General features: G+C 34.8%; 1 protein-coding gene across 1 annotated transcript; it reads left to right on the top strand.

The window, feature by feature from the left end:
- The first annotated feature begins 32,785 nt into the window (after positions 1–32,785).
- On the top strand, positions 32,786–129,353 carry LOC149793009 (uncharacterized). The gene is made up of 31 exons (XM_089968936.1): positions 32,786–33,335; positions 36,642–36,742; positions 38,501–38,683; positions 40,401–40,483; positions 42,371–42,474; positions 43,487–43,602; positions 45,991–46,094; positions 48,338–48,457; positions 53,730–53,871; positions 56,068–56,196; positions 57,704–57,829; positions 59,270–59,358; positions 65,594–65,672; positions 67,043–67,197; positions 68,669–68,809; positions 69,626–69,748; positions 76,372–76,561; positions 81,955–82,176; positions 85,092–85,344; positions 89,445–89,621; positions 94,741–94,855; positions 95,428–95,556; positions 97,522–97,642; positions 100,518–100,677; positions 101,933–102,015; positions 104,467–104,573; positions 105,242–105,406; positions 118,311–118,395; positions 120,450–120,569; positions 124,779–124,883; positions 127,696–129,353. The coding sequence occupies exons 1-31, from the start codon at positions 32,786–32,788 to the stop codon at positions 127,795–127,797; spliced, it is 4,479 nt and encodes a 1,492-aa protein (XP_089825062.1). The 3' UTR covers positions 127,798–129,353.
- Positions 129,354–133,430: the final 4,077 nt, after the last annotated feature.

The following is a 133,430-nucleotide window of genomic DNA, read 5'->3' as shown; positions in this document are numbered from 1 at the left end:
CCTTAGAGAAACTGTCCCTAGGTAAAGCCCCAGTGAAGGATGGCATTACAGCAGAACTCATCAAGTGCGGATATAGCGTGCTGCTCACACACCTGCACGACCTCGTCTACCAGTGCTGGGACGAGGGTGCAGTGTCTCAGGACATGAGAGACGCTAACATCATAATCCTGTACAAGATCACGGGCGACAGAAGCGACTGCAACAACTACAGGGGCATATCACGTCTCAGCATCCTGGCGAAAATTGGTTGCCCTCCAAAGCTGCTTAGCATGATCCAGTCCTTCCACGATGACATAAAAGGCACAGTGCAGTACGATGGCTCAACATCCGACCCCTTTGACATCCGCAGTGGAGTTAAATAGGGTTGCGTCCTTGCCCCCACGCTCTTCGGCATCTTCTTCGCAGTCCTGCTCAAGCACGCTTTTGGGACGTCCACAGAAGGGATTTACCTGCACACGCGATCAGACGGCAGACTGTTCAACCTGGCACGACCGAAGGCAAAGAGCAAAGTGCGTGAAGTAACCATCAGGGACATGCTCTTTACAGACCGTGCTGCTCTAGCCACCCACACAGAAGCTGAGCTTCAGCGCCTGATCGCCCGCTTTGCTAAAACATGCGATGAGTTTGGGTTAACCATAAGCCTAAAGAAAACAAACGTGATGGTTCAGGACGCGGACCCCCAAGCATCATCATCAACAACTACGAACTTGAGGTGGTGAGTCAGTTCATGTACCTCGGCTCTACCATCACCAACAACCTCTCGCTCAATGCTGAGCTCAACAAGCGGATCGGAAAGGCATCAACATCTCTCTCCAGGTTGTCGCAGAGAGTGTGGAATAACAGCATGCTGACCCTGAACACTAAGGTCACCGTGTACCGTGCCTGCGTGCTAAGCACTCTCATGTACGCCAGCGAAACCTGGACTATGTACGCCTCACAAGAGAAAAGACTGAGCGCCTTTCACATGCGATGCATCCGACGCATACTCGGGATCACCTGGAACGATCGAGTAACAAACAACGAGGTGCTGGAGCATGCCAAGATTCCCAGCATGGTCACACTCCTCCGCCAACGTCGCATCAGATGGCTGGGCTATGTACGTCGGATGGATGACGGACGGATCCCCAAAGATAAATGTGTATACATGGTATGTTAAACTTGCACATGCAACGATTGTTCATTCTGTTAGATATTTGTATGTTTTTTAAATGTTTAATTAAGGATAGCCTTGAAAATATAACTTATTTTTATACTAGAGATGTGATTCTCTGAACTTAGAGCATGGCCATCTACTGTACATCGTACAAGTAGAAGCAGGGTGGGGCACGATGATCCAACTTGTCTTTATGAAGCAAAAATGCAGTCCACCATATGCAGTTTTAAACAACTGGATATGAGAAGTGGGGTTTACGGACGTACAAAACAACCGGATATGAGGAGTTGAGTTTACGGACGTACAAAACAACTGGATATGAGGAGTTGAGTTTACGGACGTACAAAACAACTGGATATGAGGAGTGAAGTTTATGGACCTACAAAACAAGTATAACATATTGAGCCATGTCATGAGGGAGACTCTAGTGGTTTAGGATCTTACAACATGGTGATATTTGGAATAAAGTCACTAATCAGCAGCTACTGCCATGTATGACATGGGGTGAAGGTTTCAGATAACATACAGGGAAGGAAATTTTCAGCTTTTTTGCAAATTTTTGTTTTTGGCTTTAAATAATTTGAATCCCTCAATGTTTATGGCACAGAGTTGATTCAGTGTTATCAAATATAGTTTGTAGTACTAATAATAGTAATACACTTGTTGGTCTTACTAAAATTAGTAACAAATTGTATGTATCCACTGTCCTTTAATGTCAGGTTTATTTGAAGGGATGCAACTCAAATTTATGTAAATTATTAGAGCCATTTTAGTTATCTCCCTTGGAGATCATTCCATTACAACAGGGGTGCACAACCTTTTTCTGCCTAGGGCCAGATTGCATTTTTAAGACCAATCGAGGGCCTCAAACAGAACGCTATAACACAACACTTTAATATAATTACTGTTCGTGGGCCAGATTTCTGTGTTGTTTTAATTTGCCCTGAAGGCCGGACAGAACACGTTTGCGGGCCAGATCCAGCCTGTTTCAACCCTGTGCACCTCTGTATTACAAGAAGGACCACTCTACAGATATTATGGACTTCTGAGAGAGTGGCAGGTGTAAGGTGAAGTTATTTAAATTTGCAACATGTAAAATGTTGGTATACCTTCATGTCACTTTCATGTGCTGTGGCTGAAATTTTTTCAGATATTTTACTTGTGGAAACTGTGCATAACCTAAAGCACACAGCTAACTAAACTGACTGCTGCCTACTGTGCTAAAAAAAATTTATTTGCCTAAAGTATACTCTCTTCAGCAATTATTAAAATAGGGAAAACGAATTTTGCCAGACTAGAAAATACCAGCTTTTGAAAGTGCAATGAATGAATTACTAAATATATATACAAAAAAATTGAAAAAATCATGGGCTCTATTTTATTACAATTTATCTCTCAAGTCCAAGAAGTGAAAATGATCAATCAAAGATAGCAGTTTTTGGAAAGGTGCACATCTGAAGTAAGGCCAAGCTGTAGACTCTATGACCCATGTTACACCCATCAATCATACATCAAAAATAAATGGAATTAAAAGTTCTTTCAACAATAACTAAGAAGTACAAGGTCCTTTTTAAATAGCCAGTATAACAAGTGAGAAAAACCAGGGAAAATCTTTTTCTATAAAAATCTAACAATGCAAAATACAAAAATGTAGAGGACCACCAGATACGAGAGAAATAAATAAAACACTAGCTCTGTATAAGCTATTTTACTGACCTGACAACAGTATTTCATAATTCAACAGACAGTTACACAGATAGCACATATTTACATTGTAACGGTACGTAAGTAGACATTGCAGTGCCAATGGTAAAAGAAGATTTAAAAATGGTGCAGTAGTAGATGGCATCAAATTAAGCTACAACACGTTAGTAGACAGATGCACAATAAATTTTTTTTATGTATGAACATGAGGCTGTTATAAGTTAAAACGGAAGAAGGTACATTCTTAAAATAGGCATTATGGTAGTACGATTTAAGTCTGACTATTGTAGACAAGGTAACCCAATACTTAAGTGCCTTTGACCGCTAAATATACATAACGCACATTTACAGTGCAGCACGGACCATGTCTGAATCGGCTTGTTGAAAGTTTTGAAATCAGAGATTGTTCTAAGTTCATTGGGCACATTTGTTTCAGATTCTTTGAGCGTCAAATTTGAAAGAGAGCTTACCATACTGTCATTACTCTTGGTACTGTTGCCAGATCTGGTTTCTTAAATTTGCAGTTTTTTTTAAAGTGATCAGATTACTCAGGTAATTAGGTATTTCAGTTGCCATATATCTGAATCTGCTAAGAGTAGGAAGGTTTGCTTTTCTTAGCAGGGAATCATATGATCTAGTAAACTCATCAAACACCAGTTTTAGTCCACTATACTGTATTTTTTCCTTTTGTCCAAGTTGTGTTTGCTACAGAAATGCCAGAAAGGGGGAAGTTGTTGTAGTTGTTCTTGTAGGGTTTAACGCCATTTTTCAGCACACGATAGGCTATACATGGCGGCCAGTATTAATGGTGGAGGAAGAACCCGGGAAAACCCCGGAAAGAACCACCGACCCACGAGAAGCTACCGGCAAGCTTTCTCACATACCCACATTAGCCGAATCCGAGACTCGAACCCACGCAGACAGAGGTGAGATGGCAGTGATCCGTAACGGAAAGCGCTTTAGACCACTCGGCCACTCGGGGCCCCAAAGGGGGAAGTAGTTAAAATTTTACCTAATAAAACATCATTTGTTTCATAGCTTAGTATTAGTGGACAAACAGAATTGATATGTTGCAAGACATTTAGTGATCTTGCTGCTTTTTGGCATCTTAGATTTATGGTTATTAGAAGTTAGTTGAGAATCAATATCTACTCAGTGGAGTTTCACATAGTCCTCACATGGTACTTCATGTTTTTTTTATAGTGATATTGGTTACTTTTTGCACATTTTTGCTGAGTATGATCGCTAGGAATTTCTGAAGGTTTGCTTGCATGCCATTTGCCATGAACCAGTCAGTATCTTTTTCTCATTTAGTAGAACAGATATTAAATTATTTGGATCATTATGGATGTAAATTATGGTATTGTCAGCAGCCTAATAACAGTGTTTATGTTAGGTTAATTTTAATATATTATTTTTAAAGATATTAAATACCAGATGTCCTAGTATTGAGCCTTGCAGTACACCTTTGGAGGTTATATCCTAGTTACTGTATGAGGATTCAAGTTTAACATACTGTTCTTGGTTATACAAATAGTTTTCAATTTGTTTGATCGATGTTTTAGGTCTTTATGTTTTTGATGATGAGGCCTGTTAAAGGCTTGTGAAGACTGTCAAAGGCTTGTGAAGACTGACAAAGGCTTGTGAAGACTGTCAAAGGCTTGTGAAGACTGACATAGGCTTGTGAAGACTGTCAAAGGCTTGTGAAGACTGCCAAAGGCTTGTGAAGACTGCCAAAGGCTTGTGAAGACTATCAAAGGCTTGTGAAGACTGTCAAAGGCTTGTGAAGACTGCCAAAGGCTTGTGAAGACTGTCAAAAGCTTATGAAGACTGCCAAAGGCTTGTGAAGACTGTCAAAGGCTTGTGAAGAATATCAAAGGCTTGTGAAGACTGTTAAAGGCTTGTGAAGACTGTCAAAGGCTTGTAAAGACTGCCAAAGGCTTGTGAAGACTGTCAAAGGCTTGTGAAGACTATCAAAGGCTTGTGAAGACTGTCAAAGACTTGTGAAGACTGCCAAAGGCTTGTGATGACTGTCAAAGGCTTGTGAAGACTGACAAAGGCTTGTGAAGACTGACAAAGGCTTGTGAAGACTTGTCAAAAGGCCTTGGATAAGTCTTATTAGTGCTGCACCTACACTGGAAACACTGTCCAGTACATCCCTCCTGTCCTCCACGATTTTCAATAGAGTTGTTTGACATGCATAATAATAATAATGAGGACATTTTATAGCGCCTAATCTTTAGAAAGCTCTAAGTGCTTTACAACATTAGACAACACCTATAACATAAAAAAAACATAATGACATGATTACAAAAAACAAACACCATTAAATTTGAAAACATAAAAACATGCTGAAAATATTTAAGGTAGGAAACATTATTAGGTCTTTAAGTTTGTTCTTGCAGTCTAAATAAGTGAGTTTTAAGAGCACTCTTGAATGAAATCAATGTGTCTTTGTGTCTAAGTTAAGTGGGCAATTTGTTCCACATTGCTGGGTCCTAGTATGCAAAAGAATGTCTATATGACTTCATTTTTATAGTGGGAATAATGAGTATAAGATTGTCAGAAGAGGAGCATAAGTATCTTGCTGGTGTATACACATGGGTAATGTAGGATAGGTATGTTGGACTGGAGTCTGTCAGTGAAACGTAGCACAGGAGAACACATTTTGTGTTTGATTCTGGATCAAATGGATAGCCAGTGTAGGGTACAGAGCAGGGGGAGGTGTGCTCTGATCATGGTACTCTAAGGATGATCCAAGCAGCTGTATTTTGAACTTTTTGAAGTTTCTGGAGTAGATATTGAGATGAACCAGACAGAATTGAGTTACAATAGTCAGTTTTGAAAGTACTAAGGAACACACAAGTGTTTTAGTGGCATCAGCTGGAAGATATTTGCGAATGGAGCTAATGTGTCTCAGCTCAAGATATGCAGCCTTGCATATGTTCATGACATGTTGGTGCAGTGTGCAAGTACTGTTGAGAGTAACACCTAGGTTTTGTACTGACTGTGTTAATTTAATGTTGGTGTTGCTGGTATTTATTGTTTGAGGTAAAGGATGTGAATGAGAAAGTTTTTGTGTTATAATCAGAATGGCTTCAGTTTTATCATCATTCATCTGCAGCTTGTTACATGTCATCCATGATTTCACATCAGAAATGCACCTCTATACACCTTGGATGGTAGCATCAACTTCAGTTGGGTGGCTAGATTTGTATATTTGGGTGTTATCAGCGTAAAATTGGTGAGACACTGGATGATGATCTATGACACTTGAGAGCGGCTGAGTGTATAGAATGAAGAGAACAGGTCCAAGAACAGACCCCTGTGGAACACAACAACATAGATCTAGGCTGGAGTGTATTCCATTTGCGGAAACAATTTGTGTCCTGTTGACTAAGTAGGACTTGAACCACAGTAAGGCTGTATCATGAATGCCAACTACATACTGGAGACAGTGAAGTAATATATCATGGTCTATTGTGTCAAATGCTGCAGACAAATCAAGGAGGGTGAAGACTGTAATCTTTCCGCTATCCAAAGCAGAGAGAAGGTCATTAACTACTTTCAGAAGAAGTTTCAGTACTGTGGCATGGGTGATTTACAGACTGTACATTGCTAAAAATACTGTTTGAATTCAGATGAGATACAAGTTGGGATAGAAAAACTTTTTCAAAGATTTTTGACATGAATGGGATATTAGAAACTTGGTTGTAGTTCTTTAAATTGTTATGGTTTCTTCAGCAGAGGCTTTACAGTGGCAGTTTTGAAAAATGATGGTAATTCCCTGGATGAGAGAGAGAGGCATTAATAACATCAATTAGTGAATACAATATTTGATCTAAGCATTCAAGCAGCAGTGATGTTGGAATTGGATCAAGTTCATATGACTTTGGTGCACCCTTCATCACGATTGTACGTACTAAATCCATAGAGACAGGTTCAAATGCTGCTAACTGAAATTCTATATCACAACTGTATGATGAGTTAATTGAAATTGTGTTGTCAAGCTTATCTCTAATGGTTTGTACTTTGTCATGGAAGAAATTTGCAAACAGGTCCGGAAGGTCGACTGGAGAGAAGGTAGTTGGAAGTGGTGTACATTTGTTCCTTGACATTAACTTGTTAGTAATCTCGAAGAGCTCTTTGCAGCTGGAATTTTCTGTGATCTCAGTACTGTAGTGGGCTGATTTCACTACATGGATTATGTGACGTTCTTCTTAGCGACTTCATAGATTTGCTTATGAATAGTGAGTCTGGTGGAAAGCCAAAGCCTCTCAGCTTTATGGCGGTCTCTTTTAGCAGCGCAAAACTGGTCCCTAACACTGCTATACCACAGATAACACTTTTGAACCGACTCTCTATGCTTGGTTGCTGGGGCATGTTTGTCAAGCATTGAACTCGGGCAGTTTTCAAGTTGTTCTGCTGTAGGAGATAAGCAAGTTGTTAGGTTTGCTTGGATGTCATGCATTAGTTTGGTTCTATTTATCACACAGAGGTTTCTCTTAGTAGCAAATAAAGGTGGTGGGCTAGGGACTGATACGTCAAGATGGCATATAATGCAGAGGTGGTCTGATGCAAGTTCATGGGATACCAGGGAGGACCGTAGAATATTATTATTAGGTCTATGAAGAATCCAGTCTAAAATGTGACCAAGTTTATGGGTGGGTTGGTTAACTGACTGTTTGAGGTTGAAAACATGAATGGAGTCTAGGAGTTTTGATGTGTATGGGTTTCCAGGACATTCAAAATGAAAGTTGAAATCACCAAGAATAATCAGGTTACCACCAATCGAATTTCCATACTCCATGAGATTCGTAAACCACTCCAAAAAGAGAGATTCAGTCAGCTTGTTTTTTCTACTAGGAGGAGGGTGGTAGAGGCAGAAAAAAATGGACTGTCCTTTGTTCCAGTATGAGTGTGGCTTGGACTAGTTCAAACGATGTGTGGTAGAAATTGAAGTATGTGGTGTGGTTAAGACGTTTGATCATGGAGTTCTTTGCGATGACAGCAGTTCCACCTCCGCGAGAGTGGCGGGGGAACAACTTGATGGAGTTACCAGTGTGTGTTATATCTGCGCACTTGGGCTCATCACCTGATGTTTTTAGTCATGTTTCTGTCAGGAAAAAGACATTGATATTCCGATCGTTGATAAAATAAACTAACCATACCCTTTTCTAAAGACAGATAGGAAGCTAAATTTTTTAAAATCAAAATGCAATTGTATCTGATTACATAGATGCCTTATACAATTTTGAAGGCACAAGGTAAAATGCTATTTGGGGTGTAGTTGCCCTTATCCAAAAGATCAGAGTTTTTGTAAACTGAGTTACCTGTACTTCTTTAAGACAATTTGGAAATGTCCCTTTTTCAATACAATTAAAAAGTTTGCCATTTTTTGAGCATAAAACATTTGTGCATACTTTAAGCAATTTAGATGGTATATTGTCAGCACCTGTAGATTTCTTTTGTAACAAGGCTGAACTTGCCCTGGCACTACAGGTTTCAATTTGAGAGTTGGATATTTTTTTTTCAGGTGGTTGATTGTATCCTAGGGTGAGTAGCATTATGTATGAGTTCACGTGACTTAATAGGTTTGTAATGTTTATGGTGTGTTGATTGAAAATTTCACACACATTTGTTTGGGTATTTAATTGGGGCATCTTCTCCATGAGAATCATGTTACAGTCTGAACTTTTAGTTTTAAAAAGTGTTTAATGGTAAGCCAAAAATCCTTAGATTTTGAGCCACCATTGCACCTTTCAAAGAAGTATAGTCTGCTGATCTGGGTGACCAAATTTCTGTATTTTGTAAGCCTCCCAGAATTGTTATGTTTCAAATTTTTTAAATTTGTAATGTACCATATGCTTTATATATATATGACCTTTCTAAATTCACTGTTTGTGTAGGGAAGTGGGTCTTTTTTTGGGGAGGGGGTCAGTTATTTTTGCTCATATGAAGTAAGATTATCAATTACCTCCAATATCAGCTTTTGATATGCCCAGTAGTTATCATTAATACCATCACACTTGTAAATGAAATGAAAATGTATTTTGTTTACATCATCAAGGAAATGTTTCTCATCAAAATTCTTGTAGCTGATTTTCTCAAATCTGCTTGAGACATAATATACTTTTTTAGTGCAGTGGCTATCATGTGATGAAAGTCACTCACGTTACACTAGAAATTTATACTATTATCAAAGAATTGTGAATTGTTAGTAGCAATAATATCCTATCAGGGAAGGGAAGAAGTCTTTTACATAGCACATAGGGTTCCCTATAACATTTCTTACACTATATCAAAGACTGAACTAAGGGTTTTCTTTTTCCATATTTAAGAGGTCATAGTTTAGATCACCCGTTAGACAGACATTTTCATACTGGGCAAAATGAGTATTTAATTTGGCTTCTATATCTTCCTCAAAGGCAGCCTTTGCTCAGCAGAAAACTCCAGATATGTTTATTGAGGCAGAATTCCATGAATATTGTTTCAGTTTGATTACATTCTAAGCTTTCAATTTCGCTGGATAGGTAGGTCAGATCTATCATAAACAAGTATACCTCCTCCATTACGATTTTTCTGCCTTTCCTTTGAAGGCTGATAGTAATAGTATTTGGTTGACAATGCTTTTGAAAGTAATATTTGTCAACTAATATTTTAAATATCAAAAACATTATTTAATGGCAAAAAAAACGTAAAATTGTTATAAAGATTATATAGTGCCATAGGTGTACAATATTAAAGTGAACCACAAACCAGTAATACATTAGAACATGTATTTAAAGACCACCCATTTTGCCAAAAAAATATGGTCTCTCAAGACAGGTGGTCTCTCATAACAGGTCACTATGCCATATAATCAATACATTAATGCATAGTGAATATAATCTCAAGACAGGTGGTCTCACATAGCAGTGGTCTTTCAAGATTGATTTTACTGTAATCACTTGAATTACGTTTCTCTGTCTGTTCTCATCTGAATTAGTATCACTTCGGTTTTCCAATTTCATCAGCGTTTTCAAGACTCTGATTCTGAAGACTTCCAAATGTGCAATAATTGCACAATCTGCTGAAAGAATGCATGTGTTGGTGGGTAAGGTTGGTGGTCTCAAATTTTTAGCTGACTTGTACAGAGTCTTGGAGAACTTATGCTATACCTCTAGTTTTTTTTTATATCATTGTTGAAATTGTCTATCATCTCAACACTGCTGTCAGCTATATATATATATATATATATATATATATATATATATATATATATATATATATATATATATATATATATATACCTGCATGGAATTTAAGACATTCCTTGGAATAGGGCAGGGTAGGTCATGGTGGACCTACTTCTTTTTATGCAAATGACTTTGTTATTAAAGGTTAACTCCAGTGCAGAAGATTTCGATTTCCAGCAGATCTCCAGCTGTATGTATGATGTATTCATTTAACTTTGTCGCAGTGTTTTTTGCATCATTCTGAACCACATTATTGGAACGTAGATAAGAGTGATCTACTTTACTTAAACTTTTTACTGTTGCTTTCATGTTAACCCAATTAAAAAAGTTTTATCTTACTGGCATATACCGGTAATCAGTTGTTTGAGTGTTCTAAAACTTCATCACGACATTCCTTACATCATTCTGAACTACCCCAGGTAAGTGTTGGTCATATATATATATATATATATATATATATATATATATATATATATATATATATATATATATATATATATATATATATATATATAATTAACCTCCATGTCAAAGTTTTGTCATCTTGGCAAATCTCTAGCTGGTTCCATGAATCTATCTGGAATATGGTAAGGGGTTTCATCTCATTTTTGTGCCTGTCCTCCATGGACAAGTAGGTTGTAATAACTTACTTTCCATACACTAATACTTTCCTGTATTCAGGTTATCCTTAGAGTCAGACACCAATGTACAGGAAAGACTGGTTGTCTCTTTGTCAGTCCTTGTTTGTTTTAAAGTTGTTCACATTCCTGCTGCTAAAACACAAGAAAGAAGCTAATTATTGTTTTGGTTGCTGTTATATTTGCATCAAACTCTCTGCATTCATGTATTTTCCTGCTCCCGCATCAAAATTGACTTTCTCTCTAAGAGATTGTACCTCAGTATAAAACAATGCATGCACCTTTATCATGGATCTTTTTCTATTACATGTAGTATGTTTATTCTGTTGAGTCATGATCTGTTATGTTTTTCTTTCATCTACCCATCATGCATTTTGATTATTGATTCAAGTATAGCACACTTAAATCTTAGTTCAAAAAGGGAAGATCAATAATAAAAAAAAGCTGGGATCACATAATTACTGTTCAAGTCAAAGGTCAATCTCTCATTTTGATATAGGATCAAGGGAATGAATTTGGTATATAGGATCTATTTTTTCTTGCCTGGGTAAGAATGGTGAAGCCATTATGACATCACTTTCTGGCAGTGATGGTGTTAAAGGACTTTCAGGTCTGATACAGTGAGACTACACCATAGTACAGGTAGTTGAATCCCCTTTTAAGAGAATGTTCATTATCAATTAATGGTTCAAAGGTCAAGTTAACATAAGACAAGCTGAACACACTGGTATTTTGGCTTGAATAATGTGAACAACACAAAAGGGAAGCTTTTTTAAAAATCCTTTTATCATGAGCAGCAGAGAGGGCGAACAAGCTCTAATTGGTTTACACTCCGTTTCGCAAAATAAGCCTTCCTCGAAAATCGCAAAAAAAACAAAAACAAAATCGCGATTGTCTCAGTATCTGGTATGAGACACCCTGTCAACGAACTTAATAAACTCTAATTGACTTACCCAGCCTATCGCTGATAAGCTTTTCTGATCGCGAAAAATCGCAGGAAAAGTCAGCGATCGCGTCGGTGCCAAGTTGGAGGCAGCACCCTCTCTTCTACTGTAAATTAAATCATTATTATATCAATAATGGCAAACATCGGAGAACCATATTCCGTTAGATTAGCTCGAGAGCGATTGGAGGCAATAAAGAAATATATACCATTGAGAGATGCTGTCAAAGAAAAACTGCAAGCAAGACAAGAAGCACAAGTTGAATACGCAGAAGGTACAGAACAGTTATTTAAACCTGTTACTGAAGTTACTGAAAAGGTCGTAACGGCTATTAAGGAGAATCTTCTTCCAGTATCAAAACAGACCGCTGAACAAACTGAAAAAATAGCAGCGAGAACTAAGAAAACAAAAAAGATTTTACGAGATCTTCCAACTGATATAGCTGCAGCTCAACCTCCTCCCGTCGATGAAGAAATGCTTGAAGGTATTGACAAAATTCGAACTGAAGTCGCCGACGTAAAAAAAGAACTTGCATCTAAACCAATAAGAGAAAATATTAAGCTGATTGTAAGATTTAAGGAAGGTTTTATCGAAGGTATTATAAATACTAAAGAACATGATTTACCTAACAAAATATTAATTAGTATGTTTAATAAATCTAGTATTTTAAAACCCAGTTTTGAAAAAGTAAACGATGATAATCTTATTAAATGGATATATCGTAAATATAAAAACAAAAAACAAGCCAGAGATGATGATTTAGAATACAGAAGTCTTCATGAAGAAGTACGAAGACTTTATAACGAGACACTGAAACAAATAGAACAACAACCCTCCCAGCAGGAACCTTCATGTCAACTTCCTCCACCTCTGCAACAGATAGAACACCAACAGTCTTCTTCACCGCAGCAAATATTGATGTCGGAACTTAAAAGGCCTGAAGAGCTACTTAAAGAAAGCAAAAGAGGAAAGATCACCCTTAAGACTATTTAAGAAAAAGCACGGAAACAACAGACGAAGGGGCAACCGGAAGTGGTTTGGGAAGTGTTCTTGTTTGTTCTAACAAAATCCTCGATGACGTGCAGCGGTTAGAAGTTCTTATAGGACGAAACGAGCTGGAAATAACTCACCAGAAATAATTAATGAAGCAGCTGATATTTGTCAACGATTATTTCAAGGCGGTATCATGAATACTGATAATTACCGAGAACTTATTGATGAGCTAGTTGATGATTATCATAGTGACTAATTGTCACAGTGATTAGATAAATAAATAATTAAATAAAAATGATCGTACACAATTCTCATCGTAGACCAATCATGGTCAGGGTGGTAAATTCACGATTACCAGTATACAGGATGACTTACGGAAATGAACTTGGTGATGTTGTTCAGGGTTTATTCACAAGGATAGCACCCAAAGCAATGCCAAATTGCAAAACAATTATCGATGAAAGATATTGATGTTATTCGTGATAAAGCTCCTGGTGATATTGGTGATCTTACTGGTAAAGCATTATTGGCAGTCAAAAATAGATTAGCGAGATTAATACGACGAAAACCACCACCAGTAAAATTACCCAGTACTGAAGTTATGCCAGCAAATGTCAGTAAAATAATAAATCAAGCCGCAAATCAAAAACTAGCAGCCTTGAAGAATCAAGGGACTGAACAAATGAATACAAGTCTGATATCAGGATGTGGTCTTCGTTTTAGAAGATAACAAATTATAATAAAATGTTTAAACGTGAATCCGACACAGCGCTTGACATAGACGAACCGGTTCTTAAAAATGAATCAATGCGTGATTTTCAGTATTATTCTTATGGCGCACGAAATCCAAATCAGCGAGGACGAATTGAATTACAGGTTCAAGATACAAGCAGATATTTCTTACCAACTGAAGCATTTATTGAAGTAGAAGGTGAGATTATAAAAACAGATGATACATAATACGGAGATGATGTTAAAGTCGGTTTTGTTAATAATGGAATTATGACCTTGTTTGAAAGTGCTAATTATATGATTGACGGAAAAAAATTGAATCAATTGAAAATAATGTTGATGTAGCTACAACAATAATAGGTTTGGCAAGATAGTCTGATGATTATACAAGATCAGCTGGTCCATCAATGATGTTTGCTAAGGACACTTCTGATTTTCCTAACAATGATCAATATAATATAAGACGGCCAAGAAATTTTGCCAAGGACAAAAACGATGATGTATGGCCGGTGGTTCATGGTGCTAATACAGAATTTAATTTAGGATTTACAACGCGTAAATTAATGTTGAGTGTTGATCGTAGAAGATTTTCTTGTGGAATTCCGTTGTCACACATATTTGGATTTTGTAGAGATGTTAGATAAGTAATTTTTTGAGCAAGACATACAGTTGTGCTTTTTTAGAAAAGCTACTAACGATGATGCTATATGGCGACCTGTGGGTGATGGTAGTAAAGTAATACTAACAAAACTTTCGTTGTGGATGCCGGTAATGACTCCGGCAATTGCTGAAGAACAGCAATTACTTTCTTTTATGAATCGAGGTGGTAAATTGTTGTTATCATGGTTTACAGTAACCACAGATAGTGTTCAAAGTAGAATTAATGGTTTATTTATATGGCATATAGCATCGCAGCAGGGGGTTTCTGCACCACGACATATTTTCATTGCTTTTCAAGATACTGCACGATTAAACTCACAAATACGGAGTGATATGATATTTGATAAACTTGGTGTTTCTGAAGTTTCCTTAAGAATAAACTGACATCAAGAACCATCTGAGAATATACTGTTAGATTTTAATACTAATCATGTTCCACGTGTATATCATCGTTTGAGGAAAGATCTAGGACGTGATCTAAATATAGATACTGGCTTATAAATATCACAATTAGATTTTACAACATATTATCGAATCTATTACTTTTCACTGGAACATCTTGATTGAGTTAGACAATCTGTCGTTGATATACACTTTCGAGCTAATATAACAGCCCCTCCTATTGCTGTAGCTGGTCCACCAGCTGTTTATAGAGATTACAGAGCAATCGCAGTTATCCTCAGCGATAAAGCAATGTTACTTGAAGGTGTTGGTGGGCGAATGAGAGTTAATGATGCGCCAGTAGAAAACATGTAGACAATTAGACCAACCACGTTAATTATAAAAATTTCATATAGTCACGTTAATGTCACTCTGACTCCCGGTCAGGTGAAAAAATTACAATAAAAAAACGCGAGCGCATGCGGAACAAAAATAGCATTGAAGCGAGATCAGATTGCTAGTGGTGGTCCAAACAAGTTATCGTTGACTAAAACGCAACTAAAACATTTCAATAAAGCGCAAAAAAGCAAAAACCGGAGTTCAACTTGATTTCGCTCCAAGTGCCATCAAAGACATGATTAAAACCGGTGGTATATTTCCACTTCTCGCAGCAATACCAGCATTAATTGCTGTTGCTGCCCCAGCTGTTGCAAAAGCAGCCGCGTTAGGTGCTGTTTGAACCGCTGATGGAATGGCATTAAAGAAAGCAACTGGGAAGGGATATAAAAAGAGGAGAGGGTCTAAGACTTTCAGGAACTCCGCCCTCCTGGTACCCAAAATGTTTTTAACACTGAGTGTTTCACCGATGTCAAATTTTGATTTACTCGATGCTGCTAAGCAACTTAAACTAAAAAATTTTAGAGGTGTTTTTATGCGAGATCAGTTCCCGAGCCAACCAAATACCAAAGAAGCAGGAACTATTAATCTTGATAACAGCGATGGTCCAGGAACTCATTGGGTTGCTTACGCGATTGATCAACGTAGAATTGTTCATTTCGATTCGTATGGGTTAGCACCGCCAGCTGAATTTCCAAAATACATCAGCGGATTTCAAATTCCAGTTTGGTACTCAACGCTACCAACACAAACATTAACCCATCCACCAATATGTGGCCGTAGGTAATTAATGTACTTTACGCGTTATCAAAATCAACCAAACCACCTCACTAAGTCGTGCACGAGTATACCGCAGCAAGATTTAACATTTTAAACAACCCTTAAATATAATATGGTTGATATTTACGGAAGATCTCTCAGCAAGGGTAAAAACAAAAAACGCGATGATACTTATTTATCAAAATATGCGACTAAAGATGAAATATCTGATCTCATGAACTTGTCCGGGGCTGACCGAGATGAGGTTGTTGTTTTTCAGGATAAATACGGTGTGTTAAAAACCAGCAATATCAAATGGAATGACATAGTTCGACGAGTACTCGGTGGGGTCACGGATAACATCCCTGTGTTTATTGACAGCGGAAAAATCAGAGACTCAAGTATATAATTTACAACCATCAGAGATGAAATCACAAAAAGTGTTGCTAATCGCTTAAAATACCGGTGACACAATAACAGGTGAACTCAACATGAACGGAAATAAAATAGTGGTGTTAAGAGATCCAACATCCGACGAAGATGCCGCAACAAAAAAATATGTTGACGTTAACTACAGCACCGTTGATGGTGAATTATCCACGTTGCGGGCTGAGTACAATGTTCACGTAAGCGCGTTTACAAATCTCCGTAGAAACTTTAGAAAAATTAATGAAACTGCAGAGGAATTCTTTGGTACTCCACTCACCGCTGACATGAAACTCTCTGATATCAAGACAAACATTAATATGATTAAGAAAACACAAGAAGATATCGTAAGTGGGATTCCTGAGATCGTTAACAAAATCAATCTGAATAAAATTCCTCACAAGCAGATCATCAGCGTGGTATACACAGTGTCATCGAGATTCGCAACATGGTCACAGCAAAATAATACTATCAAACATACCGCAGAAGTCACTGGCGTGTACAGACTGTATGTGTTCAGTACTGCAAAATTTAGTATATACACGACATATCCTTGGTGGCATTCATCCGATAAGTTTTCCGGGGTTGTGTCTGTTATCTTAAATAGCGGAACCGAAGAAACATTTATTCTGGAAGCAGCTGATGAGAAATTAATCGCAACATCTTACTGGTGGTGTCTGGAATTTGTGGCTGAAACACCTCAACTGGTTACTTCGTAAAATAATAATGACACGACAAAGTCAACGACAGCGTCAACAACAACATTAATTATTCAACAATATAGATACGATCAAGTACGCGAATGGCAATCAGAGTTAAAAACCATCTTTGACCAGTATACGTTGAAAGTAAAAGAATACAAGCGGCGTGTAGTTGCTTTGGATGTTGTGGTTATTCGGTATCTGCGTTAGTTGCGTCCACCTGGGTAGTATTATCAGCGCTAACGCCAGTGACAACTGCAGTAGCAGTAACAATATGCGTTTCATCATCAGCTGCGTTTGTAGGTGTTTTTAATATTATCGCGAAAAATATATCAACGTGCACGAGCACAAAACTCAACGACTAAGTTGTGAAATTAAACACGGCAACAACAACATATTCTAAATTATCGTAGCTGATATGATCAAGCCTCGACGATGCAACGATATCAGATTCAGAATTCGCGTTAATGGTTAAGATATACGATGAAGTAAACCACCATTTGAAAGAAAACAAAAATAATATGACAGAACTACTTCATCAGATAGCCGCAAATACAACACCGCCGAAAACCACGATGATAACAGTAAGCTCAACCAAGCCTGAATTCAGTATTAATTTTCCAAATGCGATTCGGGTAAGCGAAATCGTGTTAGCACAGTTGCGAGTATACCATAGCTGGGCAAATATAAGATCAAAATCATTTGGTGGATTACCAGCAAATAATTCGTTTATGTTTGCAAATAAAAATAAACCAGATGGTACTCCCGACTGGAACGTTGTTGGATTACCAACCTGGTAATGTCAAATTGAATAAACCAATGAGGAATTACAGCGCAGAATAAAAAATATCACAGGAAGAGAGTCCAAGATAGTAATAACAGCCCATGAACCAACGCTGTCTGCCGCGATAGAGATAAACTCTCCCGATTACGCCGTGGATATATATCAGTCATCCATTAGAACAGTGTTAGGATGGCCTGAAATTCCACCAGTGACGCCTCCGCCGCCACGTGAACCAAAAAAGTCTGATTTCATCACGGATAGACAATCATACTATGATGTTACTTTATCATACAAACAACATTTACTTAACATAAGAACTACAACGTTGGATAGTGATTTTAGATTCACCAATAAAGACCATATGATGTGGCATTTTATTTATGAACTATCCGCCGCTGGACGTTTTGCTGTGAATATTAGCCTAAATTATATTATTTATTATTTTAAACTTATTAATCAAGAACATAAAGCACAACCATAGCGACTACAGCTAAGTTTTCAGGAATATATTTCTGATCGCAGCAGAATCATTAAACGAATAGAAATATTAAATCAGCTTGTATCCGACATGGAATATATTAACCAGCGAGTAATTCAGGTGACAATTAATGCTACACGGAAAGACCACAAACAACAATTTTTAAATGTATATTCGATAACAGAAGCTGATCTACCAAATTTTAAATTTCCCGGGTATAACGCAGCGGAGTTAAGAAAATCAGTCAATGATGTAATCGATGATTACTTTTCTGAAATACTTGAACAGTGTAAAAAAACACTACCGCCGGCAACTATTCTCCGATACAATAATAATCCACAAGGAGAAGGACGACATGTATCCCCGGAAATCGTAAATATAACCCAGGTGGTCGCGGCCAATCTTGTGTGTGATGTAATTGATGGAAGTTACAGCACAGGCACAACAATATCAAATCAAGCGCAGCAAGGATTTATTCTTTATTCATTCACACCGAAAGAACCACCCGGATATATGATTGTACAAGAACCGATCAATCCGGTCTATCTACGATGTCATAATCCACTGTTATCAAGAATAAATTTCAAACTAACTGACCAATCCGGGCATTTGCTGGATTTAAGGATTGAGACGATGAGTATAAATTTATATGTAAAATCCTAAGGATTTCCAATCATGAAAAATCTACGATTTCAAGGAAACAGTACCAAAAAAAAATAATTCTCCGTTCCCCTTGATAAAATCAAGGATAAAATCAGAGATAAGTCAACAGGTGGATTGAGAAATACTCAGACCAGATTTCACAAATATTATAAGAAATTTATTATTTTACTAAAAATCAGGCTGATTTGTTAATTCTGAAGGGTATTTAGGTAGTCAAAATCGTGCAAATCGTCGGATTTGTAATTCTGGAGGGTATTTAGGTAGTAAAATTCGTGTGAATCTAACATTTCAGTGAAAAACAAAAATAAAAAATATAGTAATTTACTGATATCTGTCAATGTAATCATAATTACAAAAATATTATAAGAAATTTATTTTTTACTGACTGAACTAAAATCTGACATACTACATTCACTTTCTAACTTTCATTTTCATTAGACATAATTTTTCTTAGTTGCCTCACACGAGTATTAATTATCTTCTTTGCTTCATATTCACGAGATAATTATGATCAAATTTTTTTGATTGCACGAGACAACGAAACAAATTCCTTGACTTCACTTTCTTTTATTGTTGTTAGTGATTGAGACATCGCCATCTGAATCTTCTTTATAAATCTATACTGAGATGGTAGCGTGTATGCTCCTTCCTCCTTTCGCTCTTGTAGTGTTTCAAAATCAGAAATAATATTTTCAGGATTTAATTCATCGGATATATTTATGCCGTCGCGCTCTAATTTTTTAATAGCAGAAATTACATCGTTGATATTTTCGTAATTCATTATATAATATCTTTATACATATATTTAAAAGAAAAAATTTTTACACCAAAAATAATAATCGGTTATCATTCATGGGTCCCTTCACTGACCTGTGTGTCTTTCATAGGGTCCTTTTTTGAGACTTTGTCTTTTCTTAAGACTTTTGTCTTTTCTTGAGACCTTTCTTATGGTCTTCTCGACACCCTATGACCGTTTCTTTTAACCGACATTCTTTGTGAATGTTTTTTTGTGGGGTACCCAAGTGATTTAGAGTTTATAAATCCACGCTACTGTTTATTTTGGGGGCGAAATGCATTTCATGCACCCACCCCCAGGATCAAACCCGAGGCAAGTGCAAAACGCACTCACCACGTTGTTTGACGTGGTGAGAGACGTACATGAAACGCTTTTCGGGCTGCCGACCCCACTTTATAAAGGAAAAACCCTATTATCGGTACCGTCCGCAATATGCCTGTCACGAGATTCGCACCACTGACCCCAGAATGAGAATCAGCCACTCTACCACTGCGCCATGTTCCAATCTACTGGTATATGATTAAAAAATTATTATATAGTTAACCGTTGACATTTTCCCAGTTGGATCGTAAAATACAAATGAATTTTAGTTCTGAACACACGAATTCAATTTTGTACCCAGCAAATCGAATTTGAATATATGTTCACGAAAATAATTAGAAAAATGATGTGGCTACTTGCTGTGTTGTTTTATTAATTACTATAGCAGAAAAATACAGATGAACCAAGAAACCGAACGGATTTAATAAAACAAAAATATCACTTCTTTAAAATATACTATTTATACTTAATAAACGATTATATATACCGCAATGAGAGTCTTTGATATAAAACAACAGGGAGATAACTGATACTCTTCCGCAAACCACTCTCACCAAATCGAAATTAAATAAGTACGGTTTGTCGAATATTACGGATTCTCGGCTAACTTTAGAAATATATAAGAAGAGAGAATTAACCAAAAAAGATATATTTATATATATCTGCAAGTCTGTATGTGTAAAATATTTATGTGGGTCTGTGACATGGTCAAGGGGGGTAACTAATCACATGACGTATCCTCAACGGAGTTATCTCCCATAAATAACACTGAAAGTTATAATTTTAGCGATGAAAGAAATTAAGCTAGCACAAGCGGTATACTCACCCTAACAGTACTGGAAGGTGATTTTTTTGTTTATAATTTTTTTAGAAAGCGGATTTGTATATATTTCTGCGACTTTTCGTACTGAAGGTATGCAAATGTCAAAATATTTGCCAGCTGCATGCATTGACTGAAATATTATTTCTTCGCCAGTCTCTAAATTTATGGATACAACTACTTTGGCGCTCTCATCACTACAGCCAGTATTACCAGATTTACAATTCTGACTTTGTGTGACACCTTTCAGATTGGATAAAGAATTATCGGTTTTTATACTGTTGATGTGATCGATCACAAGACCATCTTTGACCACTCTAAAGAAACACTCGTATGTGAATCTATGACAGTAATAATTTTCTTCCCATCAGCAGTAAACACGAGATAACCATGATTGTTAACAAAACCAACTGGTCTTTTCAACCTACAGCGTCTAACTACACCATCACGATTTTCTTCGTATTTCGTTATTATAGGATGTCTGACAAATTCTTGGTTTGAGGGTTCTCCATTTTATATAATAATATCATTTGTTTAAATCATAATTTGTCTGAGAATTTATTTAGATAATCCTCTACACGCTTTATAACTCTGTCACTGTCATTACTTTTTTAATCATAATATCTCTTAAGTTCCTTGTATCTTTTACCACCACACTGTGCGGACAACTGTGTTTTTCTTCTAACTCCGACACCACATCGCAGACATCGTATTGGTCCTAAACTCCCATTACGAACGCTTTGCAAATGTTGTCCGCAGAATTCTTTTACACAGGAAATATTACAAGTGGTCAATGAACCTAGCATAAGCCATTTGCATTTCTCTCTTGTTTGAGACATTGTATACAAAATATTTTAATTTAAATGTTTGTCTTGAAAATAATATGAACGAATTCGAGAGATTATCCAAGATCAAACCTTGGAAAACTTCCAGATTCGATCTTGACAGAAGAACCCCTGACTTGCGAAGGCGAACTCTGATTGATCCGACTATTAATCTAATTAATAGTATCAGGGATGCTGAAAAAGAATTTCGTGATGATGAGGCATCTCACACGTGGTCGACATTTAAAATAATACGCAATGACAAAGTCGTCGACTACCTTGATGATCAGAAAAATATTTTCAGAATAAAGTTTATTGTGCTAGGAGATTCCGCTACGTGGATTATCCATGATAAACGTGACCCTGTCCTTGCTAATGGAAAAACTGATGTGTTAAGTAAAAATTCCAACCCAGGAATGTTGACTGGTATTGACAGACAATATTACTCGCGAGCGTATCCTGCGACCGCGGTTATTTATGGAATTTATCAGCTAACTGATAAACCCAACATTAATGATCTTGCACCAATGAGATTTTCAAGGTTGAATTGTGTAGCCGAATGAATAATTGAGCATTTTACAAATGCGAAACGTGGAAATGGGTTAACTAATCAGCGACGTGAAAAAAATAAACAAATGGACTGAATCGTTCAAGGATACCGGAGCTACAATAAATGATGTTGCCGAGTTATCAAGTATATTAAAATTTCCAATAAAAGTAAAAACGTTAACCGGAGAAGTTTTATATGAATCAAAGAACAATGGAAACGGAACTCCTATTGAAATTATTGATCACAATGCGCACGCGTGGACCAGCGCAGTAACAATATTTCCACGAGATCGAACTGTAAGATTTTACCCAGAGAACTCTGGGAATATATTTGATTTTGCTCACAAAATAAGTTAAAATGATTCTGTATCGGTATGGTTATTTTCAAGTTCAGATGATAAAAAATACGATCAATTTGTTCGACCCAACGGCGATTTATACCTTGAAAAATCTCTTCATGAAACGATGAGAAATCTTGCGCAAAGATATTCAAAAAATACTGAGCAATTATTAAAAAATTGTTTTACAGTTCCGTCAGTTGCTGCCCACGCTGCCAGAGAGAGAAATTCATGGAAGCCAACGCGATTTGAATTTTTTAAAGATGTGCAGTTAAGTTGTATCGAATACGGACATGGCGGTTTGTGGAATACCAAGTACAACCACAATGATGTTATTTCGGTGGATATGATCGCGTGTTATCCGGGAAGTTTTCTTGGAGCGGGTTAGTGTTCTGGATATTTTGTGCGGTTTGGACATCCCTGTCATGAAATGGTAAGAGTTGCAATTAATGGTCTATTACCCGATTTTGATTTGACAGGATTCGCTTGTGTAGTGTCGTTCGAATTCGCTAAAGATCTTCATCCGTGTTGTTATGTTTGGTTTGGTAGACACTTTTCAGTAAAACGCTGGGCACCAATAGTGTTATTACGATATATGATTGATTGTAAAATACTGATATCGTTGACGGTCAGTGAGGCAATTATATCATATCGGAAACAAACCGCAGTTTGGTTACCTACACCTGAACTACTCCCTTATCCTGCTGACGTTGACAACTTTGATGCCCGATTAGACATTTTCGCGAAAAATACCACTGAAGAAAGCATTGCAAAGAATCTCGGTAGAAAAATAATTGGCAAATTTACCCAAGGTGGAGCATATGATCACAGACGGCATCACGCACGATTAATTCTAGATGGTACTGAATATGATTTTATAATCGCTGATGCAACAGCGAGAAATATATATTGTAGTCGAGAAAATGCTTACTTATCCAACGGAAAAAAGTTAGGCACAATTGTTAGTTACATTGATGGAGAATCACCGCAATATACACATCTAAGATCCTCAATGCTCGCTTATGTTTCTATAAATTTATTATCAATGATAAATAGATTTCCTCGCACCGCAGTCAGAGTTTCCGCGGATTCGTTTTATATCGATAAAAAATATTCAGCATTACTGGCTCGTTTTACAAGTACTGATGTATCATGGGGTTCGTGGAGAATAAAAGAAGAAACCTTACGTGATTATTCAGAATCCGCTGATGCTACGATCAAGGATAATTATCGCAGCGATCAGATATCAGAATTATCATATGCGGCGTCCGTGTATGATCCGGTATCCAGACACAAGACGGTTTATCTAAACGGGTCAGGTGGTTCTGGTAAGACGACTCGAGTGATCGAATTATTCCGACAGAATTCAGATGATATGACTGTGCTAACACCTACACACAGACTCGCGAGAGAAATGAAAAAACGAGGAGTACAACCATGTACTTATCATAGCTTTTTCAATTACAGCGGTGGCACATGGACTCCTGACCGAATGGGAGAGAAATATACTCCAAAGATCATCATTTGGGATGAGATATGCATGGTGTCGTTAGATATATTAAAAACATTTCTTGATTTGTTATTAACAAAAAAATACAGCTGTGATAATGTGCGGCGATCACGGCCAACCACCACCGTTTGTTGGGTTATCTCCACATAATTGGCTAAAGAATTTTGTTGATTATTACTCGGAGATAACTGCTGATCATAGAGCACTTGATGAAGAATTAAAGGAGTTTAAAAAATTAATCAGACTACAACCGAATAAAATTCAGTGTGAAATAGCGCGTAAAATAATTCCAGAAACTTCTTTGAACGACTTTTGGGAAGGTTGGAGACCAAACGATTTGATAATGGCAAGCAGAAAGATAGTCAGAGACACACTTCAACAGCGGTTATTTCAGTTACACAAGGAAAAATTCTTACGTGTACCGTTGTGTTATAGACTAGCTGATACGCGACGACAGAATATCGACGTTGATATACCAGGACAGACCGAGAAACAGAATTTGGTGTTGATATTGGTTTAGTCCTTGTCAGTGTTGTTGAGGATGCGCTACACGCTGACAAATCCCTGTGGACGGTAGGATACGCAATGACGATACATTCATCTCAAGGACTAACTATCTCTGATACTCGAGTTTGGATCGTTGATGATCGTATCGAATGGTCAAATTTAGTTTATCTCGCAGTATCTCGAGTCAGAAGAATTTCTCAGCTGCGGAGAATTGTCATGGACGCGTCAGTGATCAATGATGATATTGACAGCGATATAATAAGAAAAAATTTAGCTGGTTATAAACAAAGTGACAAAAAAATAAACGCGTTTTTGATCTTGACGCTGAATTTATCAACACGCTGAAACAACAGCTGAATAATCATTGTGCAGGTTGTAATTGTATAATGTTGTGGCAGTACTCGAGTAATAATCCAAGTCAATTTACCGTGGATAGAAAAGATAGTAGTCGCGGTCATACACGCGAAAATACGATGTGGACCTGTCTTGAATGTAATCAAGGTAGGGGTGCTGGCACCCTTGGTCGTAGTTAAGTGATCGCGGTGGTAATTGTGTGTCTTCGGGAATTACTTATAATTGTTCACGTGTAAATCCACGTTGAGGAGCAGCTGAATCTAATATGCAGATTGCGGGTCTACCCGAGGATCTTACTATGTTAGATATCTTGTGCGTCGTAATACTCCAAATAGGATCAGTTGCTTTTTTTTTACCACCTTCAAGTTCACCAGGCTCATATAAATATCTTACAGTCACATTACCAAGTACTGGCTGAGCTGAAAAATCACGTCGTTGTACGGGTATATGCGCGCTTGTAATTGCATTAATGGGTTTCATGTTGGTTGTTCGAGTTATTTCACTTGGTAATCTTGCAACCCATTCGCGAGATCTCTTGTCTTGAATGAATTTTTTCGCGTATTGATATCCAAATAACCGCTCAGCAAGTGTTCGATTAAATCGTTCAATAATTGCCTGATCACGATGAATTGCAGTGTGTCCTCGTCTGATGGTGAAGTTATGTTTTTTTTTCATTAACGATGATACTGCACCCTGAAATTCTTTGCCAGGATCAACCTGTAGCAGCTGTGGCCATCGTAGACCACCTCGTTGATAAATTCGTTCAAACGCAGAAGCAACTTCAGTTGCTGTTTTAGTTGATAACGGCTCTGCTTCTTTGTATCTACTTGCAACGTCAACGACAGTTAACGCGTATTTGTATGTCATTTGACGTCTTCGTATTTTAATGGTATTGTGTGGTAGAAATAATATATCAGCCTGATGAACTTCATTTGGCACGCTGACATCAAAATGTGCAAAGTGAATTCGTTTAGGCGGTGGTAGATAAATTTGCCATATTGCCTGTTTAAATAACCACGCTTCAGCAGTAACTGGTTTGACTTTTGCTGCTCCGGCGAGTTTACTAATCGCTGCTCTACCTTTCCAATATTCTCTTGGAAAATAATAAATCGATTCCATTATAACAATAATCGGTTGATTAATCACCAGCGCCTAGCACTAGTTTACCTTTCATCGCTGGTCTCACCAACTAATTAGCCAATGATTTTTTAAAAGAGTTATTCGTAATGGAATTTAGCGCATGAATTAATTTTACATCTGCGATATGTCTATGCTGTAGATCTTTACTTTTATAAGCTACATCATGAGCATGACACGCTTTATCAATAGCGTTTATTTGATACTCATCTGGTTTTGGTTGGTCTTGGCTGTCAAGCCTGATATCAAGTCGGGCTCCAGGTCCGCAGTAATTATGTCCTGAGAGGTGTTTCTCTCCTGGGTACATAGCCCACGGAGTTCCTGGTAATTTTCATAATTTTGCTGCAATATCACCTCGTTTTTTTTTTTTTTTACATTGACTTGTCACCTGTCTTGTCAGAGGAATACATTTAAATTTCTTTGTACCACATCGTTCACACTTACCTGTAAGTGCTGATCTGTTATTTTTTGTTGTAATAGTTGCTAATGTACTTGTTGGGGTACGCGCCCTGCATTTCACACAATATAAATCCATATTTATTTATCTTTTATATAACAGGAATGTAATTGATTTTTCTGCGACAAGAAAACAAGAACCGGTCAAACATCATGCTGCGCTACCAAATTATATCCGAATGATTATTATAGGTCCATCCAGATCTGGTAAAACGCAACTGTTACTTAATTTGATAATGAGATGGCTCAGGTGGGATAAGTTGTATTTGGTAGCTCCGTCTGTAGATAACCAGAGGTGCTATGATGTACTTAAGGATTTTAATGAAAATGCAAAATCGTTAAATGAAAACGGAGACGAAATTTATCACTGATATCGATGAAGCACCAAGTATTGATGATATTGATGGGTTTATTAACAATTTAGTCGTGTACGATGATGTAATGCTGGACAAACAGGCAAACCCTGTTCGGATATTTTCTCGAGGCAGACATCAAAACACAGATGTGATTTATGTAACCCAGCAGTATACACAAATTCCTAAAGTGATCAGGGATAATTGTAATATTCTTGCTGTGTTTAACGGAGTTGATACTCAGACGTTGCGAAATATTCATCAGACCTGGTGTAGCGGTGATATGGACATAATTAATCTTAGAAATTTATTTAGTCAGGCTCAGTTATCCCCGCATGGATTTATAACAATAAACTTGCATGATCCTCGAACACGATACCGAGTCGGTCTTGATACAATTTTTGGATAATAGCAGCAGAGAGGGTGCTGCCTCAAACTTGGCACCGACGCGATCGCTGACTTTTCCTGCGATTTTTCGCGATCAGAAAAACTATCAGCGATAGGCTGGGTAAGTCAATTAGAGTTTATTAAGTTCGTTGACAGTGTTGTCTCTTACCAGGTATTGAGACAATCGCGAATTTGTTGTTGTTGTTTTTTTTTTCGAGGAGGCTTATTTTGCGAAAGGAAGTGTAAACCAAATAGAGCTTGTTCGCCCTCTCTGCTGCTTCATGCATTTTATGGCTGCTGAAAATATTTCATTGAATGATTGATTCATCATTATCAATGTAGTATACCAGTGAGTGTTAAACAGCACAACAAACACTTTCATGTCTTTCTGCCTTACTATGAGTGAAATACACACTTATATCTGAAATGATGGGCATCAGGAAGATTATCGGAACTTCTTGAACAATATCTCTGGGATTTGTTTTAGCTCACCTAGTCAAAGTCCATATGAGAAAATTTAATGGTCTGGCTTCCGTGTTGGTAAAAATTTAATACATTTTTATGCCTCACATTGACAGTGATAAAGCATTCTATAGTGTTACCTTGTCCATCACACTTTAGTTATGTTTTACATTTATGCCAGTTTTTGCACTAGTGGGGTATCTGTGTTCTATGAAGATGTTTTTAGTTTACAACATCTCAAATACTATGAACCACCATTCATCAAACTCAATAGCAATATCTCAGTTCCCATAATAAGGGGCCCCGAGAGGCCAAGTGGTCTAAAGCGCTCTCCGTTACGGATCACTGCCATCTCACCTGTCTGCGTGGATTCGAATCTCGGATTCGGCTAACGTGGGTATGTGAGAAAGCTTGCCAGTAGCTTCTCGTGGGTCGGTGGTTCTTACCGGGGTTTTCCTCCACCATTAATACTGGCCACCATGTATATAGTCTATCGTGTGCTGAACAATGGCGTTAAACCCTACAACAACAACAGCAATAGTTCCCATAATAACCAGGTAGAAAATGTATTTCTGACATCTCATCCAAAACTACATAATGAATTAATAAATTACCAGAACTGAGATATAGGGCCAACTTTTAATTTTGGAGGATGGGTGGTGGGGGGCCTGGGATTGTATTGAAAAAATATTCCAGCCCTCAAATACATTGAAAAACATATTCTTACCATGATATACAATAACAATAAATCCACTATATTAATTGAGATAAATTATCTAAAGAAAAAATATCCAGACTCGAAAGAAAATCCCAGCTTATCCTTCCAAAATTAAATGGTCGATACCAAAGAACACCTGCTCAAGAGCAAAGCCTTTTAATTTGGAAACATCTTACCACAATCTTTGTCACTTTTGACTGATAGTGCATCTTCCATGCAAAATGAATGAAAAATAATGAAATAATTTTAAAATTTAATTTATATATTGTATAGTCGAAACTTGTTATGGTATCTAACCATTAGAGTGGCATGAATCTTCTTAGTCATGATATGTATGTACAAGAAGTGTTTGCTGTAATGAGTCACACATTGCTTTGAATAAGATTGGGCATGGGCCAATTAGAGTTGTCTTTAGTACCAGTTAACTGACAGGTGGTGGGAGATATATAGAGTTTGCAGGTTAGTCAGTCTTGATCAAATTTGTTATGTTTTTTTTTTTAGAACATTGTTCGATCAAACTTTTATTTTTGGTGCATTCTCTAGTAACCATTTAAAATGGCAACCTGACAGAAAATATAACACGTCTTGACAAGTATGAATAAATTTTTGCAGGAATATTTCATGTGGCAAGTTTTACCACTGTTTTAAACCAAAGTTGATTTTTTTTTTTTTTAGTCCTCTTTAGTAACCATCTGCTTTCCGTAGCAACCAGGTGAGTATGTCTTGCAAACCATTAGACAGATGAATCTCTTGAATATCATGCTATAAGTAGTTATCGTTTTTCCTTCAGATCAGATATGGGTATATTTTTATTTCAAGCTTTCGGGGTGTAGGAATTTATTTCCTTTAAGAATTTTTTTTTTTACTAAAAGAAACCCACCCCACCATCGCCGAAAATGAAATAGTTCCTTACATGAAAAGGAAAGCACATACATATGAATTTATACCAGTGAACATAATTTAGGACAAAAAGTTAATACTGAGTAAAACTGGTGCAAATGAAATAACGTTTTTGACAGTGCTACCGATTTGATGAGAACGTGCCAAAATGCATGGACAACCTAACTGTTGTAACATAAGCCAGGGAAATGATATATAACCGTTTGGGTCTCATAAAAAAACCCCGGGGTTTCTAATTATCAGTTGTTATTAGTAAAACTGGATTCAATATAATAAACGAAGTTAACTACTTTCTGAATTAAGAAATGTAAAGAATTCTACCTATGTGTATCAAACAACTGATCCCTGATGTTGACATTGGATATAGGACAATTGCTTCTCCATTTGTAAAATAACCCATTTTGCAAATTCAATCGTTGATTTTCGTGAGCCAGTCTGAAAAAATGGCGTATTCTTTCGGACGAGTGAATTACTGAATCAATCTAATTACGATATTGTACGTACTAATGTACAGTCTGGAGTCTGTGAGTATAATTCGCACTTAAAATGCATCACGAGGGTAATGTACATTAATGCAATCGCTGTTCCTATTAAACTGAACTTCACATTCCCGGCTTTCATTATTGATTATAGTAAACTTCATTTGATATTGTTTTCATGTTGTTGTTGCTGTATATAATTTTCAGAGGGAATAATATACAGTAAAGGTATATATCAGGTTTAAAATGTTGGATATATATACCAGTATGTGGACTACAAGTATTCAAAATAATGTGTAACGTTTTAATTGTAAACTTGACTGACTTTTCTCATTCATTGTCGAGAATTACATTGCAGTATACTTACACCTTTATGAACAATTTTGGATTATAAAGACTTTGAAAATTTCCTTCGCCGTTAAATAACACTTCCACTTTGTACTATGATTAATTTTTGCTATAGTGGAAGACATATTATTTGTGCCATCTCGAATTTGGCTATGGTGGAAAGGAAATGGCTGGTGATGGCAGGGTGGTGGTAATCAATCATTTTTTTATATTATCAGTGCCTATGTAGTCTCAACTGAAACTCACGTTTTCTTTTTTTTGTCTTTTGGGCTTCGTTGTTGCAAAGTCTACAGGCAGACAAAACAAAAATGAAGACAGTGGATCACAAAAGCAACTAAGTTCTTTAAATTTTGTCCTAAAAATGAAAATAGGGGAATGATATGACTTAGTCCTACAGGGCAAGATACTGACTGTAATATGTATGTTTTGAGGGCGAAGGTCTTACTGCCTAAATAATGGCACTGTGTAGTGTGTTCCGGGGTCAATTAACATTGGAATGAGAAGTCACAGTTTTTGGAATATCTGATACACTTGGCAGCCCATATTGACATTTTTCTACAAATAAAAGCCATATTGCTTTAGACAGACTTTACTTGCTCTGATGTCTTTTTTCTAATAAATTCAAATTCTCAGACAAGAAAATGGATGTGTTTTCAAGTTCTGTTAACCTACATTTCATTTGGCTGGATTGCGATGAAAGCTGGGAATGCTGAAATCGGAATAAGTTGAAGTATGTTTCTTGAACAAAAGGAATAAAAAATATACTAATATTGAAGAATGTGTTAGATGGCATTGATTTCTCATTCAAGATATGTATAATCCTTTTAACCAATTTCGACATTCGTCACTGTCACAGAGCTTATGACATATATTCTGATGAGGTGGTTGATAAGACGGTTTTTGCAGCCAGGTGATATATTTTATTATTTTATTATATGAAACTTGTTATGGTTGTTTTTTCATTTTGTAGCCTTTGATAATATCAGACTTTTAACTTCATATCACATCATATTTTCTCCCCACAGATGTACAAATTTGGAAACTTGATATTGCAACATCTTTATTTCAAAAAAGGCTGGAAACATACAGAAGGTCTTAGACCTTTAGAATACAAAATATGTTTATTAGGCTAATGTATTGTAAACCTTAACATCATTTGCAGATTGATCAATGAAAATGATTTGCATGTTTTATATTTCAGGTGGAAGAAAACATGGTGAAAAAGTTGAAGCCATTCACCATGTAAAATAAAGCAATCTTCTACATAAAAAGTAAAAGAATGGATAATTTTATCATGATAAACAGTGTTTATATCACAACAAGATTACACGTCCCATTGGTACAAAACTATGCTGATTGTGCATATCAAAACTTTGTTAATTTAATATATGTTTATTATTTAGTTTTAAATTGAAGATGATCATGCTTTTATCATTATACTGTAATAGTATAATCTCATTGCATTGGACACAATGGATAACTTGAAATTACATGTCCCTGAACTTCACCTCCCATCCACAAGCTGTCAGTCAAGTGTTTATTCAAGTGTGTTGTGGACTACTGCACACTCCCCAACTAGGATTTGTTTGATTTACTATGTAATAATGTCAGGGATGCAAAGCTAATAATGTGTCACCTGGACCAGTTTTGCTACATATAAAATCTACAGACTAAACTGTTATAACTTCACTATCTTTTACCCATTTTTCATGAAAATTTATTAACCCAAAATTACTCTAATAATTTGGTAAAATTCTCAAATGAAATTCTCAACTTAAACCTTTTTTCTAATTATTAGGCATGGTTATCTCCAGTTTATCAAGTCATCAATCAATATTGAAAACCCAGCAGATTGTACAGCATTTACTCAATTATGAGTTAAGTCCAACTGCAAACTGCACAGACCCAGATATACCATCACATAATGAGTGGGCAGCTCTCAGTCTATTTAGTTTGTAATAAGTAAAATAATGTAGACCCTAATCTGCTGACACATTATGCAATAACATATCAGGGTCTGTGTTGGTTACAGTTGGACTTGACTTATAAGCAATTATAGACAGTGTGTAATATCATAAAATAAACTACCATGTTCTTTCAGATTGACTTGCTGAACGTCCAGCTGTTAGTTCTAAATATTTTCAGAACTTTATGCATATATGGTTTGTCATGCAAAATGTTTACTTCAGAATGAATTATCTCCTTAAAAAATACTGGATATAAAAATAAATGTGTTTCGAGCAAGACTTTAGTTTATGTTCTGAGTGTCTACAGTTTAATATAACCTTTTCCAAATGATGACTTCCACTCAAAATTGTATTTTTTTCCAAATGTTCTTTTCTAGGTTGGTTCCTTCTTCCAACTTTTTAAATGTGTTATGTTAATGCAGTGAAACCTGTGTATAAAGTACACTTACAACTACAAAACAGTATCCATTATGTGGAATAGCTTTAATTTGTAAGCGAAATTCCAAAAGTCCTTTATGAGCATATTTCCTTTCTTTTTCAGCACCATCCAGGCTGCTGGCTTTCTGTTGGGATGATATATCCATAAAATTGGGAGGATTGTAATTTCAGCTGTTTTCATTTTGTTGTGGTGATAGTGGTGTTAGAAACATGCATAATGTATTTGAATAAGAGTATTTAGAAGAAAATGTGACCATTCTAGCTTCTTATTTAATCTCTTTTACATGGCTGGGATACATTTCTTATTCTTTTTTCCCCAATAATGTCAGCTCCTGAGAAAAAGAATCAGTTATTATTTATTTAGTTATTTTAAACTTGAATCTTACCTGTGAACATGATTGAAGTGAGATAATTCTTTAGGAGACTTAGTGTTTGTAATTAGACTTTTGACTTACATGACTCGGATAAGAAATGAGTAGTGTGTCAAACCATACTGAGGCAGATTTGAAACAAACTGGTCTATCAACGGATTTGAAAGAAAACGTAGCACAGTTGAAGGGAGATTACTCCAAACCATCAGTTTGTAAATCATTAGTTGATTTAAAGAGTTCTGCATCTGAGAACCAAAGGCATAAAAGATCAAGCTCCACTTCTTGCGATTTTAAAAATTCTACAAGCAAGCCTCCCATTGGTCTGTATGAATCACATGAACAGCGGAACAGAACTTTCCATGGTGGAAGACAACCTTCACGATCAGAATCACATGACCCCAAAAGGGGCTCATTTGGATCATTTGGATCACATGATTCAAATGAAGAGGTAGTTATCAATTGTCAAGATGAAGCTGTTGACATAGATGAGACAGGAGGGGGTAACAAACAAAGTAGAACCCCCCCTCCTCCTCGGCTTGTAATTATATCCAGTAAGATACGCAACACGAATATGATTCGACTTGCCTTACGGCCATCAGTGATGTTTGTACAGTACAAGCATGACACCACATCCCTTGATGGCATTTTAGGTAAGTCAGTTAATGCATAAAGGAATTATGTTGATAATAGTGCAGTCAAACCTGTAAATAGCAGCTACTCATGGGGAAAGGCAAAACTGGCCATTGCACACAAATATCTTTAACCGATTATTATTATTATTATGATTATTATTATTATTAGTATAGTATCAAGATTGTTTTATGTGCATGGTACAACAAAATCATAATTATGGATAAATGTTGTTCTCTCCCAGATTTTATGTTCCACACAAGATTACCGTATCGTGCTTAATCCATCCTAGAAATGAAATCGTCACTGCCTTGAAGAATATACACTGATTTTAGTTTGATCATGCTTTTAAAACAAAATCTGGATTAGTCAGTTGCTTAGCTCACCAACATCAAAAGAAAGGCGGCTTATTTGAAAATCCTGTGATGAACAGAAAATCAAGCCATGTATAGGTATTCATTGTGACCTGTGAACTGAAACTTCACCTGCCTTCACAAGCACATTTTGAATATATGAGATGTAAATCGTATCTCTTCTAAAACGTTTGCTCTTCAGAGATAGCTTTAATTCATGGGCAAATAGACGAAAATATCAAACTATGCCTGTCACAGTGACACAAAAGGCGACCTCCATTTCTTCTGCAATAACACAAACATGTCTCCCACAATCCATCAAATGAATTGCTTTGACCCTCTATTAAATAATTATTAAATAATAAAATTTATAATTTTATTATTAAATAATAAAAAGTGCTTCTCTTTCAGAATTCACATATTGACACCTTTGAATTACACTGTCAACATGACAAGTTATGAGTACAGGCAAGATGAGAAAAGTTTGTACTTCAATTCACATGATATTCCTTTATCTAAACAATGTCTTATAAAGCAGAAATTCTGTTTGTAGACTGCACAGTAAATGTAGATATGCTCTTAAGGCATGCAGAAACTACTGTTAGGAAGCACCTGGCTGTTGATTAAAGATGGCAAGTGACCATTAAATACAGGACATTTATATAGAAAATTCACCAGGGGGAAACTAGAATGGCATTTGCAAACAGGCAACTGCTGTATAAAGCTGACCATTGTGGATGGGTTTGACTGGTTTCTCCTGAATTATATTCTATCTGCCTTTGTTCCAATATAACATATTCTTGTACGTCTGATGCAAGTCTTGCCTTATGTTGGTGTTAGACTACACTGAATTTAAATGTCAGATGTATGGATCGTACTTTGAACAACTTGCATGTTCCCATTACAGCATTGCAAAGATGTTATGATACAGTAGTTGCATGGAAGCTGGAAAGATAAGGAGATCAGACTCTGCTCTGTTACTTCAGTCATTCTGGTCTTCCTAAGCTATTGAAGATTGTTTAAGTGAGGTTATATATGAAGCTTTAATACTAGACATAGCTATCATTGAAGAGTACAATTTGTTGGTTGATTGAAGAGAATACAGAAAAAAATAAAATTTTAATCTTTTCCCCACTGTACACGATTCTTCCCATTGGTGGTGCAATTGTAATTTAAAATCTGTCTATTTTTCCTTTGCCTTTTAAGATTGGGTCTGCCAACATTCAGAATGTTATTTTTTAATATTCTGAAGTCATATCCATTTGTGTTTTCGTTCTCTTTGGGCTTTGGTAACTTTAGTTCTGCTTCACAAATGTTCAGCAAACTTTTTAAGTTGATTACTCTTTAAAATATAAATTGGTGTTTAATGTTTAAAGATCAAGGTTCCTTAAATTTGATATATGTTGCCTTTGGAGAAAGAAGAAGCATATTGATTTCAGGTTACAAAGGTAAAAGACCGAATGAAGTTAAATAATATTCTCCCTGTTCCTTAGCCTGCTTTTATCTATGGATACAGATATACTTGTACACAGTCAAAAAGAATTGAAATTATTTATACAGTGAAACCCCTAAAAACCACACTCTCCTCATACTGAAATTGGGGATTATCCCCATAAGATATAATTTTGTTATTTTATCACCAATTTTTCCTTTTTTAATATCATTTTTTTCTCCAGTAAACCAATGCCCCTTTACTCTGAAACCAAAACAGATTTACATCCTAAATTACAATTTTCCGTTAAACAAAGCTCCATAGAACTGTAACTCACTTTGAAATATGAAATGTATTTTAGCTGCTGAAATCCATTAAACAGTGTTATTTAATTTCTAGACCCGATTGTTTATGGTTAGCAAATACAGTAATAGGTTTACTGGTAAGTCATTCAGCCAGAAATGTCCCAACACATACACTGCCACAGGTTAGGGCTAACATTAAGCTAAATCAAAGTCTTTCCATACTGGTAAGGCCACGCTTTTCTCATAAATTGTTAATAACTAAATACTTGCAGATAATTGCAGCCAATTAGGAAAAGTTATGGTTATCTGCTTATTGCATAATCATGTTTGATGCTATTCCATTCTATCAATGGTATAATTGATGCCATTCCATTCCAATCATGATTGATGCTATTCCATTCTATCAGTGGTATAATTGATGCTATTCCATTCTATCATCGGTATAATTGATGCTATTTCATTCTGTCAGTGTTATAATTGATGCTATTCAATTCTAATCATGTTTGGTGCTGTTACATTCTATCAATGGTAGTTAAAACTTTTCTTTTAAAATTAAATACCCAAACTGTAATAACCAGGTCTGCAGCCGCACTATTGATACCTTGCCGATAGAGACAGAAAATAGGATCTATATGTTTTTCAGCTAATTTTTCATTAAATATTTTTTTAAACAAAAATAGTTTCTTAACTTCAATTTGTGCACTTTTACACCAACACGGACATGTATGTTCACTCCCGATTACGTATCAGTTTAGTCACATAAATGTTTTCCCCATTTCACACATGAGCTAAAGTCTTTCTCAGATCAAATGAAAACACACTGATTTTTTTTTTTTTTTAAGTGTACAGGTTTTTTTCTGTTTTAAAATGCAAGGCTGCATATGTGCTTAAACAGATGACTAAACATAAAAAAGACATCTTTTTCATATCTGCAATACCCTCAGCAAACTGAAAACCTTTCAGAACTCAAAATTATAGTGGGTCACAAGAATTTTAAGTTTCTAGCGGTTTCTCTATTTATACTATCATATAAGCCGCTTACTGACTCACTTATTTTTAGATAGTCTGCTTGACCAAGATAGCAAATATAGATTGCCACGATTTGGTAAATATCTGCACCTAGATGGATTTGTAGACTGGTTAGCAGGACATTGGAATTTCTGTTATGCAGTTGTGCAATAGTTGCAACACTTGGTTGAGAGAGCAGAAGAAAAATAATAATCTTTTGTATTCCAGGCCTAATGGCTCAGCATGTAAGCAGTAAAAAGGTGGAGTCAGTCTGTTTGGTTCTCAGTTGTTCTGGTTTATCGCTACAACTCTGTGGCAAGGATGATAGGGTGAGTACCCATCAATATAAGTTTTGTCATTCTTAGAGTACTAGTATATTTTAACAACTTTCCTGATAGGTAAACAGTGTATAGCAGATCATGCAGCAAGAACAGTACTATCTTTGTGTCTGAGGCATCATTACACTTTTAAGTCATTTCACAATACAATTTTGTATTTTACTAAATAATTATTTATTTTTAGTCTTATGATTAGTGTAATCTTATTTTTGTGATAATTTGTTATTGTTTTGGGCTTAATGCCATGTTTTGACCGCTCCGGTGGCCTTGTTGTTAGAGCGTCTGCCTCGGAAGCGGGAGATCATGGGTTCGAACCCCGGCTGAATCATACCAAAGACTTTGTATTAACAGCTGCCTTGCTAGGCGCTCAGCAATAAGAGGTTAGTGTTAGGACTGGTCAGACTGGTGTCAGGATAATGTGACTGGGTGGGACATCATGCTGCATGTCTGCAGCATGATGCACCAGTGCTAGACATCACTATAAACTGTCACACTGCAGACATCGTAGCGATATGACTGAAACATTGTTAAAGCTACGTTAAAAATCCTAATCACACACACACTTAATGCCATTTTTCAGCACACAATAGGTTATATATAATGGTCAGTATAAAACTGGTGGAGGAAGAACTTGAGAAAACCTTGTAAGAACTACTGACCCACAGGAAGCTACTGGGAGGTTATCTGAAACTTGAACCATATCATACGGACAGAGCTGAGGTGGCAAAGATCAGTAAAAGGGAGCGTTTTCAACCACTCGTCCACCTGGGGCCTCTTTGTCCTCCTTTAAAATGAAATTTATAAAACTTGATGAATAATATGAATCTTTGGCTTGGAAAGCTTGCAAAAAATATAAAATACTTGACTCATTCCATAAATTTCATTTGAAAGATCACTTGTGCAAGATCATCTGTATTTAGCTTCCAAAGGAGAAGAATTTTCTTGCTGATATGTAGTCAGTAATGTGACCAATTTAACTTTGTCATGGTATTGATTTTAAACAGCTTTGTCCTGTAATTAATTCTGATTATTTGAAACAAAAAACATTTCCCAAGCAATGTCATCTGTATTCAAGTGTTTTATATTTTTAAGCAGACTTCTTGTTATTATGATTGGCAATGTCACCTGATTTATTTACATCATATCAGGAACCTAATACCAAGAAATTAGCTCACTTATGTGTACATTACAGAGAAGATATTTGCTTGCAACAAGTGAATAACAGATATATTTCATTTTATGCTCAAACATATCTGCTAGCAATATGCATAATAAATTGAAGTAACACATTTCTTATGTTGAAATAACATATTTTTTACTGGAGTTCATGCAATGTCAGCAGTTTGCCATTTACCATCAGTTGTCTTTTGTAAATATTTGCACAGAAAATATAAACAGTAGCATAATTCTCCTTGCTGGTTCAAAGTAAAATAGCGCATTAAGAAGAGAAAAGATAATTTACCCTTTGTTTGAGATGAACTTGCTTTGTCTTCGACAGGAAATGGCCATTGTTATCCTGGACTTCTTGGTCATTATGTTATCAGTGTTTAATGAAAGGCAGTGAGAAAATATAATATTAATTTACTCCAGTGAATTTTCAAGATTATTTCCCTCAAAATTCATGGCCTAACATAAAATAAAGTTATTTGTTTGCATTAATATTTAAATCTATGTCATTATAAATTTCTTTTGTTGCTAAATAAAGCTCCGATTAGTAATTCTTGTACTCTCTTTTTTATTTTGCTTTAGGCACAGGTCATCACAAAAGAGGCCATTGTTGAGAATCAACAATTGAGAGAGTTTTTCAAGTCCCTGGTTTCAAACTACATGGACATCAACTCCCCTAATGCTAGACTCGACTTTTTGGCCAGTAATGTTATGCTGCACAACGACGGAGCAACAATTGCCAAAGAGATTGAAACCGTTGTTGGAGTAAATATTTCAGATTGTTTCATAATGTACAAGTCATAAATTAAAAGCAGTTGTTTGGGATTTAGTAATGTTTACTTTCATTTTCATTTTATTAGATGCATGATCTCTTCATAACAGCATGACGTTAGGAACCATAAAAAAAGTAATGGAACATACACCTGACAGTGGGTTACTCCCTTTGTATTGATAACACCACTGCCATAACACTGTAGATTTAATGGTAAAATGCTATCTTGGGAAAACAGTACACTTTGATAACTGTATTGCAGTTATGTTAGAATGCATTTGCAGTGATCTGTTCATTTCAATGGATTTGGTGCTGAATGTAAAGAATTTGCTCATTATAACTGAGGAAGAAGTAAGGAATTCTTGACTTGGAGTGATGGAGTAAGGGCTAACAATGGTACAGTGTAGTACACAGTAGATGTCACAGTATACCACAGACATTACAGTGACTGTACCCATATTACCATAGACTGTCTGGTTCTTTTTTCCTTAGTTTTGATTGGATTTTGATCTGTGATAGATAGGATCCAGTATATGTTCTTGTGTACTAATGTGTAGCCGTAGGTAGTCTGGTTCTTTTTCTCTCACTTTTGATTTGATTTTGATCTGTGATAGATATAATCCAGTAAGTGGTCTCATGTATTAATGTGTAGAGATGATAGATGAAGGTTTAGATGACCCAGGAGTCAGAACAACCTTATGGCAGCTATGTATTTTGAAAGAGTATGATCTGTGTGGATTGTGTTATTGGAATTTTTCTCTGCTTAATCCAACCATATTGGCTTCTTATGTCTATTTATACACTAACTTTTTCAAAATATATAGGAGTAAATTAGATATTTCACTTGGAAAATGCATCATTTGGTAGTAGGAGATCAAGAGAAAAATAAGAAAATCCATTAATTTTTCATGGATATCAACACATTCTTATATATGTCAAACATTTACATATTTGTTCTGATATATTAAATGCTAGTAGGATTTCAGATGTTGTCACACAAAGTTATCATTATTCTTTTTTTTATCATCAGAATAGATTATAATGTATATTCATTAGAATATATTATCATGTGTATTCATCAGAATAGATTATTCTGTGTATTCATCAGAATAGATTATCAGTGTATTCATCGGAATAGATTATTCTGTGTATTCATCAGAATAGATTATCATGTGTGTTCATTGGAATAGATTATCAGTGTATTCATCAGAATAGATTATCAGTGTATTCATCGGAATAGATTATTCTGTGTATTCATCAGAATAGATTATCTTGTGTGTTCATCGGAATAGATCATCAGTGTATTCATCAGAATAGATTATCAGTGTATTCATCAGAATAGATTATTCTGTGTATTCATCAGAATAGATTATCAGTGTATTCATCAAAATAGATTATTCTGTGTATTGATCAGAATAGATTATCATATATATTTATCAGAATAAATTATCATGTGTATCATTCAGAATAGATTATCAGTGTATCATTCAGAAAAGATTATCAGTGTATTCATCAGAATAGATTATTCTGTGTATGCATCAGAATAGATGATCATGTGTATTCATCAAAATAGGTTATCAGTGTATTCATCAAAATAGATTATCATGTGTATTTATCAGAATAGATTATCAGTGTATTCATCAAAATAGATTATCATGTGTATGACTACTCTAATTCAGCATGATTATGTAGTTTGCTTAATTTTTTCAGATTCCAGTTGGCATGCATAAAGACCTAATAGGAAGTGAGATTTTCTACCAGAAATCTGCTGAGGAAAATGGCAAGATTTGCTTGTAAGAATTATATGCACACTCATGCATCTATGCATACACACACATTTTCACATTCACATGCACAAGCACACATATGCACACATTCACTAGCACACATATTCAGATGCATATACACATTCACATGCTTTCATATTTAGATGGATACACATTTACATGCATACACATTCACATGCATACACATTCACATGCATACACATTTACATGCATATACACATTCACATGTGCACATTCTCATGCATACACATTTACATGCATACACACATTCATATGCACACATTCACATACACATTTCCATGCATACACATTCACATGCATATATGCATTCACATACATATACACATTCACATGCATATACACATTCACATGCATACACACCTTCACATATGTACACATTCACATGCATATACACATTCACATGCATACACACCTTCACATACATACACATTCACATGCATATACACATTCACATGCATACATTTACATGCATACACACATTCACATGCATACATGTTTATATTTATACACGTACACATGCATACACATTCATGTGCACATACATTCATATGCATATATACATTCAAATATACACACATTCTCATGCATACACATTTACATGCATACACACTTTCACATATATACACATTAACATGCATACACATTTACATGTATACATATATACATACACATTCACATGTATGCACATTCATGTGCACATACATTCATATGCATGTATACATTCACATGCATACACATTTACATGCATATACACTTTCACATATATACACATTAACATGCATACACAAATTCACTTATATACAAATACACATGCACACACATTAACATATATACATTAACATGTACACATTCATGTGCATACATTCACATACATACACATTCACAGGCAAACATATTCACATGTGCATGTTACTTGCATACACATTCACAGGCAAACATATTTACATGCATGCCCATTCACATGCATATTATATACACATAACACCAAAACATTCATACAAAGAACACTTTTGTATAATGAATACCTTGCTGTAATAAATGGTGCCTTTAGATCCTTTAGGGTATCACTACACTAATTAGGCCAATCAGCTGTTGGGTCCTTAAGAAAATTATTATTAATTTTTTTTCTGTGATTTTTCTAGGAAATTTGCTAAGCAGTAAAGAACGCTGTCCTCACTAGACAGATTGCACTGTAACTAATATCTCCTCCCATGATATTGTTGTCAACATGGAAGATAAAAAAATTAACTTGTTACCTTGGAAATCTGTTGTTTTTGCACACAAAAGATTAACTTGTGACCTTGGAAATCTGTTTGTTTTAGCCAGAAATTAGATAAGGTTTGAGGCCATGATACCAGAAAATTTTGTCATATAATGACTTCCCTATCTATGCACAAAACTTTGCCATTTGTCTTAAATATTGCTGATTTTCTTTATTGCACTGCAACAAAGATTCATTCACCTTGCTTTCAAAATTAAATCCTTTCTAGTCTCCATTATCTTTTATATCTTGATTAGTTTCTGATGAATAGATTTTATGGACATTTGACAGAAAACAGTGAAATAAATTTAGCTTTATATTTCCCACCTTTCAAGCATAAAATCTTTGTTACACATTGATGAACAATTTTTGGATTTCTTAACTCAAGGAAACTCTGCTTTATTTCTTTAGTGTACATTGGTACCCTAAAATGCAAGTCATCAATTCATAATCAGTTTTTCGTTAGCTACACGTCAGACAAAAATCCATTTTCAAGAGACTCATAAGCAAACTTTGGCAAAAAATGTTGTGATTGTTTTTTATGTACCTCTTTATTAATTAATAGTCCTGTAGTTGAGATTATGTTTCATAGAGTTATTTCCCTTGTCCAGATCTGTGGGGGAGCTGTACTTTAAGCTGGACAAGCTTAGGGGATGGAGTGCACAACAACAACAGACATTGGCTGGATTCGAGAAAATTCAGATTGTTGGAAAAGGTGACGTAGTTAATGCCTTAAGTTTCCTATTTATTACAGTAAAACCTGTTTTGAGAAATCACCCCATCTGCCACCCATAATAGTCTCTCAAGGGAGGTCAGTACAATATGTAGCAAGTTTGACATGCATATTAACAATCTGTTCTTGTCTTAAATGACAGGAGGACATTTCCTTAAAAATGGTCATCAAATCAGGCATTACTGTATTCAGAAATGAGGGAAGATGTTATATTTTGTTTTTGTAGATTAAATAACACCCATGAATGATTTTGATTATGTACATAAGATTGTGGTCACTGGAGTTTTATTTGCAAAATATAGTCTTACCTCAATCTGTACTTAATCCATTCACCACTTTTTTATATTTAAAAAACGACAAATATTGAGACCCATAAATGTAAATGATACTAGAGTATATCAGTTTTCTTAGGGGGTAAATTAATGTCTATCTAACCACAAATGCCCTCAACTTACTCTAACCAAATTATGAGCTTCTACATGTAGAAGTAATGTGGCAGGGTAGCTGGTGGATAAGCTCGGAGATAAAGAAACTTACAAAACATTGAACAAATCACATGATGTACATAAGTTACAGAGAATAGCTGAGAATGAGGCTCCATAAGTGTGGCATTACTCTGGGATGTATTTATTAGTTTGCATAATCCTGTATTTATAAGCATGTAACAAGTGCTCTTGGACTAGGTATCTTTACAGTCCAGAGTAGCTTTTAGGGTGGATAAACAGTGTAAATTGCTGAGCTTAGATATCAAGCACTTAGCCTCTCCTGTGCAGACACCTTCGATTAGATGTAAAACCACAAGTGTATTATCAGTGCCTTATTTGAAATTGTTTGCATTAGATAGTTATCATAGATTGTGGTATATGTTTCATTTGGATAAAATGATATTACTGGAAGTAAGGTTCAGATAATGAGAGCTTTTCAAGTGAATGCCTTATGATAGAGTCTGCACTGTATGTTTAAAATCTTGTTTTATATTTTTTGTTATAACTAGGTGCCTATGGTGCAGCAGTTCTGTACAGGAAGAAAGATGATGATTCCCTGGTGATCCTCAAGGAGATTAACATGCATGATCTCAATGCCTCTGAGAGACAACTGGCTCTCAATGAGGTGAGATTAAGAAACGAGTACAGGGAATTACAGTGAAGAGATGCAGGTCTTGAAATTTTCAGTTTTCTCCAGTGTCAGAAAAATGTTACTGTTCCGGAAACAATTTTCAGTAGTAACTTACGCATGAACTAGCAGTTTTGTTCATTTTTAAAGCTTCCACTCAGTTACCTATCTTTTCATTTATTATCTTATTAAACCCACTTCTGCACTAGAGCCATCTTTATATTCATCTGTCTGCTGTCTGCTCATCCTTCAGTCTGTCCATACATCCTTCTGTCCAGCACCCTTTAGGGCAACTAGTTCTGCAGATTTTGATGGATTGCCACAAAACTGGTAAATATTATGCCAGTGTTCTGAAAATATGGATAACAAATCATTTTACTCCTGCAATTTTGTAGAGTTTTTGGCATTTTTGTCTTGTAGCAGAGTAAGACACAATGCAATAAGGGCAACTAGTTCCACAGTTTTTTGTGGATTGCCATGTAGCTTAGGAAATGTTATGGGTATCACTTGATGGGGTACATATTGCTTTTTTCCTTGAGTTATTGCCCTTTTTTGTTCTGGAACTTGATTTAGTGTAGGACACAATCTTGTTAGTGTAACTAGTTCCATAGTCTTTGATGGCCAGTCTCAAAAATTGATCATTACTTTGGTCATCATCTGAAGATGCGCATGTCACCAAAAATCAATTTGCTTCCACATTTTTGTTGGAGTTTTTGCCCTTTTTATAGTTTACTGCATTGTATAATATAGTCTCCTTAATAAAATTAGCCACACAGTTTGTCCTACAGCTTTTTAGGGATTTCTGTGAAACCTGGTATACATTATGGTAATCTTTTAGAGATGTACATATTAACTCCCTTGTGTTTTGTAAGAGTTATTACTCCTTTTCTCTTACAGCTGGATGCAAAATATGACTAAATTTGTTTAATGCAACTACTTCTGCAGTTTTTATTAGGTAGCTGTGTAACTTTTGATATATTTTGGTCACCATCAGAAGATATGCTTGTTGGCAGTTCATTGTATGCACACTATTTCAGAAGAGTTATGCACAATTTGTTTTTACTGTAGATTCATTTCGTTCATGGGATATGGGCGGGATGCAGAAGGGATTGGGCATATTTGTGTGAGCAGATTGCACACTATCTCTGTAGTTTAAATTAACTTTAAAAATTTAAGAAGTAGCTTCAAATAGCGTTATATATTTATACAGCTGTTTATCTTTATGATTTCTTTATCACGTTGACTGATTCCACTATCCTGTCTGAAAGTATTAATTTCTGTTATAATAATTTTTGACTTTGGTTCTTGTTATGACTTTTAATGGAAGGTTCTGTTGCAAGTAAACCATTTCCACTAGGGTTGTCTCCCTTAAATAAATCACGGTGCCATTAATCTGTCTCTTTCAAGTACTCAAGTTGGCAAATGTATGTAAATTGCATGTTAAATAGTACTTCTGTAGAGATAATGCAAAGAAAAACAAGTTTGCAAAATTTTCAGTTGTAATCTACCTTAGTTTTGGAGTCCAGTGACAAAAACTCTTTTAATTTTAGAAATAAATTTTACATAATAATGCATAACACCCATCATAGAAAATTGATATTCTGATATGGGAGGCTGATGGCATGTGTAATGTTGAAAACTGACAGTAGCCTGGGGAAATTCTTTGACCAGAAGCACTGCTGGAATTGTCATTAAAAACAAATGTTTCTCAGGTACTAATGCTTTTATGGAGTTGCATAACTTTGTATGTCTCTGTCTGCGTAGGTTCGAGTCTCGGATTCGGCCAATGTGGGTATGTGAGAAAGCTTGCCAGTAGCTTCTCGAGGGTCGGTGGTTCTTTCCGTGGTTTTCCCGGGTTCTTCCTCCACCATTAATACTGGCCGCCATGTATAGCCTATCGTGTGCTGAAAAATGGCGTTAAACCCTACAACAACATCAACAACAACAACTTTGTATGTAATTATGTAATGAAAAGTACTACAGTCATCAATGAAAACTAGGTCATTTTGACCTGAATTCAATGTTTCAGTAATTCATATATAATTTTGCTTTGAGTTGCATTTCTTTAATTTAAAGTTTGAATATAGGTAATTTTCTTAGACATTGTTGCTATTAGTTTCACATATAAAGTATTTACACATGTCAGTCAATGGTTTGCAGAGTGCCAGAAGCCATCAAAAATTGGTACACTATCAATAAAAATGAATTTACAGCATTCATGGGTTGCTATCCAGCCATTCTAGGATTGTCTGTTTTATTGCTTATGTATTTATTATGTAAATTGGGTGGATGTAGTTAGTGACTAATCGTTAAAAAAAGATTACACATAAAATTATGAAGATTTACTCTGAGTTATCACACTGAATGAAATTGTTTATATTATAGGTGAATATTTTGGAAATGTTTGATCATCCTAACATTATCAGCTACTATGACAGTTTTGAGGAAGATGGTGTCATCATGATAGAGATGGAGTATGCAGATGGAGGGTAAGATGAAGAATAAAAAAATTATTTAGGGGACCCACTTGATGAATTTCATGAATATCTATAGCAATCACATCTGTCCATCTGTCAATGATTTGTGGGGCTTGACTGGATAAAGTTAATAGAACTTTGTATTAATCATGTTTGTCCATCTCTCAAGAATTTGCTGGGCCCTACCTTGATGAAGTTCTTGTTGGATTTCATCCATATTTGGTAAGCATCTTGATGTTAACAAAACTTCAGATGAGGTTCCTTTCCAGATTGAATGGGCTCTTTTTGGCTAGACCACAATATTTTTAAGTAGTTGACCAGCCAGTCAATTTGGTTGTGAAATTATCTTGCTTAAAAAAATCTTCTTGTTATCAATACTCATCTTGAATGGATTATAATATATTGACCTGTGGTTTTAACTAAAAGACTGGTTGGTCCTAACTTAAAATAGTACCCATTCAATATGTTGGTGGCCATCTTGAAAATCTTTTTAGCCCTGCCCTTGTGTATATTCCACACAAGATTAATGTATCCCGCTAAGTTTGACTCATCCTAAATCATCACTGACTCAAGATAGTCACTGACCCTTGTTTGCTCTGTGCAACATGACAAAACTCTGATTTATTTACTGATTGACAATTACATATGACTGTAAAAAATGGGACAATTGACAATTACATGACAGTAAAAAATGGGACCAACTCTTTTGTCAGCCAACTTGTTTAAATCAGAGTTATAAACATGAGCAGCCTGTAATGAATTGGGATGATGGCTGTTATTTGTGACCCATTAACCAAAACTGTCTGTCTTGAGAGAAAAACTTTAAATAATGAGTGGCACCTGACCCTAAATCATCACTGACTCAAGATAGTCACTGACCCTTGTTTGTTTTGTGCAACATGACAAAACTCTGATTTTATTACTGATTGACAATTACATATGACTGTAAAAAAATGAGACGATTGACAAATACATATGACAGAAAAAAGTGGGACGATTGACAATTACATATGACAGTAAAAAATGGGACGATTGACAATTACATATAACTGTAAAAAATGAGATGATTGACAATTACATATGACAGTAAAAAAATGGGATGATTGACAATTACATATGACGGTAAAAAATGGGATGATTGACAATTACATATGACTGTAAAAAATGGGATGATTGACAATTACATATGACCGTAAAAAAATAGGACGATTGACAATTACATATGACAGTAAAAAATGGGACCAACTCTTTTGTCAGCCAACTTGTATAAATTACAGTTGGAAATATGAGCAGTCTGTAATGAATAGGGATGATGGCTGTTCTTTGTGACCCATTAACCAAAACTGTCTGCCTTTACAGACAAATTTTAAATAATGAGTGGCACCTGACCCTAATAAAAAGGAATGTAACTTGTATCTTATCTCAAGATGAACTTTTTTTTTTCATCAGAGGTCACAGGTAAATAGATTAAGATATTGAACAATATCTCTTACACTAGCACAAAAAGTGACTTCCATTCCTGCTGTGATAACATGATTCCTTTATTCACCATGCAGGGAACAAATTGCTTCAGCCCTCTACCCTAATGATAACACCACCTCACTTTCAAATAGGACATATTGACACCTTCAAGTTACAATGACAGTGTGACTGGAGTACAGTGAGTACAAGCAAGATGAGAAATATTTGCATATTGATTTATATTTTTTTTCTTCTAAAAATACCTTCCTCATGAAGCAAAAGTTTTGTTTGCATAGAATGAGAGGTTACTGTAGAAATGCATAGACTGAGAGGTTACTGTAGATATGCATAGACTGAGAGGTTACTGTAGATATGCATAGACTGAGAGGTTACTGTAGATATGCATAGACTGAGAGGTTACCTTAGATATGCATAGACTGAGAGGTTACTGTAGAAATGCATAGACTGAGAGGTTACTGTAGATATGCTTCATTGACTCTTTAAGGCACTGAGAAACCATTGTTTGGTTTGGAAACACTTGGCTAATGACCATAGAAAACAGGTGACTGGTACATGACATATAAAAAGGAAATTTTCATGGAGAAATTGGAATGGAATTTGCTACCAGATAACTGCTATGTAAATGTGACCATCAGGACAGGTTTGACTGTATATTGTTCTTACATGAACTTGTAGAAATATTTGATCATGGGAATACATTATTTTGGTATGGAAAGCTGATTCGTATAGTTTATGGTAGACACTAACAGTGGGTTTGATTTTGTCACTTGCAGAACTCTTGCCCAGTTTCTTGCCCAGCAGGAGAAGCCCCTGGAGGAGCGGGACATTTTGTCCTTGTTCCAGCAGATGGTGGCAGCCATTAGACACATACATGAGCATAATATTCTCCACAGGTAAAAAATAAATGAGAATAATATACTGTGCAAGTTAACATGATCATAATAATGAGAAGAATAGACCACACATAAAATTGAGCATAATACCCCACACATATAGATCTGAGCATAATACCACACATATAGATATGATCATAATACCCCACACATTTAGATATAATCATAATACACCACAGATATAAAAATGAGCATAATACACCACACATATAGATATGATTATAATACCCACACATAAAGATATGATCATAATACATCACACATATAAAAATGAGCACAATACATGACACATATATAAAAATGAGCATAATACACCACACATAAAATGGAGCATAATACACCACACATATAATAATGAGAAAAATACACCACACATATAAAAATGAGCATAATACACCACATAAAAATGAGCATAATACACCACATATATAAACAAGATTATAATACACCACACATAAAAATAAGCATAATACATCACACATATAAACATGATTATAATACACCACATATATAAAAATTAGCATAATACACCACACATAAAAATGAGCATAATACATCACACATATAAACATGATTATAATACACCACATATATAAAAATGAGCATAATACACCACACATAAAAATGAGCATAATACATCACACATATAAACATGATTATAATACACCACAAATATAAAAATGAGCATAATATAAAACGTGTAAACATTAGTTTAATATACCACCAGTGTTTCCCTTTATGCACATTTGTGCATCAGGGATGCACGCTGGAGAAAATTGGTACACATGTTTTGTTGCCATGCTATGACTGAGTACCTTCCCCTAATCTCGTGAGCTCTCGCGCGATTTCCATCAAGCTCATCAGGCTGTCTAGATATTTAACCTCAATACTTGTTGCACTAGAAAGTGATCGCCAGATTAAAATGGCATGCAGTAAGAATCATTAGCGAAGAAAGTGAAAGAAGCAGAACACAAAAGAGTAACTGTCCATCAAACTTTAATAAAAAATGGAGAAAATAATTCCCTTGACTGGAATATGGCATATCCATTAGGATTACCAGTGTGACTTCTGATCGCGTGATTGTGAAAACTGCAAAAGGGAATAATCCTTTCGTGACAGAGTTTAAGAATTTTAAAAAATCTGTCCTTATTTGCCTCAAGATATCTGGAGTACACAGTATAACCCAAGACATTCTTTCACAACAAAGAAATCAGTAAACTTGCCGAGACAATTGTGTTATTTGAATTACAAAGTCAGGCAAGGTTCATTCAGAATTCTGAATGATAATTCAAAGACTTTTCCCAAACTTTCAAAGACCACAAGCATAGATTTTCAAGACCTATTTTCGCTAACATTTAGTATACAAGTTATGTTATATGAGAAAACAACGAATTCAAACTAGTACAGTATTGTTTTAATGATGAAATGAAACTGATTGGGTCATCAGAATAAGGAAACCAGGAAAACTCAACTACATACAGATCTAACAACCTTGGACCATTTTATTTGTGATTATGGAAAGAAATGAAAACGTTTGGGTTTATTTCAGTTTTCAAAGACTTTTAAAGGCCTCAGGTTAATCTGCTAGATTTTCCCAAATTTCAAGGCCTTGAAAATGCTACCTCATTTTTCCCAAACTATCAAAGACCTTCAAAGACTGTATAAACGTTGTCAGGGGGTCACTGCAGATTTTTTTTTTTTTTTAACTTGACTGCAATAAAAGAAAGATCTTAAACATTCAAGTGTAATTTATTAGAAAGAAGATGATTCATTTGCCTCCTTGAATTTTGAATAAATGTGTTCTAGGATGAAGTACAATGAAACTGGTGATGATACACATTTTATGACAGGCAGTCAATTAACTGCCATTTGGTTAAAAAGATTTATTTGGCTTTTTGTATTGGCTTATATGTAATGTGTTGGTCTATAATATTGTTACAAAAAGATTATAACCACTCCGGTGACCTAGTGGTTAGAGTGTCCGTCTCAAATGCGGGAGGTCATGGGTTCTATCCTCGGCCAGGTCATACCAAAGACTTATAAAAAGGATACTAACAGCTGCCTCGCTTGTCACTCAGCATTAAGATGTTAGTGTTATGACTGGTCGGCCTGGTGTCAAGATAATGTGTCTGGGTGGGTGGGACATCATGCTACATGTCTGTGACATGATGCCCTAGTGCTAGACATTACTATAAACTGTCACACTGCAAACATCGTAGCGATAAGACTGAAAAATTGTTAAAACTACGTTAAAAATCCAAATCACCACACATGCACAAAAAGATTATAAGGAGACTGTTAAAAGTATGACTTTAAACTAAAAGAGAAATGAACTAATAGAATTATTCTTTGAATGGACAATGCATTTGTTTGTAAATTATGCATGTTGGTTTATTTGTTTGTTTAGAGAGAGTATGTTATGCAATTTGCAATATCCTATTTCAAGCTGAAAAAGTAGGGGTCAGATGAAAATTTGTTAGTACATTATTTTAACCCCCACATTTTTTATTTGACCCCTAATTTTGACACCAAGGTGTTTTTTTCAAATCCTCAATTTTACACCCCTGGGGGATACACTGTACCACACATGTAAAGAAGGCACATTATACTGCACGTGAGCACATGAACAAAATATACTGCACAATAGACATGTATATTATTGTCAGTACACCCTTATTATGATGAATTTAAACTTACCCAAACTATTTATGAGTACAGAGTACATGTTTTACATCAAATGATGGATATGGCTTTGACTTAGATAAGTTATCATTTTATGCCATCAGAGATCTAGCTATATGACTTAGATAAGTTATATTATGCCAGCAGAGATCTGGCTATATGACTTAGATAAGTTATATTATGCCATCAGAGATCTAGCTATATGACTTAGATAAGTTATATTATGCCAGCAGAGATCTGGCTATATGACTTAGATAAGTTATATTATGCCATCAGAGATCTGGCTATATGACTTAGATAAGTTATCATTTTATGCCATCAGAGATCTAGCTATATGACTTAGATAAGTTATATTATGCCATCAGAGATCTGGCTATATGACTTAGATAAGTTATATTATGCCATCAGAGATCTAGTTATATGACTTAGATAAGTTATATTATGCCAGCAGAGATCTGGCTATATGACTTAGATAAGTTATATTATGCCATCAGAGATCTAGCTATATGACTTAGATAAGTTATATTATGCCAGCAGAGATCTGGCTATATGACTTAGATAAGTTATATTATGCCATCAGAGATCTAGCTATATGACTTAGATAAGTTATATTATGCCATCAGAGATCTGGCTATATGACTTAGATAAGTTATATTATGCCATCAGAGATCTGGCTATATGACATAGATAAGTTATCATATTATGTCATCAGACGTCTAGCTATATGACTTAGATAAGTTATATTATGCCATCAGAGATCTGGCTATATGACTTAGATAAGTTATATTATGCCATCAGAGATCTAGCTATATGACTGAGATAAGTTATATTATGCCATCAGAGATCTAGCTATATGACTTAGATAAGTTATATTATGTCATCAGAGATCTAGCTATATGACTTAGATAAGTTATATTATGCCATCAGAGATCTGGCTATATGACTTAGATAAGTTATCGTATTATGCCATCAGAGATCTAGCTATATGACTTAGATAAGTTATATTATTCCATCAGAGATCTAGCTATATGACTTAGATAAGTTATATTATGCCATCAGAGATCTAGCTATATGACTTAGATAAGTTATCATATTGTGCCATCAGAGATCTGGCTATATGACTTAGATAAGTTATATTATGCCATCAGAGATCTAGCTATAACTTAGATAAGTTATCATATTATGCCATCAGAGATCTAGCTATATGACTTAGATAAGTTATCATATTGTGCCATCAGAGATTTGGCTATATGACTTAGATAAGTTATATTATGTCATCAGACGTCTAGCTATATGACTTAGATAAGTTATCATATTATGCCATCAGAGATCTGGCTATATGACTTAGATAAGTTATCATATTATGCCATCAGAGATCTAGCTATATGACTTAGATAAGTTGTCATATTATGCCATCAGAGATCTAGCTATATGCTATATGACTTAGATAAGTTATATTATGCCATCAGAGATCTGGCTATATGACTTAGATAAGTTATCATTTTATGCCATCAGAGATCTAGCTATATGACTTAGATAAGTTATCATATTATGCCATCAGAGATCTAGCTATATGACGTAGATAAGTTATATTATGCCATCAGAACTCTGGCAATATGACTTAGATAAGTTATCATTTTATGCCATCAGAGATCTGGCTATATGACTTAGATAAGTTATCATATTATGCCATCAGAGATCTGGCTATATGACTTAGATAAGTTATATTATGCCATCAGAGCTCTGGCTATATGACTTAGATAAGTTATCATATTATGCCATCAGAGATCTGGCTATATGACTTAGATAAGTTATCATATTATGCCATCAGAGATCTGGCTATATGACTTAGATAAGTTATCATATTATGCCATCAGAGGTCTAGCTATAACTTAGATAAGTTATCATATTATGCCATCAGAGATCTAGCTATATGACTTAGATAAGTTATCATATTATGCCATCAGAGATCTGGCTATATGACTTAGATAAGTTATCATATTGTGCTATCAGAGATCTGGTTATATGTAGCATATTTGCTTATTTTCATGAGTTCAAATTATGCAAAACAATTTCAAGCTTTTAATCCAACATTGCAGCAAGTAAAGACCATATCCTGTGATTTCATGTTTTGAACAGTAGATACTGTGCCACAAGTCAAAGTTAAGATGTTCATGCATTTTTGAAATAGTAGTGGTTGATTGCTGTAAGAATAAATAGAGCTATATAATTAAATATGCTTAATTTATCTTGGTTTATCTTGGTTACTAAACTGTCTGATACATTTAAAACAGCATAATTAGCATCTAAATGATTAAGACTGTGTCATGGTGCAAGTTCATGTTCTGTGATGTTAACAAAATACTCCATATCAAATTTTTAAATATTGAGTTAGTTCAAAACCAAAGAGTTCAGTATTATTGTATTAAATTCATATCTTGATCTCTGTGCTATGGCAGATATTATTAAAGGAACACATTATGTATAGACAAATCCTGTACGTTATTCTCTGTACAGTAAAATAAGGTCACTGCACCTATTGTTGTACATTCTTCCCTTAGTCACTTTATTTTTAAAATTTTTTTTTTAGAGATTTGAAGACAGCTAATATTTTCCTGACAAAAGAGGGGGTAGTAAAGGTGGGGGACTTTGGAATCTCAAAGGTAATGAGTGGATCTAACAATGGAGCTAACACTGTGTTGGGTACACCCTACTACATCAGCCCAGAGATGGTGAGTGCACATACCTTGTTGTCTCTTCTGCAAAGCCTAAGTAGAAATAATAGAGTCCATGGTACACATTAGCATGAGATTGGGAACTAAAACCCAAGGGTCAGATGTTGTATTCAGGAAATGAGGCTTTGCCAAATTCCTGCCAGTAAATCATCATCCGGAGTATTAGATTTTCTTATTTCACACTAACTCAGATGAAATATTAGTTTTTACTCATTTTGTACAAAGAAAGAAAAGCATGGCATATAGGTACTGCTTTAGTAATACAAAAGGTTTTTTGCATCATTAGAAAGAATACAAGAAGTTTAGTTTACAATAAAGATTACTGTTTATAGACTAGCAGAATTTGTCTTGTGAATAAAAAAAAAACTTATTAGAAACATTGCAGATGTTAATAACAATATCTACATATCTACATTGTCATTGACTGTATTTATGAGACACGTATGTATACACTTGAGTGTCTCATAAGGTCATACTCTATGACATATATACAAGAATTACCTGAGGTTAGATACCTGGCTGAAGAGTACTGAAAATAGTCCATTAGCGGTGAACAGAGAGTCCATTAGCAATGAAAAGTGAGTCCATTAGCAGTGAACAGTGAGTCCATTAGCAGTGAACAGTGAGTCCATTAACAGTGAACAATGAGTCCATTAGCAATGAACAATGAGTCCATTAGCAGTGAACAATGAGTCCATTAGCAGTGAGTCCATTAGCAATGAGGTTTGAATTTGCGACCCACAACTGCAAGTCAGATGCTTTGCTAACTGAGTTATCCCACTCATTTTAAATGATACAGAGGAAATGATGGAGATTATCTGTACTCACATTAATTATCTTACTCAGGAACTGCATTTACCCTGGGTCTGCCATCAACAATTTGCCAACAAATCTGGGTCTATGCAGTTTATTAGGAGTAATTAGTAGAACAAGCAAACACAGACCCTGATCTGCCAGTGCATTATGTGTCATCAGATTAGGGTCTGTGTTAACTTGTAGTTGGACCAAACTTATAACTGAGTACACCTGATATGTCTCCTGATCACTAATACAGTACAGTACAAGTTCCCTAAACAGGACCCTGTTGGATGTCCAAAATTTTGTCCATTTTATACAGGTGATGTGTATACAGCGGTTTGTTTAGTATTGGAGTATTAGAACAACCTCTTCCGGACCAAAATATGTTACCAGTGTGCAAATGAATTTAGGTCACAGAGGAGGTGATTTTGTGGAAGTTTACTTACCAAGATTGTATTAGTTTTATATGTCTCATCTCTACAACCATGGCTGAATATTTTAGGTTGGATTAAAATTGCGATCTCTGACATAACAGAGATATGACAGGCATCAATAACATTTGATGTTCTGGTGACTTTTGGAATTCCCTGTCTGCGTATTTTTAGTAGCCTATCATATAAAGCATTACAATTTGTGTTATGAAGAGTTATCATTGGCAATATGTACCAAAAGATGTGTTTTACTTTCAGCATTATGAAGGCTGTCACATGTTTAATAAATCAAAGGTCAACAGAACATGGCCTTGTATCAGTGATTGTAAGATCTACGTATGGTTAAATAGATCTGGATTTTAATTAGATTGACTTGAAGCTCCAAGTTCTGAACTTAAGTCATTTAAAAAGACATTTCTTTCAGTCAGTATGTCTCTCCCAGGCATCTGTAATGTTTTCTTTTCTAAAATCCAGTTGTTGTTGTTGTTGTTCTAGGGTTTAACGCCATTTTTCAGCACAAGATAGGCTATACATGGCGGCCAGTATTAATGGTGGAGGAAGAGCCCTGGAAAACCCAGGGAAGAACCACCGACCCACAAGAAGCTACTGGCAGGCTTTCCCACATACCCACGCTAGCCGAGCCTTGGACTCGAACCCACGCAGACAGAGGTGAGATGGCAGTGATCCGGAACGGTGTGCGCTTTAGACCACTCAGCCACTTGGGGCCCCCTAAAATCCAGTAGCAAACTGGTCTTTGATAGGTAAAATTCTGTTATTTTGGTGTCATAAATTGTACATGTCAATAAAAGTAGCTGATTTAAAGCTAGTGTTTTGTTACCCAGACAAGAAATGTTAAAAATAAAACGTCTTGCATCTGATATTTTAGAAAAAGATTCCTAAAAGGGTAGAGAATCAGCTAGTCCTTTCATTGGAGAAAAACTACAGTCATGCTGTATTATTTCAGTGTGAAGGTAAGCCATACAATGACAAGTCTGACATTTGGGCCTTGGGCTGTATCCTCTATGAAATGGCCTGTCTGCAGAAAACCTTTGAAGGATCAAACCTGCCTGCTCTAGTTAATAAAATAATGAAGGTGAGTATTTATATATCTTATTTAAACCAATAATCATTTAACCAGTTGCTCTAATTTGAGGGAAAAAATATTTGCCCATGTTCACTATAGGAAATGCATGGTGCAGATTGGTTGAATGACCTTTTCATAAACAGCAATTATAAATAGAGCAATGCATGGATGCTTGAATATTATTAAACTCTTCATCAGTATGAACTTATTCTTTTCTCATAAGTTTTAAAAATTTAAAATTTCAAAACAAAAAATTGCTCAATAAATATTGCTTTTGTGGGGAAAAATTGTGCCGCAAAATGGAATTTACTTTAAACAAGCCCAGATTAATATTTCCTGAAAGACTTATCAGTAGTACAAGTCACATAGCTCATGAATGCACTTTAAGTCACTTTCTGCAGCTACAGGTGTCATTTTGGAGAATTTGATTACACATATCCTTAAATGGCATTTATTCACTTTATTTCGCGCCTTGTCCATCAAAATTCCATTGAAGACTATTGTATAAATTCCTTGAAATAGGTTTAACGGTAGATTCAGTGATAATGTACTTCGACATTTTTAAGCAGTCAAGCAGGTGGGGTGATCTCATTTAAACCAGTTTTGTCACGCTATGATATAAGAGGGAACATGCCTGCAGTTGGGAAAAAGTTGTACTACACATATAAACAGAAACGCGACAATGTTGTCATTTATAAACAAAGCCTAGGAAAACACCGGCAGGAAAAAAAATCAGCACACAAGTCCGATAAATTGGAATAAATTATGTAACTTCTTGATGTAACTTCATTCATATATTCTGTATGGTATGTCATGTCTTTTTTTTTATTCATTCATAATACCAATTTTTCCCATACAAATATGTGCTTTTGTATACGTAAAAGACTAGAAACACATATGTCAATTCAGATTTATTTTAAATTTTACATCATGCTAAATTATCAGTTTGAAGAGAGATGTCATATGCAGAAAGAATAAAACTTACTGTATGTTACTCCTGTATCCCGTTCAATCCATAAAGGAGATGAATGAAGATGTGCATGGCTTCTTGTTCATGAGATCATACCTTGATTCCCCCTTCATTAGTAATCCAGTATCAACTTTCTTGACCCAGTGTGATGCAGAACTGCCATTGTAAAAGTCCATATCAATCGATAATTTTCATCTGAAAATTTTGTTATGACAATTAATGTGTAGATCACTCAAAATTCATGATTTAATAAACTTTGCTATAACTATATTACAATTAAATTTTAAAAATAAAATTGTTTTATAAACTTAATCAGTAAATGCGATTACATGACCCATGTGACTTGTGCTATAAGTTGAAACAAAAATATAACATAATGTACTTATCCCAGATTGTACCAAAATTATTGCTTTTTAATGATAAACTTGGTGAACCATAAATGTTCACTATAAATGGGTTTGAATAATTGTATGATTTAAGTCTGATTTCAAGGAACTATGAAATTCTTGTCCATCAGGGAATTGAAAAGTTTACTGTCTTTTCCAGGGTCAGTTTGCTCCTGTCAAGGGGAACTACTCACAGGAGTTTAAAGACTTAATAATGGACATGCTGAAACAAAATCCTGATGAGAGACCCTCAGCTACTGAACTGCTGTATACCAGACTGCCACAGGTGAGAATTTTATAGCCAGAGGACACCCTTATTCACAAGATTCCACTTCAGCATGCCCTGGAAAGTAAAGATGTCTTTGCAATTGCCTATCTCTCCACTGATTCCATTTATATCTTTCCCAGAATTATAAATTTAGTAATAAAACTTACGTTTATAGGCATAAAACAGCAGGAACATGCTTTTAAATCAACTTTTATTCTAATGCATTAGATTACCACAACTGTACAAGAGTGAAGTTCTGGGAAATGTGTGAAATCCCAAGCATTTTAAACCGTGAAACCAAATACTGTATCATTAGAGAAGTTATGAGACTGCAAACCATGAATAGATTAATGTTTATCCAACATTTGACATTAAACTATGCAGGATCCAATGATTTGTCTTTGATGAATATTAGTCACTTGATTTTGATAACAGTCACCTGTTGTTGAGGTTTCTATCTTGAGCTATTAAAAAAGCTGTTGAGAAGTTTTTCAAATTCAGATTAAAAAAGGATTTATATTTTCATAAAATATTGTGAGTATTTTGTGTATTTTAGTACTTTTTACCTGTAATTCACTTCTCCCTATTTTCCCATCACTTTGTGCTAATTAAACCATAGGGGTGTCATTTTACTTAATTTTCTTAATCCAGCATGACCCCAGAGTGCAAGATTCATCCTAATTTATCTATGAGAAACCTGTTGTTGATGATAAAAGAATCTACAATATACGGCAAATATCACTTAAAACAGCTCTCTTTGAGGTACACTCACCTCCACCCCATCTCACTTTATGAGAAACTTTCATGAGGATCACCGTATATGTTGGGAATGATAATGACATTATGTGCTTTGAGATTTCATGCTCTGCTTTTGTCCTTAAAGTTTGTATTTTCAAATCAATAGTTGCATTGATATTCACAATCAACCAGCAATTTATCATAATTTAGTAGTAGTAATTAATACAATAATAATGTGTTTTTTTGAGGCAAGAAAATGAAATACTTTAACAAATTTGAACAGATCAGTATGTGTATCATTTTACCAAATAATCAGGCAGTCAAGCTTAAAGCTAAATAGATACCCTGTCCTAAATGTGAAAAATTTAAAACTTGAATGACAGTTATCATTGTACAAATTGTTTCTACTTTAAAGATGCACTCTCTTGCATATGTTTAAATGGAAACTTCTAGAATAATAATAATACTGATAATAATTAACTAATATAAGTAGAGGATCTTGCATGACAAAGAAATTTTTTGAAATCGGTTTCTTAATTTATGTCTTTTATGAGCTTCATTAAGCAACCCATTCAGTGACTTTTTATACCTGTTGTGGTGTCATTTTGAAGGATCTAGCTAGAATGATGTTATACACATGTCACACAATTTTGATAAATATGATGGTGATTGTAGTGATGATGATGGTGATAATAATAACAATGATAATCATATCTGCAGATGATGAATCAGTATGTTGATGCAGTCACTGACAATGAGGAGGAGTTAACTACCTCGGCTGGAAGTGCCAACTCCAAAAAGAAAACCAGGTCTGTTAATGATCAGCTGTTTTTTTTATGGATCCTTGAATTATCATTTTATGTATATTTTGTACATTATTCTCCTTCTGTAGCACTAGGTAGCACTAATATATTTAGGGTGAAATCTATATTTTTTGTTTGGATGCAAAGTTTCATATCCAGCTGATTAAATACACCACTCCCTCGATAACTCACATCCTGATAACTCGCGAACCTGCTTATAATGCGGTGTCAGGCATGGATCCCATTTTTTAAACCTGAAAATGCCCCAAACATTTATCCCTATTTGTTGAACCTGAAGAAAATTGCGATCAAAGTTGGTAATGGAAACTTTGATGTATCACTTGTTTTATCATTGAAAACGGTAGATAGGACCTGGATATTGTAATCAACACTATGAAATGTCAAATTTAAAAATAGCTCATACAATTTTTTACATGTTTTTTCCAAACGACATTCCTAGTACACCACAATTAATGATATGTAAGGAAATTTTGATCAATGAAAATGTCACTTACGCCGAGTGGAGGCAGTACTTTAATAAATAAATACAAATTAAATAAAAAATTTTATCAATTGAAATTTATGTTCTAGTACCATCTTTTAGTTCCTTTTAAGTGTAATCGTCATAAATGCAATGTGTCCTCTTGTAATTAAACGTAAAATGCGTCAATCTATCGTAACAGCTATGTCTGCTAATGTTTCTCTGAGAACCTAATTAAGTGCTGACCGTGTTTTGATAACTGACTTGCGGAAGTATTTGTTGTATTGTTGCACTGAATTAAAAGCTGGCCTCCTTTTTATTGTCATGTTAATTATGTCTTTTGAATAATAAAAAAGGAGGTGGAATAAAAGAAAAGTTAAAAGGCACAAAAATCAGACTAACTTAAAATCTAGCAGCCTCAGTCGTATGTCGGGTGAACTCACTTCATTTCATCAATCGAACACTGTAATAGACGCTATTGTGTATGTAACAGAGACTACCTTAAATTAACTGACTCTTTCATAACTGTGATCAAAGATAACAAGGCAGCCAAGCGAAATGAATATATTGTAAAATATAGAGCTTGATTTCACAGATACAGACCATTGTGGGCAAGCGAGTTTCAGAGAATTCTTGAACTGGCATTTAGAGATATCCTCAGCAATGATAAGAAATTTCATTATTACTTCCAATTAAATCACGACATTAACATTGTACTAATTGAACAATAAAAAATTGAGTTTCGACGTAGACATGTCAGGGAAAAATGTCACATGTTTTTGAATAAAAGGAATCTTGTTTGGTGGTGTATCAACAGTTAGTCTAGTTCCCAAATTATGGACTACTGATTTGGCAGGATACTATTAAACACCACTACAGGAACCAGACTCATCAAGAAAACAAAAAGCAGTGACGTAATACACAGATTTTTCATGTACATGTGATTTTTGTTCAAACCAGTTGGAACGATCTTTCATATGTTGGATATTTTGAAAAAAAAAATGTTATTTAAACAGAATAACGAACAACTTCATTAGAAAAAGCGCATTATTAAAAATTATTATCGACGTGATTGTAAAATGAGGATTCAGTCATTAAACAGCCCAGTTCCCTAATGACACTCCCTCCCACCTTTACGGCTTTATCGATGTCAAAGTGATTTTTTTCAGTTTTTGGAGGTACCTCGGTAACTTGCGCCTTGCTTATAGTGCGGTCTGTGTTTGTGGACCCCGATGTGTGCGAGTTATTGAGGGAGAGGTGTATATGGATTGTACTTGTTTTGTTATGTGTCAACATTTATTGAAATTTGATCATGGAATTTAGGCCCAATTGTTCAGATTCTTTCCTAAATGCTTCAGCAAGTTGTGCAAATAGCAAAACTTGTATGATTGCTATTTATACATGATCAATTACAAATAAATCAAGGAGATTATTTTCAGGCTTATATCAGAATAGAAAATTGCTGTCCTCAAAAACTGGTTTCAGTTAAGTACAACTGACATCACAAATCTACAAACAGGTCACAGTTGGCCAATAAGTTGTTCTCTGCCACTTTTTATTTTCTGACATTACTGGCTGCAGTAGAAAACAACCATATGGAGGCAAATTTTCAGTGTCAAATGATTCACAAAAGTCAGTTTTTGTAGCAAATTCATTTATTTACACTGACCTTTGTACCCAGACAGCAAGTTAAATACTTCCACTATTGATCCATTCCATACATTCTCAGAATCAATAAGCCATCAGTTTGACAGTCGTCTAGGCCAATCAATCGGCCCCTCCCCCATGATGATATTGATTTCAGTTTAAGGACAGATGTCTCCAGACCCCCTGTAAGGACCATGTGACATTTTTCTAATATATAAGATTTGGGTTTGATAATGTGAGATCTTGGTTTACTTATCTGTGAATTGAGATATTGAGATTTAGAAATACGAACCGAGATCTTGTATTAGTAGATCAAGATCTCAGGTTAGTAAGTGGGGAATGTAGAATTGCCTAACTGAGATCATCACATATTAGAAAGATTGTGAAGTGTGTTTCTTCACAGGCTCTCCAGACATTGGCATTAATGACTTTTAAGAAAATAAAGAAAAGGGACTAGTAAGTAGATGTCAGTTTTGCATCAGTAAGAAGTACATGGGCCAGTTGATATGGCTTTGGGAAAGAACCATTGAAGTTGTAGGGTCGATTGTCTGTTCTTACAATAAAGCTTGTTACTGTTTTTGCTGTGCATTAGGACCAAGCCATAGTTATTAGCATTTATTCCAATTTGCTTGGGGATTATTTCACTTTTTCTCCTGCTTTACCCATGAAACAGAATGGTCTACTTCCAAATTTGGTTGAAGCGGGGAATTAGTTCCGAAGTACCTTGCTCTGGTAGAGGTTTCTTTACACCTTTTACAAAAGTCACAAGGTTATTTCTCACCTATGGTAATCCTTCATACAAGATTAGGTCTATCTCCATGTGTGGGTTTCACCCAGGACAATTATTTATCAAGTTTGAATATAAGTTTGTATAGGCAAAGCAGAAAATCCCAATGTCTTCATCAGACATATTATAGTCACTCAAAAGGTCAGTCCTCTCAAACATGTCTGGTGATAAACATATCCAAATTTAATCAAATGTATCAGATGTCCAGGTGATTCTGGAAGTGAACAAATCGCTTCCCGGAGAAATTTGGGAGATAGTCCATGCATTTAACTGAATAAGTAATCAAGTTTTTACCCATTACTCTCTGTCTTCTGCAGTTGCAGTCAAGAAACATTTATATTTGTACTGTGTTTGAATATAAAAGGGGAAAATAGCACATACATTCATGTACTCAAGACCTCTGCAATGTTCTTTAATTAGATGACTTACTTCAAAATATTTTAAATGAGGCATGGCTGGGACTTGGGGTGTCAGGAAATATGTAGGTGGAAATAGAAAAGAGGATGGATTTGATACTATTATCAGCATTGATGAATATTCAAATTCTGTTTCAGCTGTAGCTTATTTTATAGCCCTGTGTCCCCATAACTCTCTGTGCAGAGATTTTCTATTATCGCATGAATATGCACAAACCTGATTAACCAATTGCAAGCACAGGTAAACTTTTCTTATCATTGTTACCCATTGTGACTTTTCATGCTGTTTGAATAAGCTAAGCAAAGATCAGTGTTTCTCTATGAAACTTAATCACTTATCAGTTGATACAATGGACACTATGAAACTTAATTACTTATCAATTGATACAATGGACATTTTCACTGATGTGTAGGAGATTGTTAAATTTGTGTTCAAGACATCAAAGTTTTGTTTTTATGTGTACTCATGAGAAACATGGAAATCTTTACACAGGTAATTAGTGTGTGTGTGTGTGTGTGTGTGTGTGTGTGTGTGTGTGTGTGTGTGTGAATCTTAACACAGGTAAGTAGAGGAGCATAGCAGTTTGTTGTCTATATATAGCTCATGATGATGGTGTTTGGCATATGTCATTAGTTGAGAATCAAGTTTCTTTTAACAGTATTTGTTATTTTAAATTTCTTCTAAAAAAACTGGATCAATTTCAACCAAAATTTGGCAGAAATTCTGGAACAAAGAGCTTTGAAGTTTGCACAAATGCCAGTCCACCACCAAATATGGCTGACATTGCTAAAAAGTTTAAAAGACTTTAAACAACTTCTTCTCAAAGCCACTCATTATAATTTGACCAAATTTGTCAGAAAGACTTTCAAAGCTGTGCAAATGATGTCAGTCCACCATACAATATGGCCACCATTACTAAATATATAAAACCTTGAAATGACTTCCTCTCATAAACTGTAAAACAAAATTCAACAAAATTTCATCATGGCATAAAGGTCCTTTCATATTTGTACAAATGATGAGAATCAAATATGGCCACTGCTATATAAAAGCTTTTAAAGCAATTTTCAATAAAGCACTGAATAGAATTTAACAGGCAGTGCTTTGGTATCAAGGGCTTTAACATTTTTAAATTATGATGCCAAAGAATCCACCATAAAATATGGCAATCCTTCATTATAAGGTTCCTTCATTTGTAATGTCATTTGTATTTCCCATGGGGAGCATTATAAAAGAGGATCATTCCTCAGATTAATTATGTCTCACTTATAATGTGGGTCACTTTTATGGCATTTAAATGATTCCTATGGGCAGCATTATAAAGAGGAAACATTCCTCAGCATAACTCTCTCTCTTATGGTGCGTGGGAGGTCATGGGTTCAAACCCCGACTGAATCATACCAAAGACTTATAAAAATGGTACTAACAGCTGCCTTGCTAGATGCTCAGCATTAAGAGGTTAGTGTTAGGACTGGTCGGGCTGGTGTCAGGATAATGTGACTGGGTGGGACATCATGCTACATGTCTGGAGCATGATGCCCCAGTGCTAGACATCACTATATACTGCCGCACTACAGACATTGCAGAGATATGACTGAATTTTTTTTCAAGTTATATTAAAAATCCAAATTACACATACACACAGACTTGTAATGCGGGTCACTTTTACAGCATTCGTGTATCTGCCTTAGGCAGTATTATAAAGGGAGAACATTCCTCAATATAATTCTCTCTCACTTAGCAGACCTGCCAACTCTTACGATTTTGCTGTAAGTCTTACAAAAATTGCCCTTGAAATACGGACTTTCAGCATACAAGCAAAAAGTACAGAAAAATGATAGTTGCCAAAAAATCAGGAAAATTGATTCATCTGTGTTTGATATGGATCCGGGTTTCATATTAGGATTAGTGAAATAAGTCAGGGAACCAGACTAACTTTACAGCAGCACCCCAGATGCTTTAAACTGCACCTATTTGTTCATGCAAAGCATCTGCATGATCAAACTGTTGATTATAGAATTTTTTTTAGATGGCATCTAGAAAGCGATGCATGTTTAAGATGAAAGGGAAAATAAACTTCTAAAACAGTGTTAATTATCAACACAGAAGAATGAAAAGGAGTATTCAGATACTTGTGAATAAAAGCTGGAAAGGACACAGTTGTGTTTATTGGACATCGTGTGCCAATTTGAGTATGTCTCGTGGGAGGAGATATAATTGCCGTCATGTGAAATGGAAATTTTCCAAGAATTACATCAAGTTGAGAGACAGCAACAAGCCATTGAGTTGCATAGGGTTTGGAACTAAAGTTGTGCAACTGTACTTGTGGTAAATAAAGTCTACGTACTTGTGTATACAATGTTGTTGTTGTTGTTGTTGGGTTTAACGCCATTTTTCAGCACACAATAGCCCATACATGGCGGCCAGTATTAATGGTGGAGGAAGATCCCATGAAATCCCCAGAAAGAACCACCGACCCACGAGAAGCTACTGGCAAGCTTTCTCACATACCCACATTGGCCGAATCCGAAACTCAAACCCACACAGACAGAGGTGAGATGGCAGTGATCTGTAACGGAGAACGCTTTAGAACACTCGGCCACTCGGGGCCCCCTTATGTTTAGTGAAGCCAGGTATGTAAACTTTGAACATTCACTACATTCAGTATTTTATATTAGAATATTAATATGGATTTTGTTTTTCAATGCAAGAAAATATTTGCATATAGAATTCAATGTCAGTATCTATGTTGAGTTCAATAATTATGGATAAGAACATTTTTTTATCGCAGTTGAATCATATAAATTGAACAGATTTTTTATAAAGTCATTCAATCTTTAAATGAGATGTGTATTTCAGATGGCACAACATTGCTGGTGATCAGATTTTAAAGAAACTTTTGTTTGCAGGTCTGTTTTCTACTACTTTGAGAGTGCGACTGCCACCTTATCTCCAATTCAGCTTCCTTCAAAAATCAAGATAATGACAGTAAGTCTATTTTTCTATCATAATATACTGCAGAGTTCTTGCTGTTTGGTTCCTTGTTTAAATTTCCTCTCTCCCTATATATGTCTTGCACTGGAATGGGATTTTGTGCTGCTTTTATGGAATACATGCCACACTGTTTCAAGTTTAAAATTTCAGCTGGTTCAAATAGTGCTTACAATCTACAAGCTGAAAATTCAGGTACATAATCCCCTCAGATATATTGTTACAGTATTTTGGTCAACTTAGTGCTCATGTTAATCAGTGTAAAATTTTACAATGAGTTTTTCATTCTTCATCTTGATCATTGGTCTAATACTGGTGACTCTGATAGCTGGTTTCAGATCAAATCCAATATTTGTACATCAGGAAATGTTGGAATCATTCAATTTTTGCAACTTTCTTGGTTGATTCTGAAATTGTGAAAATTATGTCTTGTTGAAATTAAGGAAGCAAAACAATTGGTATAACCAGGTGCTAAAATTATATAAGTTCAATATGCTTTCTAAAATAGTAAATTTGTGAAAATATAATGATGCTGATACTTTACTGTATTATGATAATCTGTATGTATGAAATGAAGGCAAGCATTTAATAAGTAGAGTTGATCACTGTGTATCACTTGTGTATGAGCTTCTTTTTCAGTAAATATAATTTCAATGACTCCAAATAGGAAGGATTATCATGTGCGAAAAGTTTGATTTTGATCAGGGAATAGAGGAAGCAAGAAAAAAAACTGAAATCTTGTCATGGCAACCACCATAACAAACTGAATTTTGATTATTTTCTTGTAATATGTACCCAGTCATGTGACCCATTCACCTTTATTCAAACAGTTGAAGCATGCTTTATAAACATATTTGTTCATATATTTGTGATTTTTAATGTCACACTGGTATTGTTAGTCAGAATGATGATAGGAGAGCTAAGTATTTATTTCAATGGTCACCATTTTAAAACATGCTAACTTGCAAGTTAGTACTTACTCCAGCATACTCTGTTTTGGAACATGCTTACTTTCAAGTTAGCGAGGAGTGTATGCCAAATACTTGTTACAAGTTCTGCATCCTGGTTCTTGGTGTTCAATTAGCAGCAGGGGTTGCAGAGGTAACATTGGATGTCTGTTCAAGCTTGTATTATGTGTGTATTTTCAATCACATATGGCTGCATCTGTATTGCCATTAATGTTGAGATTTTACATTAAAATCTTTGTAAGTCATATAACTTTCTATGGATCTCTTTGTAGGTAAAATATATTATTTCACCAGAGCCGTGTTTTGAATACAGGTTTCACATGTCAGCTTGTATTTGCTCAGCACTGTATACCACTTGTATCAAGGTTCCGATGCATACACTAAAATATCCTTTTTCAGGCAGTGGCAGGTGCAGATCATGTGATTGTTGTTACAGGTGACAAGCAGGTGTTTACCTGGGGAGAGGGAAGTAGGGGACAGCTGGGTCATGGAGATACAAAGTCAAGATTAAAACCAGAACTTGTGGATTCCCTAAAGGGAAAATCTATATCTCGGTAAGGTTCTATCTTATATCCCTTTGTACATCTTATCCCCCCAAAAGATGTAAAAATTTCAGTTGGATTACACTTGCTTTAACACCTTTGCTGCTTTGTGATTGATACTTAATTCCAACACATGTGGTGGTTATTCCCACCACATCTAAGGTAGGTTTTTATACCCCTGTTTTGTTTATAGAGAGAGGCAGGGGTATCTTGGATTGACGTCCATCCATTTGTCTGTCCTTCCATCTCTCCATCTTTAGTCCATCACATAATCTTGTGAACGCAACTAGTCCTGCAGTTTTAATGGATTGCCATCAAAACTTGGTCAACCGTTATGGTCATCATCTATAGATGTGTATACTAACAAATTACAAAGGTCCTGCAATTTTTATAAGAGTTACTGCCATTTTACGACAGTCTTGTGAATGCAGCTAGTCACAGTTTAGTCATGAAGCTTGGCTGATGTTGAAGTCATCACATGATGTGTTTCAATAAAATGTGCTGTTGCAGTTTGTGTCAGAGGTTCTGCTCATCTTTCATTGGAGCTATGTAGTATATGATAGAATCTAATGAAATGCAACTGGCCTCAATTCTTAATTGGTCACCATGAAATTTTGTACATCTTATCTTCAAGATCTGTTGATGTGTTTTTAGACAAACCATTTTGTCCACAAAAGTTTTGCAAGAGTTATTGCCATTTTTGTCATGCAGCTGAATCCAGTGTATGACAAAATATTGTAAAATGCAATTTGTTTTTTAGTTTTTGATGAATTGCTGTGAAACCTGATACCTGTTATGGTCATCATCTGAAGTTCTGTGTATTCTCAAATCTCAGATGTCCCATGATTTTTATCAAATCAGGACTGCTACAGTGCTCTAGTGGTTAGACCACCTGCCTTGTTTGAACCCCAGCCAAGTCATACCAAAGACTTATAAAAAATTGGTACTAACAGCTGCCTTGCTAGGCGATCAGCATTAAGAGGTTAGTGTTAGGACTGGTCAGCCTGGAGTCAGGATAATGTGACTGGATGGGACATCATGCTACATGTCTGCAGCATGATGCCCCAGCGCTCGACATCACTGTAAATGCCACACTGCAGACAAATGTAGTGATATGACTGAAAAATTTTTAAAGCTACTTTAAAATATCCTTATCACAAACATATATATCACACACTTTTTTGTCAAGGCATAATGCATTTGTGCATTCAGATTCATGCACGCTTTCCCATACAGGTACAAGCTTTCGCAGGTTTGTTTTCTTTAGAATAATTACATTATCAAACAGAAATAAGCAGTGCTTAAAAGGTGAATTTGATTTTTTGCATTTTAAACAGGATTTATTATTAAGCAGTATGCACTGATAGATATTGTTAAATTGGATGAAATTTTATTAAAGTAGCACAATTTCAAGATAAAGTCTGCAGTATTTTAGAAATGGTTCATTATTAGTATTTTGTTTCTGCTGTGCTATTTATTTTAGAGCCTGCTGTGGAGATGGTTTTAGTGTGTTCTCCAGTGACAATGGAATTGTGCTGACGTGTGGAGATGGATCGACTGGTTGTCTTGGTCATGGTGACTTCTCCTCAATTTACCGACCACGCCTGATAGAATCACTACTTAGGTATTCAGCAGCTCAAGTCACAAATTTATTGAACCACTCCAGTGGCATAGTAGTTAGAGTGTCTGTCTCGGATGCGGGAGGTCATGGGTTCAAACCCCGGCCGAGTCATACCAAAGACTTATAATAATGGTACTAACAGCTGACATCACTATAAACTGCCACACAGCAGACATCATAGCGATATGACTGAAAACATGTTAAAGCTACATTAAAAATCCCAAACACACACACAAATGTATTGCATCTATCAATAGGCATACTTCTATTTAATAATTTTTAAAGGCTGAGAATGCTCAAAACTTTGTACAGTTTGATGTAACATTATAAAGATTTCACACAAATTCTTACATCTTGCATAACATACTTAGATGACTCTGATGGTGGTGTGAGGGCCTTTTTGTTGCAGAAAATAAGACTACCAACCTTGCATTTGCATGCATCTGAACTAGACCTGGATACATGATTATAATGATCATCGCATTCGTAAGGGGTGTGTGTCACAAATATCAGTTAAAATCAAACGGTAAGTGAGATCTATGACACTGTCTAAATGTATACTTGCTTTTATGTTTCACAATATTGTGTAACATTAAAACAAAACTACTTGTATTACAGCGTGGATGTGATCTCTGTAGCCTGTGTTGTATTGTGTGACATTAAAACAGAACTACTTGTATTACAGCGTGGATGTGATCTCTGTAGCCTGTGTTGTATTGTGTCACATTAAAACAGAACTACTTGTATTACAGCTTGGATGTGATCTCTGTAGCCTGTGTTGTACTGTGTGACATTAAAACAGAACTACTTGTATTACAGCGTGGATGTGATCTCTCTGGCCTGTGGTCCACATCATGTTGCAGTTGTAGGTGCAGAAGGAGAGGTTTTCACCTGGGGTATGGGAGCTGATGGCCGGCTGGGGCTTGGAAATGAGGATGATCAGTAAGTGCATCATTGATGAACAAAAGTTATATTGCTAACTTGTTGAATCTTTATGACAAATGAATGATGAAAGGTGTTTATCTTTTGGAGGCACTTGTTGCAAACAGTAACATTGGGAGTAAGTGTTCCAGCAAGAACTAGTTAATTCAGTTTCTAAATCTGCCACTGCTTGTGCATTCCAGCAATTGCACTCCATTTGGAATGGAATGTAAGTCTTAATATAGAAAAGAAATCTGTCTTTATACATACTTGAACTCATAGCTATGCCTCCAATTTCTCAGTTGAGTAAAACGAATGTACTTACAATGATTGTATACACAAGTATATATTCCCATATAGCTGAGTAAAATAAACATACTATCATTGAATACACAAGTACATATTCCCATATAGCTGAGTAAAACGAATGTACTTACAATCATTGTTTACACAAGTACATATTCCCATATTACTAAGTAAAATGAATGTACTTACAGTCATTGAATACACAAGTACATGTTCCCATATAGCTGAGTAAAATGAATGTACTTACAGTCATTGTATACACAAGTACATATTCCCATATTACTAAGTAAAATGAATGTATTTACAGTCATTGAATACACAAGTACATATTCCCATATTACTAAGTAAAATAAATGTACTTACAGTCATTGTATACACAAGTACATATTCCCATATTACTAAGTAAAATGAATGTACTTACAGTCATTGAATACACAAGTACATATTCCCATATTACTAAGTAAAATGAATGTACTTACAGTCATTGAATACACAAGTACATATTCCCATATAGCTGAGTAAAATGAATGTACTTACAATCATTGTTTACACAAGTACATATTCCCATATAGCTGAGTAAAATGAATGTACTTACAGTCATTGTATACACAAGTACATATTCCCATATAGCTGAGTAAAATGAATGTACTTACAATCATTGTTTACACAAGTACATATTCCCATATAGCTGAGTAAAATGAATGTACTTACAGTCATTGAATACACAAGTACATATTCCCATATTACTAAGTAAAATGAATGTACTTACAGTCATTGAATACACAAGTACATATTCCCATATTACTAAGTAAAATGAATGTACTTACAGTCATTGTATACACAAGTACATATTCCCATATTACTAAGTAAAATGAATGTACTTACAGTCATTGAATACACAAGTACATATTCCCATATCACTAAGTAAAATGAATGTACTTACAGTCATTGAATACACAAGTACATATTCCCATATAGCTGAGTAAAATGAATGTACTTACAATCATTGTTTACACAAGTACATATTCCCATATAGCTGAGTAAAATGAATGTACTTACAGTCATTGTATACACAAGTACATATTCCCATATTACTAAGTAAAATGAATGTATTTACAGTCATTGAATACACAAGTACATATTCCCATATTACTAAGTAAAATAAATGTACTTACAGTCATTGTATACACAAGTACATATTCCCATATTACTAAGTAAAATGAATGTACTTACAGTCATTGAATACACAAGTACATATTCCCATATTACTAAGTAAAATGAATGTACTTACAGTCATTGAATACACAAGTACATATTCCCATATAGCTGAGTAAAATGAATGTACTTACAATCATTGTTTACACAAGTACATATTCCCATATAGCTGAGTAAAATGAATGTACTTACAGTCATTGTATACACAAGTACATATTCCCATATAGCTGAGTAAAATGAATGTACTTACAATCATTGTTTACACAAGTACATATTCCCATATAGCTGAGTAAAATGAATGTACTTACAGTCATTGAATACACAAGTACATATTCCCATATTACTAAGTAAAATGAATGTACTTACAGTCATTGAATACACAAGTACATATTCCCATATTACTAAGTAAAATGAATGTACTTACAGTCATTGTATACACAAGTACATATTCCCATATTACTAAGTAAAATGAATGTACTTACAGTCATTGAATACACAAGTACATATTCCCATATCACTAAGTAAAATGAATGTACTTACAGTCATTGAATACACAAGTACATATTCCCATATAGCTGAGTAAAATGAATGTACTTACAATCATTGTTTACACAAGTACATATTCCCATATAGCTGAGTAAAATGAATGTACTTACAGTCATTGTATACACAAGTACATATTCCCATATTACTAAGTAAAATAAATGTACTTACAATCATTGTGGGGCCCCGAGTGGCCGAGTGAACTAAAGCGCTCACCGTATAAGCATAATTAGTAATACATTATGTGCTCAGTGTGAGTGTTGTATCACATCACTATTGTATTCAACTCTAAGAAAGGTATAAGCATAATTAGTAATACATTATGTGCTCAGTCTGAGTGTTGTATCACATCACTATTGTATTCAACCCTAAGAAAGGTATAAGCATAATTAGTAATACATTATGTGCTTGGTCTGAGTGTTGTATCACATTACTATTGTATTCAACCCCAACAAAGGTATAAGCATAATTAGTAATACATTATGTGCTTGGTGTGAGTGTTGTATCACATCACTATTGTATTCAACCCTAAGAAAGGTATAAGCATAATTAGTAATACATTATGTGCTTGGTGTGAGCGTTGTATCACATCACTATTGTATTCAACCCCAAGAAAGGTATAAGCATAATTAGTAATACATTATGTGCTTGGTGTGAGTGTTGTATCACATCACTATTGTATTCAACCCCAAGAAAGGTATAAGCATAATTAGTAATACATTATGTGCTTGGTCTGAGTGTTGTATCACATCACTATTGTATTCAACCCTAAGAAAGGTATAAGCATAATTAGTAATACATTATGTGCTTGGTCTGAGTGTTGTATCACATCACTATTGTATTCAACCCCAAGAAAGGTATAAGCATAATTAGTAATACATTATGTGCTTGGTCTGAGTGTTGTATCACATCACTATTGTATTCAACCCTAAGAAAGGTATAAGCATAATTAGTAATACATTATGTGCTTGGTGTGTGTGTTGTATCACATCACTATTGTATTCAACCCCAAGAAAGGTATAAGCATTATTAGTAATACATAATGTGCTTAGTCTGAGTGTTGTATAACATCACTATTGTATTCAACCCCAAGAAAGGTATAAGCAAAATTAGTAATACATTATGTGCTTGGTCTGAGTGTTGTATCACATCACTATTGTATTCAACCCTAAGAAAGGTATAAGCATAATTAGTAATACATTATGTGCTTGGTGTGTGTGTTGTATCACATCACTATTGTATTCAACCCCAAGAAAGGTATAAGCATTATTAGTAATACATAATGTGCTTAGTCTGAGTGTTGTATCACATCACTATTGTATTCAACCCTAAGAAAGGTATAAGCATAATTAGTAATACATTATGTGCTTGGTGTGTGTGTTGTATCACATCACTATTGTATTCAACCCCAAGAAAGGTATAAGCATTATTAGTAATACATAATGTGCTTAGTCTGAGTGTTGTATCACATCACTATTGTATTCAACCCTAAGAAAGGTATAAGCAAAATTAGTAATACATTATGTGCTTGGTCTGAGTGTTGTATCACATCACTATTGTATTCAACCCTAAGAAAGGTATAAGCATAATTAGTAATACATTATGTGCTTGGTGTGTGTGTTGTATCACATCACTATTGTATTCAACCCTAAGAAAGGTATAAGCATTATTAGTAATACATAATGTGCTTAGTCTGAGTGTTGTATCACATCACTATTGTATTCAACCCTAAGAAAGGTATAAGCATAATTAGTAATACATTATGTGCTTGGTCTGAGTGTTGTATCACATCACTATTGTATTCAACCCTAAGAAAGGTATAAGCATAATTAGTAATACATTATGTGCTTGGTGTGAGTGTTGTATCACATCACTATTGTATTCAACCCTAAGAAAGGTATAAGCATAATTAGTAATACATTATGTGCTTGGTGTGAGTGTTGTATCACATCACTTGTCTGCAATCTAGCAACAATCTGATCTGATTTATAACTTGGTAAATAGTCTTATATTGTGAAGCTGTTGGATGAGTTTGGCTATGAGCAAGATCTATGATTAGTAAAACAATAGATTTCTACCTAACTGGCTGAACTTTGCTTTATGAGATACCATGCATCTGATTGGCTGACTTAAAGAGATGCCTTACATCTGATTGGCTGACTTAATTTTTGTGATACCTTGCATCTGATTGGCTGACATAATGAGATATGCCTTTACCTTTAGGCAAAGTTTTTCATTATGATGTAGTAAAATAGATGAAGTCAACATGATATAAACTTTGGAAGATAGATTACCTAAGTTATGTTCCTACAGTAAGTACTACATAAGCCTGCTTGGTGAAATCAGGCTTACTTCATATATGCCAATCAGTACACTTCTGGTGTACTCATTATGCTTTTTTCACCTCGTAGGGTTGAATACAATAGTGATGTGATACAACATCAAACAAGCACATAATGTATTACTAATTATGCTTATACCTTTCATAGGGTTGAATATACATAGCTGCCAACCCTCACGAATTTGGTGTGAATTTCACGACTTTTTCAGCAATTCACAGATTCACGCTGCAAGCCGAAAATTCACGAATTCTCCAGTCCGCAATTATTTTAAATCTTTAGTAAAATAACCGATTTTCCGTTAAGTGCTAGTCATGATATTCGCAGTTGCCAAAACGGTCCGGTACTGCTGGTCACGATATTAGTAGATCTACAGCCGATTAGTACAGTTGGCCCAGTAGCAAGCATTTTAGCCTATTTTAATCTATATGTATAAGAGTAGTTTTACAAATGCTTTTGAGAGAAACTGGGGCCTAACCGGAATTTTGCCCCACGCATGCATCACCAACACTGATTTGAGTTATCATTCAGCATCACATGTAAGATCTTGAAAATGTCTTCACCACCAAGGAAAAATAAATGTATTACTAAAAAAATGAAGTTTAATTTGGAATATATAAAAAATTGGCCATGCATTCTGCCATTAAACATTGATATTCATCATGCTTTTTTGCACTCAGTGTGCCATCGCAGAGACAATGTGAGGAAGCACGTCGGTTGCAAAAAACATGTAGAAGTTGGGAAAATTAAGAATTCTCAGATTTCAGCTCAGGAATATTTTAAGCCATCGGTGGAAGACATGCAAGCTACCAACACTGAAGCATTATTTGTGAGTTTTCTTGTCGAACACAATCTACCTTTATCAACTGGAGACCATGCTAAACATTTGTTCTGAGAAATGTTCCCGGACTCGAAAATCGCTTCCAAATTTTCCTGTGGAAGAACCAAAAGTGCTGAAGCTCATGTGCAATGTCCTCACAGCAACAGTGACATTTTCTCTAGTGAGGAAAAATAAGACAGACTTTAGGGCCTCCTTAGCTGCAGAAACTTTTCAGCAATTTTAGTCACCAAGATCAAACAGCAGGCAAGAAGTCTGACCTGTTTAGAAAAACAAATTTACGATCAAGCAGTTGAGGAAGTTCAAGTCTGCCACAGTATCATGTCTTGTTAAATAAATATTTCTGCATATATGTAGTATTTTAGTTTTATATTGCGAACTTGATATAGTGTAGTATTGATGGTCAGAGTGGATGGAGTGGTCAGAGTGGATGGAGTTATTGTCATGGTATTTTTCACTAATTCATGTCCAAATTCACGACTTTTTATCCCTATTTTCACTAATTGTGTGTCTGAAAGGTTGGCAGCTATGAATATAATAGTGATGTGATACAACACTCAGACCAAGCACATTATGTATTACTAATTATGCTTGTACCTTTCTTGGGGTTTAATACAATAGTGATGTGATACAACACTCAGACCAAGCACATTATGTATTACTAATTATGCTTATACCTTTCTTGGGGTTGGCTTGGGCCTATTGTTTAATGCTTTGAAGACTTTAAATTTGAGATATTGAACATAATGTAAATTTTAGGTATTGAGGAAAATGTGTATATGTTTAAAACATGACCCAATATACAGACAGACACCTTTATATCCTTCAGGCATGATACAGTTCTATATTGTCATGACAGTGTTGTTATGATGTGATGTGTGATGTGATTTTGATTTTTTAATGTAACTTTAACAATTCTTCAGTCATATTGCTTGGGACCATCCATTTAGTACAAACACAAAAATCTGGCAAAGCTTGACCCCTCCCCCTGTACACACATGCAATACCTTTATAAAATCCTCGATGAAACCATAAAGGATTAATAATATTAAAGTGTTTAATAAAAGAGATAGTCCACCGATGTGGAATGTCTGGCTGCATCAAAGAAATAAGCTAGCTAACTTTAAACAGTTTGTCTAGTGTCCAAATGCTGACTGAACAGTCAAACAGGTTACGTATTAAACAAATTATTATTGAGGTTTCACCCACCCCACCCCCTGTTTCCTATGTGTACATACATTATCAGTAGAACCCCCCCATACGCAAGCATATGCATTTGTGTCACCCCCTCCCCCCCTCTTATGGGATTGCAGATCTAGGTCTATGCAGTTTGCATTTTGACCTGATTTATAAGCGATTGTATATGGTAATCAATTATAACAAATGAAATGCTATCATTTTAGATGTAAACCAATGAAGGTAACGATCTCAGAACCTGGTGTTGTGATCCGAGAAGTACGATGTGGTGTGGATGGCACAGTTTTTCTCACAGATGTTGGAAGTGTCTTTGCCTGTGGTAGTAATGCAGAAAATAAGCTTGGTCTGAACAACAGACAGGGGTTCATCATGGCAATGAAGAATATATTCACAAAGGTACATGTAAACTGTATTCACAAAGGTACATGTAAACTATATTCATAGAGGTACATGTAAACTATATTCACAAACTTAAGGTACATGTAAACTATATTTACAAAGGTACATGTAAACTATATTCACAAAGGTAAATGTAAACTGTATTCACAAAGGTACATGTAAACTATATTCACAAAGGTACATGTAAACTATATTCATAAAGGTACATGTAAACTGGTGTGAAAACAAATGATAATTTTTCTTACTAGTCAGATTGTATTTGAGAGTTATTTGAGTCAGTGTTTCAGTCAAGACAATAGGGGCCTCGAGTGGCTGAGTGGTCTAAAGCACTTACCGTTCCGGATCACTGCCATTTCACCTCTGTCTGCGTGGGTTCGAGTCCAAGGCTCGGCTAGCGTGGATATGTGGGAAAGCCTGCCAGTAGCTTCTCGTGGGTCGGTGGTTCTTCCCTGGGTTTTCCAAGGTTCTTCCTCCACCAGTTATACTGGCCGCCATGTATAGCCTATCATGTGCTAAAAAATGGCGTTAAACCCTAGAACAACAACAACAACATCAGTCAAGACATGCCTTTGAGAGCTTTCCAGTTAGTAGTGTTAGTTGGAGTAGAAGCAGCAAAAGCAGTAATAGCAGTAGTGGCCATTTTGATCCAATTTAGATAAAATCAATATCAGTTCTATTATATATTCAACCAGAAGAAATACAGTGAAGGTTTGTTAACTCAAACATCAATCAAATACATGGCACAACATGAATTATAGACTAACTCACTTGGAATAATGTATCAGATTATGATCACTCTGATTAATAGATCAGATTTATGATCACTCTGATTAATAGATCAGATTATGATCACTTGGAATAATTGATCAGATTTATGATCACTTGGAATAATTGATCAGATTTATGATCACTCTGAATAATAGATCAGATTTATGATCACCTGAATAATAGATCAGATTTATGATCACTCTGAATAATAGATCAGATTATGATCACTTAGAATAATTGATCAGATTTGTGATCACTGAATAATAGATCAGATTTATGATCACTCTGAATAATAGATCAGATTTATGATCACTCTGAATAATAGATCAGATTTATGATCACTCTGATTAATAGATCAAATTTATGATCACTCTGAATAATAGATCAGATTTATGATCACTCTGAATAATAGATCAGATTCATGATCACTTGGAATAATAGATCAAATTTATGATCACTCTGAATAACTGATCAGATTTATGATCACTTGGAATAATAGATCATATGGTGCACTAAGAATCTTGACTTTATCAGTTCACTCAGATTGTATAGAACATCAGCCATGCTATAAATTAACAACATGCACCTCTCCCTCATGAAATGCTATAAATTAACAACGTGCACCTCTCCCTCATGAAATACTATAAATTAACAACATGCACCTCTCCCTTATGAAATGCTATAAATTAACAACATGCACCTCTCCCTCATGAAATACTATAAATTAACAATATGCACCTCTCCCTCTTGAAATGCTATAAATTAACAACATGCACCTTTCCCTCATGAAATGCTATAAATTAACAACATGCACCTCTCCCTCATGAAATGCTATAAATTAACAACATGCACCTCTCCCTCATGAAATGCTCATAAATGGTCTAGTAACATAGACCATGTTATACACAAGAGCATGAGTTATTTTGGGACATAAAAAAAACTCTGAGAAGGATGCCATCCCCATTAGACATTGCAGAAACTGGGGTTTGTGTAATGGGCTGTTTCATGGCTAAATACTCACTGTTTTAATCCACATTCACAATAATTGTCAAAAAAGAGTGTTTTCTAATATTTATTGGTTTTCTTTGTATAACTTATCATTCTTTTCAAGATATCTGTAAATGATCATCAACAACTTTACTTCATCTGGTTTCAGCGATCATCATGTATACACAAAAACATTTTGTATTATGTCACTGCATTTGTTTTGTTGTTGATTCACAACAAGACCAGATTCTTTTTTTAAAAACAAACTACAGACATTTATTTGATGAAATCATCATCAACAAACTAATTTTTTTTTAACAAAATGATAATGATGTAATTTTTTTCACCGTAAGTAATTGTGAGATTTCTTCTCAACCTTGTTGAAATCTCTGAGTGCCAATTCAGGAATTTTAAGTTCACTACATACTTTTGAACTTGTTTCGCCATAATAAACCATATCTAAGAAACAAAGCTTTTCTTTCACCAAGTACTCATTTTACTTGGTTGCCTTACTATCTTTGATTACATTGTTAATCACTAAGCTAAGGTAAGGTAGTTTAATTATGTAATATATGCTCATTTTGTTTACATTTACTTTACATTGTAGGAATCATACAATATTTTACAATATTGCACACTTTCATATTGCACTCACATGCATGACACGTGTGCCCAATAGTGTATTAGGAACTACTTTGTAGACAAATCATATACACTCGTGTAGTAGACATTTTACATTTTGGTCGATTACATTTGTTTCTGAGTGAACTAAAGCAGATGTTTTGTGGACTGCCCCATACCAGCTGCTTTGCAATATTCCGTATCAACTTTATGTATACAATGTTTCAGATTTATGGTAGCAATCGACTCCAGACAGGTAAAAAAAATTGCAAGTGATAAGGCATGAACATGTCTTCTTTAGCTGGTAATAAGAATGACAAAAAATATACTTACAGTTTTACATCCTGAATTTCCTCAGATCAAACTTTCTTAGTTCTCCAAATCCAAATTACATGGGCCATGTCATGGGATCTAAAGCTTGATTACACAATTTGAAATTGTACTGTAATTTTGACTACATTCCAAGTACAATTACATCCTCCTTACTGCACTCAAAATAAAATAAACCTTATATTCATTAGTGTCTTTTTGATAATTACAATTGAAAGACTTCATATTTTTCCCACATTATGATTCCAAACATTCAATGACAGAACAGAAACACACTTGCAGATGTCAACATGCTTCTCCCTCGCTGCTGAAATCTAATGTACTTCATGTAGAATTGACACAGATAAATCCAATCATTATCACAGAATTTAGTAGAATTGACAGAAATACCAAAATCTATTCATTCTAGACTAAATGGAAAAGTTGTTTTGATGCACATTCATTCAAATATGACTTTAAATTTCAATTATAAGTAGACCAAACCGCCATTTTCTTTCAAAAGTGATGTCTAGTGTGCGACTAAGTTCAAATTTATCTGGGCAGTTATCTTGGGAGTGCAGTATATCCATCCGACAAAACAAATTCATATTTTCCCATACAAATGCAGTAACCTATAATTATTTAGACAGTAATATTTATGACAGTGTTTGATTGATCAATTAAAATGAGTTGAACCAACATGGTGATCTCTTGCTCTTACACAGGTAGGATTTGTATGCCTTTTAACATTTTTTTTCCATCCTCTTTATTTGATTTGTTATGAAAGACATAATTCACATGATAATATAAAGCCAGTCTGCTTTTAACTCATGACAACAATAGAACAATAACTTCCATAAATCAGAGATCAAAACACAGTCTACATTTAATTTGGTTCTCAAAGAAACACTGACTGACATAGTAGTGATGGTAGAATATTTTTCACATCTGAATACAAGAGAGCATGTTGTATTTATGATGATTACACTGAAACCAAATAAAAAGATAGAGTTCAAACACAATTTCACTTGACAAATCTTATTGGAATTTATTAATTTATTAAAGTATTGCTACCAGTCAGCATTAGTGACATTTTCATGGATCAGACTCTCAGTGTATATAGTTGTTTACAGTGTTCTGAGAATGTTGTTTAAAATGAAAATTTAGTGAAATATAAGACTTCTTAAAAGTTGAGATTTTCATGTTGTTGGTTCTACTTTATAGGTTTTATCCACTGTTTTCTGTTATAAAATTGGTGAATATGGCAGTTACAGGTACCAGTTTTTATTGCAATTTTCTTCTTATTCAACAGATAGGGGTGAATCTTTTTTGTATTTTCTAGTAAAAAATCTTGTTTTCCACACCTTATCCTGCGTTATAAGTGGATTCACAAGTTATTAGGGCAGGAGTTATCGAGAGAATGGTGTACATACTTTGTGAGGTACTTGAAAAATGTTCATATTAGATAAATTATAGGTAAGTCTTTGAGAAACCACTTCTAAACATCTGTCAAATAAGTAGATATACAAAAAAAAGACTTACCTTAAGGTCTTTATTAAAGTATTTCACTAACTTTAGTTCCCTAACCATTTCATACAGTCTGTCAGTACTTTAGATGACTGTTTCTGAAGCAGATAGTTTGTTCTGCATACTCTTTTAACCCCTAGGTCAGGTTTACAAAGTTTGTAGCATTGCTTTGAGTTTGACTAGTTATGCAATACAGGACAAGATATTGACAGTCTTATCTATCTCTTCTTTATGTATAATCCTCATTTTGACACTAATTGATTTCTAATAACAGGTATAATCATCATTTTTACACTAATACAGTACGATTTCTAATAGGTATAATCATCTGTTATACACTAATTGATTTCTAAAAACAGGTACAGTGTATAATCATCATTTTTACACTAATCGATTTCTAATAACAGGTATAATCATCATTGTTACACTAATCGATTTCTAATAACAGGTATAATCATCATTTTTACGCTAATCGATTTCTAATAACAGGTATAATCATCATGTTTACACTAATACAGTACGATTTCTGATAACAGGTATAATCATCTGTTTTACACTAATTGATTTCTAAAAACAGGTACAGTGTATAATCATCATTTTTACGCTAATCGATTTCTAATAACAGGTATAAAAAATTATCATGTTTACACTAATTGATTTCCAGTAACAGGTATAATCATCATTTTTACGCTAATCGATTTCTAATAACAGGTATAATCATCATGTTTACACTAATACAGTACGATTTCTGATAACAGGTATAATCATCTGTTTTACACTAATCGATTTCAAATAACAGGTATAATCATCATTTTTACACTAATCAATTTCTAGTAACAGGTATAATCATCATTTTTACACTAATACAGTACGATTTCTAATAACAGGTATAATCATCTGTTTTACACTAATTGATTTCTAAAAACAGGTACAGTGTATAATCATCATTTTTACACTAATCAATTTCTAATAACAGGTATAATCATCATTGTTACACTAATCGATTTTTAATAAAAGGTATAATCATCATTTTTACACTAATCAATTTCTAATAACAGGTATAATCATTTTTACACTAATCGATTTCTAATAACAGGTATAATCATCATTTTTACACTAATTGATTTCTAATAACAGGTATGATCATCATTTTTACACTAATTGATTTCTAATAACAGGCAGAAGTCGAGGGCCAGAAAGTTCCAACCTCTGTCCGGTCCTTAGCCCGTCATCGTGTGGAGGATATTTCCATTGGTCCGCACCATACAGCTGTCATTGTGGAGCCAGGGCATGTGTTCACATTTGGCCGCAATTCAGAGGGGCAGTTAGGAATAGGTAACAGGAAGCCAGCAAATGCCCCAGTGGAGGTCAAGCACATGTCAGAGAAAGGCATTGTCAATGTAAGTAAATTGATGTACATTTGTTACGGAATTTATTACGTGATTTTTATTATTTTTGAGGAATGCCGCTCTCTAACATACTAATGGATAGCAATTTGCCAGAGTGGAAAATTTTTTTATTATAAATATTTTGTTGTTGTAACAAATAGAACTCCATGTGATAAGTACCATACAGATAAATAATAAGTTTCACTAAATTTCTTTTGAAAACATTTCCTCAAGCGGAGAATTTGCATGATTACACTCGTGGTATTTCTTACAATACTGGGCTTTTACGTTATTGTGCTTGTGGTATTTCTGACAGTACGGAGCTTTTGCATTATTACACTTGTGGTTTTTCTGACAATACAGAGCATTTGTATTATCTTGCATATGATATTTCTGACAATACTGTGCTTTTGCATTATTGTGCTTGTGGTATTTCTTACAATAGTATTCTTTTTATTAATGGTAGATATAATACAAGGAATGAAAAGAATACTTCGTTTTAAAATTGTTGACATGAGGTCCTTATATTCTTAAAATAGAATTTAATTTTCCTCAGAGATAAAACAACATTAGTTTCAGGCCATATTATAAACGTATTTTAATATATACTTAATGTTTGATGAAAAGCTTGTAATTTTAAGCCAGGCAGTACAACATTTATTCAGAAATCTTGATCAAAGGAAGAAAATTGAGCTGTTTAATGAAACAGGAACCAGTGCAACTTGCATGCAAAATCAAGGCTTATTTTCAGGGGTCTCAGAATTCTGATAATGGGTCCCTGTCTCAATGAAAATTATTTTAGAATACTATATAAGTCTGTATTTTAGCAATTCACTCCTGAAAAGTATTTTTGCAGATCTTTTTCCCAAAATGATGGTTCCAGACTCCATGTTTTGAGTTACTTTAGGAAAAATCTCTGATGTCCTTACTCATTGTGCCCCCTTCAAAAATGTACTGCCCATTTTCCATTGATGAGAGCTGGTTGTTGTATATCCCACTCAGTCCTTTCCTCCTTAATCCTGTTTGATTCTTTGACTGCCAGAAATATGCTGATCATAAATATGGCTGCATGAATAACAAGTCTGCTCCAGATGTGCAGTTGGGCCTTGCTGGATTTTCGTGCAAGAAAATTTGTGTAGTAATGCTGGGGCATCCACTTCTCCTACTTAATAGACTGACATGAGTGGAAGCATGAGAACTTGAAAAAGCCAGAGATACTCAGAGATTGGAATGTGTGTGGCATCCACAATTCCACACTTAGCATTGCCAACAAGTCTTATGTCATTGCAGCATATGTGAAGAAGAAATTTCCCACAAATTCTGTCTTTCTGTCAGTATGGCTTCAGGCAAGATCAAGTTTACAGTCTCAACACCTCCACTACTTGCTCAGTTATCCAAAAATTCATGGTGAAGTGGAAAATGTAATAATCAGTGTAACAGTGCCACAGAATAAATCCAACACAATTACTAATGAAAACCTAATTACATCTAGTCCACAGAATAGCATCCAATCACTGATGATTGGGAACAAAGTTTTTAAACCAAATAAAAAGCAAATTAAAGAATCTGCAAGTCTCAGACTTTTGAAAGGATTCAACAATCTAGTTAAGATCTTTGATAAATTTGGAAGTCTAGGAAGTATGGACACTTCTTAAGGAATAGGGCCTAATAGTCATTTGATTTAGGAAACCTCTTTAAAAAGAAAACTACAGAATTTATCGGGGGCCGAGTGGTCTAAAGCGCTCTCCGTTACGGATCACTGCCATCTCACCTCTGCCTGCATGGGTTCGAGTCTCAGATTCAGCCAGTGTCTGTATGTGAGAAAGCTTGCCAGTAGCTTCTCGTGGCTCGGTGGTTCTTTCTGGGGTTTTCCCGGGTTCTTCCTCCACCATTAATACTGGCCGCCATGTATGGCCTATCGTGTGCTGCAAAATGGCATTAAACACTACAACAACAACAACAACAGAATTTATCTATATTTTTGTTGTTAAGTTACATCATTTCAAGAAATACTGATAAAGCCACTGAAGGAATGACACATGGCCACAATATAGCAGTATCATCTCAGAATTTAGAAATCTCTTGATTACAGGAGCAATATTTCTATGTAGAATCCCATGCTCTACTTGAACTTGACAATGACTGCATCAAATATAAAGTCTTTGTTAGATTACACTGAAAGCAAATGTTAGGACACCAACTAGGCACAAGTGGTTTTTTCAAATAAATCTAGTACTGGGGGAGGTGTATCCAAGGATATATTCTTTTAAAGGGCATTTTCTCCAAATTTAAAAAAAATGATACCTAAAAGACTTTCTTTATACCATTATATGCAGTTAAGCAGAGTAAAGTTAACAGTTTTTATTCTGTACGAGTTGCGTCCAAATTTTTATGAATTTATTATTTATACTTGTTTCTTTTGATACATGCAGTGTTTTGGTACATAGTCATTTGTCTAATTCAGATGGTACTGGATAGTCTCAAAATAGAAACTGCATTTGATTTTTAAAAAAAGCATGCTTTCTAAGGGCTGTTCAGTTTAAACATACATGGTACCCAGGGAAGACAGTGTTTTTAAAATATATGCCAGGGTACTTTGATTTCACATTCATGAGTTCATATTAAAATGATAAGAAATTTCTAAAGTGTATCTGTGGGTGAGTGCCCCACTTTAAAGTACCTTCCCAGGGTCCTTTGTATGTTTTAATGGAACAGCCCTAAACCAAAATGTTCTTTAATTAAGGGTCATAAGTGATTGCTGAAAATGATCAATATCATCCAGGAATAAAACACATGGAAATTTTTGTTTTAAAAAAGCATAAGAACCCTGTATAGAACCACAATTACACTGATGTACCATTATAATCCAATATGTATATACATACCCTCCTCGCAGATATACATGTATAAACAATTTTCATTTATAGCGGGTCCAATGTGGAGAGCACTACACAGTGGCCAGTACACAGAATAATGAGCTGTACTATTGGGGTCTACGATTTAAGTTTCCTTCCTCATACACAACTGTTGATGATTCAGAAAGTCGCTCAAGCACAAATGGCAGTCTTGTCAACAAAGATGATCTACGAGTGGAAAGCGTTACTCCACGGAACAGTTCTGCAGGTCATTCCAGACATCCAAGCATAGCCAGTGTCACAAGTACTGCTAGTAACAAGGATGGTATGTTATATTCATTGATCACATTACATAATTGACATAATGTTACATGGACACCATTTAATATTTTTTAATATGTCATGAGTTAAGTGTAACATAATGTCAGACAAGGTAAATGCACGGTAATATCAAACTATCACAAAATCAGTAATATTCATCACTTGCATGATGCAATCTTTCAATTCTTTTTATTTAAATTTAAAATTTAATTCAAAAAATATGTTGTATATTCATTTTTCGCAAAGGTTGCAAAAGATGAAAGAAAAATAATTTTTCAACAAAATTTATTTAAGGAAAGCTATCAGATTCTCTGGTTCTTACAGACAAGTATATATGTCTTTACTTGTGTCACATTTGATAAATCTCACTGTTAAGCCAGTTTCTAATTTCATTTCATCACACAATATCCTATGGTCTGTCTGTCTGCTTAAATCACTTCAATACACATTTCTGAATTATTTCCCTTGGACAATACACAAGTGATCTTTAAGCCATTTCTCATGCTGTAATGGCAATTCTCTGTATCACCACTTGCTTTATTAGATGGTGAAATGCATGTTGACCCATCTGGATGCCAGGTTAGGTTGATATACCACCCATCTGGATGCCAGGTTAGGTTGATATACCACCCTGTCTAGATGCCAGGTTAGGTTGATATACCACCCATCTGGATGCCAGGTTAGGTTGATATACCACCCTGTCTGGATGCCAGGTTAGGTTGATATACCACCCATCTGGATGCCAGGTTAGGTTGATATACCACAAACAGAATTAAAAGTAATTTTAACAAATAAAAAATACTCATACATATCAAATGCATGTCATTTGCATTGAAGTAAAGATGACATTTTTCCGACCCCAAAGTTAGTCTCAAAAGCCAACAACACAGTCAGTCTGGATTTGTCAAAGCAAATAGCGATCTCTGCACAATGCAGGCTGCCAATTTATAACCAGAACAATATTACCTATGTTACTGGCTGCTCCATCTTAAAATAAAAACGATATAGTGTTTAAGGTTTGTTTATTTTTTGTATTGTATGATAAACTTGCAATAGCTTACAAATTTATGGAGGAACACAGTTTCTGCATTTATTAAATAATGTTCAAAATACAGTGTTGCTTACACACTTCATTTTCACTCCCTTTACAAGTCCAACTCCAAGCCACATAAACCCTGATCAATGATTGCATAATGCACAAACAGGTCAGAGTCTGTGTTATTCATTTAACTGATTTCTTCTAATAAACTGCATTGATCCTGATCTGCTGGTGCATTCATGTAACAGAAGATCTGGGATAGTGCAGTTTGTGGTTGGACATGACTTGTAAGCTAGTATATATGATATTTGATAGTGGACAGATATTCGGCACAATTGTAGAGTTATGTCGCAAATAATGTTATAACACTATCCAGTAGAAAGTTATGTTCAATGGGTCTAAATATACTTTAAAGCTATTTATTCAGTAAGACTGGTATGATTAATTGAATAACCAGTTAATTAGTCTTTATACATGATATATAAGATAAACTCAATCATCAAATCAAAATTTACCTAATTGTTGTTTCAGGATGACATTTTACAACTGTTTAAATGAATCCATTATCTTAACTTTAGTTCTACAGTTTACTTAATTTCAATTAGAATAACAACATAGTCATTGCAGTACTTTTTTGAATAAAAGTTTTTCATGTTCATACCTAATACTGGGGTTGCATTCGTTAACAGGAAGAAAAGACAAGGACATATGGTTTTAGGATGCTCATAAAAGCAGTGACTGACTCCATATGACCTCAACCAACAAGAGCAATGAATTCCAAATTTCAGCTCTGACCTAGCACTTGCCTGCAGTAAACTGTTCCACGGTCTCTTTCACAGAAGACTATTTAATTTTGGTAGTAACTTACAGTAAAATCCAGCTAATGGTCTAATGGACTTTACAAATCTTAGGTTAAGTGTGCTAATTAGAGACATATAAAAAAAATATGAGTAAAATTTTCATGCTGTTAGTAATTATGTTTTATTCTTCTGTATTGCAAAAGAACAAAATAAGGACTGTTTTTGAGGGTGTCTTTGTCTTTTCTAAATAATTTGATAATACAACTTTGGAATAACAAGTCAACTAAACCTTTTAATGGAAAATGTCTGTTTATGACCTTTGGATGCAAAGTTCCTGTAGTGTCTTTAAAAATGGTCTTCTGGTGCAGTGTAGGATGGTTTGGTGCACCTAATGGGCTCACCGACTACTCATATAAAAAATGTAAAACCTTGCACTGACACTACTTATGTCTAAAATGTAAAACCTTACACCGACACTACTCATGTCAAAAATGTAAAACCTTATACCGACACTACTCATGTCAAAAATGTAAAACCTTACACTGACACTAATCATATAAAAAATTTAAAACCTTACACCGACACTACTTATGTCTAAAATGTAAAACCTTACACCGACACTACTCGTGTTAAAAATGTAAAACCTTATACCGACACTACTCATGTCAAAAATGTAAAACCTTACACCGACACTACTCATGTCAAAAATGTAAAACCTTATACCGACACTACTCATATAAAAAATGTAAAACCTTACACCGACACTACTCATGTCAAAAATGTAAAACCTTATACCGACACTACTCATATAAAAAATGTAAAACCTTACACCGACACTACTTATGTCTAAAATGTAAAACCTTACACCGACACTACTCGTGTTAAAAATGTAAAACCTTATACCGACACTACTCATGTCAAAAATGTAAAACCTTACACCGACACTACTCATGTCAAAAATGTAAAACCTTATACCGACACTACTCATATAAAAAATGTAAAACCTTACACCGACACTACTCATGTCAAAAATGTAAAACCTTATACCGACACTACTCATGTTAAAAATTTAAAACCTTACACCGACACTACTTATGTCTAAAATGTAAAACCTTACACCGACACTACTCATGTCAAAAATGTAAAACCTTATACCGACACTTCTCATATAAAAAATGTAAAACCTTACACCGACACTACTTATGTCTAAAATGTAAAACCTTACACCGACACTACTCGTGTTAAAAATGTAAAACCTTATACCGACACTACTCATGTCAAAAATGTAAAACCTTACACTGACACTAATCATATAAAAAATGTAAAACCTTACACCGACACTACTTATGTCTAAAATGTAAAGCCTTACACCGACACTACTCGTGTTAAAAATGTAAAACCTTATACCGACACTACTCATGTCAAAAATGTAAAACCTTACACCAACACTACTCATGTCAAAAATGTAAAACCTTATACCCGACACTACTCATGTCAAAAATGTAAAACCTTATACCAACACTACTCATGTCAAAAATGTAAAACCTTATACCGACACTACTCATGTCAAAAATGTAAAACCTTACACCGACACTACTCATGTCAAAAATGTAAAACCTTATACCCGACACTACTCGTGTCAAAAATGTAAAACCTTATACCAACACTACTCATGTCAAAAATGTAAAACCTTACAGCTGTTCTTATGTCTTATAAAATTTGTTACACTCATGGATTAAGTTTTATTTTTTGCTAGTCTATTTAAAATTTATTCACTTTGTTTTCATAATTTCAGGTGTGTGCATGTGTGTGAGTGTGCATGCATGTCTATGTGTGTTTTGGATTTTTAGTGTTGCTTTAACAATTTTTCAGTCATATCACTAGAATATCTGTAGTGTGGCAGTTTACAGTGATGTCTAGCATCATACCACAGACATGCAGCATCATGTCCCACCCAGTCACAGTATCCTGACACCAGCACTAACTTCTTAATGCTGAGTGCTGAACGAGGTTGCTGTTAGTACCATTTTTATAAGTCTTTGGTATGACTTGGCCAGGGTTCAAACCGGCAACCTCCCACATCTGAATGGACACTCTATCCACAAGGCCACAGAGCGGTCCATGTGAAATGAGCAGCATGTTTGGATTATGTACCTGTAAAGTAGCTTGCTGATTTTATTGGGTTTTTAAATAATCTTAGTCATCTTAGTAACATTACTTTTGGCACAAAGTTGCAGATAAGTCAAGATAACACTTTTTTATCAGGTTCCAGCATCACAGTGTCCGATGTAGACAGGGATGCAGATAATGACGTCAGTGCTGCACAGCGTCAGGCAAGTGTGGATAGTATGGCCTCTGCAGGGCTGACAGACAGTGGATATGGTGGGATGGTGGATGGATCCAGCACAGAACTCTTGCCAAGGACTGGCTTCCGACCTCTCAGTAAGTTCTATATGAAAAATGCAATCACAGATAAATCAGTTGTATATCAGATAAAAATAACATCATGGGTAAGGAAAGCAGATAGTAAGTATTCAAGATTCTAGGATTCTCAGTCTCTTTTTTTTTCTGTTTAGAATCAATCAGCAAGAAGCTCCATACTTTTGGCATTTTTTATGTTTGTGGCTGTGTTTGATTATCTGAGGGTGAGGCAGATGTTTTTTTTTCTCAATAATTTTGCCAAAGGTGAAAGATTGAGCATGCCAAAAGTGGCAAAATGATATTTTAGATTCACACATATGTACCACAGGCGTAAATTACAGAAAAACAAATTCTCAATTTAAAATGAGACTGGATGCTAATCAGGGCTATTTGGATATCCTGTTGTTTAAGGTAAAAAATTGTTGTCTATTGCCATTGGTTTATATTGATTAGTAGATACAGTTTTATATTTTTAGATGGAATAAATAAATAAAGAGATAAAATAAAAGGGGAATCAAAAAGCCAGTCATATATAGAATATTAACTGTTACAGTATTTGGGACGCATAAATGCAGACTGTGTTATACTAAACTGTAGTGTAGCAAAACTGATAACAAATTTATTAATTATGTGGCTGGGGGTGGAACAATTTAAAAAAATGCCAGTGAAACATATAGTATTCATTTGAGTTTATGTAAGTGGTATTTGCGTATTCAGTTTTGTCAAGTAATAAGTACAGTAATTTAATATTGGTCATGTGGCCAGTAGCCATAGTTTGTTATATACAGAATTGTATAATAATGGAAGGTGTTAAAATGAGGGAGAGGTGTGCCAATAAAATTGTAATTTTATGCAAAAGCCAATAAAATTAATAACCACAAAAATTAAAGGAGTTTACAGTATATATGTTTGTTTCATTGCAACCATGCTAAACTTCTCTTGATTAATGTGTTAAGGAACATTTTAATATATATATATCCTTGGGACAATTTGTGTGATAGATACTTTCCAATAACTAGGAAAAAATTGCCATTTTGTGCAGATTTTTTAATGAAATACATAGAGGATATATATGTTTGTTTTAGTAGATATAAGAAAATAATTTTACAGTTGGACTCATTGTTGTAACACCAGTGGCAGAGCCACAAGTGACATTATTAATGTTTCCACTTTATGACTGAAATATTTCCTTGTATGTTCTACAAAATTGATGATTTTTTTTCTTTATTTATATGGTTTTGGAGGCAAAAATTTGTTTTCTCCTTTGCATACATTCCTAAGTCACAATACCATTACCAGTATAAGTTTCACTACTTTTCTAATCCAGCAATTCCAGAAAGATGTCAATTTTGCCTTTCATGTCAATATACCATATATACAAGAGGAAGAAACTCTTCCCCATTATCTCCCCTTTAACCCACCACTTGGTGGCACAAGTTTCAGTTTTCACTTAGTACACATAATATCATCCCACATTGCTTTGTCAAATCCTTCAGAAATTTTCTTGAAATATAATGATCCAGCCATAAATGTGGTGAAGGTATATGTGTTCAGATGTCTGCAAAGTTTTGGGATATATTTTTATAGACTTTTTTAAAAAAGTTTGTAGACTTTTGTTTTTACCTGGCAAGCCACAGGCCATTGTCTTGTGTTTGTGCTGCAGTTGCAAACACAGTTGAATTTGAGTTTGTATGATATTGTGGGTGTTGCTGAATTTTTAAATTTCATATTGTTAATTCCCAGTGTTTTCTTCATCATTCTTGTCTTTCAGAAGCAATGTTGATGATATGAAATATGTGTCGGAGGTACAAGTTCATCAAGGATAAGCATAAGCCTTGACTCTTCTTCATGAAATATACTTCTACCACACCATGTAATGTTGGAAGTCTTGGTTTAAGTGAACATGGTCTTCATTCCTCATTGAGGCAAACGAGTGGAAGACCCATGTGAAGCATGATGTTTTTTTCTTTTCTCAGTGTGTAGTATATTGAGTCTTCATGCACAAATATCTTCCCTCATCATCATAGTGGGAATGATAATTTGCACCCTCACCTGCAACCAAGATGCCCTGTAAAGCAGGGGCTTAAATCACCACAAGGGCCACATATGGAAAAGTAAATTGGCAAGAGGTTCACATCACTGAAACCTTTTCATACAGTGAACCAGCTCATATAAAAGACAGCAGTTGAAATGTTGGAAAAAAGATATAAATGATGTAACAGTCCAATTTTTTTTACTAATGTCTGGCTGTGAAGAAAAAACATGACATTAGTAATTTTATGAAATTCCGGGTGACCTTGCTGGTCAGAAGAAATAAATCCACGTGCTGCATTTTGATACCCCTGGGTTGTCAGCTACCATTACATCTAGCCAGCTATAGATGGATAGTGTAGTGTCTGAAGGAGATCAAGCCAGTATCTTCATTGAGTTGACAATGCAGAAACTGATCAAGGAGGCGACAGCAGAGTTGCTATCATTAGTGAATTATTGCCACCTCCTTTGTCATATTTGTCTGATAATGCTTTTGTTTTGCCAGCAGAGTGTCTTCCCCATGTTTGCAAAACCTCCAGTTATTTCTTGGGGATTTTGGGAGAGTGTCCTTCCTTAGTTAGAGAGTCCAGTGGGTATAAGTCCCCCAGCATGTCTAACCATGGCTTTCAGGTGAGTAAGACAAGATGCATGGAGTTTGACTTTGATTGGACATATGTTTTCAGTCATTATCAGTGGCAATCATTTTTCTCAATGTAACTGCTACATACAGTTCATCCATTCCATTCAGTATGGAACAGTACAGGTATCAGGATAACCAGTCCATCTGTATGGAACTGTACAGGGATCAGGATAACCAGTCCATCTGTATGGAACTGTACAGGTATCAGGATAACCAGTCCATCTGTTTTGCCATCCAACTGGCCTTCCATACAACTTTCTTTCCTGACTTCTGATGAGGCAGAACATGCATTATCAGTTGTCTGACTTCTAGTAGAGATGGCAGGCCCAGCATTATTGGCTTACCCAATAGGGAAAATGCCATACTTTCAATAATGCTGCTTGACAAATGAGGAACACCCTTCTCCAACTGCACCAGCTATGGCAGGGAAAATTCCAAACAGATGATTATGGCTGATTTCACCATAAAAAGGATGAAATTTAATTTTAAGACTGCAGTGGAAGAAATATATTGAATCTTAACTTCATGGGATTGGCCACATTATCCATCTACAAGCCACAAAATAAAGTCACAGATTCTGTACATTGTGAGGACAAAGAAGAAAATCTAGCATTTCCTTCTGCAGTCTGTGAAATTGGAGACAAGATCCATGACTTGTGGAATTCACAAGTCTACTTTCAAAGAGCCTGTTACCAGTGTCATACATTACATGTTTGTAAAATACACTTTGACACATATGGCCCTGATTTTCAGAGTAATGAGAAATGTAGTGTATTTCAGGCAGCTTCAGAACTGGTGTGAATATTATGGCAGCATTATCAATGCTAGACTTGGTATCATTAGCAATTTTCACCCATGCTTCACTTAATCTTGTTCTTGTATACCTTGTATGACTTGTTTGACTTGTTTCTGTATTTTGTCACTAAAATATGCATCACTCATTGGCTTTGAGACCATTGCACTTTGGCTCACTGCTGTTGTTTATGAATCATTTAGAGGATATATAAAAACCAGTGGTACAGGAAGTGCCCCTTCAGCTCTCCTTATATGTTCCTGCCCCTTTTCATCCCCATCAATCTCTGCCATGAAGGAGAGATGTCAGGAGGCAGAGGGATAGATATCAATATCTCCCTCAACAATTGCAATCTTGCCCACAACAAAGTTTGAGCCATCAGCAGATGTTTCAGCCATGAGGCAATTCATTGTGGGAGAAAGGAAACAATTTCTCTTTCCCTATGCCTCCTAACAATCACATTGGCTCATAAACTTCACTGACCACAGATTGCTCCATTCCAGTTATGTTTGAATCATCCAGTTTCTGAACAATGAATGGTTGGAGCTGGAAGGAGCTGTAGATTTTGTTTATCAAGCCCACTTCTCTCTTGTATTCTCCTTCTCTGATGGACATTCCAACAGATTCCAAGAAGGAGGAGATTATAACAGAGCAAATCTCTCCAAATAGGCAGTGGAGATTATTCACAAGTTAGTCTCAGTTCATGCACCAAGCTATCTAGGTTTTAATTCAAGGCTTTTCCTGGTATCAGAAGCCTTTGGCAGACTCAAACCAGTGATAGATCTCAGCCAGGTAAACAAATTTATATTAGTACCAAAATCAAGATGCAATTGTTGAGATCAGCACACCTTTCCATCGAAAGGAACTAGACTGAAAGTTCAGTGTGACAGAAGCATACTTTTATGTCCAGTCGTTCTGTTTTAATCCAAGTTTCTTATATTTGCATTCCAAGTAATAGTTTACCAGTTTCGTACTCATCTCAGCCCATGGACATTTACAAAAATAGTAAACTGTATTGGCTTGACCTCCTCATCAGTACTTCATCATACCTGTGCAGAAACACATTGTAAGTACTGTTTTGCTACAGGAAATGAACTTTCCTATCTCACATTTTACCTGCCTGAGGTTTATTTTTTTAGGAAAGAAATCAATATAAACAGGGTTCTCAACGCAAAAGTCTCAGCATTGCTGCAGGTCCAGGCACAAATGTCACCAGCATAAGACTTAAAGTTAAGAACAGGCTTTAGACATTTAATTGGTTAGTTGGATTTAAATTTCAGCCAATCAGATACTGGATTAAGGACTTCATTTTAAATCCAGACTTGAAGGTATATTGTGCAACACAATGCTCCAGTGGTCTAAGTGGTTGGAGCATCCGTCTTGGATGTGGGAGTACATGGATAAGAACCTCAGCCAAGTCATACCAAAGATTTATAAAAGTGGTATAAACAGCTACCTCACTAGATGCTCAGCATTAAGAGGTTAGTGGTAGGACTGGTCAGCCTGGTATCAGGATAATGTGATTTGATGGGACATGATGCTACATGTCTATGGCAAATCGCACATTGTTGGAATCAAGCACTTAAGTAGTTTATTGTCAAGCAAATATCTTTATTATCAAGTTAATTCATCTTGAAAGCAATTAGTTTGTAGCCCACTTTTGTATTTGTCTTTAGGCAGTGTGCCCCGTCGTTCTGCTAGTGCCAGCAGCCGTGAGAGGGACAAAGACAAAGATCATGAGGGAAGCAAGGATGACTCGGAAATTATCTTCCCTCCAAATCATCTGATGAAGTAAGTTATTTGCAATTTATCTGTGCTTGATAAAAGCAGGTCTTTTTAGAGCATGTATAAAATGTTTAATTCTTAGTAACATTTGACATAAAAAAATCTAGGTTTTTCTTTGAAGATAAGAAATCTTTAATCTGGTAATCAGATACTTGTACCTAATATATAAACATCTGTTGTTTGACAGAACAATGAGCTTGGGGGAAAAAAGTATATTTTTTTGTTTTCATATGTTTTTGAGTTGCATATGAAAGTAGTTATCATGAAGAATGTTCCTAAGAATCTATTGATTTCTGTTGATTTTGGATCATTTTTTTGTTTTAAAGATGTAATGTAATAGACAGTAACATTTGACATCTAAAAATCTAGAATGTTCCTAAGAATCCATTGATTTCTGTTGATTTTTTGTTTTAAAGTTGATCATGTAATAGACATAACTTGAGACAATTAAAGTTTTTTTAATGCAAGTTAGAATAATGAATTCCTGTTACAGCTTGAAGTGATAGATTTACTTTGATTTGCAGCCAAAAAAGCAGACATTCCTTGCATAAAAAGTTTTCTTAATCTGCTTTTTTTAGGATTCTCCAAAATGAAAACGAGATACTAACCCTCAGCTCCTTCATCTGTCATGGAGAAAATATGTTTATCCAGGTGGAGACCACAGCACCACCTCCCCGTAACCGCATCCGCAAGAAGAGGGCAATTAGGTACAAAATTTAGTCTATCTATCTGTCTATCTATCTATCTATCTACCGACCCACCCACCCACACACACACCCACTCATCCAACCATCCATCCATCCATCCAGCTATCTAATGTAAATTAATTTATGTATGTATCAATGTTCATGTCTAATTGGCATTGTTGTAAGTACAGAATTTTGTAGGTCGTAGCTGCCTTTATGTGACACTTTTGTAAGATCCCTTATCCAAAGCTTCTTGTCCAGTCTTCAGTTAATTTCCATTTAATCACAAGTGTTTATTTTGAGGTTGGGCTTGCTTTTGTTTTTAAGGATATCTGCATTTGTAAAATCAACCTCTTTAGTGCTTGAAATCATGTCTTCATTATGTCATCAGTGTGCCATCATTTGTTCATTGTTTTCTCAGGACTGCACCCTTGCACCTTTTAGCATGGTACAGTTAAAAAGAGTGCATTAGCAATATGCCATAGGAAGTGCACAATAAATAACTATCTATAGCATTTGCATGCATGTAATTCCGAGCCCCAACTATCAGTATATACAGTCTGGGAAGCCGAATTAAGGAGAGTGGAAGTGAAACTATATTCCTTAATGGGCAAGGCCACAGAGTCATCAGGATACTTGATTTTATCAGCTTTGGCCATATGGAAAGCTGGTAGTTTTCTAGGATTCCTTCATGCTTCAATAGAATTCTAATTAGTGAATATCCAAATTGTTTATGCTGCAGACTAAGCCAGTGAACAAATACACAAGAAAATGGACGAATCATATTGATCCAGTGAACAAATACACAAGAAAATGGACGAATCATATTGACCCAGTGAACAAATACACAAGAAAATGGACCAATCATATTGATCATGATGCAAACTCAAAACATTGACTTTGAAATGACCGAAATGAAACAAGATTTTCTTTACAACTGCTTAGTATTTTTAAAGAATGCTATAACAGCTCTTTCTTGTAGAAATTAATTTAAGAATATTACTAGGAGATCCAAGTTATTTAAAATAAAATGTTCATGATTTTGGTCTTATTAGCATGTATTAAGTTTACAGTAGATGATGAAATAATAGATATAGCCCCCTAAATTTGATGGGGTGGGGGGCTGTAAGGGTATTTTGCTTAGAAAAGCTGGAGAAAACATTGCTTCATACCTCCTTGTGTCATAGCTATGTGAACTCTGGGAGAGACTGGACATAATATGAAATGCCAGTGACTTCTGTGTCTATTTGAAAAATATACTTTTTTTATATACTTTTAATAATTGTAAGAACAATGCATTGAAAGAAAATTATGAATTTGCCTTAAAGTATGTAACACCTCAGTAAATCACCAGCAATTTACAACATGATGTAAATTGGCCTCAGGCATTCTGAATCAGAATTCTATTGTATATTCTGAATCAGAATTCTGTTGTAGATTCTGAGTCAGAAGTTTCTTGTGTACTCAGTGTCAGAATTCTGCTGTATATTCTGTGTCAGAATTATATTGTGTATTTTGTCAGAATCAGTTGCACATTCTGTATCAGAATTCTGTTGTACATTCTGTGGGAGAATTCTGATATGGGGTCAATAATTGTGTTGTAGTGATGAACATTCACTCATGGACATAGTCTTTTATGGATGCATCTGATTAGAGGAATCTTTGATATTTAACCTGTGTAAAATTGATGGATTTTTAAATAATCATTAACTTGTTATTTAATGGACAGTTGATGACAGGGCACTGTTTGTTTTAATACTCTTCTGTCTAATGACCTGTCCATGGGGATAAATATTTAATTAAGTGTTAAACTAAAAAAAATGTACATCAACCAATAAAATGTTTGTCATGGTTTTGAATTGGCTTATATAAAAATATTAATTTTCGAATAATAATCTCATTCTCCAACAGTTCACAAGCAGTCATCCATAACTGGAATATTTAATCTCATTTTTATGTCTGCGACTGATTTCTCTTATTTCTCAGGAGGCGATTTGGTGGAAATACTTTGCAATCACCCACTGACAACAACAGAGTGTCAGGATTCAGTAATGAAGAAGGAGATGAGTATTCATCAGAGACATCAGAAATGGACACTCAGGGAAGGGTTAGTACAGAATGACCTGTCTAAAATGGACACTTGGGAAAGGGTTAGTACAGAGTGAATTGTCTAAAATGGACACTTGGGGAAGGGTTAGTACAGAGTGACCTGTCTAAAATGGACACTCAGGGAAGGGTTAGTATACAGAGTGACCTGCATAAAATGGACACTCAGGAAAGGGTTAATATTGACTGACTTGTATAAAATGGACACTCAGTAAGGGTTAGTACAGAGTGATGTGTCTAAAATGGACACTCAGGAAAGGGTTAATACAGAGTAACCTATTTTAGAACCATGGAACCTAAAACATATACTCACTTACAGATTGAATCAAATTTCAAACTGCACAGACTAAGATCTGTTATTGCATATTGCACCAGCAGATATTGGTCTATGGAGTTTGTTCTGAGTAATCAGTAGAACAAACAACACAGACCCTGATCTGCTGGCACACTGTGCAACCATAGATCAGCATCAATGTTGTTTGCAGTTGGACTCCACTTATAAGCAAGTATGTATGTTATAGTCCTTGAATTTAAAGTACAGAAGTCAAATTCAAGCTCACAGTCTTAAAAATTTGGGCATGCTGTAAATAGTTCAGCCATGTTTAAGTATAAAGAAATAGTGCCTCCTTTTTTAGGTCACTTTGCTATTTGGCTTAGTGAGATTATGATATGAACCTGCAATTACTGTACATTATGCATGTCATCCATCATGTATTATTCATCATTTGTCTTTTTCAACTTCTTTTTAGTAGCTCACTATACCAGTTTTCAAGAAATCTTGGCTAACAGCATCTTGGTGTGAAAGACTTTTAAATTTGTACAAAGTATACTGATTCATTATTATATATGGCTGATTTACGAAAGACATTTATGAGGAAAACTTTTCAATGACTTATAATCAATATTTCACAGAATTTGACCAAATTTTACAGAAAGCACTATAGCAAGAGCACTTATATAGTTTTTGCAGATGATGCTTATTCATTAGCCAAGATGGATGCTGTAACTAAATGTAGACAAGCCTTTTAATGACCTCTGAAAAACTGCTTGGTGTTATTGGACCAAATTTAACAGAAAACGTCCTTGCATGCAGACCTTTCAAGTTTATAAAAGTGATGCTGATCCACTGTTCAGTATGGATTTAATAACTTACATCAGAAGAAAAAAAATTGGTCATCACAATTTGACTCAGTTTTGACAGAAAGCTGTCAGGTATGTTGGCTTTAAAAGTTTGATGTATAGAATGCCAAGCTGCCATTGAATATGGCTTCATTTATTATAAATAGAAAAACCTTTCCATGTTTCCTTCTCAAAACATGCATCTCCACCTTCCAGTATGGTACTCTTCTTTAAAACAGACAAGTCCTTAAAATCTTCATCACAGAAACATCTTAACCAACTTTTAACAAAAATCCTCTATGCATGAAGATCTTCCCAGTTTTGCGAGTATTGAGTATGGACTCTCTTCCCAGTTTTGCAGTTTTGCAAGTATTGAGTATGGACTCTCTTCCCAGTTTTGCAAGTATTGAGTATGGACTCTCTTCCCAGTTTTGCGAGTATTGAGTATGGACTCTCTTCCCAGTTTTGCGTGTATTGAGTATGGACTCCACGACTGAAAATACAGAAAAAACTTTAAATGATTTGAGATTTTGTTTTATAAATTTGGTCAACAGAGTCCTAATAAAGTTAACAGGAAGTAATATGGCATGATGGACTTTGATGTTTGGACATATATTGCTGATTCACCATCTAATGTGGCTGCCTTTTCTAAACATAGAAAATCTTTCCAGGACCTCTTACAAACCGGTCACCAGAACTTGACCAGTTTTGAACAAGATCACAATAGCTGTAATGCCTATAAAATGTTATTTGTTCAAATAATTCTGATATGGCTGCCGTTACTAGAAATAGAAAAGTCTTTAATTGTCTTAATCTGAAAAAGTAATTAAGAGAAATGGACCAGATTTAACAAGTAGCATCATTTCATGAAGGCCTTTCAAAAATATACCAGTCATGTGATCCTTTATTAGTATGGCCTCCATGACTAAAAATAGAAGAAAACTTTAAATAACTTTTTAAAGACCAATCAACAGGATTTGAGCAAATTTTATTGAAAGTTTCTGCAATTATGCTTATCTAATATGGCAGCCAATTTTTAAAAAAAAAATCTTTAAATGACTTCTCAAATACTGTTCAACAGAATTTACAACATTTTATAGCATTATTGAAGGAGTTTAAAAATTTTTTACCAGATAATGCTGATCTGCTATCAAAATAGTAAAAATGTAGAGACCTTCAAATCTTTTGCATGACTAATCAACAGACTTTGAAGAAATTCAGAAAGAGAGCATCCTACTATTTCTTGTCCGACTACTTTAAATTTTGTATTTGACTTTAAAATAGATACCAGCCAGGCAAGCAATGCACTTGGCCCTCATATTTGTGGGGTTTGGTTGTTTGGATGGAATGGTGTTCTTAATTCTTAACAAGGAATACATTTCTGATCTAAGTTGAGTATTTTCTACTTTAAAAGTTACATTTTTTTGTTTTCTCATATTGGTTCTTTTAGATTTATCTAGCACTTGAATATCTTTAAAGTTTATTTGTGACTTGTCTGTTCTAGAACCAGATTTTAATGAATTTCAGCGGGGTGATATTTTAAATTGTATTAACTTTCTTGATTGATAGATTTTGTACATGTTTGTTATTGCAATTCGATATGTCTTGTATATCTGTATAATTGTCCAGGTATGTTTGATATATTGCATGTATACTTTTTGAATTAGAAAAAAAAGGAAAGATAATTTTGGTGTGAGACCTTTATGATGTAAAATTTTATAGCTGTTTACTGTATGATCTGTGATCTACCCTTTCAGATCCCTATGTGGATTCATCAAGAGTTAGCCCTGTCAGAAATGGATGTAAATGATGGAAATGAAGCAGATAACACAAGTAGCCAATCAGACAGCTGCTTGAAGAGAGGTGTGATTGATTCTTCTATGTCCAGTATCCAGATCAATAGAGCACTGACACCTTGTAAGTTGACACATTTTAGATAATTCATTTATTGTTAAATAATATTCATAGTAATAAGTGTCATTATGTTGTAGTATATGTATTGAATGACACAGTGTGACATAATACAGTATGCACAAAGCATACTAACCATGTTTCACTCATGCAGGTGGAGGGTGTAGTTCAGTGAACTATGCCTGTGGATCTCTTTTCTCTAGCTGTTTCAAGATTGGGTTCTACATAGCAAGCAGGTGGTAGAAACATGGGTTGTAAATCAATTAAGTCTGTTACTGATCAACACAGTGTAGTTTTAATAGGCCTACTCAAGACTAGTCTTAAAACGACTTACAACTGATGGTAGAATTATGGATTGTCGATTAATTAAATATATTACCCAACTGCACAGTGTATCTCAGTCCTGACTACACCTGTAAATCTTAGAGATTTCAGAGTGTAGTGAAGTGTACCTACCACATGGATATAAGTGGAAAATATAATGATGTCACATGTCATCATAATTCAGAAGCATTAAGTAGGTGCTGCTGTGTGTTAATTCAAAATAGAGCTCTAACTCATTATAACATACTTCATTTTAAGGAAATTCTGGACAATACTGCAGTAACATTGTTGACCGAATGACCAAATTTTACCAATATATAACAATATGGGATGGAAGAAATCAGCATGAAGTTTAATGTTAGATCTTTGTTTCCTTTTTAAAACAATATTATTTCACAATTTGTGATCATTCCGACAATACTGGGAATTGGCATGTAGCACTGTTCTCAATATATTGCTGTTGAGCACAAAATGCTATTCTTGCTACATAACACAGTAGGAAGTTGTGGACCAGAACTAACACTTGTAATAATCAGTATGGGCTATATTTCAAACCCACGGTCATTGGACATTAAATGTAAAACCTATTTTCAAACCCATGGTCATTTGACATTAAATGTACAACCCATTTTCAAACCCATGGACATTTGACATGAAATTTAAGAAATAAAAGAACTCACTAGAAGAACATCAGATGAAAAGGACGATATCATCACACCAAAAATGTGATATTTTTGTCTTCCTCTCTTCTGACACATGCAGAATGACATGTTTTTGTTTTATGGGGAATGAGCTTGTTCGTTATTGTAAGGAATGGAATTCTTATCACACTTGAAATTTATTCTTTACCTCATCTTAGGACAAAATGAATATGCAGATTTGCAAACATTTACATGCAAGCTCAAATTATTATTATTATTATTATTTTTTGTGGCAGGCAAGCTAAAAGAGAATAAGGTAAGCCCCCGTGGAGTTAATAAAAAACAGGATGTAACACCTGAGGACCAGAAAGCTTTACAGGTAACTATAAATCACTTTTATGAATGTAGAGTGTTAAATTCACATGAAATTTTTGATGTTGCCATTAGGCATGAGAATCTTCAGAAAATTTCCTGATTTCAGGGATTTTTTAAAACTCCAGTTAATGATTGAAGACAATTCCTAATGAGGCCAAATGATTGTCTAAGGGAGACATGTATTATCTTTCAGCAGAATTCACAGAAACTTAATGGAATTTTGAAATTGCATACTGTCATGCCTAAAATATTAATCAACCATAAAAAAGTTAATAGTTTAAGGATACTAAAAGATGACTGACAGGTACTATAGTAAAAAGCATACAGGTCATGTATGCACATTTACTCATCTTATATATATATATATGGTATTTTTTTTAATGTGTAATCAGTCCTGATCATTGAATGCTCTGATCCCTAACTGTAATCAAGAAACTTCCAGGTGAAAATTACAGATTGCTATGGACTTTTATAATGGTGGCCAAGTACTAAACTGGTCAGGTAAATAGATAAAAAAAATTGCACATTGAACCTAATCATCACAATATAGGGTAGTACAAATTTGTTTATCGACATGCATAGCTTTTGTTGCAACATCACAGCACACAATATTCAGTCCGTATTTTACTGGTTCACATCTTTGGTTGATTTCATCCACAAGTGTCTGCATACTTTAACATTGATTTTGCCCTTTGTAGTTGGGCATGTAAATAATGACCTTCCAAAAGAATGTGGCTGTGTGAGGATCCAAACAAAATGAATAATTGCCATTTAAAGATATGTAGAATCAAATTTAAAATGACGCCCATTACTGCAATAGTTGGTGTTAAACACCTAAATAACCTGTGTGGCTTTTACTGTAGTACTGGCTTTCTCTGTTCTGTGCTTTGTCGGATAATCCAAGTTTTGACCACAGATTGATTTATTGCTACAGAGTAGAAATTTAAAGACCCATTGAAAAATGGCCATTCTGTGGAAACAACAGGAATATGCCCTGAATGGCCATTCTCTGGAAACAATAGGAACACGCTCTGAATGACCATTCTCTGGAAACAATAGGAACATGACCTGAATGGCCATTCTGTGGAAACAATAGGAACACACCCTGAATGCCCATTCTGTGGAAACAATAGAAACACACCCTGAATGGCCATTCTCTGGAAACAGTAGGAACACACCGTGAATGGCCATTCTCTGGAAACAATAGGAACACATCCTGAATGGCCATTCTCTGGAAACAATAGGAACACACCCTGAATGGCCATTCTCTGGAAACAATAGGAACACGACCTGAATGGCCATTCTCTGGAAACAATAGGAACACGACCTGAATGGCCATTCTCTGGAAACAATAGGAACACAACTTGAATGGCCATTCTCTAGAAACAATAGGAACACACGCTGAATGGCCATTCTCTGGAAACAATAGGAACACGACCTGAATGGCCATTCTCTGGAAACAATAGGAACACGCCCTGAATTTAAGTACTGACAGAAATATCATTTTTATTCATGTAAAAAACATGAATATTGGCAACTTCAGAAGTACATTAATTTGCATTATTGTATATACTCACTTATAAGTCCATTCAAACTGCAAACTGAATATACCTAGATCTGCTGTTGCATAATGCAATGGAGACCTAGGTCTGTTCAGTTTATTAGGTACACTCTGTAGAACAAACAACCTAGATCCTGATCTGCCGTCGCATAATGCAATGGCAGATATAGGGCTATGTTGCTTGCAGTTGGACTTAACATGTAAGCATGTATATATGGCACTTAGAAAGCAGAGCTCAAACAACCAAATAACAAATCAAATTCTTCAAATACAGAGGAGCTGCTGGTAGCTATTGACACTGTGTCTGTTTCAAACAGTAATTGTAATGAATAAACAATTAAGATTTGTGCAGATTTAAAGAAGTAAAAATAAGGATTACAGAGAAATTATTTTTAATTCTCAAGGTAGTCAGTCATTGTCTGAGTTTGTTATTTCATTGACAAGCTGTCAGCAACAGTTTTTGTTTTAATGTTTTTTACTCAACCAATAATTTATAAATGAATCTTGTTTCCCAGTCATTTTCTCCGTAGTTTGCTTGCTTGGAAAGTACATTGTAGCTTCAGCTCTTTTGCAAAGAGCTTTAGCCCAATACAAAATTTAATGAGATTTTTTTTTTATAAACACTTGTCCTTTTAAATATGTGTTACCTATATATGCAAGAAAATATAAAAATTGTGTACATGTTGCAAGATAATAACAGTGATGCAACTTCATTAGTTTGGTATAGGTCTTTTTACCCAGGATATACTGAAGTTTGCTTTTGAAAATTAATATCCTTTAGCTCAAAAATTTTTATTACAATTTCTGTGGCCGCAGTACTGTTATTGACCAATCTGTGAGTTTGCATTTCACTTTGATGTTAGTAGTCACTTTTTAAGAATGATTATGCCGCAGAATGTACGCTTGAGGTCATCATCCATGAACAGCACAGAAAGTGAGGTTGATGGAGTATGTGACGAGTCGCTGACCGACAGCAGTACAAAGGATCAGCCAGTGACCAGGTAAGAATTGTAAATGACTCATTTACTTTATTTATATGATGTTATATTTCTTGTACTTTACTTATAAGATATCATGTTTATGTTTTTATGCAAAGTCAAAGTATAACTAAAGCTCAAAAGTGTCCTGTTGCTTCACCAAAGACAAACTATTATTTGCTGTCAGTTTCTGGAGAAAACACTAGTTTTTCATTGTAAAAACTCAAAGCCTTTATTTGTGCTAATTTTAATTAAGATTCATGGAACAGGTGAATAAATCCAATCTTTATCATGTCAGGACTCATAAAACATGAATTTATATAATTTTTTCAGAAACTATTTTTGCAAATTCATTGGCACAGATTTATTTTCAATTTTTTCAAATGTTTTCAACAATTTTTAAAATTTACACTAATTCAAAAGACATTTAAGTATATAATTGCCCTTTAATTGATTTACAAAAATGCCTAACTTAATAGAATTCAGTTTTTTAAAAACAATTTTATAAACTCGTCAACGTAAAGTTTATAGAAAGACATTTATCAGTCTTCTAATACGTACACAATATTGTAAAGTAGACAAATTTACCATCTCCTTACTGAATATAGCACGACATTGTATTTCGCATGGTAATCACTTATATGCACGACATTGTATTTCGCATGGTAATCACTTATATGATCTTATTACAGTGGAGCAAGACCCAAGGAAGGTCGAAATCAGACCAAAACGAATCTGCCCACATCATCTCAGAAGGCTCCAGGCTCAGCAGCAATGAGGGCAAAAAGTACCTCAAAGACTGGTCTGAGACAGGGAAATAAGTTCCACCCCATAGGGCAAGGACGGGGATATGTAAGGTAAACAGAGAAAAAAAGACATTGTTGCAATCTAAAAGTAGTTGTATTGTCTGTTCTATACCTTCTCATCTTAAAGAATGGTGAGTAATTTGCTTATGTAAATATTTACTGTTGTTGTTGTTCATAAATCCATGTTCAAGTACTCCTCATGAAATGTAGGCACAGTGTCATAGCAGACTCACTGTCCAGACCAGATGCAGTCAGCTGATTCATACAGAATGATGCCTTCACCTGTGTATTTTCAGTCATATTTAAATCCATCAAGATTGACTGTATATGGACCTCATTACACAGATAGTATGCCTACTCCATATTGGACCTCTTTATATAAATGGTATGCTGACTCCATATGGTCCTCTTTACACAGATGGTATGCCGACTCCATATGGACCTCTTTCCACAGTTGGTATGTCGACTCCATATGGTCCTCTTTCCACAGATGGTATGCCGACTCCATACGGACCTCTTTCCACAAATGGTATGCTGACTCAGTATGGACCTCTTTACACAGATGGTATGCCGACTCCATATGGACCTCTTTCCACAGTTGGTATGTCGACTCCATATGGTCCTCTTTCCACAGATGGTATGCCGACTCCATATGGACCTCTTTACACAGATGGTATGCTGACTCCATATGGACCTCTTTACACAGATAGTATGCTGACTGCATATGGACCTCTTTACACAGATAGTATGCTGACTCCATATGAACCTCTTTACACAGATGGTATGCAGACTCCATATGGACCTCTTTACACAGATGGTATGCTGACTCAGTATGGACCTCTTTACACAGATGGTATGCCGACTCCATATGGACCTCTTTCCACAGTTGGTATGTCAACTCCATATAGTCCTCTTTCCACAGATGGTATGCCAACTCCATATGGACCTCTTTACACAGATGGTATGCCGACTCCATATGGACCTCTTTCCACAGTTGGTATGTCGACTCCATATGGTCCTCTTTCTACAGATGGTATGCCGACTCCATATGGACCTCTTTACACAGATGGTATGCCGACTCCATATGGACCTCTTTACACAGATGGTATGCCAACTCCATATGGACCTCTTTCCATAGATGGTATGCCGACTTCATGTGGACCTCTTTACACAGATGGTATGTCAACTCCATGTGGACCTCTTTCCACAGATGGTGTGCCGACTCAATATGGACCTCTTTCCACGGATGGTATGCTGACTCCATATGGACCTCTTTACACAGATGGTATGTCAACTTCATATGGACCTCTTTACACAGATGGTATGTCATCTCCATGTGGACCTCTTTCCACAGATGGTATGCCAACTCAATATGGACCTCTTTCCACAGTTGGTATGCTGACTCCATATGGACCTCTTTACACAGATGGTATGTCAACTTCATATGGACCTCTTTACACAGATGGTATGTCATCTCCATGTGGACCTCTTTCCACAGATGGTATGCCAACTCAATATGGACGTTTTTACATGGATGGTATTCTGACTCCATATAGACCTCTTTACACAGATGGTATACCGAGCTCCCAACCTTTGTCTTGACAGTCTCAGATCTGAAAGCCTGGGCAGTTGATAACCTTCCTTGATTTGGAATGGCATCAGTAGTATTATTTCCTCCAACCCTTTCTGTTTCACAAGGTTATTCAAAAAGTGAAAGAATCCAGGTACTGACTAATTCTGATAGTTCCCTAAGGTTGGAAAAATAATAGATTAATGATCTCTTTAATCTTGGAGAGAAAAATCTTGCCATCTCCATGCCTGCTAAAATAACTATACACACAGATTTTCTATCATAACCCTTCATTCCTGGCACATATCTAAAATGCCTTCAGAAATAAACTTTCATGCAAAAAAGTGCTGTTTAGAATTGCTTAGACAAGAAGGCACCACAATCTGGAGACTGATATGGGGAAGTGATGGAGATCGTCTAGTGGTAAGCAGAGAGTCATTGCTGATTTAAAAGCATTTGTATCACAGATTGCTAACTTCCTCCTTTGGCTTTCTTGAGAAAAAGTTAGCCCTAATTAAAGTTAAGGGATACTGTTGCACAATTCTGACATATTTTGCCATCATGAATGGGAGGACATGTGCCAAAATAAAGACCTGTTAAGTCTGTCAAGTTTGATTTGTCTCCACTGAAGGTCTTGGACTTTTGTCCAAAATGAAACCTTTGACTTCTGACATAGTCAAACAAGTCAACATTCGTGACCTGTATAAGGCTTACTTCCTAGTCACCTAAAGCTTGGCAGGCAGATTCATTTAAATTCATTCCAAGATCAACCTATCTTAAGTTATATTACAATACACCACTCCCTCGATAACTCGTGCCCTGATAACTTGAAAACCCGCTTATAACTTGGGGTCCGACGTGGATCCCATATTTTTAACCAGAAACTACCCCAAAAATTGATCTCTATTTATTGAACTTCAAGAAAATCATGATCAAGATTGGTAATGGAAACTTTGAGGTATCGCTCGTTTTATTGTCGAAAATGGTAGATAGGTCCTGGAAATTTTAATCAACACTATGAAATATCAAATTTAAAAATAGGTCATACAATTTTTTACATTTTCTTTCCAAACGACATTCTGAGTACACTGCAATTAATGATATGTAAGGAAATTTTGATCAATGAAAATATCACTCCGAGTGGAGGCAGTACATTAATAAATAAATACAAATTAAATCATTTTTTTATCAATTGAAATTTGTGTTCTAGTTCTATCTTTTAGTTCCTTTTAAGTGTAATCATCATAAATGCAATGTGTCCACTTGTAATTAAACAAAATGCATCAATCTCCCATAACAGCTACGTCCGCGAGGGTTTCTCTGAGAACCTAATTAAGTGCCGACCGTGTTTTGATAACTGACTTCCAGAAGTATTTGTTAGATTGTTCAACTGAATTAAAAGCTGGCCTCCTTTGTAAATGTAACATTAATTATGTCATTTGAATCAAATAAAGGAGGTTGAATAAAAGAAAAGTTAAAAGGAACGTAAATCCTACAAACTTAAAATCACGAGGCCCTGGTCGTATGTTGGGTGAACTCACTTCATTTGATCAATCGAACACGTATAAATGTTATTGTGTATGTAACATAAACTACCTTAAATTAAATGGCTCTTTCATAACTGTGATCAAGCTATTTGTAATGCAGATAATGTTGAAACAACAGCCAATTGGTTAAAATATGGTTGATCTAGAAATGTCCCAGTTCTTTTGGACAGTCAGCAGTCTTCTTTCTTATGGTGCCTGTTTGTAACTCTCTAGAATGGAGGTTTGACCAAATAGATCAATCATTACAAAAGTTAGTAGAAATTTAGTTGGTTGCAGTTCTTTCAAATGCAAGTTACTGATATTTATTATGAAAAGTACTTAATACTTACACTGATATTTATTATGAAAAGTACTTAATACTTACACAAATACTGATATTTATTATGAAAGGTACTTAATACTTACACAAATACTGATATTTATTATGAAAAGTAATTATTACTTACACAAATACTGATATTTATTATGAAAAGTACTTAATACTTACACAAATACTGATATTTATTATGAAAAGTACTTAATACTTACACAAATACTGTTATTTATTATGAAAAGTAATTATTACTTACACAAATACTGATATTTATTATGAAAAGTAATTAATACTTGCATAAATACTGATATTTATTATGAAAAGTAATTAATACTTACACAAATACTGATATTTATTATGAAAAGTAATTAATACTTACACAGATGTTTGCTGGAATTGATACTTTTTTCATGACTATTAATAAAACTTTTTTCATGACTGTATTAATAAAACTTTTGGCATGACTGTATTAATAAAACTTTTGGCATGACTGTGTAATAATAAAACTTTTGGCATGGATGTGTATTAATAAAACTTTTGGCATGGATGTGTATTAATAAAACTTTTGGCATGACTGTGTATTAATAAAACTTTGGCATGACTGTGTATTAATAAAACTTTTGGCATGGATGTGTATTAATAAAACTTTTGGCATGGATGTGTATTAATAAAACATTTGGCATGACTGTATTAATAAAACTTTTGACATCCATTTGGCATGGATGTGTATTAATAAAACTTTTGGCATGACTGTATTAATAAAACTTTTGGCATGACTTTGTATTAATAAAACTTTTGGCATGACTGTGTATTAATAAAACTTTTGGCATGGATGTGTATTAATAAAACTTTTGGCATGACTGTTTTAATAAAACTTTCGGCATGACTGTGTATTAATAAAACTTTTGGCATGACTGTATTAATAAAACTTTTGGCATGACAGTGTATTTTGGCATGACTGTGTATTAATAAAGCTTTTGGCATGACTGTATTAATAAAACTTTTGGCATGACTGTGTATTAATAAAACTTTTGGCATGACTGTGTATTAATAAAACTTTTGGCATGGATGTGTATTAATAAAACTTTTGGCATGGATGTGTATTAATAAAACTTTTGGCATGACTGTGTATTAATAAAACTTTGGCATGACTGTGTATTAATAAAACTTTTGGCATGGATGTGTATTAATAAAACTTTTGGCATGACTGTATTAATAAAACTTTTGACATCCATTTGGCATGGATGTGTATTAATAAAACTTTTGGCATTACTGTATTAATAAAACTTTTGGCATGGATGTGTATTAATAAAACTTTTGGCATGACTGTATTAATAAAACTTTTGGCATGACTGTGTATTAATAAAACTTTTGGCATGACTTTGTATTAATAAAACTTTTGGCATGACTGTATTAATAAAACTTTTGGCATGACAGTGTATTAATAAAACTTTTGGCATGACTGTATTAATAAAACTTTTGGCATGACTGTGTATTAATAAAACTTTTGGCATGACTGTTTTAATAAAACTTTTGGCATGACTGTGTATTAATAAAACTTTTGGCATGACTGTGTATTAGTAAAACTTTTGGCATGGATATGTATTAATAAAACTTTTGGCATGACTGTGTTAATAAAACTTTGGCATGACTGTATTAATAAAACTTTTGGCATGACTGTGTATTAATAAAACTTTTGGCATGACTGTATTAATAAAACTTTTGGCATGACTGTGTATTAATAAAACTTTTGGCATGGATGTGTATTAATAAAACTTTTGGCATGACTGTGTATTAATAAAACTTTTGGCATGACTGTTAATAAAACTTTTGACATGTCTGTGTTAATAAAACTTTTGGCATGACTGTTTTAATAAAACTTTTGGCATGACTGTGTATTAATAAAACTTTTGGCATGACTGTGTATTAGTAAAACTTTTGGCATGGATATGTATTAATAAAACTTTTGGCATGACTGTGTTAATAAAACTTTTGGCATGACTGTATTAATAAAACTTTTGGCATGACTGTGTATTAATAAAACTTTTGGCATGACTGTATTAATAAAACTTTTGGCATGACTGTGTATTAATAAAACTTTTGGCATGGATGTGTATTAATAAAACTTTTGGCATGACTGTGTATTAATAAAACTTTTGGCATGACTGTTAATAAAACTTTTGACATGTCTGTGTTAATAAAACTTTTGGCATGACTGTGTATTAACAAAACTTTTGGCATGACTGTTAATAAAACTTTTGGCATGGATGTGTATTAATAAAACATTTGGCATTACTGTGTTAATAAAACTTTTGGCATGACTGTGTTAATAAAACTTTTGGCATGACTGTGTATTAATAAAACTTTTGGCATGGATGTGTATTAATAAAACTTTTGGCATGGATGTGTATTAATAAAACTTTTGGCATGACTGTACATTAATAAAACTTTTGGCATGACTGTGTTAATAAAACTGCACAGTTTTGAAAATACTGGTGATCTGAAGCAAGTGTAACAATGTCTGACCAGAAAAAATTGAAAATCGTACAATTTTGACATTATCTGTCTTTTAACTTCTGCCTTATTTAACTCATAAAGATATGTAACAGCTCACTGAACAGGAAATTATGACATCTAGATTACTGAAAGATTTCATTGTAAATGCAATAAGAAATCAACGGCTGTGTGTGCAAATGCAATTTCTTGAGTTCAAACCATGTCTCTTATATGTTTATGTAAGGAGACATTTATTAGAACATATATCATTTCCCTCGATAACTCACACACAAACATAGATCACACTATAAGCAAGGACGCTAGCTACTAAGGAACCTCCAAGAATTGAAAAAATCTGCTTAAACATCAAGAAAACCATGAAGGGGGGGGTGGAGTTAGGGGACTGGGCTGTTTCATGACTCAGTCCTCATTTTACAATGATGTCAATAATTGTTAATAGCACGCTTTTTCTTATGAAGTTGTTCATTATTCTTTATGCAAATTTTTTTTCTTCAAAATGTCAAACATGTGAAAGATCATTCCAACTGTTTTCACCTATCATCATGTGTATACAAAATCATCTGTGTATTACATCACTGCTTTTTGTTTTGTTGATTAGTCTGGTTCCCAGAGTGGTATTTATTAGTATCCTGCCAAATTGGGAGTCTGTTAGCAGGGGACTAGACTAACTGTTGATACACCACCAAACAAAATTCCTTTTTCAAAAAAACATGCAACATTTATTTTGGGAGACAATCATCAACATCAAAACTCAATTTTTTTATTGTTCAGTTAGTACAATATTGATGTCGTGATTTCATTGGAAGTAATAGTGAAACTTCTTATCATCCTTGAGGATATCTCTAAGTGCCAGTTCAGGAAGTCTCTGAAACACACTTGTCCACAATGGTCCGTATCTGTGAAACCAAGCTCTTTATTTTATGAAGTATTCATTTAGCTTGGTTTCCTTGCTATCTTTGATCACAGTTATGAATGAGTCAGTTAATTTAAGGTATTTTTTGTTACATACACAATAATATTTTTAACAGTGTTCGATTGATCAAATGAAGTGAGTTCATCTGACATTTGACCGAGGACGCTAGATGTTAAGTTTGTAGGATTTGCTTGCCATTTAACTTTTCTTTTAATACACCTCCTTTATGTGATTCAAAAGACATAATTAATATGATAATACAAAGAAGGGCAGCTTTTAATTTAGTGCAACACTACAACAAATACTTCCACAAGTCATGATCAGCACTTAATTAGGTTTTCAGAGAAATGCTTGATAACATAGCTGTTATGGTAGATTGACACATTTTACATTTAAATACACATTGCATTTATGATGATTACACTTAAGAGGAACTAAAATATAGAATTAAAACAAAATTTCACTTAATGAAAATTATGTAATTGGCATTTAAATATTAATGTACTGCCTACACTAGGTGTGACATTTTCATTGATTGAAATTTCCTTGAATACCTTTATGAATGTCATTTGGGAGGAAAATGTAACCAATTCTTATTAAAAGTTGATAATTTCAAATGTTGATTACTAAAGCGCTCTTCGTTACGGATCACTGCCATCTCACCTCTGTCTGTGGCAGTTCGAGTCTAAGATTCAGCCAATGTGAGCATGTGAGAAAGCTTGCCAGTAGCTTCTCATGGGTCGGTGGTACTTTCCGGGGTTTTCTGGGTTCTTCCTCCACCATTAATACTGGCCGCCATGTATAGCCTATCGTGTGCTGAAAAATGGCATTAAACCCCACAACAACAACAACAACAACAAAATGTTGATTAAATTTCCCAGGTCATACCTACCATTTTCGACTACAAAATGAGCAATATATCAGCATTTCAGTTACCAATTTTGATCACGGTTTTCTTCAAGTTCAAGAAATAGGGATCAGTTCTTTTGTATTTTCTGGTTACAAAAATGAGATCCACGCTGACTCTGTGTTAAAAGCAGGTTTGTGAATTATCAGGGTGCGAGTTATCAAGGGAGTTGTGTATTTTCATGACCTTGACCTATTTTAGTATCAAGCTTGCATCAGGTACCAGTGGTTCTTTATTAAAAGCATAAGCAGTATATTGTATTGAGTGTCATGAGGATAGGGACAAGTAACTCTTTCAACTCGTCCCAAGGACAAGTAAGTGGGAAATTTCAACCTGAGCCCTGGGTAGGCATTTTTGAAGGAACATTTTGCTGCAAAAGCAGTAGCAGTGACAATTTTGTGTTATGGTTTTCCAGTCAGATATACTGATCTTGAAATGGCTAATTTCAGTATGAAACGAAAATGGTAATGAGAATGAATGCAGCTGCAATGGTAAATGAAAACAAGTGCATTTTTAGAGAAAAGAAGGGCACACATGTAAAATGCAAAACACAGAATGATATTTAACAAAGAAAATAGAATGAAATGCAAATACATTTCATTAATTTTATTGAAAATGTGTTATTGTCAGGCCGCCACTTAATTTCCACAGTTGATTCCAGACACAAGCAATGCAAATTCCTGTGTGGAATGTTCATTTAGCCAAAACATTCATTCAAACACATAGAACAGTATATACATGAAACATTTATTTCATGCCATAAAGCTCTTAAGCTCAAGTCTGATACTGTCTGTCAATCAAACATTCAGAATTAATGCCACTTTTGATTGGTCAAAACAAAATCTCTAGGACAAACTCAGGCTAAGAGTTTTATAATTTGCAGGCCTCACCCTTGGTAAATGAAACTGAATACACATATTTTTTACCTAACCCTATCATCTTCAATATATTAAACTCAATACACATGTTTTTATACCTAACATTATTTTTCTTGGTAAATTTAACTCAGTTCACATGTTTTTATACCTAACCCTATCATCTTCAGTAAATTAAACTCAGTACACATGTTTTTTTATACCTAACATTATTTTTCTTGGCAAATTAAACTCAATACACATGTTTTTATACATAATCCTATAATCTTAAGTATATTAAATTCAGTACACATTTTTTTTATCTAACATTATCATTTTTGGTAAATTAAACTCAATACACATGTTTTTATACATAATCCTATAATCTTCAGTATATTAAATTCAGTACACATTTTTTTATACCTAACATTATCATTCTTGGTAAATTAAACTCAATACACATGTTTTTATGCAAAATATTATCATCCTCAGTAAATTAAATTCAATACAAGGCCCCAAGTGGACGAGTGATCTAAAGTGATCTCCGTTACGGATCACTGCCATCTCACCTCTTTCTGCGTGGGTTCAACCAATGTGGGTATGTGAGAAAGCTTGCCAGTAGCTGCTCATGGGTCGGTGGTTCTTTCCGGGGTTTTCCTGGGTTCTTCCTCCACCATTAATACTGGCCGCCATGTATAGTCTATCGTGTGCTGAAAAATGGCGTTAAACCCTACAACAACAACAGCAACAATAAACTCAATACACATGTTTTTATACCTAACATTATGATCCTCAGTAAATTAAATTCAAGACACATTGTTTTATACTTAACATTAGCGTTCTTGGTAATTTAAACTCACTACACATGTTTTTATACTTAATATTATCATTCTTGGTCAATTAAACTCAATACATGTTTTTATGCATAATCCTATCATTTTCATTTTTTAAAACTCAATACACATGTTTTTATTCTTAACGTTATCATTCTTGGTAATTTAAACTCAATACACATGTTTTTATACTTAATATTATCATTCTTGGTCAATTAAACTCAATACATGTTTTTATGCATAATCCTATCATTTTCATTTTTTAAAACTCAATACACATGTTTTTATACCTAACATTATCATTCTTGGTAAATTAAACTCTATACAGGGGCCCCGAGTGGTCTAAAGCGCTCTTTGTTACGGATCACTGCCATCTCACCTCTGTCTGCGGCAGTTAGAGTCTCAGATTCAGCCAATGTGGGTATGTGAGAAAGCTTGCCAGTAGCTTCTCATGGGTCGGTGGTTCTTTCCGGGATTTTCCCGGGTTCTTCCTCCACTATTAATACTGGCCACCATGTATAGCCTATCATGTGCTGAAAAATAGTGTTAAACCCTGCAACAACAACAACAAACTCTATACACATTTGTATACTTAACCCTATCATCTTCAGTATATTCAACTCATTACACATGTTTGTATACCTAACCCCATCAACCTTGGTAAATTAAATTCTATACACAAGTTGATATAAACAGGAAGATGAAAGCCATAACAATTTATAATATTGCAGTTTCTTTTCTTTCATTTTAAACAAAATTAACTTTCTACACCTGGACCTTTTGGGTGAAAACCTTACACATAGATCACATGAGCTGGACAAATACAGCTCATAAAGACCACTTCATTAGCAATTTCCGTTCTTTATTGAAATCAATATACATATATGTTTGTCTGTGCAAACCTTCATAAAATCATTAAATGCTTTTCAGCCTTATTAATGGTTCACAATCAGATCTATGTTTTCTTATTATTTAGTTCTCAGTAGTAATTACACATACCAGAATTGATTAATTATACATAATAATAGGTAATAATACATACATACTATATTCATATACAGTATATTAGTGACCTATCCTAGTTAGTAGATATATATTGCTAGAATATTTTTGCCATAGGGGAGAGACATTTTAATATGCTTTCAGTTTTTTTAATGAAATCCCTGTTATTTTATTTTTAATTTTAATTATACTCAATGTTTTCCTAAATAAACAGTCTTTAAGCCAAATGTGCATTGATGTTCATAATGTAGATGAGCTAATTAGATTTTTGTACCATTCAGATGCTCTGTTTGAAAGTTTTATCATATTTTGTTTGAATGGTTTTCACTTTTGGGGTCTAATGGTTTTTAGTCTCAAGTGAAGGCGTGTTACAAACAGATCTAGATGATTAGGTCTGAATTCATTAATCTGATATCCATGCACACAGGCAAGGTCTGAATTGAACAGTGTTGACTAGGTCTGAATTCTTTAATTTGTTGTCCATACAAACAGGCATGGTCAGAATCTGTCAGTACTGACTAGGTCTGAATTCATTAATCTGTTGTCCATGCACACAGGCATGGTCAGAATCTGTCAGTACTGATTAGGTCTGAATTCATTAATTTGTCGTCCCTACACACAGGCATGGTCAGAATCTGTCAGTGCTGATTAGGTCTGAATTTATTAATTTGTCGTCCCTACAAACAGGCATGGTCAGAATCTGTCAGTGTTGACTAGGTCTGAATTCTTTAATTTGTTGTCCATACAAACAGGCATGGTCAGAATCTGTCAGTACTGACTAGGTCTGAATTCATTAATCTGTTGTCCATGCACACAGGCATGGTCAGAATCTGTCAGTACTGATTAGGTCTGAATTCATTAATTTGTCGTCCCTACACACAGGCATGGTCAGAATCTGTCAGTGCTGATTAGGTCTGAATTTATTAATTTGTCGTCCCTACAAACAGGCATGGTCAGAATCTGTCAGTATTGATTAGATTTGAATTCACTAATTTGTCATCCCTACAAACAGGCATGGTCAGAATCTGTCAGTGTTGATTAGATTTGAATTCACTAATTTGTTGTCCATACAAACAGGCATGGTCAGAATCTGTCAGTGTTGATTAGATTTGAATTCACTAATTTGTCATCCCTACAAACAGGCATGGTCAGAATCTATCAGTGTTGATTAGATTTGAATTCACTAATTTGTTGTCCCTACAAACAGGCATGGTCAGAATCTGTCAGTGTTGATTAGATTTGAATTCACTAATTTGTCATCCCTACAAACAGGCATGGTCAGAATGTGTCAGTGTTCATTAGATTTGAATTCACTAATTTGTTTCCATACATACAGGCATGGTCAGAATATGTCAATGTTGACAATGTCTGAAATCATTATGTTTTGTCCACACATACTGGCAAGGTCAGAATATGTCATTGTTGACTATGTCTGAAATGATTATTTTGTGTCCATACATGCTGGTAAGGTCAGAATCTGTTAATATTGATTAGGTCTTAATTCATTAATTTTTTGTCTAAACATACAGGCTTGGTCAGAATATGTCAATAATAACTATCCATGGTCCAAATTCATTATCTGTTGTCCATGTATACAGACATTGTCAGAATCTCTCAGTGATGACTAGGTTTGAATTCATAAATTTGTTGTCCATACATACAGGCAGTTTTCAGAATTTTTAAATGATAACTAGGTCTGAATTCATTAATCTGTTGTCCATACATACAGGCAGTTTTCAGAATTTGTAAATGATAACTAAGTCTGAATTCATTAATCTGTTGTCCATACATACAGGCAGTTTTCAGAATCTGTAAATGATAACTTAAGTCTGAATTCATTAATCTGTTGTCCATACATACAGGCAGTTTTCAGAATTTGTAAATGATAACTAAGTCTGAATTCATTAATCTGTTGTCCATACATACAGGCAGTTTTCAGAATCTGCAAATGATAACTAGGTCTGAATTCATTAATCTGTTGTCCATACATACAGGCAGTTTTCAGAATCTGCAAATGATAACTAGGTCTGAATTCATTAATCTGTTGTCCATACATACAGGCAGTTTTCAGAATCTGCAAATGATAACTAGGTCTGAATTCATTAATCTGTTGTCCATACATACAGGCATGGTCAGAATCTGTCAGTGTTGAATAGGTCTGAATTCATTAATCTGTTGTCCATACATACAGGCAGTTTTCAGAATCTGTAAATGATAACTAGGTCTGAATTCATTAATCTGTTGTCCATACATACAGACATGGTCAGAATCTGTCAGTGTTGACTAGGTCTGAATTCATTAATCTGTTGTCTATACATACAGGCATGGTCAGAATCTGTCAGTGTTGACTAGGTCTGAATTCATTAATCTGTTGTCCATACATACAGGCATGGTCAGAATCTGTCAGTGTTGACTAGGTCTGAATTCATTAATCTGTTGTCCATACACACAGGCATGGTCAGAATCTATCAATCTAATTAAAGTTATCCCTTTTTTCAGACAAAACACAGCCCTTAAGGAGCAGCTGACTGCAAGGGGTTTTGTGTCAGATGTCACAGTTAAAAGACGGGAGGAAGCTCTTCTGGTAAGAAATTCTGACACCTTATTCACAAAATCCTCAACTTGAGCCCTCACTAAAGCCCCAAATTACTTTAAGCTTAGGTCATGTATTTATTAAATTGTTATGAAAAAAGATATAATTCTGCATACATTTATGTTGACATTTATTTATAAGGTCTAAATTCAGCACCGTACTTTGCTGTGTAAAGTCCCAAATTACTTCAAGCTTAGGTTATGTATTTGTTAAATAATTATGAAAAAGATATAATTTTGCATACATTTATGTTGAAATTTATTGCTGCTTTGAAAACTTTCTTTCTTCGGTTTATTTATTTTGTATTTTTATCTACTTTTAATGTTCTCTGCTTTTGTAATATCTGTGCTTTGTTTGCAGCTCTCAGTGATTTGATGATCATATTATGACGTGACCTTGATGTGCGTTAACTCTGGGAACTGGGGGTGAGATTGGACATAAAATGACATGATAGTGTTTTCTGTCTCAAATAAAATAACGAGAAAGAAAACGTTATATACAATTTTAAAATTACAACAACAGTACTTTGAAGGAAAATAATAATGTCAACCAAAAGTATATAAGATGTATTGAAATTATTTAGTGAATTTTCACCTGCCATACATTTGTCAGGCAGGTTTTTTTGTTGCCAAAAGCTTTTTCCCATATTTTGCTGTGCATTGACCCTTACTTGAACAATTAGACACAAGCTAAATTCTCCTTACTTTGCTGTGTAATACATGGACAGTTAGTGACAATGTCCTTTTCCCCATGTAATGACCCTTACATGGACAATTAGTGACAATGTCATTTTTCACGTACTTTGCTGTGTAATGACCTTTACATAGACAATTAGTGACAATGTCCTTTTTCCTGTACTTTTCTGTGTAATGACCCTTGCATGGACAATTAGTGACAATGTCCTTTTTCCTGTACTTTGCTGCGTAATGACCCTTACATGGACAATTAGTGACAATGTCCTTTTTCATGTACTTTGCTGTGTAATGACCCTTACATGGACAATTAGTGACAATGTCCTTTTTCCTGTACTTTGCTGTGTAATGACCCTTACATGGACAATTAGTGACAATGTCCTTTTTCATGTACTTTGCTGTGTAATGACCCTTGCATGGACAATTAGTGACAATGTCCTTTTTCCCGTACTTTGCTGAGTAATGACCCTTACATTGACAAATAGTGACAATGTCCTTTTTCCCGTACTTTGCTGTGTAATGACCCTTGCATGGACAATTAGTGACAATGTCCTTTTTCCTGTACTTTGCTGTGTAATGGCTCATAATTCTGGAATAGTTATTCAGCATAATAATAGCACAAGGAAATGCAAGCCAACCTGTACATTTTTTGTTGTTTTTGATTGTTTGCATCCTTGTGTGTATAATAATATTGGTTGTTTCAAAATCTAACTACCCCAACATTTCAAAAGCAGTCATCCTTGAGCAATTTTATGCCTCACAATGTTCTTTCAAAATTATTATTTCATCATGTTTTTCTGTTGTGTGCAATTTTTCCACTAGTTTACAGCTTTAAAAGTAAATTTTTTTTATAGATGTTGAAGCACCATGAGTGAAGTTTCCATATTCTTTGTAATAATCAACTATTTTTTTTAATGTACAAAGTTCAAAGAAATACAAAGCATTTTATTAAAAGCCTAAGAATATGAAATTTAATATTTCTAAATGTACCGTTAATTGGTATCACATCAGTGAACTTTTATTTGTGATTTAATAGTGGTACAGATGTGATCTGTACTGGAAAATAGTGTGATTTAATAGTGGTACAGACTTGATCTGTACTGGAAAATACTGTGATTTAATAGTGGTACAGACTTGATCTGTACTGGAAAATAATGTGATTTAATAGTGGTACAGACTTGATCTGTACTGGAATATACTGTGATTTAATAGTGGTACAGACTTGATATGTACTGGAAAATACTGTGATTTAATAGTGGTACAGACTTGATCTGTACTGGAAATTATTGTGATATAATAGTGGTACAGACTTGATCTGTACTGGAAAATACTTAATTGACTATCTTTATGCAGAATGAGCTTCAAATGACAAGAAAAGAGCAACAGAGAGCAGAAGAAAGATTAAAGGAACTGGAGGCAGCTCACAAGAGAGAACAGGAACGTCTGCGTCTGGAAGCTGAGAGAATAGCACAGGTACTTTCTACACCTAAATGTAAAATGTGTATCTTATGACATTGTTGATATAACATAGCATTAATGAGTTTTAAAAAGATTTCCCCACCATGACAGACATTGGACATATTTTTACCTTTGACTGTCTCTCTTTCCCACTTTTGTTAATTTGTATATGCCTCCAATTAGGCAGAGGGTACTTTGTTGTGATATCATTAATCTGTCAGTTACCTATTTTATTTGCACACAATAACTTGATTTCTCCACCAGCTGCAGTACCAAACCTTGTAGATGACTTACATGTGAAATAAGGAAGAAGTCTTTGAATTGCATGGTCAAGAGGTCAACGGTGATGGTCACTAAATGAAAGAAGAAAAATTGTTTTTAGCACAATAGCTTAACAGTTGTAGACAAAACTTTGTGGATACCTTTCAGTTAGAGTAAAGAAAACAACCTGTTGTTATTGTGGCCAAAATATCAGAGGTCAGGGTCACCCAAAAAGAAGAAAGGTTTCAGCATAGTATGAATACCATATACTTGGGGTAAGACAGAAGCCTATCTGTTATAGGCATAGTATGAATAATTTGTACTTGGGGTAAGACAGAAGCCTGTCTATTATAGGCATAGTATGAATACCTTGTACTTGGGGTAAGACAGAAGCCTATCTGTTATAGGCATAGTATGAATACCTTGTACTTGGGGTAAGACAGAAGCCTATCTGTTATAGGCATAGTATGAATACCTTGTACTTGGGGTAAGACAGAAGCCTATCTGTTATAGGCATAGTATGAATACCTTGTACTTGGGGTAAGACAGAAGCCTATCTATTATAGGCATAGTATGAATACCTTGTACTTGGGGTAAGACAGAAGCCTATCTGTTATAGGCATAGGATGAATACCTTGTACTTGGGGTAAGACAGAAGCCTATCTGTTATAGGCATAGGATGAATACCTTGTACTTGGGGTAAGATAGAAGCCTATCTGTTATAGGCATAGTATGAATACCTTGTACTTGGGGTAAGACAGAAGCCTATCTATTATAGGCATAGTATGAGTACCTTGTACTTGGGGTAAGACAGAAGCCTATCTATTATAGACATAGTATGAATACCTTGTACTTGGGGTAAGACAGAAGCCTATTTATTATAGGCATAGTATGAATACCTTGTACTTGGGGTAAGACAGAAGCCTGTTTATTATAGGCATAGTATGAATACCTTGTACTTGGGGTAAGACAGAAGCCTGTTTATTATAGGCATAGTATGAATACCTTGTACTTGGGGTAAGACAGAAGCCTGTCTATTATAAGCATAGTATGAATACCTTGTACTTGGGGTAAGACAGAAGCCTATCTCTTATAGGCATAGTATGAATACCTTGTACTTTGGGTAAGACAGAAGCCTATCTCTTATAGGCATAGTATGAATACCTTGTACTTGGGGTAAGACAGAAGCCTATCTATTATAGGCATAGTATGAATACCTTGTACTTGGGGTAAGATAGAAGCCTATCTATTATAGGGTCAAATGGTCAAAGCATAAAGTCACAGACTGAAAAAAGAATGAGTTCTGCACGAAAGTTTTTTTCCTGTGTTGTAAAAAAATATGTTTAATAATTTAGGAGTCAAATGTAGAGGTCACAGTGACTGAGAGAAGAAATGTGTTATACATGATAATTTTACTTCTAGACTACATAATATGATCAGGGTTTGTGCTGAGCTTGCACTTAAGGTATAGAGGATTTTGTCAAAGCCATTGTGTTTGAAAGAAAAATGGGTTTTGCAATTTAATTTCTTTGTCCAAGCTTTGTGTATGGCATGCACTTAGGATCATAACAAAACCTATAGATTCTATAATTAAAGCTAATGATCATTGTAATAAGACAAAAGTGAATTCTCTCGCCATGTCTCAAATCATGTGAAAAACATTAAGGTTATTTTGGTTTTCAAAATATTCTGGTTTTTTGTCTAAACATTTAAGGCCAGTATCAATGATGATGTGCTTGAACATCTATTTACTTATGCTAAAACACTGGGTTTTTTTCATACTTGCAATATCCTTGGTAAACTGAAACCTCTCAGATCAAAGTTACATTTGGTCTCAAGGGTTTTCTGTTTTCAGGGGTTTCAATGTACAGACAAGGTAGACAAAAAAACAAGTACACATTTACATTATTGTTGCCGAGATGAGGTCATACCTCTAGTGGCATACCTTGGAAACATCTGATACACTGTGATGTGTCATTGACTTACATATGTAATTTTTATGTATTGGGTTTAATGGATCATCAGTACATTCTTGGCTATATAGCCAGGTAAATTTAGGTGTAAAAAGAAACATACAAACACAAACTCCTAATTATAGTTATTATTTTGTGGTTGTGTTATTATTAGCTTAGTGTATTTTGATTGGAGCCATCTATGCTCTTCAAGTTTTCAGAATTGATTAATTTTTTAATGCTTATTCAGCTATTTTGTGTGGGCAGTTAGATACAGGGTACATTGGCCCATACTGTTCTATGTAATGACCAATAATTAGATATGGATATTCATCTAAGAGTAGCACAAGAAAAGGCACACAAACCTGTAAAAAAAAAATTAAAAATTTGGATTGTTTGGACCCTTAGGTTTGTCAAAATATCCATTTTTGAAAACGTTAAATACTACCACTTTTTCACCAGTGATCATTGTTAAAAGTCAGATAAGGATGGTTACATCTTTGCATGATTCATATGTAAATATTTCAAGGATATCTCAATGTCATTATTGGGTAAATAAGACCACATTAAATTCACAAGATGACCTATTTCCCCTAATTATCCCTACATGGCTAGTGGGCCCATATTGAAATTATCACATGGAACTGTAGATTGTATGCAATAACCAAATGGTGTAGCAGAAAATGTTTTGGCATCCATCAATCTGTCTGGCATCCATTAATCTGTCTGGCATCCATCAATCTGTCTGGCATCCATTAATCTGTCTGGCATCCATCAATCTGTCTGGCATCCATTAATCTGTCTGGCATCCATCAATCTGTCTGGCATCCATTAATCTGTTGCCTTATTTGGTTTCTTTTCAGTAACTTTAGTTTTACATGTCTAACTTTACCATACGCTGTGAATAGCTTCCACTTGAAGAAAGCAAGAACCTATTGATCTTGGCATCTAATGGTCCATCGTTACAGTCAGTAAATGAAAGAACAAACATAGTTTTAATATGCAGACTAATATTTGTTCAGTCACAAACCTGGACCAAATGTTATAGATGTCTTGTACATGGGGCGAGAAGGAAGCCTATATATTATTGGGGTCAAAGTTGAAGATCACTGAGATTGAAAAAATAAAAATGAACTAAACTTTGTTAATGTCTGGCACTTTGGGGTAAGGAAGAAGCCTACTGATTTTAGAATCAGAATGTCAAGGTCACTTGTTGAAAAATGAAAAATGGTTTCTGCACTAAAGCTTCACTTCCCAACCCTGTGCATCCACCAAAGTTTATTGATGGCTTATACTGTTGGTATTGAAGAGGCTTATTGAAAATGGGATCAAAGCTTCAAAGGTTCAGGCCACTTGCTGCAAAACTAAAATATGGCTTCTACAGAAAAACTTCTATTCTCAGCTGGGTACCTTCACTAGAGTTCGTGGATGGATCACACACACTTTTGGTAATGAAAACAACAAAGATCATGTCTTAGTGTGACGTATAGTCTTTTGGATGTGATATTATAAATGTAAGAAATGTATTCCTGAGACACTGCTAGGATTCAAGTCAGAGTGTCGCAGATCATGTCAAAGTATCACAGATCATGTCATAGTGTGATATATAGTCTTTTGGATGTGATATTATAAATGTAAGAAATGTATTCCTGAGACACTGCTAGGATTCAAGTCAGAGTGTCGCAGATCATGTCAAAGTATCACAGATCATGTCATAGTGTGATATATAGTCTTTTGGATGTGATATTATAAATGTAAGAAATTCATTCCTGAAACACTGCTAGGATTCAAGTCAGAGTGTCACAGATCATGTCAAAGTATCACAGATCATGTCTTAGTGTAACATTTAGTCCTTATGATGTGATGTCACAATGCTGATATATTTGAATGTTATTTGATAACAGGTGGTAGTTTTTTTGTCCAGATTTCAAAAGAAAGAGAAAGATATTAGGACTATAATTACAATTTTGTAACAGTAATTTTATATGGGCTTTTTTTCCTCTTGTTTCAGGAGAGAGAAAAGTCACTTAGAGATCAGATAAATCTCTTACAAAGTCAGTTACAGTCTCAACAATTTATGCTGCAAGACAACCAGAATCTAGTCCGATCACTACAGGTACTATATAGAATCTTTTTGTTACAGGTAACAATAAGACTAGGTCCCATGTTCGCTGACATGTCAAAAATTTTTAATCCAGACTGAAGCTTTTTGATTAATTGAACTAGTCCAGCTTTAATTCCATTGAATTAGATTCCTGGATTCAAGAATTAATTTTGAGTCAAAAATTAGGTTCATTTCAGTGAATTTAGCCACAGGGTTTTCTCCCACTCTCTCTTCTCACATCCACTCACCCACTCTGTTAACTACAGCTGGCTGCTCTATCTATCTCCTATTCTGTTTAGGTAAACATCCACAGCTGTACATATAATAATGTTGGTCAGTTTAAGCAAACATCCACAGCTGTACATACAATAATGTTGGTCTGTTTAGGTAAACATCCACAGCTGTACGTACAGTAATGTTGGTCAGTTTAAGTAAACATCCACAGCTGTACATAATAATATTTTTGGTCTGTTTAGGTAAACATCCACAGCTGTACATACAGTAATGTTGGTCGGTTTAAGTAAACATCCACAGCTGTACGTACAATAATGTTGGTCTGTTTAAGCAAACATCCACAGCTGTACATACAGCATTGTTGGTCTGTTTAGGTAAACATCCACAGCTGTACATACAATAATGTTGGTCTGTTTAGGCAAACATCCACAGCTGTACATGCGATAATGTTGGTCTGTTAAGCAAACATCGACAGCTGAACATACAATATTGTTGGTCTGTGAATGTAAACATCCACAGCTGTACATATAATAATGTTGGTCTGTGTAGGTAAACTTCCACAGCTGTACATACAATATTGTTGGTCTGTTTAGGTAAACATCCACAGCTGTACATACAATAATGTTGGTCTGTTTAGGCAAACATCCACAGCTGTACATGCAATAATGTTGGTCTGTTTAAGCAAACATCCACAGCTGAACATACAATATTGTTGGTCTGTGTAGGTAAACATCCACAGCTGTACATATAATAATGTTGGTCTGTGTAGGTAAACATCCACAGCTGTACATACAATATTGTTGGTCTGTTTAGGTAAACATCCACAGCTGTACATACAATAATGTTGGTCTGTTTAGGCAAACATCCACAGCTGTACATGCAATAATGTTGGTCTGTTTAGGCAAACATCCACAGCTGTACATACAATAATCTTGGTCTGTTTAAGTAAACATCCACAGCTGTACATATAATAATGTTGCCTTTCTACTTCTAATTCCCCAGTTACTGACATACCTCTTTGTATATCTATCGAATCTTGCCACATGGACTTTTTTAGACATAAATTTATACTATTGTCAAGCATAATAGGTATTTTGATATGAAGTTTGCCACTGTCATAAAACATTGGAAAAATATTGCCTGAGCAATACATACAATTTTTGAATACAGGATATTGACTTGTCAGTAAATATCAAGTTTGGTATACAGGCTACTGACTTGTCAATACATACAAGTTTGGAATACAGGATACTGACTTGTCAGTAAATATCAAGTTTGGAATACAGGATACTGACTTGTCAGTAAATATAGAGTTTGGTATACAGGATGCTAACTTGTCAATACATACAAGTTTGGAATACAGGATATTGACTTGTCAGTAAATATCAAGTTTTGAATACAGGATACTGACTTGTCAATAAATACAAGTTTGGAATACAGGATATTGACATGTCAATAAATATCAAGTTTGTCAATAAATATCAAGTTTGGAATACAGGATATTGACTTGTCAGTAGATACAGGTTTGGAATATACGATCCTGACTTGTTATTAAATATCAAGTTTGGAATACAGGATAAAAGTTTGTAATACTGGATATTGATTTGTCAATAAATGAAAGTTTGGAATACAACATCCTGACTTGTCAATAAATATCATGTTTGGAATACAAGATAAAAGTTTGGAATACTGGATATTGACTTGTAAATAAATAAAAGTTTGGAATGCATGATAATGACTTGTCAATAAATTCAACTTTGGAATACATTATACTGACTTGTCAGTAAATAAAAGTATGGAACACAGGATACTGCCTTGTCAGTAAATTCAAGTTTGGAATTAAGAATACTGACTGGTCAATAAGAATTCATTTCGAATACAGGCTATAGCCTTGTTAATAAATACAATTTTGGAATACAGGATATAGCCTTGTCAATAAATATAAGTTTGGAATACAAGATATTGACTTTGTTTTGGCTTCTGAAGCTGTTATACTAAAATTCACAAGTAACACAAGTTCAACAACATATTAACACTTGTCATGGAGACTGGTGGGAAATGTAATATTTACTGTTTTTGCAAGATATATACTTCTTTATATGGACACTGCAATAGTTACAAGAGGGTTAATAATAGGGAATGTAATATGTAATGTTGACATTGTTTACAGGAGACTTTATATATATATATATATATATATATATATATATATATATATATATATATATGATCCTTCTTTAATTAGACACTCTAGTGGTTCTAAGAAGGTCAATAATCGGAAATGTAATATATGTGATAAAATGCTCCAAGAAAATTCTTGCTATTGTATTGTCAGAATAAGCTGTGATAAAGGGTTGGGTATAGTTACATGGAACAATTTGTTAATTGGCCTTGTTTGAGCAACATGTTAAAAGCAGAGATTTTTAAAAAAAACTTTCAGATTAGAAATATTATATTTCTGCCTGTACACTATCTGAGTTGTGCATATGTTGAAGCCTAGGAGCTTTGTGAATATGGGGCCTGCTATGATTTCATTTTGAGTTATTTTTGAGTTATTAAAATGACTCGGTCGTCCTGTTTCTTTTTGCAGGAGCAACTTACTCAGGTGTTAAATAAGAAGAAAAGGTTTGTTTTGGCACCTCCAAGAAATGTGCAGCCTGAGAAAGAGAGCAAAGTTTGTATGATTCAGTAACTTAGAGACAGTACAGGGCATCACAGATCTGTCAAGATTTTCGAGGTTGAATAAATCTTGAAACGTAACTCAAGGATGAAAAGAAATATTTTGGAAGAATTTGAGATATATGTTACTTTTCATAATAATTTGATCCTGATTGCTATATTACATAGAGTTGTCAATATCAGAAGATCTGGATCATGACAATTTTCAGATAATTTAGTAAAAACCCTTTATGTAACTGACACAAAGAAACAAAACACAAAACTGCTTAACATTTTAACTTTTTTATTTCATTTTAGATGCATTGTGAAGCTGGTCTGTTAGTCAATGATCCAAATATAAATGTTACATGTACAGTATTTTGTGTAATGTACAACTCTACATAGCTTGAATTTCATTTACGTGCCAATTTTTGATTTCTCAATTTGAGAAAATTTTAAATAGCTCAAGATTTTAAATTTTTTTTTACTTTAAATTCCATTGTACAAATGTTCTTATCAGTTGGAGAAAGCTGTCCAGTTCAATGGATCATATATATATATATATATATATATATATATATATATATATATATATTATTTTCCCCATTTTTGAGATCTGATTCAGAAATGAAAATTCAAATCAAATGTTTCAATCCTTACGTGAAATTGTTAAATCCTTATAACGGAAAATTAAAAAACCGCTTGACTGTAAGCTAATACCCCACTCCATCTCTGCCTGCCCTGCTTTCTTAAGGCTGCATAGAGCTAATTTTTATTTGATCCTCCTAATTATGTACTTTGCACTTTGGATAAATAAACTAACCAAATTGTATGAATAGATAGGAATAAATAAAAACCCACCGTAAAATAAATACAATTATATTAAGTGAACTTATATTTTATCCATCTTTATTTAATAAAATCCTTAGAAATTTATAATCTTTGAAATTTTAAATCCATTTATATGATAAATATATGAATTTTATTATAAGTCACATATAAAAATGGTAATCCAGGATGATCCAATTCACAATAATATGTGAATTCCAAAGCCTTACAGATAAATTATAAAAGTAAAGTCTGGTAATGGTAAATATTGTCCAACTCCTATTTCTTGTCTTTAATTGCCATCAGAAGAGTTCATTGCATCCATAACAATAAAAAAATCCACATATCTTAAATGACTTTATAACTATCTCCAGTAGCATTTTATCCCATGAATTATTGTCTCTATTGGAATACTAATTCAGTCCCTGGACACCTCAGATTTCTTGCTAATGTCAGTATTTTAGACTCATCTGTATTGAAACTGTGCCAATGCTTTCATGTATTTGGTATAAACAGTTTGTTTAGGCAAACATCCAAAGGTTGCAGTATGCACATGATGCAGCCAGGGATCAAGGTTGCAGTATGCACATGGTGCAGCCAGGGATCAAGGTTGTAGTATGCACATGGTGCAACCAGGGATCAAGGTTGTAGTATGCACATGGTGCAGCCAGGGATCCAGGTTGTAGTATGCACATGGTGCAGCCAGGGATCAAGGATGCAGTATGCACATGGTGCAGCCAGGGATCAAGGTTGTAGTATGCACATGGTGCAGCCAGGGATCCAAGTTGCAGTATGCACATGGTGCAGCCAGGGATCAAGGTTGTAGTATGCACATGGTGCAGTCAGGGATCAAGGTTGTAGTATGCACATGGTGCAGTCAGGGATCCAGGTTGTAGTATGCACATGGTGCAGCAAGGGATCCAGGTTGCAGTATGCACATGGTGCAGCCAGGGATCAAGGTTTGAACAATGTCAGATTTATGCCTCTATGAAAGGATTATCAACTGGGAAAACAAAGCGGTTGCTTCCATTATATGCTGTGTTTTTAAAGTCAAACAAACTGGGAGTTGTTAAATTGCTCAAAAGAGGCTCTAACAGTTAACTTTAAAGTAGGAATATACTTGAGCACTGAATATGTATACTTGAGCACTGAATATTTATACTTGAGCAATATTTATACTTGAGCAATATTTATACTTGAGCACTGAATATGTATTACATTCATGGCTCTGTCAAAAGAACTTGTTAACTGGGAAAACAAGATTGGTTGTTGTTCCATGTCAACTGGCAGATAACTTAGGAAATATCATTTGGAATTAGATCTGGCCTGTGATAAAGGCAAATTTAAATTGAATCTAAACTTTGATTGCATCAGTCACAAACAGTGTTGATACAGCAAACACAATATAATACAAACATGGGTTGTTTTGGACTTGCACAGAAATGGAAACAACACACTTAAACACCCACAGCATATAACACTGATTTCCATGACTTGATATTTCTTCAGATAATTGGCATTTTTACTGATAGTTGACTTATTCTTGCACCAGTCCTATGCCTGTTTTTCTGACACGCTAAATTCAAATTCTGCAGTTTTCATGACATTAATAATATTTTCAAATTATTAAAATCCAAATAAATGTTATACAAGTTTAGTACAACAAATATCATAAAGAAAATGAATGATCACAGTGCATACCATATATGCATTTCTGGAATGGCTGTAAAACAAAAAAAATATTTGAATTGCCAGTATTTTGTGTGTACTGCAAAAATATAGGGTTTCCAATATTACCCTTAGATTTATCATGGGGTTTTTTTCTTGCTTATAAGACAATCCCTACTTAGCACAAATCTAATTTTCAGTTTTAAAAATGATAACTTATAAGTGAGCATCTACAGTATTTGCGATTTCGGAGATAATATTGATTTGTGTTATTACTAGATCTTATATCACAATGTGGCATATGATGTTATGACATGGCATTATTACACTTTTCAGCATGAAAATTATGTGTTAAAGCATAACATTTGTATTGTTTTTCAAGGATGCTGTGATATGGTTTAGGTAAGGACAAGTTTCACGAATTGGACTGAATTATAATACTGTTTTTTTATTTTATTTTATGATATTTAGTTTTTGCTTGCAGAGATTTGTCTCATTTATCAGTGATATTGTCATTTTATTGTCAGTAGTTCAGCTCCATAATGTGTTTTTCATGCAAGTGCTCACTGGCATTTTTTCAAAGCAGTCTATATAAATAGCGGGTATATTATATTCACAAACAATTGTATAAGAAATACTTTGAAATCTGGAAGATAAGCATATCTAAGATAACTTCTCATTATGGATATACCCGTGTTAAAGACCAAACCATAAATAATGTACACCTCAGAGTGAAAACCATTACCAAATTAAGACTGTGTTAGTTTGGTTCTATTGTTCTGTGTAAATAAGACCACATCAAAATCAAAAGCACTTTCTCCAAGTCTAGAAGATGGTCTTAATTCGAAACTTTTACTGCATTGTAAATCATAAAGTCCTTGTGATACCATGGTAGGTAGCTCAGTCATAATCCAAGGGTCAAGGGTTTGATATCCACCCAGACCAGCCAGGGTCAGCTGCCTTGGTGCGTCTTTGGGAAAGGCTCTAACTCTCATTTCTTTGACATAAAATAACCAATGTGTTAAAAGTACTATTAAACCCCACCAACCACCAACAAATCTGGCATTATTAAAGTTCCTTGAATACACTGAACACAGTGTGTTAGCAAACAAAATGTTTTGCCCAGAAAAATATGATTCTGATTGTTTAATGATTTTACATTGCATGTTACCAAAAATCCTTTCCTTCCCAAATTCTTAACTTTCATTCTTGATAAATGTTTATATCCTTGTCGTAATGTGGAATTTATTATGTTATGATCTTGTACACTATCTACCATTACCAAACTTTGTAGATGGCTTGCATGGGTAAGGAAGAATTCTATTGATTTTAGAGTTTAAAAAGCTTAAAGGTCAAGGCTGTCTTTGTAACTAAAAAAAGAAAGAAAAATGGTTTCTGCACAATAACTTCAATTCTGCAGCATATGTCGTTGTCTGATCTCCTGGATAGCTTACACTTTAAGTAAGGAAATATCTCTTAAAGTTTTTAATCCAGATGTTCAATCAGTGTGGCTGAAAAAAGGCTTCTACCTGGTAACTTCAGCCCTGCAGCATGTCCTCTCACCAAATGTTGTGGATGGCTTGTTTTTGAGGTAAGGAAGCAAAAACTCGATAATCAGAAGGTCAAGGTCATTGTCACTAAAACAAGGAAAATGTCTTCTGCTCAACAACTTTTTCAACATCTGTTGTTACCAGACTTTGTGGATGCCTTGCACTTGGAGGTGAGGCAGAACCAAACCAATTTCAGGGTCAGAATGTCAAATACCAAGGATACTGTGACAAAAAGAATAAAAAAATATATCCTGCACAATAACATTAATTCTACATCACATGCCTAGCCCAAGCTTTGTGGATGGCTTGCTTTCGGAGTAAGGAAAAAACTTGATTTTGGAGTCAAAAGGTCCAAGATTGCTCTAACTGACAGAAGATAAATGGTTTCTACACAGTAGCATTTGTTCTACATTAAATGGCTATGTGGATTTCTTACACTTGGATTAAGGAAAAAGCCTGTAAATTTTGGTGGTCAAAAGGTCATCCATCAGGGTCACTGCAACGGACAGAAGGAAAGTGATTTCTGGAGAACAGTTTCATCTATCTACATGGATGACTGTACACACAAGCTGGCACTTAATGCCCTATCCAAGGTACTCTTGTACACACAAGCTGGCACTTAATGCCCTATCCAAGGTACTCTTGTATACACAAGCTGGCACTTAATGCCCTATCCAAGGTACTCTTGTACACACCAGCCGGCACTTAATGCCCTATCCAAGGTACTCTTGTACACACAAGCCGGCACTTAATGCCCTATCCAAGGTACTCTAGCTGAGATTTACAGTATTATATTTAAATAAGATACTTGATGGAACTTCGCTTAGACATCTTTAAGTGAATATCAGTAAATGAACCCCCTGAGTTCTGATGAAAATCATACAGAATTCTACACTGTATCTGTGGGGAATTACTTACATTAAATGTGTTTTTTCTGGGTACTGTCTATGTTTCACTGGAACAGTCATTACCTTGTCATTAACTGGGGTGTTGCGCACCTTTTTAATAGTTGATAATAAGAAGTAGTGTCCTGGAAAGAGGTTTGTATTTTAATTATATGTATATCTGTGATTCATGCACCTGTCAGCAGCCTATCATGGCATTTATCATGTTTGTACCTTCCAAATACCATCCTTATGCAAACTACTCCAGCATCTATCCATGCAATGTGTTAAAATTTGGCAGACATTTTTTGCATTGTCAGTATTTTTCAATGTTCTGTTATCATGTCCAATGAGTTAGTTTAGAGTTATGCCTCTATTTTGTGTTAGATGTGTAATACCTTGGGGTTTACATGTTTACAGATGTTTACATATTAGACATTTTATGTGTGCAGCTAGTCATACAACGTTTGATGATATCAGTTGAACATTTTCATATTGTTCCAGCATCATGCTTCCATGATTTTTTCTACAGTTATTTCCCTTTTTATCCATTCTGAACATTCTGTGGCATGTTCATAAATACATGTAGAAATTCTTCCAAATTTACTGCTGTTAGTTGCACCAGTCATTCAAACAGAGGAGGGGATCTGTGTCCTATGAACACATTTCTGCTTTTCTTTTTATTCCCATGCTTTTCAAAGAAAGGTAGGGATTCTGGTTCTTCTCATATGAGTGTG

Source organism: Sinohyriopsis cumingii, chromosome 8 (assembly GCF_028554795.1).
Source record: "Sinohyriopsis cumingii isolate HCF-2022 chromosome 8, ASM2855479v2, whole genome shotgun sequence".
In the NCBI taxonomy this organism is placed as follows: Eukaryota; Metazoa; Mollusca; class Bivalvia; order Unionida; family Unionidae; genus Sinohyriopsis; species Sinohyriopsis cumingii.
This window is presented reverse-complemented; position numbering and strand designations above follow the sequence as displayed.

Bases quoted from the DNA above. Each gene is read 5' to 3' on its own strand.
- LOC149793009 (XM_089968936.1), top strand. From the start codon at position 32,786: ATGAGTAGTGTGTCAAACCATACTGAGGCAGATTTGAAACAAACTGGT. The intron at 65,673-67,042 runs GTAAGTCTATTT...ATCCTTTTTCAG, and splicing joins CAAAAATCAAGATAATGACA to GCAGTGGCAGGTGCAGATCA. The intron at 118,396-120,449 runs GTAAGAAATTCT...ATCTTTATGCAG, and splicing joins GACGGGAGGAAGCTCTTCTG to AATGAGCTTCAAATGACAAG.